The sequence below is a fragment of the Centroberyx affinis genome, unplaced genomic scaffold (assembly GCF_046629955.1).
Source record: "Centroberyx affinis isolate AG114_WGS23_722 - 3 ecotype Tasmania unplaced genomic scaffold, CSIRO-AGI_Caff_v1 ptg000098l_1, whole genome shotgun sequence".
Classification (NCBI taxonomy): domain Eukaryota; kingdom Metazoa; phylum Chordata; class Actinopteri; order Beryciformes; family Berycidae; genus Centroberyx; species Centroberyx affinis.
This window is the reverse complement of record NW_027278801.1, coordinates 43,353-187,531: the sequence shown is the minus strand read 5'-3', so window position 1 is coordinate 187,531 and position 144,179 is coordinate 43,353. Positions and strand designations below refer to the sequence as shown.

General features: G+C 41.9%; 3 protein-coding genes and 1 pseudogene across 4 annotated transcripts in view; 3 read left to right on the top strand and 1 right to left on the bottom strand.

Annotated features, from left to right (window-relative positions):
• LOC139646826 (NACHT, LRR and PYD domains-containing protein 3-like) overlaps positions 1–15,598 on the top strand; it is a 16,396-nt gene extending 798 nt beyond the window's left edge. Inside the window, exons 2-10 of the mRNA XM_071522579.1 lie at positions 1,675–1,960; positions 5,652–5,759; positions 6,539–8,420; positions 8,562–8,735; positions 11,750–11,923; positions 12,731–12,904; positions 13,392–13,565; positions 13,767–13,813; positions 14,300–15,598. Coding sequence (XP_071378680.1) covers positions 1,684–1,960; positions 5,652–5,759; positions 6,539–8,420; positions 8,562–8,735; positions 11,750–11,923; positions 12,731–12,904; positions 13,392–13,565; positions 13,767–13,813; positions 14,300–14,847 — 3,558 coding nt within the window. The 5' untranslated portion in view covers positions 1,675–1,683 and the 3' untranslated portion in view covers positions 14,848–15,598. The remainder of the gene's footprint in view (positions 1–1,674; positions 1,961–5,651; positions 5,760–6,538; positions 8,421–8,561; positions 8,736–11,749; positions 11,924–12,730; positions 12,905–13,391; positions 13,566–13,766; positions 13,814–14,299) is intronic.
• A 21,549-nt stretch (positions 15,599–37,147) lies between these two features.
• On the top strand, positions 37,148–57,641 carry LOC139646839 (NACHT, LRR and PYD domains-containing protein 3-like). 2 transcript variants are annotated; one of them, XM_071522604.1, is made up of 10 exons: positions 37,148–37,242; positions 41,021–41,078; positions 41,789–42,095; positions 42,460–42,567; positions 47,117–48,983; positions 49,093–49,266; positions 51,650–51,823; positions 52,271–52,444; positions 52,590–52,636; positions 56,585–57,641. In XM_071522604.1, exons 3-10 carry the CDS (start codon positions 41,798–41,800, stop codon positions 57,115–57,117), a joined length of 3,375 nt encoding a protein of 1,124 aa, XP_071378705.1. In that variant the 5' UTR covers positions 37,148–37,242; positions 41,021–41,078; positions 41,789–41,797; the 3' UTR covers positions 57,118–57,641. The 2 variants fall into 2 exon arrangements, with proteins under 2 accessions (XP_071378705.1, XP_071378713.1); XM_071522612.1 differs by lacking the exon at positions 41,021–41,078 and having other exon boundaries at positions 37,164–37,242.
• Positions 57,642–72,424: 14,783 nt separating this feature from the next.
• LOC139646834 (NACHT, LRR and PYD domains-containing protein 3-like) lies at positions 72,425–91,709 on the top strand (annotated as a pseudogene).
• A 10,885-nt stretch (positions 91,710–102,594) lies between these two features.
• Positions 102,595–117,531, bottom strand: LOC139646869 (beta-1,4 N-acetylgalactosaminyltransferase 2-like). Its single transcript, XM_071522647.1, has 10 exons — positions 117,356–117,531; positions 116,286–116,392; positions 113,929–113,957; positions 109,849–109,915; positions 108,428–108,541; positions 107,373–107,459; positions 106,718–106,899; positions 105,135–105,278; positions 103,470–103,674; positions 102,595–102,797 (listed from the first exon to the last, which is right to left on the bottom strand). Exons 1-10 carry the CDS (start codon positions 117,529–117,531, stop codon positions 102,595–102,597), a joined length of 1,314 nt encoding a protein of 437 aa, XP_071378748.1.
• Positions 117,532–144,179: the final 26,648 nt, after the last annotated feature.

Here is a 144,179-nt window from a genome sequence, read left to right as displayed (position 1 = left end):
ATTGTTGATACCGAGGAACGGTCACATTCAAACAGGGAAGTGCCATTAAAATATGAAACAAGTGAATTACAGGAAGGACAGGAAGTGATTCAGTGAGACAGCAGAGAGCAGCACAGAGGCAGAAGCTGAGCCCACCTCACTGAAGCCACACTCTTGACCCTGAACACCTTGTACATGATTGATTCTGTTTCAGATCACAAATGTATCATCTTTGACACTGTTTTTCAGTCACTGCTGTACATCTGAAGCATAGTACACTCTCGCATCTTTAATGACCATTCTGCCCCTACATTTCCACTATTTTCTCTAATTTAGCCAAGTACTCTCCACACTTCCTAAATACGAATGACTCTGTAAATTGGTTTAATGATCTTTGTTCTTCAGCTGTTGATGCTACTGCTCCATATAAAACCAGAACAACTCGAGCCACTAGCCATTAATCCACTATCCTTGGATTAATGACAGAGTCTGATGCCAAAGAAGAGAATATAGAAAAACTGTTATTAAGTGAGCTTAATCAAAACATCAAAGATACAAGATCCACCTATTTCTCTGGCGTAATCAGCAATAACAAGCCCAGGCTCTTATTCAATACCATTAAAGGAATAGCTCACCCAAAAATGAAAATTCACTCATTATCTACTCACCCCCATGCCAGCTGAAACTCGGGTGAAGTTTGTTAGTCCATACAGCAGGCCCTGAGCTCCACAGCGGAATGGCGTAGAAGCCTTCTCCAAAACAACTGAAGTAGCTGACTTGACTTGACTTGAAAAATAAAATGTCTAAAATGCTGCCAGACCGTTAACTAAAACTAGCCGTAGGTCCCATATCACCCCAGTTCTTGCCTCCCTTCACTGGCTTCCTGTGAGATTCAGAATACATTTAAAGATTCTGCTGATCACTTGTAAGGCTCTACATGGCCTTGCCCCTCTGTACATGGTGGAGCTCTTGCTGCCTTATTCCACCAGTCGGTCACTTAGATCGTCTCATCTAGGCCTAAAATTCTGTGGATCTCTAAAAAGATCTTCAGAACTAGAGGTGCCACCAGTAATGCCAAATAATGTAAAAATAGTGAGCAAAAAAACTTTTGAGGAAATACCCCCGACCCCTCCGACCTTAAATGTCCCAACCACTAGTAAAATTCAATCGATGACTGCTTTTTCATTCCATTTTGCCAGAAAAAAGAACTTTGTGAAACTTTTAAACCACAAATCCCAAATCAATGTCTTTTTAATGGCTTACTTACAGCTACTAACAACAAGAATGTGTGATGATCAGATCATGTGGCTCATTCCAGTTATTTCCAGCACGGTGCTGGAAACAGTTACAGCTAGGCAATAAATGAAAAAGATAATAACCAGTTCATAGAAATAAAGGGATATGGAAAGAGAAAAAAGGGAATCACCCTGTGATTTGACCTTGCTGAACAAATGCATATAAGTAATATGTGTTTGTAACGAAGGAATAGATATGATTAGGCAATAGAACAAATATTACCAATTACATTACTTGTGTGGCCTGGCTGATGATAAAGTAATGTTACAAGACCCACATGTCAAAAACATTGATGTTAGTGAGATGTGATGAGATGAAATCTTTCATCATCCCAGTGGAGAAATTGCATAATTGTCCTACAAGTTGTAAATATCCTCTGATTTTATCATATTATACCAGGGAGCAACGATGACGACAGTTAAGGAGCTGCTCTTGGAAACACTGGAGGATTTGGGAGATGAAGAGCTCAAGATCTTCCAGTGGTTCCTGCGGCAGGCTGACATCCTGGAAGGCTTCCCAGCCATCCAAAAGAGCCGACTGGAGAAGGCAGACAGGCTGGACACAGTGGATCAGATGGTGCAGACCTACAGCGAAAACACTCTGGAGGTGACCAAGACAGTTTTGAGGAAGATCAACAGGAATGATCTAGTGCAGAGTTTGTCAAACACCAGCTCAGGATCTAAAGGTGAGTTGTGGGATGACAAAAAATATAAACGTGTGAAAAACATAACTGACACATTATATTGTCACATGTATCTCATAAATTCATTTAGAATACACTTTGTACCAACAATTCATATAAGAGTGTGAAAAATGTGTGAAGAGAGTCAGGCTGCCTTTTGAGTGTTTGTGTTTATTGTAAGTGTTAATGCAGATGAAAATAGAAAAACAGGCATGTCGACACAGAACTCATATTGTTTTATGATTTAAGATACTTTATTGATCTCCCAAGGGATGAATTCTCATTTGGCCCTCTAGTTGGGGTGTAGGCTCAGCCAGCTAGTGCAGCGCCCCTGGTCACACACAGATTGAACTCCAACCCTCCAGTTGGGGGATGAACATCCTAGCCACTGGCCAAATGGCCTCCAAATATTATTCAAATTCACACAATTTTCACCAGTCAAATTCATGTCTTAGCCACCACAATACCTTTCAGAATAGGATGGATTGGTTGAAAACAAGCTGGTGTCCTGACAAAGTTCCTTGTAGTTTACCAAGCACAGCCAAACTTAACCAGTATTTCATTGGTGGTTAGGAGACTTTACTCAGTAATGCTACCATCTGAGGGATCAGTGTAGTTGAAATTGTAATAGTAGTGAAATACCCAAACTAGATTTCAGGAAATCTAGCTGATGTACCTCACAGATTTTTAGATTTTCAACTTTGATATCAGATCAACTTTGGTTGATTTTAGCATGTTAGCCGACTGAACCTACTGTATAGCCTAGACCTGACACAACATGTAAGCTAGAAAGATGGCACTCAGTAGAGTGCATACCTCCGCCAACGCCAGCATTTATGAAAATATGTAATTTCCACATCGGATAGTTGACCAAATTAAATTTTTGTTAGTTCGTAGTATTACGGGGGTCAAGCATTGATATTATTTCTGTACTTAGCAGCCGAAAGAAAATGGAGGAAAGCTAGACTTGAAGTACACCTTAGCATTTACAAGGATTCCATAGTCTCTTATAACAGTGCTATATGGAGGACTAATGTCTCAAGAGTACGGTCATTCCTAACCCAACAAGATGCTGAAAAACCATGCCTATCCATGCCTTTATATCAAGCAGACTGGATTATTGCAATGCACTTTTTACTGGGCTTCCTAAAAAGTCAATTGACTACAGCTAATCCAGAACTCTGCTGCTAGGCTCTAAAACAAAGAAGAGATGGCTCATCATCTGAGAGAGTTGTCGCGGTGGGTGGTGTTACCGGTGGCATACGGTCTTGGAGTCCACACCGGTGTTATTAGCCCCACACCGGGAATACCGTTATTTTGTATTTTGTCAATCTCGGAACCCATCGTCCATCCGTCTGACAACGATTAGACTCTGGGGGCGACGGACAATATTTTGGGGTTTCCGGTGTAGCCAGCAGACATCTGGGCCAAGACTTCCTCTTCCGTCCGCCGGTCATTGTTTACAGTCCGATTAGCAACTTGAGACGAGCGAATGGAGTCGGAGTTGAGAGACGACGTCTCATATGCAGATATCTGTTTAGAGATTAGCCGAAATGTAGTCTGGACCTAAAAAACTTGTGAAACAATCCGGTCGTAGACGTCGTCTCTCAACTCGACTCCATTCTCGCGTCTCAAGTTGCTAATCGGACTGTAAACAATAACCGGCGGACGGAAGAGGAAGTCTTGGCCCGGATGTCCGCTGGCTACACCGGAAACCCCCAAATATTGGCCGTCGCCCCCAGAGTCTAATCGTCATCAGACGGAAAGACGATGGGTTCCGAGATTGGTATTTTGTAAAATAAAAGCACATATTCAGGGCTTCCATGTTCAAGTTAGGCTACTAAATGATAAATGGACATACTAACAACATACTGATCATTAATATGATCACTAATATGACAGATTAGGATGAATAGGATTAATTATTTGTCCTTACCTAGTGACAGCAATGTGTCCAGTACAATACAATGGGAGCCTATAAAAGGGCAATATGCCAGAATCTGACCTGCACTCATATTAACTTTCGCAGTGTTATAGATCTCTAATTAAGGGTTACAAATGCCATTAACACACGTGAGTTTGGAGAAGAATTTTAAGTTTCACTTTAATTGTAGTGACGCTGACTTTGATAGCGCTTAGACCCCTAGTGGCGACAGGCGATATAACCGGTATGGCCGGTGTTGAGGAGGGAAACAACACAGTGTCAAAATGGTACCACCATGACAACTCTAGTGTAGTTACACTACACTGGCTCCCTGTGGTTTTTAGGATCAATTTTACAAAGCCCTTAACAGCTTAGGCCCGGCCTATTTTGCAGATTCTTTACTACCTTACGTCTCTGCACGAGCCCTCAGGTCAAATGTTGGCTTGTTGACCTCTCACAATTGCGGTCGTATTGCAATTGCAATTGTATAAAGAATGGGGATTCAGTTTTCTTCAGTTATGCCACCAAATTGTGGAACACTCTACCAACAGTTTTCAAACAGGCGAGTTCAGTGAGCACACAAACGCCAGCTCAATAGCTATCTTTTTAACTTAGCTTTTCATTGCCATTTAACCTTTACAGTGTTTCTTTATTGTTTGTTTGTCATTTTATGAGTTGATCATTTTATAATTGCTGTTGTTTGTGTTTATGGCTACGGTTTAGACAAAAGTACGTACTGAAAGGCTCTGTACAATATCACCATGCACTTTAACGATCCTCTGAGCTCAACTCAAGGAAGAACTCACAATGTTGGTGGTCGGTGGCAGCTGAGGACATATTTACAGAGGTGTCATTCCTGTAAATATAACCCATTAGGGTACATAGCGTTCCCATGTTCCAAGAGAGCGATTGACAAGCTGTATTGGCATAGAGGGTCATTCCTATTCTGGACTATTTTTGATTTTGCTTGAAATATACATTTTGCTTTTAATGGTTTGAATCCATTTACTGTTTTCAATACTTTATTGTTTTAATCAATCTATTTTATGTAAAGGACTTTGAGTTGCATTCTATGTATGAATGGTGCTATAAAGGTTTTGTATCGTCATTATTATTATCATTATCGCTTGTATCATCTTAAAATCATGCAGGATAAGTTTTGGACTTTGAAATACATTACTGTGATTCTGGTCCCATTTATCGAGTGCTGTAGAGGCAGAGAAAAGGGTTTGTAGCTCCATCAGACCCACAAGGCCTCAGGTGGCAGTCAACCCAGGACCAGGACCAGCAGACCTCAGTCAAGGACGAGACAGCGAGACAGACAGCAGGTCAATTCAGGTTTAATTAAACAGGAACACATGTGAAGACAATTTGCAATGGTTCTGCCTTCCATAGTAGTTTCTCTCACAAATGCTAACTACCTAAGAATAGCAGGATGACACGGGTGAACAATTTTAAGTTTGTACAGCCTGTTTACTAAATCAGAATGCAGGTATGAATATGAGCAGCTGATTGACTCATCTGCTGACATGAGAGAGTAGTAAGATGTTGTTGCTCTCTGGATAAAATCACATATTACCGAACACTACAGTGTGTTTGTACAGTGGTGAAAGTAGTAAAAGTAACTGACGACAGTGTGTCACCTATTCATGTGAGAGACACATATTAAGGCATATTAAGATTTGTGGGATGCATAGTAGCTGTTGGTTGGTTGGTAAGTTCTCTCTCTCTCTCTCTCTCTCTCTCTCTCTCTCTCTCTCTCTCTCTCAGTGGATGTCAGTGATGTCGGGGAGACTTCAGAGAACAGAGGATCTTCCTCCAGTCAACCACAGGCTGCCCCTCTTCCTCACCTTCCCACCGACCGCAGTCAGACTGAAGGTAAAGCTATTCTCTGGCTCGTCCTGACTGTCATGTTGGTTGCCTTGTCACTGCCCATTTAGTGTGGCTGTTAAATTGATTAAGGATTTGGTTAATCCTCTTCTTTAACTTGATGTCACAGCTCCTGAAAGCGCCAATTTATTTGAATAAAAGATTCAGAATTGGGCTTGTGACTTAAGAGTTGCCAGTTCAAATCCCTGTACTGGCTGGAAAATCTTGTATGGGAAAGTGAATCAGTAATGCTCTGCTCTTCCTTTAACAACTATTGTCAAGATACCCTTGAGCAAGGCACTGAACCCCCAACTGCTCCAGTGGAGCTGCTCAGTGGCCACCAGTAGAAGACTGTGGTTGTACTGGGCAGCTCTGGGCAGTTCTGTGTAAATGTGTGATTATGAAGCTGGGGTGCATCAAAGAGCATGTGTGCTCATCAAAACCTTTCCCTGGAAAAGAGTCATAAATGTTGTGAATGTAAGCAACCCACAGTTAAATATCCTGCTACACTTGCAATGAAATATCTGAATCTGAATACTAGAATATTATCCACAGCCTGCTCTGCCTGATATTGCAACTTGCCTGCTCCACTAAGGCTGCACATCCACAGGGAGCCTCTTTTCACAAGTAAAGGATGTAATGATGGTGACAGTGAAAACATGTTTGTTATTCTCAGAGCACCTACTTTTAGCAAAAAATGCACTAGCATCTGTTTGGTGTTGCTAGCTAGAAAAGAGGTGTCTGCTGGACACTTTTCTGCTTTTAATTGTTTTGGGTTTTTTTTACAGATTTTACTTTGTTCTACACAGATTTGATGGTGCAATCACCAAAGCCTCCACGACTCATCACATGGTACCAATGCATGCTCCAATCTAACGTCCAGGACAGATTTATGTGTGCACAAGAAGGATGGCTAGAGTTGAAGCATAAGAAACATCTGGATGATATCTACACAGAGCTCTACATCACAGACGGGGGTGACATACACATCAACAGGCAGCATGAGGTCAGGCAGATTGAGATGGCATCAAGAAAGCCAGTGGAAACAGAGGAATCAATCAAACCCAGTGACATCTTCAAACCTTCTGGAAAATACACATCCATAAGAACAGTGCTGACCAATGGGATTGCAGGAATCGGCAAAACGTTCCTTGTGCACAAGTTCATCCTGGACTGGGCTGAAGAAAGAGCCAATCAAGATGTTCATCTCATATTCCCCTTCACCTTCCGCCAGCTGAATTTATGGAAGGGAGAACGGTTTTGTTTTGCAGAACTAATTCACAGATGTATCTGGGAAACCAAAGACATCAAGGAGGAGGCTCTTAATGAAATCTTCACAACATTACAGACATCAGGAAACATAAACTATGACAAGAGTAAATTCAAACTTCTGTTTGTGTTGGATGGTCTGGATGAGAGCCGCCTTCAACTTGACTTCACTGCCAATGAAAAGTGCTCTATTGATGTGACAGAGCCAACCAGAGTAGAAGTACTGCTGACAAACCTCATCGAGGGGAAACTGCTTCCCTCTGCTCGCCTCTGGATAACCACACGACCTGCAGCAGCCAATCAGATCCCTGGAGACTTTGTTGACATGGTGACAGAGGTGAGAGGCTTCACTGATCCACAGAAGGAGGAGTACTTCAGGAAGAGATTCAGAGATGAGGAGCAGGCCAGTAGAATCATCTCCCACATCAAGACTTCACGAAGCCTCCACATCATGTGCCACATCCCAGTCTTCTGTTGGGTCACTGCTACAGTTCTGGAGGATCTGTTGGAAACCAGTGAGAGAGAAGACCTGCCCAAGACCCTGACTGAGATGTACACAGAATTCCTGGTGTTTCAGATTGATCAGACGAAAAAGAAGTATGGCACAGAAAACAGCATTCAGTACATTCAGTCACTTGCAAAACTGGCTTTTCACCAGCTGGAGAAAGGCAATCTGATCTTCTATGAGAAGGACCTAAAAAAGAGTGGCATTAACTTCAATGAAGCCTCAGTGTACTCAGGAGTGTTCACACAGATCTTTAAAGAAGAGCGTGGGCGGAAGAAGGACAAGAACAAGATGTTCAGCTTTGTCCATCTGAGCATTCAGGAGTTTCTGGCTGCTGTTCATGTGGTCCTGTCACTCATCAACAGCAACAAGAATGTAATGCCCAAGCCACGACTGACTTTCCGAAATCTGTGGATGTTTTTCACTAAAACATCTACAACAAAGGTCCACAGGATTGCAACTGACAAGGCCCTACAGAGTCCAAATGGACACCTGGACTTGTTCCTCCGCTTCCTCCTGGGCCTTTCACTGCAGACCAATCAGGATCTCATACAAGACCTGTTGAAACAGACAGGAAGTGGCTCACAGACCAATCAGAAAACAGTCCAGTACATCAAGAAGAAGATCAGGGAGAATCCTTCTCCAGAAAGAAGCATCAATCTGTTCCACTGTCTGAATGAGCTGAATGACCGTTCTCTAGTGGAAGAGATCCAACAGTACATGAGATCAGGAAGTCTCTCCACAGTCGAACTCTCCCCTGCTCAGTGGTCGGCTCTGGTCTTCATCTTACTGTCATCAGAAGAGAAGCTGGATGTGTTTGACCTGAAGAAATACTCTGCTTCAGAGGAGGCTCTTCTGAGGCTGCTGCCAGTGGTTGAAGCCGCCATTAAATCTTTGTAGGTGCATCGATAACTGGATATATTAACCATATCAAATGTGATTATTTTTACAGAAGAGAAAATAGAAACATTTTAGAAGTTGTTATTCCTGTTCATCACTAAAGTTGTTATTCTTGTTCATCACTAATTCTTCATTAGGCTGAGTGGCTGTCAGCTGTCAAAGAGAAGCTGTGAAGCTCTGGCCTCAGTTCTCAGCTCCCAGTCCTCTAGTTTGAGAGAGCTGGACCTGAGTAACAATGACCTACAGGATTCAGGAGTGAAGCTGCTCTCTGCTGGATTGGGGAATCCACAATGTAGACTGGAAACTCTCAGGTCAGCTCACTTTATTTAGTGATGGTTTTTACAACAATTTGTCTTAACAATCCAGTTTCATATTGTTTTTTATGTCTTTGTTATGCATTTTTCTCTGGAAATGCGAATTCAAGCTTTAATTAATGTATTTGTAAGGCGGGCACACTAATACTGTTATTCATACTTATTGATTTTGTCACTGTATCCTCTACAGTTTTTACACTACATAGACATGTAGTGTAGTATATCTTGCCTTAGGTGGGCAAAGGTGTGCTATCTAGGTTTGACTAGTAGTTATGATTATGGGTCATACTCATAAATAGTATTTAGCATTGATTAGGATTATCAATCATCAATTTCTTCAGAAACAGATCAGTTGGGGCACCACCCAGTTAGCCTGTTAGACTATTACTTGAAATCAAGTTGATTTCAAATAATCTCAAATGATAGCATTTCTGAAGGTATTCCTAAAGTACTTGGGTTATTGTTGAGCTTGATACATGCCTACACAGAAGAGCCAAAGGAGTAATTGACACATTTATTGACTACACGCTACTAACACAAAAACAAATAAATTGATAAAATGGCCAAGTGTGGAGAGTCATGGATGGTGGCAAACAATTCAACCATGTAGGATTGACTGGGGGTCAATCCTACATGATGGTTCAATTATTCCCATGTCCTTCATTTTCTCCAGTTGAGTATTCATTTTGGGGGCACACTGTGCTGGGATGCGGTAGCTGGGGACTGATTAGATCTGGCTGTTTCAGCATTATGTAGTGCTGTGCTAGGTGTGTTCTGCTGGGAACCACTGAAAACAGCCCCTCAGGAATACAGGACTCCATGTCCTCTTGGTTTGCTGCTGTCAGGTAGGACATGTCCACCCTGGCACAAGTCTCTTGTGCTATGGGGCAATACTGGTCCCTGCCACTTTGCCAGGAGACTGCTCTCTACTGTGGGGAGGAGAAGTAACACCTGCTGTCCTGGGGTCTTTTGATACCTATACATACAACTTTTTCTTAGTGGTTTGTGCAGCCTTCATGTTACGCTGCACCTCCTCCTTCTCTATCCTGTTCCTCATTCCTCATCAACAGCAGGTATGGGACCCACTCATCCCAGTCCACCCCTGTGATAGAGACAAACTTGTGCAGCATGGACTTCAAGGTTTGGTTGAATCTTACCTCACATCCATGGCAATTTGACAGAATGGAACATCAATTATGGGCATGGACACGAAGGGAACTCTGTTAGATTTCTTGTCAGGGGCTGCGAGCTGACACTGAGGGCATATCGTGCAAAATTGTACCGACTCTGCACAGATGTTGGGCCAATAAAACCTGTTGCCCACCATCTGCATGACTTAGTCTGGCCTAAGTGACCTGCCCATGGACTAGAATGTCCCAACTCTAAGACCTTTGACTTGAGAGGACAAGGGACCACTAGCTGGTCTCCCTTCTCCCCATGGCGATATAGTATCCCCCTCCTCAGCTTGAACCTCTGCCCTGTTGCATCCCCATTGGCATATCCTTCTAAGTCTGTGTACAGGGGAGCAAGGGTGACATCCTCAGGCTGTAATTGCCTGATGTTACTTGAGATTTTGAACTCATTGCTTGGCTTTTGGGTGGGGTTAGGGACTGCTGCTTGAACTGGATTCCCTCAAAACTTCTCTCTCCTCTTGATTCTTGTTTTCTCACTTTATCATGTGGAACAGAGAAAGCTAGATCGTCCCATGTGCTATCTTGATGATCCTGCACCTTAGACTGAGCCCGAGTGACAACCATAGAACATGCTTTCTTGGGTGCTAGCAGCTAGAGAAGACCTGGGATATATTTTCCTAGCACTATGTGATAAGGTAGGTTCTCCACAAACCCAACATTAAGAAGATACTACTCCTTCTGCCCTCAATCTTGAGGTACATATCTATTGTAGGGTACGGTTTTTCATCACAGTGAACACACATAGTACTGACTGTGCAGTCTGGCATTACTGCACCTGCTGGGACCAAATGGGGTTTGACAAGGGTCTGGTTACACCCTGTTTCTATTATAGCCTGAACCTTCTTGCCCCTAATTCCCACCCATTCTCCCCCATCTGCATTGCAACTTCACATATCTGGGATACCTTAAGTTGTCTGAGTCTAAGTTGTCATTTTGGCTTTATATGCCCTGACTGGCCACAGTGGTAACACACTACAGTGTCCTTGCTTGGCTCATGTGATACAGTAGATGTAACTGGGTAATTAAGTTGACTGAATGGCTGACCACCAGTCCAACCACCCTCAGCCTTACCAGGAGCAGAAGCACCAACTTCTCTCTCGCGTCCAAGCTTGTACTTCTTCGTGCCAAGGCATGCAGCAATGAATGAAGCTTCCTTGGGGTTGTGTTCATGAATCCAAAATCTCCACTGACCATCCTCAGGAACTGTTGAAGCACCAAGATCTTCCTGATTTCTTCCTTTGAGCAGGTTTTGGGACAGACCCACTTTTCATACAGTTCCTTGAATCTAGTATACAGTTCTGTTGGGGACTCTCCTGGTAGAACCGTCTGTACGTTTCAGAATCAATCTTGTACTTTTCAAGCAGATTTGACCTTATCATAGTCACTAGTGTCCTCAATGTCCATAGAAATGTAGGCTGCATGTGCTTTGCCCATAGGGAGACCAAGTACAGTGCCCACTTTACTTTAGGGCAATAGGTCAAAGTAATAATATGATCAAATGTTCTCATGCTGAAAGCTGTGCCTGGTGCATCCCTGGTGGACCTGAAGTCATCACTATTGAAGAAGGGGCCACCCCCAGCTCATAGAGCTGTGGCTGCTGGTCTTGGATGGCTTGTTCGAACATGCTCTCTGCCCATAAACAGTAGTCTCTATAGTCACTGGATCCCACTGCTGCCACCAAATGTTACAGAGTACCTGGGTCCACCGCCACTGCTGCAGATCCACCACCTCTGCTGCAATATTAAATAGATTTTTATAGTGGAGAAAATGGAATTTTTTTTAAAGATCTGTTTTTCTTTATCACTAATTCTTCTTCAGGCTGAGTGTCTGTAAGCTGTCAGAGAGAAGCTGTGAAGCTCTGGCCTCAGTTCTCAGCTCCCGGTCCTCTAGTCTGAGAGAGCTGGACCTGAGTAACAACAACCTGCAGGATTCAGGAGTGAAGCTGCTCTCTGCCGGACTGGGGCATCCACACTGTAGACTGGAGACTCTCAGGTCATCTCACTTTATTTGATGATGGTTTTTGCAACAATATGTCATTACAATCCACTGATTGTTTTTATATGTCTGTGTTCAGCTTAATCTCTGTTGTGGCCATGGAAATTCAAGCTTTAAATAATACAATTTTTGAATGGTATACTTTACTATGTTGTATTTTGATTCTATCCATTTAGTGTAAGGGTGGGAACTGAGAAGTGGTTCTGTTAGGGAACAAGTTTCAGTGTTTCCAGAATCGACTGGATCAAAATACATTTGCCTTATTCATTTGTGTTATTGATTACCGTTTTTTTCCTGCTTTTTATAAAAAAAACTAAGTGCAGTTTTTAGTTACTGTTGAATTATATGTACGTTGCCTCACTGTCCATTCCTCATTTATCTGCTGTGTGTGTGATTTTGTGTTGTAGTGAGGCTCAGACAGCAGTGTTCAGTTCAGTTTCCTTGTAGATGAAGCTCATAGCAACATAGTAAGTAAACATTAGACAAATGGAAAGTGTGGCTTCACTCCCATAAAGAGTCTAGTTTGTCCTCTTTGTTGCTCTGCTGCTATAAGGAAACTGATTCCATGCTGTGGAGAACTGGACTGAACACTCTGCTCCCGTTCTGCAGAGTCACTCACACACAGTTCAGTTGTGTGGTGTGTGCGTGTGTTCAGTTGTTTGATGTGTGTACAGGTTTGGAGTTAAGCTCATTGATAGTAAAACTAATAAAACAGTATGGTATGAACATGTTATTGATATTTTAATCAATACAGTGAGACATATTTAAAGTTCTTGTTCCTTTTCATCACTAATTCTCCTTCAGGCTGAGTGTCTGTCAGCTGTCAGAGAGAAGCTGTGAAGCTCTGGCCTCAGTTCTCAGCTCCCAGTCCTCTAGTCTGAGAGAGCTGGACCTGAGTAACAACGACCTGCAGGATTCAGGAGTGAAGGTGCTCTCTGCGGGACTGGGGAGTCCACACTGTAGACTGGAGACTCTCAGGTCAGGATTCCTCAACCTGGTCAACACATGACCATTTAAATCCTGCTTCACGTAGAGAGTATCATCAGTGAATAGATTCCTAACCTGTGGAGGATTTTCTCTGCTCTTATGATTGTGGCAACAACCTTTCACTCTACCTTCTGTCCTCTATGAACTGTTTTCTGCTTTATATCAGGATATTTCATTATTTCCCTCCTTGCTGTCTCTGTTGTTGAGACCTAAAATACCAAAAAGGATTTCTAAGTGATCCAAGATTTCAAAGATTTCAAACTGCCAAAGTGACCAAATGAAAGCACAAAGCAGATCATTGGAGCAACAGTTTGGAATGATGACCAGGGCAGTTTTTACTAAAATTATATCACATTATCATATCTAACATCATAGCAGATAGTGATTATCTAACATGAATCTTGTTTTAAACAGGAAGTGTACACTGAGAGCTTAGCTCACTTTGTGTGTGTATGTGTGTGTGTGTGTGTGTGTGCAGGCTGTCAGGCTGTCTGCTCACAGAGGAAGGCTGTGCTTCTCTGGCCTCAGCTCTGATCTCCAACCCCTCCCATCTGAGGGAGCTGGACCTGAGCTACAATCATCCAGGAGCCTCAGGAGTGAAGCTGCTCTCTGCTGGACTGGAGGATCCACACTGGAGACTGGACTCTCTCAGGTATGGAGAGGCAACGTCTGCTAGAAGGCTGAGTCACACACATTTTCTCTGTTACACTGAGAAGATGAGGAATATTGATTCATGTTTAACAGCAATTCTGACTGATGCTGTATGGAAACTCATTCATATTGAAGGTTATTAAATGTCCATGTTTCCATCATCAAAGAGAATCTGCTGGTCTGACTTTGTTTATTCCCCCAGTGTGGACCATGGTGGAGTGCACAGGTTGAAACCAGGTCTGAGGAAATGTAAGTGTGTATTTAGTTTGATTCATGAAAACAAAGCAACACACATTCAACTATTTAGATGGAGAAGTCCCATTATATAGCAATATGTGACATTCATTCATTTAAATCCTATTATGAATGAAGATGATGGCTGACATCATGTGTTATAATGAAACTGTTGAATGAGTTGTGAATTATTTATCTATTTATTCATGTCTTTATATGTAGCTATGTATCTATTTTATCATTATTATCATTATTATGTGTTTATTTTTAACCTATTTTTGTTATCATTAATCCCTTTTCATATTTTCCTAATTGCTATACCTTACCTTACCTTTTCTTGTAATTTAAATCAAGAAATAAACATATAATTGTTCACAAAAATGAAACTGTTAAATAATTAACGGCCAACTTGTTAATAAATCAACAAATAATCACACACACACACAACAGGTCTATTAGATAAGAATCTGCTGTTGTATTGTGTCTTGTTCTCTCCATCAGATGCCTGTGAACTCACACTGGACCCAAACACAGCAAACAGAAACCTCTTCCTCTCTGAAGACAACAGAAAGGTGACAGTAAGAGAAAAGCAGCCATATCCTGATCACCCAGAGAGATTTGATCTCTGTTATCAGCTGTTGTGTAGAAATGGTCTGACTGGTCGCTGTTACTGGGAGGTCGAGAGGAAAGGAGAGGTTCATATAGGAGTGACTTACAGAGGAATCAACAGGAGAGGAGAGGGTGCGGACTGCAGGCTTGGAGGGAATGATAAGTCCTGGTGTCTGGTCTGCTCTCGTTACAGTTACTCTGCCTTTCACAATAACAGAGAAACAGATATACCTTCCCCCTTCTCCTCTGCCTCTAACAGAGTAGCAGTGTGTCTGGACTGGCCTGCTGGCTCTCTGTCCTTCTACAGAGTTTCCTCTGACAAACTGATCCACATCCACACCTTCCACTCCACATTCACTGAACCACTCTATCCTGGGTTTGGGGTTGGGTTTGGGTTCATGTTTGGTTCCTCAGTGTCTCTGTGTCAGATAGAGGAGTAGAGTCGCATCCTGTGTAGAGAAACACTCACACTGCTGACCAAAGACAGCTGCTGAAATTATATTTCACTCTGTACAGGATCACACACACACACACGCACACAAAAACACACTTGTATCTTAATGTGAGAATATTAACGCAGGGATATGCAGGGAAACTGAACAGGGTTTTAACACGACTCCTGTACTGGAACATTGACATTTTATTTGGAAAATGAAATGAATAAGATACTAAACCAGACAAAATCAAGCTGTAGTTGCTCATCTGATAATCTGTTGTTTATGATTGGCAAGTTAAAATATTTGGTATTTTATTAATCTCACCAGTCCAAATTAAATGTTTGTATGTTTTCTACTATTGTTTCCCATAATTGAAGGTTGATGAATTAATTATATTTTTTTTATCTACTTCTCAAATGAGTTTTGATATAAGTGAACAGAAGGAGAAGAGGAGCACTGCTTGGGTGTCTCTGGTACCTTCCACTGATGGTCTTTGGTGATAGTCTTCAATAGTAAAAAAGGAGGTCCAAGGCAAGGCGAGTGGACTTGGTCATTTTCAGAGTCTTTTTTTATTAGGTTGGACTAAAACATTGCAGTGGCTGGTGACCTACGCATTGAAGGCCTCTGTAGCCACCCTCCTTTTTTACTATTTAGTTTTAATGTAAACATTTTGTTTTATACTTTAATGTAGCTATTAATATCCTAAAATAAACCAATATATTACTCTGTTGTTTTCATGTTGTGAGTCATGACTTCTGGTAATAAAAAAAAAAAAAAAAATCTATGTCATCGCTGATTTACTTAACGAAATTGGTTGAACCAAAATGTCAGAGACACTCAGCTTCACATATATGCTAAGCATGTAGAATTTTTAAGAAAAAAAAGATGATAAAAATCTATAGATTTTTAATTTAGGGGCAGGAACATGATGATCTTTAAAATGTATTCTCTCTTTTTAGAAGAACAATCAGTAATATGGACTCTTTTGTAACATCTAATGGCAGCCATAGGAACTACAACAATGTTGGTTATAGTGTTTTCTATAGTGTGTCTATAGTCATTCAGTAGCGGTGCTGCTGCTGAAAATGCGCAATGTGTCTACAGAGCTGAACTCTTACTTGTATCTCATTGCTGCTTAAGCTAAAGGAGGTTATTGTTTGTGTTGTATATGTTAACAGAAACACCTTAAAGAGAGACAGATCTGGCTTGAATTGGGAGCCAATGAAGGGAGGGCAGGATGGGAGTAATGTAATCAAATTTCTAGTTCTGGTTAATATTCTGGCGGCAGTACGAGTTGAAGGTTTTTAAAATTGTGGTTAGGCCAGAAAATAAGATGTTACAATAATATAGTCTTGAAGAAACAAAAGCATGGATTAAGGTTTCGGCATCAACTATATTTAGCAGGGGACAATTTTTAGATGTTACGAAGGTAGAAAAATGCTATTTTTGTGATATTCTTAATCTGAGAGTCGAATGAGACAGCTGGGTCGAATGTAACACCAGGATTTTTAACTGGGGAATTAAGCAAACCAGGATTTTTAACTGGGGAATTAAGCAAACCCCAAAATTTAAAGTGATGTCCTCAACAAGAGGTCGTTGTGTTTTTGGGCCAACAACTAGCATCTCAGTTTTGTTGGCATTTAGTCGCAGGAAGTTACATGTCCTCCGTTTTTTGACATCGAACAGGAATAAATCTAGATTTAGGTTAGGGTTAGTGAGTAGGTTTAATGAGTAGATAAGTTTGGGTATCGTACGCGTAACAGAGAAATTTAATATCATGGTTACAGACAATTTTGCCAAGAGGTAGCATATAAATAGAGAAAAGCAAAGGTCCTAGCACAGAGCCTTGTGGTACGCCAAAGTTAACTTTAGAGCGTTCTGCGACAATGTTGTGTGAAACACAATGCGTTCTATCAGATGAGTAGGAATTAAGCCAAGAAAGCGGGGGGCCGCAGATGCCAACATAGTTCGCGAGGCGGTTTAGAAGTATATTGTGTTCGACTGTATCGAATGTCACACTCAAATCAAGAGGAAGAGTCAGAATCTGAGGCGAGGAGTAAATCATTTACCACCTGAGTGAGAGCGGTCTCAGTACTATGGAGGGACCTGATGCCAGATCAAGACAGTTCAAAAAGATTACTGCAGGAGAGATAGTCAGTTCATTGGACAGATAATATTCTTTCCAAGACTTTAAAGAGAAAGGGAAGATTAGCAATTTGTCTATAATTATTAAGAACATCAGGATCTAGGTTAGGTTTTTTAAGCAGAGGTTTAATCACGGCTGGTTTGAAGGCCCCTGAGTACAGGGTACAGAGCACAGGGGAGGGTTTTCGGCTAATTTTTGTTAATTTTTGCTCCCATGTTGAATAGGAATTTAGGATTATCTTTGTTAGTATTAATTACCTCAGAGAAATAGGAGGCCCTAGCAGCGGAGAGCGCACGCTTGAAATTCATTAGGCTATCATTCCATGCTAGCCGAAAAACCTCAAGTTTGGATGAGTGCCATTTGCATTCTAGCTTTCTACATGCATTTTTGTGCATGAGTACACTCAGTAAACCAAGCCATTCTTTAGATGGCAAGTCTTTGTGATTAGAGGCACAACAGAGTCCAGCGAATCAAGTAAAATGGAGTTAATATCATCTGAAATAATCAAGGGAACCGATTTGTTCTGGGAGTGAGGCAAGAGTATTAGGCAAGAGATCTGCGAGTTTAGTGATTGTGGGAGCATCAATATGGCATGTGCCAGGTGTTGGTATCGACCATATTTAGTTGAGTTTGCTGACAGGGCAGTTCAATTTGGAATTTAATGAGGTAGTGGTCTGATAATGCTGGTGGATACACCAAAACTGCCAAATCAGAAACGTTAATATCACGAGAGAGGATGAGAAAGCCTTACTAAGTGGATTGGTTGTTTTTTTTAGATGGATATTGAAGTCACCAATAATTAAAATGTTGTCTGTACGACTAACAAGATATGAGAGGAAATTGTAAAATTCTTCTAAGAAATATGAATAGGAGGGAGGGCGATAGATGATAATTAGGTATAAGGGCATTGATGGGATACCACTGTGATTATGGTTACAGCTAGCTGGTGTAGAAGGGCACATAATGAGCACCTCACAAGATGCAAGTTTAATGTTCGGATTTTGTGTAACGTTTGGACTAGAGTTGAAGATTAGACCGACACCTCCACCTTTCTTAGATGTCCAAGCAACATGCAAACTGGTAACATTAGGGAGAGATGCTTCATTTAGAGGAAGAAAGTCATTTGGCTTTAACTAGGTTTCACATAACCCCATCATATCAATACTGTGTTTTTTAATCAAGTTGTAGATCAGCAATGCTTTGTTTGAAAGCGATCTAATGTTAATGGACCTGAGCTGTACATGCTCATTGTCACTAACAGTATTGGGACGGTCAGTAACAGTGCGAGTAGGTTTAATCGTGATTAGGTTGCTGTGTTTTGTTCTGAGGGGCGAACAGGGCCGACACGGGGGTGCCGGGGAATGGATACAGTAGTGATTTGAGAGAACGTTTTACAGTGTTAGTTGAGGCAATGCTGCAGCCAGATGGGTCGATATGAATACAATTATTTTGAGTATGTTTGACTAGGCAATGGCGGCGAGGGATGGATACAGTCTCAATCTGATATGCTATGCTACCAGAGCTAACAGACTCCAAACCCTCACTGTTTGTGGTGTATGCCTAGCAGGCTCTCTAACAGCCTGTGACCCAGCATGCTTTAAGGATGTGTGTCATGCCTGTCTCAAGCAGCTGTGAATGCCCCCTAGACCACAATTTTTGTTTTGTGGTTATAATAAGCTTGTATTTAAAACAAACTATTTAGCTGTATAGATTTATTAATTTGTATTAACATTACCAAAGTTTATTTCATGGCAGCATTCTGTGAAACGTGGCAAGCATTTTGTGGACAAAACAAAGGTAACACAAGTTTTCAGTGGCTTCAATGCAGATTTCAACCAGCAGATGGTGCACAGGTGTTGCGGAGAGCTTGGCACACCCTGGAAGTGTTTGACACATTTTACACTGTTTTGCATGCTAAAGTTATTGCCTAAGTGGTATATGTATTATCAGCACTAAAGTCATTGAATACTTAACTAAACCCGAACTTGAAGGTAAAGTTTTGGAACCATGAAACTTTCTCCAGCATGCCACAAAACGGCGCTCTCACATAGAGTTGCATAACCTACCATTCATAAAATTTATTAATTGTTTTATAGGGAATAGCAATTTCAGTGTTTTTTAAAGTAGATCTACATAGAAAAATTTGATTGCAAAAGCTTCCACAGGAATGTAATTAACAGTTAATTCATGATGAATTTGAGTTATGTGGATGAAATTCTCCCTCTAGTGGACACATAGTAAAACCACACCTCCTGATCTGTGATTTCTTTCCTGATCTGTGAACACAGCCTTGGTAAGGGTGTGATGTCATGCTGACGTTTTGTAGAGTTTGACAGTGAAGTTATGACGATGCGACAGCAGCCTCAGATCAAATGAACACAGACACCAGGACTGAAGTCTGTCAGTGTTTCCTCTACAGATGAAGGCAGAAAGTCTCTTTGACATGATCTGGATGTGACTTCACCAGGTAAGGATCCTACCAGGAAACATTAGATATGTTTGATGAATAAACTGTGTGGATGTAATTTGGATATGTAATTTGGTTTCACACAGGAAACAATGTGTTATGATTTTTGTTTTTAGAATTTTCCTAAAAAATACATTCAGGTATTTATTTATTTTTTATTATTTGACCAAATGCATTTATCAATACACAGGATATGGTGTTACTATCCTAACTACTACCAACTATACTAACTTTAATGCAGAGATAAAAATGAGAAAATGAAATGAAATGTGAAATAGGGCCTGCACACATTGATCTTCTTTATAGTATGCCTTTATTTATGACAATGATTTGACCCCCACTGGATCTTTGTTAGGTCAGATTAAAAGCAACAGGCCTCCAACCCTACTGTATGTAGATAGATGGAAGGAGGAGTCACCCAATACACAATCTCAAGCAGGTGGTGTCTCACTTATCACAGTGACCAATCAATATATCCATCAAAAAAACCTAAGAACAATGCATAGTAAACAATACATACCAAACAAAGATAAATCCTACACACCAAGTACACATAGAGATCATACATGTTACCAAATATATCAAAATATTTCACCCAACAATAAACCATATACATATTGATCAAATCATCTAACTTAAAAGGTCTTCCCCACTGTAAAAAAAAAATTAATAATTTAAGAGTTTAGAGTTTGCAAATTATGTATGTAAAAAATGTTCCCTTCTGTGGAGAATATTATCTATATCCCCTCCCCTTAACACATTAAAGAGGAAATACTGTGATATGCCAACATGAAATGCAGTGGATTTGATGATTTCTGTGTTAAGGTCAAACTAGGATTTGTTACGGATGAGGTTTTTGTGTGGAGTGAGGGCGCCCTCTTGTGAGATTTACTGGCTAAGGCATGATGCAGTTTGGCTGGTTTACTACGTTTGGCTGGCTTACTACAAGAGAATGTTGCTAAACTTTTGCATAAAAAATCACAAATAATTGTATTTTTAACTAATTTTGCACCCCAAGACAATGTGAAAAAATTGCATTATTGTTCTCTGAGTTGAAGATTTTTCTCACATTTGGGACATGAAGAACTAAAAAGATTCAAGTGGTTCCTGCGGCAGGCTGAGATCCCAAAAGGTTTCCCAGCCATCCCAAAGAGCCGACTGGAGAATGCAGACAGGCAGGACACAGTGGATCAGATGGTGCAGACCTACAATGAAAACACTCTTGAGGTGACCAAGAAGGTTTTGCGGAAGATCAACAGGAATGATCTAGTGCAGAGTTTGTCAAACATCAGCTCGGGACCCGAAGGTGAGTCATGGGAAGATTATAAAAAGGGACATGTGAAAAACATAGACCTAGCACATTATGCAGTCACATATCTCATAAATTTATTTAGAATACAGCACTTTATACCAACAATTTAGGGTGAGCTGTACCATTTTATTTGTACTCTGTTGTTACTCTGCATCCAGACAGTAGAAGCATTAAGAGAGACAGGCTGGCTTTTAAGTGTTTGTGTTCATATTAAGTTTTACGTAACACAAATAAAAAAAATAAAAAAAGACAGACATGTTTTCTCAACACTCATATAACTTTGTGATTTTAATATACTTTATTGATTTCCCAAGAGCGAAATTCTTACTTTGCCCCGGGGTGCAGGGTCAGCCAGCCAGTGCAGCGCCCCTGGAGCAAGTAGGGGTTATGTTTCTTGCTCAAGGACACTTCAGTAGGTCTGGCCACACGGGGGATAGAACCCAGACCCTCCAGTTGGGCGATGAACATCCTAACCACTGGCCAACTGGACACGAAATATTTCACAAACTCAGACAATTTTTACCAGACAAATTAATGTCTTAGCCACCACAATACCTTTCAGAATAGGATGGATTAGTTGACCTGATAAAGAACCCTGTAGTTTACCAGCCGCAGCTAAGATGAACCAGTATTTCATTGGGTTAGGAGATGTAACCAAGAAGGGGTCAAACAGCGGGACAATGGTGGATTCTTTAGGTTGTTAAAAAAAGTATGAGACGAGTGGATTTAAGTTTGAGGGATCAAGTGTCACTGTGGTTGAAATTGGTTTAGATTTAGAGAATTGTGATTCTGGTCCCATTTATCAAGTGCTGTAGAGGCAGAGAAAAGGGTTTGTAGCTCCATCAGACCCACAAGGCCTCAGGTGGCAGTCAACCCAGGACAAGGAACAGCAGACCTCAGTCAGGGATGAGACAGACAGCAGGTCAATGGTTCAGGTTTAATTAAACAGCAGGAACCCATGTATGGGTCTGCACAGAGGAAGACAGTTTGCAATGATTCTGCCTTCCATAGTAGTTGTTCTCACGAATGCTCTCTCTCTCTCTCTCTCTCTCTCTCTCTCTCTCTCTCTCTCTCTCTCTCTCTCTCTCTCTCTCTCTCTCTCTCTCTCTCTCTCTCTCTCTCTCTCTCTCTCTCTCTCTCTCTCTCTCTCTCTCTCTCTCTCTCTCTCTCTCTCTGAAAAATGAACCAGTCATGCCCCTTGAGCAAGGCACTGAACCCCCAACTGCTCCAGTGGAGCTGCTCAGTGGCCACCAGTAGAAGACTGTGCTGGGCAGCAATGGGCAGTTCTGTGTAAATCAAAACCTTTCCCTGGAAAAGAGTCATAAATGTTGTGAATGTAAGCAACCCACATAAATAACCTGCTACACTTGCAATTAAATATCTGGATATGAATACTAGAATATTATCCACAGCCTGCTCTGCCTGATATTGCAACTTGCCTGCTCCACTAAGGCTGCACATCCACAGGGAGCCTCTTTTCACAAGCAAAGGATGTAATGATGGTGACAGTGAAAACATGTTTGTTATTCTCAGAGCACCTACTTTTAGCAAAGAATGCACTAGCATCTGTTTGGTGTTGCTAGCTAGAAAAGAGGTGTCTGCTGGACACTTTTCTGCTTGCTTGTAGTTGTTTTTCACAGATTTTACTTTGTTCTACACAGATTTGATGGTGCAATCACCAAAGCCTCCACGACTCATCACATGGTACCAACGCATGATCCAATCTAACCTCCAGGACAGGTTTATATGTGCAGAAGAAGGATGGTTAGAGAAGAAGGATCAGAAACATCTGGATGATATCTACGCAGAGCTCTACATCACAGATGGAGGTGACATACACATCAACAGGCAGCATGAGGTCAGGCAGATTGAGATGGCATCAAGAAAGCCAGTGGAAACAGAGAAACCAATCAAACCCAGTGACATCTTCAAACCTTCTGGAAAATACACATCTATAAGAACGGTACTGACCAATGGGATTGCAGGAATCAGCAAAACGTTTCTTTCATCCTAGACTGGACTGAAGGAAGAGCCAATCAAGATGTTCATCTCATATTCTCATATATAGAGAAAATAGAAACATTTTCAAAGTTGTTATTCCTGTTCATCACGAATTCTCCTTCAGGCTGAGTGACTGTCAGCTGTCAGAGAGAAGCTGTGAAGCTCTGGCCTCAGTTCTCAGCTCCCAGTCCTCTAGTCTGAGAGAGCTGGACCTGAGTAACAACGACCTGCAGGATTCAGGAGTGAAGCTGCTCTCTGCTGGACTGGAGGATCCACACTGGAGACTGGACTCTCTCAGGTATGGAGAGGCAATGTCTGCTAGAAGGCTGAGAGTCACACGTGATTAAATGTCCATGTTTCCATCATCAAAGAGAATCTGCTGGTCTGACTTTGTTTATTCCCCCAGTGTGGGCCATGGTGGAGTGCAGAGGTTGAAACCAGGTGTGAGGAAATGTAAGTGTGTATTTAGTTTGATTCATGAAAACAAAGCAACACACATTCAACTATTTAGATGTGACATTCATTCACGTAATCCTACTGTGAATGAAGACGATGGCGGACATCATGTGTTATAATGAAACTGTTGAATAAGTTGTGAAATATTTATCTATTTTTTCATGTCTATATATGTAGCTATGTATCTATTTTATCATTATTGTCATTATTATGTGTTTATTTTTAACCCATTTTTGTTTTCATTAATCCCTTTTCATATTTTCCTAATTGCTATACCTTATCTTGCCTTTTCTTGTAATTTAAACCAAGAAATAAACATATAATTGTTCACAAAAATGAAACTGTTAAATAATTAACGGCCAACTTGTTAATAAATCAACAAATAATAAACACAACAGGTCTATTAGATAAGAATCTGTTGTTGTATTGTGTCTTGTTCTCTCATCAGATGCCTGTGAACTCACACTGGACCCAAACACAGCACACAGAAACCTCTTCCTGTCTGAAGACAACAGAAAGGTGACAGAGGTGGAAGAGGATCAGCCATATCCTGATCACCCAGAGAGATTTGACTTCTGGAAACAGCTGCTGTGTAGAAATGGTCTGACTGGTCGCTGTTATTGGGAGGTTGAGTGGGAAAGGAGATGTTCATATAGTAGTGACTTACAGAGGAATCAGATGATCTCTCCATATGATCTCTTTGTTCAGTGTGTCATTTCTGGGTGGGGGCCGAGAATCATGTGAGAATCATACCATAATGATGGACAGTCTCCTGATGCTCTATCAAGGCTTCCTCGTGCATTCCAGTCGTCTGACATCCATCAAGGTGGCAGACTAATGGCCTTGTTAGCTATTTTGGGCCTACTCAGGGCTGTTCATCCTGCTAGTATATGGCCCTTGAGATCTTCTGTCTTACAGGCCTTTGACTTGATCTTATGCATATCAGAATATATGCTTACTATACATAGATCAGCTATAAGCATGGTTTTCTACTACATAATTCCCCCCTTTGGGACTTTCAAAAGTCCCAACACGTTATAATTGAATACAGATATTAACTCATGAGTATATACCAAAAACAGAGTACAATCGCTTACTTGCGAACATAGCTGATCTCCTTAAAAGGGACGCTAGGCTTCTATCCTTACTATTAATACTAGATAGGTGTTATATAGGGGACAGTAGAGTTGAGTATATACAATAAGTATACGACTTAATTTTGCACTGCCTCACCCAAAAGCTGTCTGTTTGTAGTACACGGTGGGTTTTTTCAGTGACAGTAAACGGGGTGTGACCACCCAAGTGATGCTGGACCAAATACCTGTCTTTCACCAGAAGTGTCTCTGTTACTGACACTAAAGTTAGGGGTGAGAGAAGGCTAAATCTTTGTTCATCAGTAGACAAAACTTTCACTATGGAATCTGTACTTTCCACAACATCATATCTGGAGCGCCAATTGACATAATGTGATGAGGGGGTTAATTGAGATGGGACCTCTGACCCCATCTTGACATGGAGTCTAGTCCGTGCTTTTGTTTGTTACTACGGCTTTCACTCCAAAGCCCAGCCCACTCTTGCCATAACGACGGTATCCCGGACAGATTTGGCAGTGACACAGCCGTTAACCTAGGCTACAACAGCGTAGCAAAACACCAAGCTTGTTGATTTCAACAAGGCACCTTTATTTGACACGATTCATTAATTTATTATTATTCATATTGCACATCCAAAGGAAATGCAGTCAAACCTGTAGCCTATCTCAAGTTCCAGTCATTCACTTATTCGTAATACCCATTTATATACAGTCAATAATAAAGTGTACTTCTACTTCTTCTTCTTCTTCTTCAATGGTCATACCCCAGCGCCAGACAGAACAGCGCCTCTCCGAGTGCTGTGAGAGGACTACAGTCTAGCTTTTTATATGACAATTAAATGTGCACTTTCAATAAAATGTATTTGAGTGGAATGAAAAATAAAGAAATGGCATTCTGCCGTGCTATTCAGCTCATGTCTTGGCTGTCTCTTGAATTCTGATCTCATTCAGCTGTAAAGGATTAGTTGTAAACAGATTGACAGGTAGCTACAGTGTGTATTGACTATTTCTGTTGTTGAGTGCAATGATCATGGCAAGCTGCATATTTATAAGGAATAGAGAACCAGATTAATAGTTCTTTCATTTATGAAGATGGACTATGGAATCCATTTCAATTATCTCAATTATCAACCATACTATTGAGTGTGTGAGACAGACGGAAGAGTCTAGCATGCTCTTTCAACCCAGTCTCCTATGATATCATTGACATTTCTCAACACAAAAACACAAAAGTGTCCTTGATAACTCAACAATACAATTTCACCTTTGATTCTGAGAAATCAAGTATTTTTTTTTTTTGTCAGCTTTGGACGATAGCGGAAGGCTACATTAGCCTACCCATGATCCTCAGCGAACGTTACTATGAAAAAAAGATATAAAAGATATATCTACTGAATATATCAAATATCTAGCACAGTCAAACTAGTAATTACACTGCATCTAGATGATCTATGTTAAGAAAAAGTAAAGATGTTGGTTTATTTCAGATAATTTAGCCAAAACGAACACACACATACACACACATCGTTGGATGACGTGGCTCACGGAACAGCTGTTGTGGGTGGACTTGGCGCGTTCGACTCCTGTTTTGGCTAAAATATCTGAAATAAACCAACATCTTTACTTTTTGACTTACCAGAGTCACTACTTAATGACTCCTCGTGGTGGCGCTTATCAAATGAATGAGGGTAAAGTGAACGGAAGTTAACTAACTTGCGGTGAAGAAGACGAATAACTCACTCAAGGGGAAAATGGCGGACAGTGGGGGAAAGCAAATCAGAGAGGCACCCAGGGGGTTCCCCAAGCGCCGGCTGCCGGCTATTTAGCCGTCTACTCACCTCTGTCTGGCCGGCTACTTTTATAACTGAATGTCACTAAACGTACACACTATCAGAATTTGGTAGTGACAACCGAATTTATGAATGAGAGTGACTGCGCATATGTATGGTGCATACTGGAGCAGACTGAAGTAAAATGACTAGACTGTGTCTGTACGGTTAACAGGAGTCACTCCATTCCTCCGATCTCGCGATGGCTGGAAATAATGTCTGTAACCATAGTAACGTTTACTTCAGACCAGTATGGCGGCTACCACTGACTGTATTTTCAGTTTGTTTGACACCAGTAACCAGAGGCGTCAATTTATCCATAAGATCTTAATAAACCGCCACTGACAGCGGCGTCACTTTCTCCTTTTCCACCGCAGGAACTTGATACTTTTAACCGCAACATCTGGGCCGAGACCGCAGAACTGGAGGAGCAACTGCAATGTTGAGGAATATAAAATTTGAGAATGTCCCACAACACTTACCTCCGTCTCTTTCAAATTAAGGATGATAATGTTACGTAACGTAACGAGTGTCGCGCCACGTAACAACCAGTTGTCCAGTCCCGTTCTGGTTCACACTACTAACCGAAACCGCTGTCAAATTGGGTAGTCAGTACCTGATTTTTTCAGGTAGTGAGTTTGGTTATAGAATGCGGTTGTCACTCTCCTTAATAACCGAACTGCGTGTGAAATTGCAAGGACAGTTGTGAGTTTCATAGAGGTTTCAAAATAATAGCGATCTCTGCTGAACCTCGGATCGCGCAGCGAACGGTTGCCATGGTAACGACGGACTCAACTGAAGCGTTACAGCTGAAACTACTGTATAACGCTAAATACAAGGCATTAGCTGAGGAGATCATTTTAGGGGCTTCATGTAACGCTCCTAAAGAAATTCCTGGCCTTTGATGTTACCACCCAAGTTTAACCAAGTCCCACTGACTCCATTTTGCCAATGTTCAAAATATAAATGGGAGAAGTAAAGGGAGGAAAAGGGAAAGATTACAGGGACTTCTGTTTTAGGAGGTTTGTTAAAGCCAGTATACAGGTGTTATGACCATGTAAAATTGGGGGCATTTTCTCATTATTTAAACTGATTTATGTTTCTAACATTATTGGATCTCAGTTCTGTGAGTGCAGTAGTACTCAGGAGAGAGATCCAGTCTTGCTCTGAGAAGACTAAAATATGCACTTTGGTATTATATTTATTACTATTTGTAATAATATTTTTCTATTTCCTACAATTTAAAAATTGCACTGGACTCAAGAAAGTACATTAAACATTCACAGTTCACAATTGAGCATTGGTCCAATAAAATTTTATATTCATGTTATTTTAATTGTCATGCTTTCATAAGGTTTGTTTATTTGGTAAAAATGCCATCCCCAGAAAAATGGTTCTTGCCACTGCAAACATCCCTTAGCCGGCTACTTTTCCCATCTGGCTGGCTACTCAAAAATTTGGGGAACCCCCTGGGCACCACAGTTCCTGCTTTTTGCCTTCTTCAGTTACACAGATATCATGATGTATCGTAGATGAATTGTCTTGCAATGTATCGAGTATCACAGAATCGCTGTATCGTGACACCATCGTTATCGTGGGCAACATATTGTGATAGTATCGTATCGTGAGTTACTCTGTGATTCCCACCCCTAATAATAATAACTTTCATCAAAAATCAATTTACAACAAAATAATCTCTATCCTCCACTATGACAGAAGAAATTCTTAAAATTACAACTTAAAAAAAACACTATCAAAACTGTACAAACTACTCCATCATGCTGACTCTGCAATACCACTCCCAAACAAAAAATGGGAGAAAGATTTATCAATAACACCTGATGCTGACTGGACCCAAATATCCAAAGAATACATTCTCTGTGACAAAGCAATACTAATCTGCAGCTCATCCAATATAAAATAAACCACAGTACACATAACTCTGAAAAAAATGTCACTGCCCACCTGTGCAACACTTCTGGAAGACAATCACTAACAAACTATCCCTCCCTTTGGGCTGCTAAATTCCACTATCCCCATCCCTCTGTTTACTAGGTGACCTGAACAATCACGATTCCTAACCATCTCACCAAATTCACACTCATCACAACACTGCGCAATGGACCGACCTTCTAACAGAACACATATCAATGGAAAAAATGGCCGCCTCTATCAACAACCAAATTCACCTTTTTAAGCAAACGTGGGACTTTTTTTTACTTTTATCTTCAAAGTTAGCACACTTTTCACTCTCTACTCACGCACACACACATATACACTCACACAAAGACCACACACACAAACCCAAAGGGAGGGATAGTTTGAGTGCTACAAGGCAGTGCTATGAGGTAATGCATAGAGTGCAAAAATTTATTTATTTATTTTTTTTAATGAAAGGAGGTATTCGCTAAAGAGCTGGGTCTTTAGCCTTTTCTTAAGGATAGAGAGGGATTCTGCAGATCGAATGGAGTTTGGCAACTCGTTCCACCACCGGGGAACCACAGAAGAGAAGAGTCTGGCTAGAGACTTAGGGCCTTGCTGAGGTGGCAGCACCAGGCGCCGCTCCATGGCAGAGCGTAGTGAGCGGGAGGGAGCATAGACCTGAATGAGGGAGTTCAGGTAGGTCGGAGCCGTTTTGGTGATTTATTAGTATTCAGCTGTAAAACAAACTGAGGGACATCCAGCTTTGAATGTCATGTATGCAACTGTGTAAGATAACCAGCTGCTCTACATCATTCAGGTTAAAGTACAAGAATAACTGTCACGGGTAGGTGTGGTGAGGACCCAAACGCAGGACAGCGAGGCAGGTGGTGATCAAAAACCCCAAGACTGGGTGTTTAATGCACAGATAGCAGGTGACACAGGAAACCAGAAGACAAGAGCTCTACACAAACTGACACCAGTAACAGAACAATGAACCGACAAAGACTGACTGGGGAAACAAGACTAATATACACATGGGGTGATTACAAATGAGACACAGCTGGGGCAGACAGAAAACAAGGTACACGTAGAACTAAGAGAACTAGACAGGGAAAACATACAAAGAAATACAAAATCTAGACAGGGCAAAAGTCAAAACCCTGACAAATAACTGGGTATCATTGGCATAAAAATGGCAACTGATATTATGCTTTCTAATTATCTGCCCCAACAGAAGCATATAAATAGCAGAAAATAAGATGCTATACTGTGTGTGTGATGTGTATAGTATATAGATAAGAAACCCATTTCTTATTAATACAGATTTGTATGTACTACTATACATCTTATACCTGTATATTACTGTCTTTGTATATAAAAAGAAAAAAATAGACATATTCCCTATATTCCGCCCTCACTAGAGTGTTGAGATGCTGACTAGCTTGGCAGATAGCTAACAGGTTTCTTCCATAAACATCCAAGAAGCAGCAAGTAAGTTTCAGGATGTTTACTTTTAAAAGCACTTTGAAACTGCAATACAAGTGAATACATTACAAGTTACAATGTGTCTACTTTCTGTTCATCTACATATATTGAGGCAAAACAAGTAGGATACAAATACACATAACACAAATAAACATATGTATGTGCTGGTTAGCTGGAGTAGCTGATGTTCAATGAACTGGATAGTATGTATCCAGGTAGCGATTAGTACAAATGCTAACTTAACATTGGAAAAGCCATAGCGTGCTAACGCGATTAGCATTGCTAACGTTTTTATAATTAACAAGAAGCAAAAAGAAACTAGCGATCTTTAAGGTAAGTATTAAAGCTGAGAAACACATAAAGGTAAGTGTCTAAACAAATGTTAATTATTACTTACAGACATATGTTGTTTAGGGATTAGGAGAAAATGAACAGAAAAGAAAAAACAGCAGTTGGCATTGTTACTATGGAAACCAAACAATAACAAGGCACACATACAGCAGGACAGGCGATTCCATCAGTTCTCTTAAAGGGGCAGCACACTCCCTGCCTGGTATAATGAGTTATACCACTATTTACCTTTGAGAAGCAGCACAACTTCTGAAACAGGTCGTGAATACACCTTAGGGGTGCCCTCCTTTACCACTCGTACTTCCACCTTGCGGACTCTATTGTCTTGACCTGGAAAGGTATTCACTATAAGTCCAGTGGGCCATTCATTTCTTTTGGCTTGGCTGACCTTTAGGAGTACAACATCTCCAATCTGCAGGTTAGGCTGGTCTGCCTGCCATTTTCGTCTTGGTTGAAGTGTTGCGAGGTATTCTTGACGCCATCTTCTCCAGAATGAATCTGCGAGGCTCTGGACTTGCTTCCATTGTTTTCTGTAGAGGTCGCTGAAGTCAAGGTCTCCTGGAGAAGCAGACACTGTGTCTATCTTTTGCGTTAGAAGCATCGCAGGTGTGAGTACAGCTGGCATATCTGGATCTGATGACACAGGAACTAACGGCCGAGCATTCATTATAGCAGCGACCTCTGCTATAAGGGTCACAAGAACTTCATGTGAGAGACTGGGGGAGTGCACTTTAAGCAGCATGGCATCTAAGATGCGGCGAGCGATTCCTATCATTCTTTCCCACACTCCTCCCATGTGGGAAGAGTGGGGCAGATTGAAGTCCCAAGTGCAGCCATGGTCTCTGAGGTAAGACTGAAGCTCCGGATCTTCTGTTTTTATCCCGAGTTCTTTGCAGGCGCCAACAAAGTTTGTTCCACGATCTGAACGAAAGAGCTTTGCTGAACCCCTGATTGCAGTGAATCTTCTAAGCGCATTTATGAAGCTTGATGTCGATAGAGACTCGACTACTTCAATATGTACTGCTCTTGTGACCAAACAGGTAAACATGACGGCCCAACGTTTGGCCTCTGAAAGACCTCCTCTGGTTCGACGAGCACAGACGTCCCACGGCCCGAACACATCCAATCCGACATGCGTGAATGGAGGAGCTTGAGTAAGACGATCGACAGGTAAGTCAGACATTTTTTGTTTTTCCATTTTTCCTCTTAGCTTCCTGCAGGTCACACACTTGTGTATGATGCTTGACACCAATCTCTTTCCTCCTAGGATCCACAGCCCAGCAGACCTGACAGCTCCCTCTGTGATGTGTCTACCTTGGTGTGCAACCTGTTCATGGTAATACTGCACCAGCAATGTAGCGATGTGATGGTTTTTAGAGATGATTATGGGATGTTTCTCTTCCCAAGAGAGCTCAGCTGATGATATACGGCCACCAATCCTCACTACACCATCTGTATCCAGGATGGGATTCAGTTTTCTGAGAGGGCTGCGTTTTGAGACTTCTCCTTTGGACAGGCTCTTGATTTCTTCTTTGAAGACCTCCTGCTGCACACTGCGGATGATTACCGTTCTTGCCTGCATAAACTCATCTGCTTTTTGCGTGCCCGCCTCTGGAGCTCCAGAACAGGATTTGACTTTCTGGATGAGTTTGGCTATCCCTCGGGTAAGTAGCTTCCAGCTGGAGAAGCGTTTGAATCTGTATGATCCAAGCGACATTTCAGAGGCTTTAGTAGCAAAGGTTGCAATTAGTGGACGCACCTCTTCATCTGAGTCAGGCTCAACAATCTCGAAGGATTCTGGCTGAGAAGGTGCATTTCTGTCATGTTTTCTCAGGATGGCAGGTCCTGAGAACCAGTTTGTATCTTTCAAGAGTGCAGCTGGTACAGGTCGTGTACCGTGGTCTGCAGGATTGTGTTCTGTGTTGATGAAGTGCCACTGTTCTGGACGTGTTGACTTCCTGATGCGTGTGACTCTATTGGCAACGTATACATAGAACCTCCGCTTGGTGTTGTAAATGTACCCTAACACGACTCTGCTGTCAGTGTAGAACTTCACTGAGTGTATTTCGACGTCTAGCTCATCCACAAGCATGTCTGCTAGTTCGACTGCCAGCACAGCCGCACAAAGTTCCAGACGGGGGACAGTATGGGGGTGTCGTGGAGCCAATTTGGATTTCCCCATGCAGAATCCAACATGAATATGTCCCTCACTATCGACTGCCCTGATGTAGGCCACTGCGGATATTGCCACGGTGGATGCGTCTGAGAAGACACACAGTTCTCTGTGCTGTGTGGAAAGCAGGGAAACAGGTAAGTATGGCCTTGGAATCTGAAGCTGTTCGAGTGCCATGAGTGAGTCTTTCCACAACTTCCACTGTGTCTCTTTTTCAGCTGGCAACGGAGCATCCCATTCACAGTTCTCAGTGCAAAGCTCTCTGACTAGACCTTTGCTTTGCATTGTTATAGGTGCCACGAATCCCAATGGGTCATATAGGCTGTTGACTGTCGAGAGAACACCTCTTCTAGTGAATGGCTTCTCTACTCGAGATACAGAGAAGGTAAAGCAGTCAGTTTGCAGGTTCCAATTGAGCCCTAAGCTGCGCTGCAGGGGCAAGGGATCCACACCTAGCTCCAAGTCCTTCAGCTCCTTAGCGCGTTCCTCAGGAGGAAACGCCTCCATCACTGCGTTACTGTTGGAAGCTATTTTGTGCAGACGGATGTTTGAGTTAGCTAACATTTCTCTTGTCTTTTTCAGGACGTGGATGGCTTCATCGTTGGTGGAGAATGAGGTAAGTCCATCATCAACGTAAAAATTCCTTACAGTGAACTGCTTTGCCTCCATGCCATATTCTTCTTGTTCTTCCAAGGCTGCTCTTCTCAGGCCATATATGGCAATGGCAGGAGAAGGGCTGTTGCCAAACACATGAACAGTCATGCGGTACTCTGGGATCGTTTTGTCAGGGTTGTTGTCTTCAAACCAGAGGAAACGCAAGAAGTCGCGGTGGTCCTCACGGACAATGAAGCAGTAGAACATTTGTTCTACGTCAGCTGTTATGGCAACTGGTTCCCTGCGGAAACGAGTGAGGACTCCCAGGAGTGTATTGTTCATGTCTGGGCCACTTAACAGGACGTCATTAAGGGAGATGCCATCATGTTTGGCGCTGGAGTCAAACACTACACGTATTTGACCTGGCTTGCGTGGGTGGTAAACTCCAAAGATTGGTAAGTACCAACACTCTTCTTCTCGGTCGAGTGGCAGAGCTGGTTCGGCGTGACCTGACTCAAACATCTTCTGCATGAAGGTAAGAAAATGTTGTTTCATGTCTGGCTTTTTTTCAAGCATGCAGCGTAAGGATGCAAGACGTTTGGTTGCTTGTTCTCGATTATTGGGGAGCTTGCGTCTTGGCAGTTTGAAGGGTAGAGGTGCCACCCAACTATTTGACTCATCCATAAAGACTTCCCTATCCATTATTTCGAGGAAAGCTTGATCTTCCACAGACATGGTAGGAGTGTCGTCATGTGGTGTTCTCTGAAACACTCCTTTTCCAAGACTGTCGGTTTCATCAAGGAGGTCAGTTGTCTCAGGGGTGTTTGAAGGGAAGTGGTGAGGCATAGGAGTGTCAAACTTCTCTCTGACGTGGATGCTGTTAGTGCAGGGGTCGAAGAGAGATGTGCACCCATTGCTTAATACACTGGTCCGATAAACATTAACACCAGCTGGTTTGTGGGCTCTTCCGAGGCAGACTTCTCCTATAATCACCCAGCCAAGGTCGAGACGCTGAGCGTAGGGTGCATCGAGGGGTCCATTACAATGTTCGCGGACTTTGTGCACTCGTGGTATGTCTCGGCCAAGGAGAATAAGGATATCTGCATTAGGGTCTAGAGCTGGGATCTTGTCCACTACTCGGCTGAGGTGCATATAGTGACTGGCGATCTCAGGTGAGGGGATCTCAGACCTGTCATCTGGGAGCATATCACACTCTATCAGAGTGGGGAGTGGAACATGAGTTTTGCCATCTAATGATTCAATAATGTAGCTGTTAGCTCGCCTCCCTGCAGTTTCAATGACTCCCGAGCATGTCTTCAGGGTGTATGGTGCTGTATCTGCCGTAACGCCAAATAGCTCGAAGAACTCTGTCTTTGCCAGGGACTTATTGCTCTGCTCATCGAGGACAACATAGGTTTTGATAGCTCTCTCTCTCTGGCCTGCTGGATAAACTCTGACGAGACAGATTTTGGAGCATGATCTTGAATTGAATGCACTCCCACAGATGTCAGTGCATTTTGAGATAACAGGAGGAGTGGTGTTTTCCTGTTGCTCCCCGCCTTGATCTCCTGTGGTTGTAGAGGCCCCAGATTGCCATGGAGCCGGCCCTGGATGTAGCGCGGTAGGGTGGCTGTCGCTGTTGCATTCTGTGCATTGAACATTCTTGTCGCAGTATTTAGCCAGATGACTGGATGACGCACAGCATCTGTAGCAAATGTTATTATCTCTGAGGTAGGTTTTTCTCTCATCCAGGGGTTTGCTCCTAAAAGTACGACATTTTCTCAGGGGATGTGGTTTGTTGTGTAATGGGCATTGCTTGTCCGGGTCAACCACCTTTCTTCTTGAGAGGCCATCATGGCTGCCATCAGAATTGATTGAGACCTCTGTCCGTCTGACAGACACTGGTGTTCGGATGTTAGATTTAAAGGGTTTCTCCGTCTTGGGCATAGTTGGACCACTGTTGAGAAGAGGAGCAAAGCTTGGATCATTGAGGGTCTTGGCTTGGTCACAGACAAACTTCACAAAGAAGGGGAATGGTGGGTAAGATGCTCGATGATCTTCCTTGTAGCGTGACGCTAGGGAGACCCACTTGTCAGACAGGTGGTATGGCAGCTTTTGGACAATTGGAGTGATGCCACGAGATGTGTCCAGGTAACTAAGACCAGGTAAGAATCCATCTGCTCTGGCTGCATCAAGCTCCAAAAGAATGTCTCCCAGCTCTCTCAGCCTTTGATTGTCTTTGTTTGCGATTTTTGGAAAATCATCAACTTTCTTCAGAAGCGCATTCTCTATTGCTTCAGGCGATCCGTAACAGTCCTCCAGTCTTTGCCACACCATGTTGGCACCTGCCGCTGTGTTGTGGATGTGCACTGCTCTCATTCTCTTTGCCTGCTCAGATGATTTTGGTCCAAGCCATTTACAGAGGAGATCTAGTTCTTCCCTCGCTGTCAAGTTCAAGTCCTCCGTGGAACTGAGGAAAGATGCTTTCCAGGCCCAGTAGTTTTCTGGATGATCATCAAACTTTAATAGCCCAGAGCTCACCATTTCACGACGTATTAAGTACTTGGCTAAGTCTGCTGTTGCGCATGAGTTGGTTTCATTGGCTCTGGGGGTTGAAGTTGAGTGTGGCTGGAGGGGTCGACAATCATTGCAGAATGGTCTGCTGTGTGACTGCTCTCTGTGTCTGTAGGTGTCTCTGGATGGACATGGCTTGTACGGACTTTGCGCGGGCTCTTGCTGGAGGTAGGCGTTTCTGGATGGGCTTTGGGTGTATGGATGATTAGGAGAGATGACATCCTGTCTGAATGTACGCTGAGCAGGTAATCCGTGGAACTCGTGGTCGCTGATCTCACTGGACTGTGCATTACTTTTCCCCATGTAGCGTATAGCTGTCTCACCATCGTCCATTGCTAGCTGGTGCATTGGTGTAGATACGGGTTCTAGTAGCTTGGAGTCTTGGTGAGAGTCAGGTACTAAATTCACTGTGGACTTCTGCTGGACATATCCACTCTTTAGGCTTGGCTGATATGGCTCTCCAAATTCATTCTCAGCAGCTGCCTCCAGGACTTCAGCTTCGGCGATGGCTGCAGCGGCTGCTCTCTCTAGTTGCAGTGTGTGTAGGTTAGCCTGCAGCTCAGCTTTCTTTCTAGCAGCCTCAGCTGTAGCCTTTTGTTGTTCCTCTTCAATATATGCTTGAGCTTTAATCATGTCGGCTTCTCTTTGAGCAAACGATGCTTGTGCTCGTGCAGCCTCTGCTTTTGCACGTGCTCTGGCTGCAATGGTACTGGCTGAGGAGCGTTGACTGGTACGTGAGGTGCTAGAGCACTGTGATCTTATTTCAAGCATTTCTTCCTGGCTATCCATGTTGACTGCAGCTTTAATGGCTGAGGAATGCTGTGTTTTTCTGTGATGATCCACTCTTCTCTGGGCGACCCGTTAAACGTCTGTCTTTTCACTATTCCGCCCTCACTAGAGTGTTGAGATGCTGACTAGCTTGGCAGATAGCTAACAGGTTTCTTCCATAAACATCCAAGAAGCAGCAAGTAAGTTTCAGGATGTTTACTTTTAAAAGCACTTTGAAACTGCAATACAAGTGAATAAATTACAAGTTACAATGTGTCTACTTTCTGTTCATCTACATATATTGAGGCAAAACAAGTAGGATACAAATACACATAACACAAATAAACATATGTATGTGCTGGTTAGCTGGAGTAGCTGATGTTCAATGAACTGGATAGTATGTATCCAGGTAGCGATTAGCACAAATGCTAACTTAACATTGGAAAAGCCATAGCGTGCTAACGCGATTAGCATTGCTAACGTTTTTATAATTAACAAGAAGCAAAAAGAAACTAGCGATCTTTAAGGTAAGTATTAAAGCTGAGAAACACATAAAGGTAAGTGTCTAAACAAATGTTAATTATTACTTACAGACATATGTTGTTTAGGGATTAGGAGAAAATGAACAGAAAAGAAAAAACAGCAGTTGGCATTGTTACTATGGAAACCAAACAATAACAAGGCACACATACAGCAGGACAGGCGATTCCATCAGTTCTCTTAAAGGGGCAGCACACCCTAATTTCTACTACTACTATTTTTATATTCTTGTTCTTTTATAATTTTGTTTTACTTTTATGTTAAATGTGACCTACAGGAGCAAATAAATTCCTTCTATGTGCAAACTGACTTGGCCAATAAATCTGATTCTGATTCTTACTTCTTATAAAAATTTAAAACTCACATTGTATTTAATTAGTAAAACGTACATGTGATGAAATGTCCCCACCTTCATGCGGTATGTTTTCGTGCTAAGGCTGTTCTTTAATTCACTGTATATGATGTTGTATCTCATGTATTGGACGAACATTAAAGCCACTCCCTCTAATCTTGGTTTCTGGCCAAAACTCTGATGTCAGACTGACGTTTCTATGAGTAGGTTATGAGGAAATGACAGCAGCCTCAGATCAAATGAACACAGACACCAGGACTGAAGTCTGTCAGTGTTTCCTCTACAGATGAAGGCAGAAAGTCTCTTTGACTTGATCTGGATTTGAATTCACCAGGTAAGGATCCTACCAGGAAACATTAGACATGTTTGATAAGTGAACAGTGAGGAATTGTTTTGTGTAACTGTATGACTGTATGATATATTTTTTATATGATTTATATGAAGTTTTGGAAGTGGATGATTAGATATCTGAATATTAATTAGGGTTAAGTGTGCTATGATTTCTGAATTTGTGACTTTGGGGCCAAAATGAATCTTTTCTAAGATGATGTTGACGATGACATGATGATGTCATGTTTGACATGTTTTCCATGTATTACTTTTAGTGCTGCCAGATTGGATCAACACCAGGCACACACACACTTTATTTCCTTGGTAAAATCTGAGGAAATCTCAGAACTGATCTGACAACTAACTTAAATAAATTTGACTGAAAGACATTTTAACCACTGTTAGTACACCAAGTGAAAAACAGCACCATTTTCCCAATACTGAGATACACTCCATTTAGCACAAAACTCTTTTACAAAGTCCATGTGTTATTTGTTTGAAAGGCTTAAAATCTTTCTTTGTGGATGGACCTGCTTGGTCTATTTGAAGGAAAGTGCAGGCTGTCCTGGTAGTTTCTACACTCAGTGGGTATGCAACATGTTACAACATGTGAAAGTACAGACGGTTCACATTTCAGCAGGCTTTTTTTTTCACTGACTTCCATAGTAAAGTTACAGTAGAGAAAGCAAACTAAAACTGCTCCCTCTGTGCTTTCACATGTAGTATCGCTCAACTATAACACCGAAATTCTTCAATGTTATAATTTAGTATAAGTATAATTAAGTATTATAATTTCAATGTTACATTTGTTGGTTTAATAACATAAAGAAACCAATTCACTTAAAAACAGTTCAGCAGGATTACTATTTTTTTTTATGTATTGTTTGCACTTGTTTATGTGCTAGAAGTGGAAGTGTGACTTTCAGACCTGTTTTGCCATACCAGTTCACAGAAATAAAAGAAGTGAAAACAGGGAACCACTAGTGATGGCGAAATGAAGCTTTCTGAAGCATTATGGTTTTCTGACACACTGGGTCAAAAATGGGTTCAGCACTTGAAGCTTCATATGAGATGAGACATATCACCGCTATTGGTGAACAGAGTGTAGCACAGTAAACCAGACAACTAGTAACAGCTTTATAGTCTATGAGCCCTATAGGTAACTGGTCTGTATAGTGGACAGAGGAAGTGTTTGCCCACCCACATGGTAGACCCGGGTTCGATTCCACATACGTGAAAATACGTGTGCATGAGTTTGTGTTTTTCAGTGGTTCAAACTTAATAATAAAATATTGAGTGTGAGAGTGAATATTTTTTGATAATAAACGCAAGGACAGAAGAACAAAAGGGATAAATAAAGACAACAACTCCCTGATAAAGTGGAAGAATAGGGAGAAAGTGCTTAAGGACAGACTGTGGTTCACTTGGGCAGAGGTAATTCAGTAATATGTTTTGAAATAGCCTGTATTTTGCTATTATCTGGAATGTGCTGCACAAACACATTGATTTGGTTGGGCATTTATATGTCTGTTTCAAACAGAAATCAAGTGAAACTGTTATTTAGGCAAAGGCATTTGTGTAATATGACAACCTTGTTAGGGTAAATTCAAAATATTCCCACACTGGGGAACGGCAGCTCTTTCTTTCTGGCTCCATCATGACAGAAATAAACGCAATCTAATCGACTGTCCACAACGACGACGCTATACTAACACTACAACCCATGATTTGTTCATTCTTACAGTTCATTTTAAAGGGAAAGCCGCGAATACGTTTCAAATCTGACAAACCCGGTACTCTGCAAATCGAAGCAGTCATGTGATTCACTGCGGGAATGAAGCGGTCACTGCTTCGAACGTCATCGTTCACGTGACATTTTCCGTAACAAAGCAAGCTCTGAAGCTGTGGTTCACTTGAAAGTACTTCTGAGTTTGAATCTCGCTTTGGAGCTTTGGTGTCAAACGTAACATTTGTGTATATGATGATGTTGTGAAATCTTTCAAGATGTGTATTCAATGCTCACAGATATGAATATTCATTAGTTAATTGTACTCAGATTTCCAACATTTGACTTCGGGGCCAAACTGAGCCTTCTCTAAGAAGTTTTTACCGACCAGCCGACCAGCTGGCAGAGGTCTTCACCAACATTTTCAACACCTCTCCCTGACCTTCGCTGTTGTTCCGACGTGCCTCAAATCTACAACCATTGTGCCCATCCCCAAGCAAAAAAATGTGAGTTGCCTGAACGACTACTGCCCGATCGCACTCACCCCGGTGATAGCCAAATGCTTCGAGAGGCTGATTCTGGCCCACATCAAACGTATCATCCCTGCCACCTTGGACCAGCACCAGTTTGCCTACCGGGCAAACAGATCAACAGAGGATGCGATCAGCCTTGCCCTCCATACCGCCCTGGATCACCTGGATAGACGAAACACGTACGTCAGGATGCTCTTCCTGGACTTCAGTTCGGCATTCAACACTGTCATTCCCAACGGACTAGTGTCCAAACTCCACAGCCTGGGCCTGAACTCAACCATCTGCAACTGGACTCTGGATTTTCTGACCAACCATCCCCAGACTGTCAGGTTAGGAAAGCATACATCCTCCACCCTCACCCAGAACACTGGTGTTCCACAGGGATGTGTGCTGAGCCCTCTCCTGTATGCGCTCTTCACCCATGACTGTCTACCTGTCCATGCAACAAACACCATCATCAAGTTCGCAGACGACACGACAGTCATGGGCCTGATCTCCAACAATGATGAGTCAGCATACAGGGACGAGGTACGAAACCTGATAGCCTGGTGCTCTGCCAACAATCTCATTCTTAACAACAAGGAGACAAAAGAGATTGTAGTGGACTTTAGGAAGACAAGGAGAACAGATCTCGGCCCAGTGTTCATTGATAGCGAGGCCGTGGAGCGAGTCTCCAGTTTTAAATTCATGGGGGCGCACATCACTGAGGACTTCTCCTGGGCCATACACACCTCCACTGTCATCGGGAAGGCACAACAACGCCTCTACTTCCTAAGGAAGCTGAGGAGAGCCAGACTGCCCCAGAACCTTCTTGTGAACTTTTACCGGTGCACAGTGGAGAGTATCCTGACGTACTGTATCACAGCGTGGTATGCCAGCTGCACCAGGAAGGACCAGATAGCTCTGCAGAGGGTTATCAAGACGGCCCAAAACATCATAGGGACACAGCTGCTGGCAGTCGAGGAAATCACCAGGCCCGCTGTCGGGGCAGGGCCTCCAACATCATCCGTGACCCAGCTCACCCTGCCCACCACCTCTTCAAACTACTCTCTGGCAGGCTATACAGGACAGTACATGCACGCACCACAAGACTAAAAAACAGCTTCCCCAGAGCTGTCAAATGACTGAACATGGCCTTGATCCACTGTTAATACACTGAGTGTACAAAACAACAAGACATATCAATACCCTGCTTTTTACAAAGTCCAAGTCTCATTTGTTCCTAAGGATTAAAATCCTTCTTACTACATGTGAAAGTAAAGAGTGTTCACTTTTATTCAGTTTTTTCTATGTTGAATTCCATAGTAAAGTTAGAGAAGAGAAAGTGCAGTAAAAGTGCTCGCTCTGTGTTTTCACATGTAGTGATGAAGGATGATTTTTTATTTTTTTTCTTTGAAACCTCAGGAGGAATCAAATGTCATGCATAAAATCCTGTTAAGATGTAGTGAAGGACTGTCGTGGAATTTCATCAATACACAAACTCAGCTGACTGCTGTTGATGATGCTTTATTTTATGTGCACAGGAGAAAGCTCATCACCCTAGCAGTGGCATGGTCCTTCTCCCGGCGGACACAGGCTCCGGTCAGTATTTATACATAGCTCGGGGGTGGAGCTAACAGAGGAAGTAGAAACTTACATGCAACCAGCCTGCAGTGACACCTACAGGCCTGGTGGGGCACAGCTTATATATAAAATTCCTCCACAGACCCTTCTATCAGACTTGACATGTATGTTTACTGATTTTCTATTCCACTTTCACAGAAAAGAGAACTGATATACTTTTAAACAGCAAATGCCAGATTCATGTATTTTGAACTAATTTTGTACCACAAGACAATGTGCAAAAGGTCAAATAAAGATAATATTTACTTAAAGCAACAAGAACATGTGATGTTCAGATCAGGTGGCTCATTCCACTTACTGGCATCATGGTGCTGGAAAGAGTTACAGCCAGGAAATAAAAGATAAAAATATTAACCAGTTCACAGAAATAAAAGGAATGTTAAAGAGAAAAAGGGAATCACCCTGCTCTAACTTTGGTGAAGAAATTCATACATATACAAGTACTGTGTGTTTGCACCAAAGGGTTATATATGATCAGACAATAGAACAAATATCACCAATTACATTATCAATTGCCTTTTGTGATCTGGCTGACAAAGTACTTTTACAAGACTTCCATATCTATAATACTTACTACTACTTAATACTAGTTTTAATGAGATGAGATGAGATTCATTTTAAATCATCATCATCATAATTGAGTTGAAAATATCCTTTGAATTTACCAGGGAGCAACGATGGCGACGGATAAAGAAAAGCTCTCGAAAACTAAAAGGCTCCTTATCGAAACACTGGAGGATTTGGGAGATGAAGAGCTCAAGATCTTCCAGTGGTTCCTGCAGCAGGATGACATCCTGGAAGGTTTCCCAGCCATCAAAAAGAGCAAAGTGGAGAAGGCAAACAGGCAGGACACAGTGGATCAGATGGTGCAGACCTACAACCAACACTCTCTGGAGGTGACCAAGAAGGTTTTGATGAAGATCAACAGGAATGATCTAGTGCAGAGTTTGTCAAACAGCAGCTCAGGACCCAAAGGTAAGTCATGGGGAGATAAAAAATATGAACATGTGAAAAACATGGATGAGACAGAGAGACAGACAGCAGGTCAATGGTTCAGGTTTAAATAAACAGGAACACATGTATGGGTCTGCACAGAGGAAGACAGTTTGTGTCAAAATGAAAACTAAACATGATGAATGTTCACTTCCTTCAGTCCTTCAGTATTTATGTAAAGAGTTGTAGGATGAATAGGAGCTGTTGGCTGGTTGGCTAGTGTTAAATTCAAGCCCTAGTAACCTCTCTCTCTCTCTCTCTCTCTCTCTCTCTCTCTCTCTCTCTCTCTCTCTCTCTCTCTCTCTCTCTCTCTCTCTCTCTCTCTCTCTCTCTCTCTCTCTCTCAGTGGATGTCAGTGATGTCGGGGAGACTTCAGAGAACAGAGGATCTTCCTCCATTCAACCACAGTCTGCTCCTCTTCCTCACCTTCCCACTGACAGCAGTCAGACTGAAGGTAAAGCTATTCTCTGGCTCGTCCTGGCTGTCATGTTGGTCTTGTCACTGCCCATTTAGTTTGGCTGTTAAAACGATGAAGGATTTAGTAAATATTTTTCTTTTACTTGATGTCACAGCTCCTGGAGCCGTATTCACAAACATTGTGAGAATCTTCTCAGAGTCTTAACTTCGCCTAAAACTTCCTAGCAAGGAGTTCTAGCTTAGGAGCGATTTAGGAAAGTTCTCAGAGCGATTCTGAGCGAGGAATGGACAGAACGTTTATCTTAGTGAGGAGGTGTGGTCCACTCTGTTGCTAGGTATGATGCTCTCTTTTAGACGCTGTCATTGGTCCATCAGGACAAATCTCAACACGCCTCTTTTAGTCATTCAGAATGCACACAAGGAATCGCATGTGATAATCACACAATTTAGTCTACAGTAAATAAAAGTGTAGTTTACTTATACTGTCAAAAATGAAAATCCCTGTTTAAATAAACTGTTTAAAATAAACTGCATCACAAGTGGTTTTCACACAGCGCTTATCCCAGGGCTAAGAAACAATTCACACAGGCAAATTCCAAAGTGGGATAACCCCGACTTTAGCCCAGGGCAGCTGGCCCTGCTCTGGAGCAGGTTAACCCCGACTTTTCATTGTTAACCCCAGAGAATCGTTGATCAGTCAGCACCAATCAGCACCTACTGTATGTTTTTGACCATTTCCTTCACTCCCATTGATCTATGGACTTGATACACGTTGAAGAACGTTTCTTTGGATCATGGATGAGGCGGACTGATGGCGTTCAGCTCGGAGTGTCATGTCCAGAGAACTGAAGGGATCTGCAATTTTCAGGCCAAAAACGTGAAAAGGGAGAGACATATCACTGTCCTATGCAGCCACGGCTCATCTCCTTTTTGACATATTAATTACTTTATTTCCAGGCAGGATATCTAACTCCCTTAATTCTGGTATGCTCATCCTGCAGCTGCAGCTACTCTCACGAGTCTGAAGGTTATTCAGGGAAATGTTCAGGCAAGTCAAACTAATCGCATGTTCAACAGTAGGCACAGTATATTTCCACTACAAATTGCAAGAACTGAATTTGAATTACAAGAACAGAATTTGAATTGTGAGAACTGAATACAGTTTCAGAGCAAATTAATTCAATTTCATAATATTACATTCAGTTTCAAGTTTATTGGATTTCAGTTTCAAACTAATAAATTCAATTTCAAATGATGCTATTCAGATTCAGTTTGTCAATGCAACTATTCAAGTTAAACAATATAAATTCAAATTATGTGATTCAAATTCAGTTGTTTAATGCAATTATTCAAGTTGAGCAATTCAAATTCAAATATAAATAATTAAATTTCAGTTTCTAGTGACACATATTTCTGCCCATACAGACATCCCACCCTAGAAAAACTGATTTCAGGGAGGTGTGTGACTGACCTGATAATATGCGGCGAGTGCAGGGTTCGTGTTGCCTGGTGTCCAGCCTCCATCAGTCACAGTCTTTAGCACGTTTTGCTATGCCATGTGATTCATGGGGGCTGGACGGGGTCAGTGGTTCAAGGCAGGCTTTCTTCTCTAGTCTGTCTAGTTCTTGCTCTTATCTCTATGCTCTGTACAGTCTGCTGCTCTTGTTATCTCTGATAAATGCTTTAGGTGCTTCAATTCTTCATATCTTTTTTCATTGAAATAAATAATAAATATTTCATTAGGTTCATTTCTTTCTGCTCTTCTCATAAAGTATGCCCTGTTCTTCCTCTCTGTAAATGGTACAGGATTGTACTTAATTTTAATAATGAACCACTTAAAATTGATAAGCTGAATAAGTTAGGATATTATCACTTGACACAATAGAGGTATGTTAGGCCTTCTTTCATGTTAAAGCAATTTAATCTAACTTGGTTCCTTAAAACAGTTTTCACTTCACCACTCCAGACTTACTGTAGGCTATAGGCATGTAATCTAACATGTTTTCTAGCCTATACCATGCTGCACATGAGACCTGACCTGACTCTAGACTCACCTCAATTTGTCTTTACAATCATTCAAACCACCGTGGGCAACAGAAAAAATCACTGTTGCAGACAGTGAAGCGGGCAAAACTCCAATTGTTTTTAACAGACTTCAGGCAGAGGTACAATTTCATCTAATCAGATGAGAAGTGGATTTTATACTTCTACTTTATACTTTTTTCGCGCGCAGTTTGACAGACTCATGGAAGTCGAGCGCACTTCACCGGTTGGTAAGCCCGCCCACATGTGTAAATGACAGGTCAGCTAACAAGACTGACATGAACAGGGATCAACCAGGTTGCGTGAAGCACATTGGAGTAGAAAGAAGGGATTTTATTTTCATTTTTTTTATCGTCTGTGGATTGGGTCGGGGATTTGCGGGAGATTTGTCATCACTCGTGGGTGTCAGGGAGCTAATGGTCATATACAGGAGACTCCTCGAGCTTCAGGGAGAGGTGGGATGTCTGTAACCTTGTTCACACAGGCAACAGAGAACCCTGGTTTTCAACGATTTTCTGGGGTTAACCCTGAAAAGTCGGGGTTAACCTGCTCTGGAGCAGGGGCAGCTGCCCTGGGCTAAATTCGGGGTTATCCCACATTGGAATTTGCCTGTGTGAATCGTTTCTTAGCCCTGGACTTTCGCCCTAGGCCTGTGTTTTTTGTGCAAGTATTTCAGCACACCATTAAGTACAAAGGAAAACACAGGTGAAAGTTACATCTTGAATAATATTATGTCTAGGGTAAAACATAGGCTACTTGCTTTCTCTCTCCTAGTTATACCATGAAAATGTATCTTATCAATAGTATGTGAGAGAATTACAATCAACCTGCTATGAGTTAAACCATCAGTTAAAGGAATAGTTTGGTATTTTGAACCCTGGGCCCAAATATCATCTTTTCGGTCATAATCACTATTAGTACAAACCATACCTTCACTAGACGCCTGCTCCATCCTTCTGGTAACATCCGGTTTCCCCCTCTGACTCTACTGCAATAGAAACCTAGGAGCATACGTGACAGTCTTTGAAAACTATGATAAACGTTATTTTGCAAAACACGACGCTCACAGTATAATCACGCCGGTGTCAGTATGTTATCTGGAAAGAATTGTAAAAAACCGGGCTTTCTGTCAGCAGTTATTTTTGGATTCTTCTGGCTCTGTGGAGCTTCCACTGGCTGAGAAGGCAGTGCGTCTTTGAGAAAAAATTGTTCCTATCAAATATAACTATTGACAGAAAGCTTGGTTGTTTACATTCACATACACAATTTTTTTTAATGATTAACCACAGTCAAATATATTAAAGGCATGGAATTATTTCTCCAAAAAATTGTGGATTAATATGAATTCAAAATGAAATATGCATTTAGAAATAAAATATAAAAAAAATAATACACATTCTCAAGTCTGGCTGTAAGACAAGGGTATTACAATAGTGTTAATTGTGTAATAGTTAGCTTTGTTGAGAGGGAGATGTGAGTGCATCTCTAATGAGATCAGCAACAAACATTATCCTGCAGGATCTAATCTGTAGCTTTATTATCTCACTGTCATTCAGCGTTTAGAGAACATTTCTCCTCCTCTGTGTCTTTCAGCCATTTTCTCCTCTGCTGCTCCTCAGCTCCTAAAAGTCCTCCTCTCTACTCTGAACAGTTTTTCACCTTAGGAGCTCTCTTAAGGGCTAAGATGCTTCTTGAATAGCTTTTATCTTTACTAGGATTTAATCTTATTTTAATTCTAAGAATAAAAATTCTTAGATTTTCACCATTAGGACCAACTCTTAGTACTAGGAAGCTTTGTGAATACGGCTCCTGAAGTACTGATTCATCTGAGTAACAGGTGCAGAATGGGGCTTGCGACCTGAGGGTCAGCATTTCAAATCCCTGAACAACTGAATCTTGCATAATAAAGTGAATCAGTAATGCTCCTCCTCTTTAACAACTGTAGATACCTGTGAGCAAGGCACTGAACCCCCAACTGCTCCAGTGGAGCTGCTCAGTGGCCACCAGTAGAAGACTGTGGTTGTACTGGGCAGCTCCCAGGTGTAAATGTGTAAATGTGTGATTGTGAAGCTGGGGTGCGTCAAAAAGCATGTGTCCTCATCAAAAACTTTCCCTGGAAAATAGGGAGTTAAAAAATGTTTTGAATGAAAGCAATCCACAGTTAATTAGCTGCTACACTTGTAATGAAATATCTGAATACTAGAATATCATCCACAGTCTGCTCTGCCTGATATCACAACCTGTCTGATCCACTAAGGCTGCATGTCATCAGGAAGCCTCTCTTCACAATGTTGCCTTCCTTTTTTGTAATTTTAAAAGGAAACATTGTATTGATGTTGACAGTGAGAACATGTTTGTTATTCTCAGAGCACCAACTTTTAGCAAAAAAAACCCCACTGAGCTTCAAATTAGTTTTTATTTGTCTCACAAGTATGTTTAGTGCTGCTACCTGCAAAAGTATACATATAGTATAGTAAGTATACATATATATAATACATTTAGTTGTAGTTTAGTTTTTATGGATGTTACTTTGTTCTACATAGATTTGCTGGTGAGAACAACAGAGCCTCCACGACTCATCACATGGTACCAACAAAAGCTCCATTCTAACCTCCAGGACAAGTTTATGTGTGAACAAGAAGGATGGTTAGAGAGGAAGGATCAGAAACATCTGGATGATATCTACGCAGAGCTCTACATCACAGACGGGGGTGACATACACATCAACAGGCAGCATGAGGTCAGGCAGATTGAGATGGCATCAAGAAAGCCAGTGGAAACAGAGGAATCAATCAAACCCAGCGACATCTTCAAACCTTCTGGAAAGCACAGATCCATAAGAACAGTACTGACCAATGGGATTGCAGGAATCGGCAAAACATTCCTTGTGCACAAGTTCATCCTGGACTGGACTAAAGAGAGAGCCAATCAAGATGTTCATCTCATATTCCCCTTCACCTTCCGCCAGCTGAATTTACTGAAGGGAGAAAGGTTTCGTTTTGCAGAACTAATTCACAGATGCATCTGGGAAACCAAAGACATCAAGGAGGAGGCTCTTAATGAAATCTTCACAACACTACAGACGTCAGGAAATAAAAACTATGACAAGAGTAAATTCAAACTTCTGTTTGTGTTGGATGGACTGGATGAGAGCCGCCTTCAACTTGACTTCATTGCCAGTGAAAAGTGCTCTATTGATGTGACAGAGCCAACCAGAGTAGAAGTACTGCTGACAAACCTCATCAAGGGGAAACTGCTTCCCTCTGCTCGCCTCTGGATAACCACACGACCTGCAGCAGCCAATCAGATCCCTGGAGACTTTGTTGACATGGTGACAGAGGTGAGAGGCTTCACTGATCCACAGAAGGAGGAGTACTTCAGGAAGAGATTCAGAGATGAGGAGCAGGCCAGTAGAATCATCTCCCACATCAAGACTTCACGAAGCCTCCACATCATGTGCCACATCCCAGTCTTCTGTTGGGTCACTGCTACAGTTCTGGAGGATCTGTTGGAAACCAATGAGAGAGGAGACCTGCCCAAGACCCTGACTGAGATGTACACAGAATTCCTGGTGTTTCAGATCGATCAGACGAAAAAGAAGTATGGCACAGAAAACAGCATTCAGTACATTCAGTCACTTGCAAAACTGGCTTTTCACCAGCTGGAGAAAGGCAACCTGATCTTCTATGAGAAGGATCTAAAAAAGAGTGGCATTAACTTCAATGAAGCCTCAGTGTACTCAGGAGTGTTCACACAGATCTTTAAAGAGGAGCGTGGGCGGAAGAAGGACAAGGACAAGAACAAGATGTTCAGCTTTGTCCATCTGAGTATTCAGGAGTTTCTGGCTGCTGTTCATGTGGTCCTGTCACTTATTAACAGAAACAAGAATGTAATGCCCAAGCCACAAGTGACTTTCCAAGGTCTGTGGATGCTTTTCAGCAAAACCTCTGCAACAGAGGTCTACAGGATTGCTATTGACAAGGCCTTACAAAGTCCAAATGGACACCTGGACTTGTTCTTACGCTTCCTCCTGGGTCTTTCACTGCAGTCCAATCAGGATCTCCTAGAAGACCTGCTGACACAGACAGGAAGTACCTCACAGATCAATCAGGAAACAGTCCAGTACATCCAGGAGAAGATCAGGGAGAATCTATCTCCAGAGAGAAGCATCAATCTGTTCCACTGTCTGAATGAGCTGAATGATCGTTCTCTAGTGGAGGAGATCCAACAGTACCTGAGATCAGGAAGTCTCTCCACAGACGATCTCTCCCCTGCTCAGTGGTCGGCTCTGGTCTTCATCTTACTGACATCAGAAGAAGAACTGGATGTGTTTGACCTGAAGAAATACTCTGCTTCAGAGGAGGCTCTTCTGAGGCTGCTGCCAGTGGTCAAAGCCTCCAACATTGCTCTGTAGGTGCATCAATAACTGTATATTAATTATATTAGTATGTTTTTACCAAGGACAAAATAGAGACATTTTCAAAGTTGTTGTTCCTCTTCCTCACTAACTCTCCTTCAGGCTGAGTGGCTGTCAGCTGTCAGAGAGAATCTGTGAAGCTCTGGCCTCAGTCATCAGCTCCCAGTCCTCTAGTCTGAGAGAGCTGGACCTGAGTAACAACGACCTGCAGGATTCAGGAGCGAAGCTGCTCTCTGCTGGACTGGAGAGTCCACACTGTAGACTGGAGACTCTCAGGTCAGGATTCCTCAACCTGGTCAACACATGACCATTTAAATTAGGGTTGAGCATCGAGAACCGGTTCCAAATTATAACCGGTTCCAAAATTCCGATTCCAAAGGAATCATTAAGACATTTTAATTTCGATTCTGCTTATCGGTTCCTAAACAGATTTCACTCGCGCTAGTTTCAGTTTCCGTGGTGGCGGCATGCACCTTTGGTTTGTAGTCTGCCAGTAAAACCAATGAAGAAGAAGAAGAATTTTCCTGTTTCTTATTAGTTAGTTAGTTATGCTAAAAGCGTTAGTGATCTAAAAGTCCGCTAGCCGTGATGCTAATTTTCGCAATGTTCAACTCCATTGAGTTATGCTAAAAGAGTTAGCGATCTAAAAGTCCGCTAGCCGTGATGCTAATTTTCACTATGTTCAACTCCACTGAGTTATGCTAAAAGCGTTAGCGATCTAAAAGTCCGCTAGCTGTATTAGAGTTTTTATTAAAGGTATTAGCTCTCTGAACTAATCCAGTACTGGATGGCGAGCCCAGCCCACAAGATACAGAACCTGTTGCCTGCAGTAAGAAGACTGTGAATTAAGGAACACATATTCCACACCTACTTCAAGTGCGGTAGGATTGAACTGTACACACACACATACAGCTCCAGAGACAGACAACATACATACCTTCCTTCATACCGGCCATACCGGAGTCTGAGTGACAAAGACTTACAAAGACTTGAAAAATACCCGGGTCTTTGTTTTTTTTAATGTGCGCACAAGTTAAAAGTTTCTGAATATGACTTGTGTAAACTCATATTTAAAAAAAAATAAAATAAAATGTCTGTGAAATAAGCATGTGACCTGTTTTGACCCTGCCCCTCAAAGAATTGTAATCAAGAATCGTTAAGAACCGGAATCGATAAGCAGAATTGGAATCGGAATCAGAATCGTTAAAATCCAAACGATACCCAACCCTAATTTAAATCCTGCTTTACATGCAGGTTAATGTCAGTAAATAAACAACTGACCTGTGTAGGATTTTCTCTGTTTCTATGATTTTTTAAAAATGTTTTTATTGATGCAGATACAGTCATGGTAGGGTTTTCTCATTCATAAACATGAAATATTGGGACGTTATTAGCATTAATTTTTTCCCTGTACTTCCACCTCCTTTGATCATTTGCATATTGTGACAGCGATTCATAAAAGCACACCGCTCCGCAAACAATACCACCTGCTCTAGTCAGATACAAATTTACAAATTTACAAATTACAAATGTACAAATTTATCTTAACTAATGAAACCAAATTTTTGATCAGAATAGATAAAGTTAAAATGTGTCCCAGGCAGTGTTGGGGAAAGTTGCTGTTGAAACGAACTAGTTACTTTACTTCGTTACTCGCCCTAAATAGTATATAGTTACGTTATTTAGTTAGCCTTTATTAATGGACTGGACTGCATTTATATAGCGCTTTTATCCAAAGCGCCTTACAATGCCTACATTCACCCATCCACACACACATTCATACACCGATGGTGGCAAGCTACCATGCAGGGTGCTGGCACAACCATTGGGAGCAATTTGGGGTTGAGTATCTTGCCCAAGGACATTTTGACATGTGGATTGGAGGAGCCAGGGATCGAACCACCAACCATCTGATTAGTGGACGACCCGCTCTACCTCCTGAGCCACAGCCGCCCCTTTTATTAAATGTAACACGTTAGATTACTTTCACATTACCCATGTAAAATCATGCCTTTAAAGACCTTATAGACAACTGTTTTGCTTAACTTATCATTATGAAGTAAATGTTGATTGCACAGTGTAATGGGTATAGAATAATGACACCATCGGCGCTTAGACTGGTTCCCTATAAGCCTCGCTTTCGCTATGCAATTCTGTCTGCCACCGGGTACGATCTCCCGGGAGAATGAAGGCTTGATTTACAGCACAAAGGAAGTGCAACCAAAAGAGGAATAGGATAGTTTTCCCCGGTAGCTATTGGTAGCGGTAGCGTTAGCCATGTTGCTAACGCTAACGCTAGCAGCCAGAAAACGAACCAGGAGCTATAAGGAAGCCAGGACCAGCCAGAAACAAACATCTAGATGTTTGTTCCAGCAACAAACATCTATGTTTGTTGCTGGAACAAAAGAAACAAACATCTAACTATGTTTGTTTCTGGCTGCTAGTGTTAGCAACGTTAGCCATGTTGCTAACGCTAGCTATGCTAGCTAATGCTAACGCTAGCAGCCAGAAACAAACAGATGATCCATTGTCCGTTTGATAATCTAAACAAAGAACACGTTTTCTTGCAGTGGCCTTTCTAAAAATGAGCAGTGGTGAACAGGGGAGAAAATAGACAAAATTTTAAAGTTGTTGTTTGTCTTCATCACTTATTCTTCAGGCTGAGTGTCTGTCAGCTGTCAGAGAGAAGCTGTGAAGCTCTGGCCTCAGTTCTCAGCTCCCAGTCCTCTAGTCTGAGAGAGCTGGACCTGAGTAACAACGACCTGCAGGATTCAGGAATGATGCTGCTCTCTGCTGGACTGGAGAGTCCACACTGTAGACTGGAGACTCTCAGGTCAGGATTCCTCAACCTGGTCAACACATGACCATTTAAATCCTGCTTTACTTACAGCTTCAGCTTCACATCAGTGAATAGATTCCTCACCTGTGATATTATGTTCAGATTAAAAAGTAAGTCCAGTTGTGTTAATTGGACTTTAACATTATTTTAAGATAAGATAGCACTTATCTCCTATGAACTGCATTCTGGTTTCAATCAGTATATTTCATTATTTCCCCTCCTAAAAAGGCTTTCTAAGATTCTGCAGCAGACTGGTTCAAGAACTGCCAAACTGACCAAATGAAAGCACAAAGCAGATCATTAAGTTTGGAATGGTGACTGCAGCAGTTTTTACTAAAAGTAGCCAAAAGTAATCCTCAGTAATAAACAATGAATAAACTATACCAACTGTGAGTATGTGTGCATGTGTGTGTGTGTGTGTGTGTGTGTGTGTGTGTGCAGGCTGTCAGGCTGTCTGCTCACAGAGGAAGGCTGTGCTTCTCTGGCCTCAGCTCTGAGCTCCAACCCCTCCCATCTGAGAGAGCTGGACCTGAGCTACAATCATCCAGGAGCCTCAAGAGTGAAGCTGCTCTCTGCTGGACTGGAGGATCCAGACTGGAGACTGGACTCTCTCAGGTATGGAGAGGCAACGTCTGCTAGAAGGCTGAGAGTCACACACATTTTCTCTGTCACACTGAATCATTCATAGTGAAGGTTATTAAATGTCCATGTTTCCATCATCAAAGAGAATCTGCTGGTCTGACTTTGTTTATTCCCCCAGTGTGGACCATGGTGGAGTGCAGAGGTTGAAACCAGGTCTGAGGAAATGTAAGTGTGCATTTAGTTTGATTCATGAAAACAAAGCAACACACATTCAACTATTTAGATAGAAAGCCCATTTACACAGCAGTATGTGACATTCATTCATTTAAATCCTACTGTGAATGAAGATGATCGTGGAAATGTGTCATCATTGTCACAACCCGGGTCTAGTATGTGACAAAGAGGGAGTCCACACATGAATTTAAATACAAAAAGTAATTTATTTTAACTTAATTAAACTCAAAATAAACCTAAAACAAACCAAAAGGCATCAGTGGGAATGAATGTAAACCATCAGTGATGTCTGCAATGTATGGATGAATGAAGTGTAGTGTGTGTGCGTGTTGAAAGGTGCAAAATAAATGCCGGCTTAGCCCCACATGGCTGGTGGAGACCTGGGACCAAACATAGTGAGGAGAAGGAAGAGAAAAAAGAGAGCCATTAAGCTAGCACAACAGCTTATATACCCCAGGAGCCCCAGCTACCCAGGTGATATGAGTTGGCTGACGACCTGGCCCACTCTGCCAATAACCTCCCCTGAAGGGAAACAAGACAGCAAGTCAACAGGCAGAGGGGGAGGGCCGTCAAATCATGAAATTAAATAAGTTGTGAAATGTGTTAAATTAGAATATATGTTAATGTACCTATACTGCAGGCATATGACGGTTGTATCAATATTTGTCAAACAGCGCCCCTCCCCATAACACAATCAAAATATTTATCTATTTATTTATGTGTATCTGTACAATATATACTGTATGTATGTATGTATGTGTGTACAGTGGTATGCAAAAGTTGTTTAAAAAATTGTATGTTTTGTTGATTTTCTAAGTGAAAAGAACCTCTGCAGGGAACAAACTTGAACGTTATATATTTCGGCAAATTTTAACGCACAGTTACTATGTTTTTGCTGATTTTAACAGATTGGGAAAAAATAAAACTGTAAATGCGGCATGTGCAAAAGTTTAGGCACCCTGTCAATCAGTGCTTAGTAACACCTCCTTTGGCAGAAATCTCAGCCTCCAAACGGCTAACAGTCTTTCTATTCTTGCTCTAGGAATTGTTTCCCACCGTTCCTTGCAGAAAACTTCAAGTTCAAAAATGTGCATGCACTCCATGTGTGAGGACTGTTACATGATAGATAGGAATGCAAGTGGACTCTGGCCAAAGATGGGCTAAGATTCGGCTGTACTGATAGAAGGGGGGAGCTCGTTCCACCATTGTAATGTCAGGGATGAGAAAAGTCGTGACTGGGATGAGCGACTTCTGAGGCCGCGTAGGCTAGTGATGGAGGGGCGAGGGTGGAGGAGCGGAGAGAACGAGCAGGAGTTTGGAACCTGACCAGTGATTATAGATAGGGAGGGCCAGTTCGATGTAGGGGAGTATCAGTGTCTAAATTTGATGCGAGCAGAGATGGGAGTGACCAGAAGAGGAGAGTGATGTGAGAAATTTGGTTGGTTGAACACCAGACAGGCTGCAGCGTTCTGAATGCGCTGTAAAGGTCTGATGGCAGAGGGTAGCCCGGCCAGGAGAACGTTGCAGTTGTCTAGGCGGGAGATGACAAGTGCCTGGACCAGGAGTTGTGCCGCTTCCCTCGTAAGTAATGCATATTTTGCGGATGTTATAGAGAGAAAACCTACAGGAGCGGGTCGTCGCAGCAATGTAGGCAGAGAAGGACAGCTGGTTGTCCAGGATCACCCCTAGGTTCTTGGCAGTCTGAGAGGGCAACACAGAGGTGTTGTCAATGGTGATGGAGGTCTGCGTGAGAAAGAGTAGCTCCGTCTTGTCAAGACTGAGCTTGAGGTGGTGCACAGACATCCGAGCACTAATGTCTTTAAGAAATGCAGATATTGGCTCAGAGATTTGGTGGTCAACTGTATCAAAGGCAGCAGGCAAGTCCACAGGGGAGAGGAATGACTGGGTCCAGGGGGTCGTTCTGAGAGAGATAGAGAGAGAGTTGATTGGAAACTGCTTGCTCAAGGGTTTTGGATAGGGGAGAAGAGATACAGGTCTGTAGTTATGGATATCAGCAGGGTTTACAGCATACTAGATCCACCCCTGTGCTTAACGGTTGGCAAGGTGTTCTTTTCTTCAAATGCTTCTCCTTTTTTTCTCCAAACGTACCTTTGGTGATTGTGGCCAACAAATTACATTTTTGTTTCATCAGTCCACAGCCCTGTGTTCCAGAAAGCCTCTAGCTTATCTAAGTGTTGTGTTGTATACTGAAGATGATGTCTTTTGTGATGAGATCGCAGGTAAGGTTTCCTGCTGATGACTCTTCCATGCAGCTCATGTATTTGCAAGTAACAATGCACAGTGGACCGGTGCACCACTACACCAGTGCCTGCTAAACCTTCCTGCAGGTGATGTGGGGGTTTTACTTTGTATACCTGACCATTCTACCAGCAGTTCTATCAGAGATTTCTCTTGGTCTTCTTGACTTCAACAGTTCCCCTTAACTTCCATTTCTTAATGATGTTTCGGACAGTGGAAATTGCAAGCTGGTAGCGTTTAGATATCTTTATAGCCTTCCCCTGTTTTGTAAGAGTCAATTATGTTTATTTTCAGATCCTCAGTCAGCTACTTAGAGGACTTCATGGTTGTTGATTCTAAGTACAACATCCCGAGAGGTTAGAAGGGTCAGAGAATTTATTAAGCTCTGGAACTGTTCTTCACCTGGCTTGAATTAAGGCCTAACGAGTCAATTACCATAGGTTCTGAGAGTAGACCTTGAAAAAACCCCACTAATGGATCAAATAGAAGAAGTGTGCCTCAAAGAAGGGTGCCTAAACCTTTGCACATGCCACATTTAGGCCCACTGTTTTATTTTTTTAATCTGTTTTTGCATACCACTGTATATATGTGTATGTATGTGTGTAGGGACGGGGACTTGAGTTTACGACTCGCACTCGAGTTACACTTAGGTTGCGTACAAATTGAACTCAGACTTGACTTGGACTTCCCCTCAAATGTCTTCAGACTCGACTTGGACTCAAGATTAGTGACTCATGAACAATGAGCATCTGTAAAAGAATGGCATTGCATTGTATAAAAGTGCATGCCTATGATGTACCTAAACACCACCACTGATGTGCAGACAAGCACAACAGCAGCATGGCACCGGCTGCAGTGCCTTTTGTAATAACATTCGGCTACAAAGTCAGTATCACAATAAAGGATGCTCGATCAGCAATGTCTTTATCAGACACCTGAGAATACACTCGGATTGGTCAGTTTTAGCACATAGCTTAGTTAGCTCACTGAGGTGCATGGTTGAATCAAATATGGGTCCCTACGAACATGTTATGTTCACCAATTTAAAAAAAAAAAAAAAAAGAGCTTTGATTGTGTTTCATTGTGTTTTTCCCTGTATAGGGTAATTTCATGTATTCAGTGATTATGTACACTTGTGGTTCCTATCTACAGCTTCATTTAGGTTACATTATCATTTTATTACACAGTGCCTGATATACAAATAGCTAAATAAGACATATAATCACCTGTCTGTAAATTTCTCAGAAATAATTGTCAGGGTTTGAGAGTCTCTGAGACTTGTGACAAAAAACTTGAGACTTAACTTAGATTTCAGCTCAAAGCCTTGAGACTTTATTTGGACTTGCATTAGGTGAGTTGTGAGCATCTAGGTATAACAATAATAATAATAATAATAATGATAATAATAATAACAATAATAATTTATTTACTTTTCACCTATTTGTGTTATTATTAGTCTCTTTTCATTATTTTTTTCCTAATTGTTACACCTTATTTAAGCCCCATCAGAGGTTGGTTGCCTTTTCCTGTAATTTGAATCAATAACGAAATAAATAATTCTTTACAAAAATGAAACTGTTAATTTAACAGTCAAGTTGGTAGTAAATCAATAAATAACAAACACAGCAGGTCTATCAGATGATAATCTGCTGCTGTATTGTGTCTTGTTCTCTCCATCAGATGCCTGTGAACTCACACTGGACCCAAACACAGCACACAGAAACCTCTTCCTGTCTGAAGACAACAGAAAGGTGACAGAGGTGACAGACGAGAAGCAGCCATATCCCGATCACCAAGAGAGATTTGATCTCTGTTATCAAGTGCTGTGTAGAAATGGTCTGACTGGTCGCTGTTACTGGGAGGCTGAGTGGAAAGGATGGGTTTATATAGGAGTGACTTACAGAGGAATCAGAAGGAGAGGAGAGGGAGATGACTGCTGGCTTGGAAGGAATGATAAGTCCTGGTGTCTGGACTGCACTCGTTACTCTGCCTGGCACAATAACAGAGAAACAGCCATGTATTCCTCCCTCTCCTCTGACACTGACAGAGTAGCAGTGTATCTGGACTGGTCTGCTGGCTCTCTGTCCTTCTACAGAGTTTCCTCTGATAGACTGATCCACATCCACACCTTCCACTCCACATTCACTGAACCACTCTATCCTGCATTTAGGTTTGGGTTTAAGTTTGACTCCTCAGTGTCTCTTGTCAGATAGAGGAGGGAGCAAGAAACACTCACACTGCTGAACAAAGACAGCAGCTGAAATGATAGTTGACTCTGTACAGGATCACACACACACAAACAGAAACACACACTTGTATCTTATTGTGAGAATGTTAACGTTTTTCATACAGATAATGAGTCATTTTACTGCAAAAAAAAAAACATGAATCACTGTCAAACTGTATTCTATAAGCAGGGAAACTGAACAGGGTTTTAACACGACTCATGTACTGGAACATTAACATTTTATTTAGAAAATGAAATGAATAAGATACTAAACCAGACAAAATCAAGTTGTAGTTGGTCATCTGAGAATCTGTTGTTTATGATTGTCAAGTTAAAATATTTGGTATTTTATTAATCTCACCATTCCAAACTAAATATTTTTATGTTTTCTACTATCGTTTCCCAGAATTAAAAGTTAAATGAATATTTTGTTATCTTCTTTTCAAATATGTTTTTGTTTTACTTCAAAATGTAGTTATTATTGTCCTAAAATAAACCAATGTATTACTGTGTTGTGTTTCATGTTGTGAATCATGACTTCTCATAATCAGAAAAACAAAAAAACAAAAAATCCAACAATCTTTGTCATCACTGATTTACTTTCCCAAATTGGTTGAAGGCTGAATGTGTCAGAGACACTCAAGTTCACATATTTATGCTAGGCATGTAGAATTTTGAAGAAAACTCCCCCCAAATCTATAGTTTTTTTAATTTAGGTGCAGGAACATGATGGTCCTTAAAATATATTCTCTTTTTAAAGGAACAATCAGTAATATCAACTCTTAAGTAACATCTAACGGTGGCCATCAACATCATCATCATCATCATCATCATCATCATCATCAGCAGTCACTCGAAGCAAGTATGACTGTCTTCTCTGTTGGGTCGTCTACTTGTGGGTCTTCAGATGGCTGTAGAGGCCGATCTGCAATCCACATACTTTGGTGCAGTGTGGGCAGGGGTAAGTGGTGGTGGTTGGTGGTGGTTGAGCCTTTTTATCTCTCTCCTTGCAGTGTTGTCGCTTTGTCTCTGCGGCATGGCGGAATTCCATTTCATGACGTGCAGGATTTCCTGCACGGATTTCTTCCAGGAGCGCCTGTCCAGTGCAATGTGCTCCCAGTTGCTCGCTGTGATGTAGAATTTCTTTAGACTGGCCTTGATATTGTCCTTGAAACGTTTCTTTTGCCCGCCGGGGGCTCACTGACATTCCTTCAGCTGGGAGTACAGGATCTGTTTGGGGAGACGTGTGTTGGACATGCGGATGACATGGTCGGTCCATCGGAGTTGGTACTGCATTATTATGGTGGTGATGCTGGTCATGTTGGCTTCCTCCAGAACGTTGATGTCAGTGTGTCTGTCCTCTTAGTTGATCCTCAGAATCTTTCGTAAGGATCTTGGTGGTGTTGTTCCAGGGCTCTCAGGTGCCTGCTGTAGTGGTCCATGATTCGGCTCCATAAAGCAGGGTGGGGAGGACAACGGTTCTGTAGACCAGGAGTTTTGTTTGGGTCTGTAGGTCTTGGTCTTCAAAGACTCTTTTCCTGAGTCTGTTGTAGGCTTCACTGGCACAACTCAGGTGATGGTTAACCCCAGAGTCAATGTCAGCTTTGGAGGAAAGAAGGCTGCCGAGGCAGGGGAAGTGGTCAACGTTTTCAAGAGTGGTGTTGTCCACTTTTATAGTGGGCTGGGTAGATGGGTAGTTGGGAGGAGGTTGATGTAGGACCTGGGTCTCCTTGATGTTTAAGGCTAGGCCCAGGGCTCTGTATGCCTTGACAAAGGCATTCAGGATGCCCTGGAGGCCTTCTGTGGAAGAGTGCTGCGATGGCGTTGTCGTCCGCATACCAAAGCTCCAAGATGGTGGTGTTGCTGACTTTGCTCTTGGCCATGAACCTATTAAGGTTGAAGAGCCTGCCATCAGTTCTGTGCAGGATTGGGATCCCCTGTGGCAGCTCCTTGCCAATGAGGTGGAGTATGGCAGCAATGAAGATGGCAAATAGGGTGGGTGCGATGATACATCCTTGTTTGACCCCTGATTCCACAGTGAAGGGTTCGGACTCAGAGTCAGAGCCGCTGTTGAGCACCGTGGCTGACATGCTGTCATGTAGAAGCCTCAGTATTTCTGATGTACTTATCATGGCAACCGTGCCTTGATAGTTTGCTCCACAGTGCCTGGTGGTCCACCGTGTCAAAGGCCTTTGTCAGGTCTATGAAGGCCATATACAAAGGCTGCTTTTGTTCACAGCATTTTTCCTGGAGTTGGCGTGGTGTGAATATCATGTCTGCTGTACCTCTGGATGGGCGGAAGCCACACTGTGATTCTGGAAGTACTTTCTCAGAAAGTGGTAGCAGTCGGTTTGCGAGGACACGAGCAAGTACTTTGTTGACAGGAGCGAGATGCCCCTGTAGTTTCCACATTCAGCCTTGTCCCCCTTCTTGAATATGGATGGAAGGACCGCTTCCTCTGGAAACTCTGTGAGGTGAGATGCGCTGAGATCGCGAGACCACGGAGGTGAGATTTGGACCAAACATGGCGGCGCCCAGTTGCTAGATCAGACTCAACATCTCTGCTGCTTTCTAACCAAAACACTCAAAAAACAATTTGATCATCACGGGACATCACATCCAGACAACACAGAAGAATACTGTACGCTATTCAGAGTGGAGAACTTAGAGGATTTCATCGATGACTACTACTACTGCTTCGCAATGGAGGAGGACAACAACAACCCGGACCACCAGACTCGGCCCGGCCAAAAGGAAGAAAAAAGACTCATCCACGGATACCGACGACCTACAAACCACCGACATACAGGTCAGTGTTCTCGAATCCATAAACAAAAAACTGGACATTCTTAGCATGCTACACCAGGAGATAAAAGACCTGAGATCAAGTCTAGAATTCACACACCATCAAATAGGCGATCTCCAGAGAGATAACGCACAGCTTCAAACCTCTGTAGAACTACTCACCTCTCAGATGGTCACAATCCAAAAAGAAAACAAAACACTGAAAGAGACCGTTCTTGACATTCAAATGCGAAGCATGCGAGACAATCTAATCTTTTCCGGAATCCCCGAGAACACAACGGACAACCCCGACACACTCCTCAGAAACTTCCTGAACTCCACCTTGAAACTCCCGTCAGACACTGTAAATAAAATAACTCTCCACCGCATACACCGACTTGGAGCCCGCATTGCAACCCGACCCCGTCCCATCATCGCAAAATTCGAACATTTTCAACAGAAGGAACTCGTGAAGAGCAAGGGCCGGGAGCTGAAAGGGACAGCATTTGGGATGAATGACCAATTCCCAAAAGAAGTAAACGAAAGACGGAAAGTACTGTACCCGATCCTCAAGCGGCACAGACAGAAGGGTGAATGAGCCACCCTGGTGGTGGACAAACTGTACATCGAAGGACAGCTGTTCCGCGATTCCTCCATCACGCCCTGGCTCTTATGATGACATATGGACAGTTTATTCACTGAAGGTTTAAAAAATAAAAAATAAAAAAATCTCACTGAGTAACCCTGTTCACCTATTCGCCAAATAGACCCCCGTTAAATAACTCTCTCTTGCTCACTCCTGAAATCTCTCTCTCGCCCACTTCTGAAAATTTTCTCCTTCTCTCTCTCGCTCACTCCCGAAAACTCTCTCTCTCTCGCTCACTCCTGATAACTCTCTCTCTCTCTCTCTCTCTCTCTCTCTCTCTCACTTCTGAAAACTCTCTCTCTCTCTCGCTCACTCCAGATAACTCTCTCTCTCTCTCTCTCTCTCTCGCTCACACCAGATAACTCTCTCTCTCTCTCTCTCGCTCACACCAGATAACTCTCTCTCTCTCTCTTGCTCACTCCTGAAATCTCTCTCTCTCTCACTCCTGAAAACTCACTCTCTCTTTCTCGCTTACTCTTGATAACTCACTCTCTCTCTCTCTCTCTCACTCCTGATAACTCTCTCTCTCCCCCTCTCTCTCCCTCTCACACTCACACGCGCACACACACACACACACACACACCCTTAGTTTCCTAGTTCATTTCTGTGTATTTGTGTAACTATGTCTTGTTTTCTTTTTTTTATGTTGATTGTTTGCTTTCTCTGCAGTATTTGTCTTGCACATGCATATGTAAACCCTATGTTAACCTGCATGAATTGGAGGCCCATCACAGGGGACAATGGAGGGGGCTGGCAGCGGCAACTGAGATATAATCTACCATAATTAACATTAATCCACCATATTACTTATAATGTCATCTCTCAAGTTCATTAGCTGGAACATTAGGGGCATTGGGTCACCGGCAAAACGTACAAAAGTCCTTAATCATCTTGCTAAAATGAACCCCAGTTTCTGCCTTCTACAGGAAACACATCTCACAGCATCTGAACATCTAAAACTTAATACAAAATGGATAGATCACATTTTCTCTGCATCATACAATTCCAAAAAAAGAGGAGCTGCTATTCTGATAAATACAAATATCCCATACCACAACAAAACCACAGTAATAGACCCAGATGGTCGTTTTGTTATCATTAATGGACACATCAGAAATGTTAAAATAACAATAGCCAATATTTACGGACCTAATGACGACAATCCACTTTTTTTTCATACAGTATTTTCACATCTGAACGATTTTTCTGACTCAACAATCATAGTAGGGGGAGACTTTAACACAAATCTTGGAAGTACTCACAGAACATGGCATTCATCTGATGTTATAAAAAAATACATGGAGGATCTTGGTCTTAGCGATTGTTGGCGATCTAAGAACCCATTACACAAAGAATACTCCTACTATTCTCCCCCACACAAAAGCTACTCTCGTATTGATTACTTCTTAGTTAGTAATTCTATTATATCTTAAATTAATAACTCAGAAATTCATCCAATAATCATCTCGGACCATGGCCCAGTCAGCTTTAACCTAGTACACGAAATAACCCCAACTCCCTCAAGTAGGTGGCGGTTCAACACATCACTCTTAGCAGACAAAGATTTCAACAATTTCCTCTATAGAGAGTGGACATCCTTTATTGAACTGAACGACTCCCCAGAAATCTCACCATCAGTACTTTGGGAAACAGCAAAAGCAGTCCTTAGGGGACATATCATTTCATACTCCACACACAAGAAAAAAAAGTAACAAGAAAAACAACAAGAACTGGAACATAAACTGAAACAGCTACACTCCCAACACTCCCACTCCCCCAATGAGCAAACTCAAAATGAAATACAGAAAATTAAGACACAGCTCGAAAATATCATACATCAACGGACCCAATTTCTCATGCAAAGATTGAGACTGAATTATTTTGAACACAGTGAAAAAACTGGTAAATTCCTCGCTAATCAGTTGAAAAGAAAAAAAGACAAATCACTCATTACAGCAGTTCAAGACACACAGGGAAATTTAGTATACAACCTAAAAGACATAAACATTTTTTTATGACTACTATCAGAGACTTTACCGTTCAGACAATGTATCAAGTATTTTCAACATCCATTCATTCCTTGATAGCATCGAACTTCCAAAGTTATCCAAAGAACAAGCCATCATATTAGACCAACCCATAACCTCAGAAGAACTCAGGAAAGCCACCTGCTCCATGCCCAATAATAAATCACCCGGTTCTGATGGCTACCCAATAGAATTCTATAAACACTTCTGGCAACTCGTATCCCCTCTATTTAACAGAATGGTCAATGAAATCAATTCATCAGGAACCATACCCACACACATAAATACAGCTCTTATTTCAGTTTTGCTCAAACCTGACAAAGACCCAACCCTCACCTCCAGCTACAGACCTATAAGCTTGATTAATTGTGACCTAAAAATAATTAGCAAAGCACTCGCCAACAGATTAGAAACAGTCATATCTACATGAATCCACCCAGACCAAACAGGATTTATAAAGGACAGACACTCATCCACCAACATGCGTCGTCTATTCAACCTCATCAGTCTATCCCAGAGAAACCACTTTAACACCATAATTGCATCATTGGACGCAGAAAAGGCCTTTGATAAAGTCAACTGGACATTTCTTTTTACTACCATCGAGAAATTTGGGTTTGGGGAGTCGTTCACTCACTGGATTAAAACTCTATACAACTCACCATCTGCATCAGTTATAACTAATAATCACACCTCTCAACACTTCACACTGCAACGGGGCACAAGACAAGGATGTCCACTCTCTCCACTGTTTGCCATTTTCATTGAACCTCTTGCAGCTGCCATTCGACAAAACACTTGTATTATAGGTATACAAACAAGACATTTTCACCACAAAATTAGCTTATATGCAGATGACGTCCTGCTATACCTAACAAACCCCTCAACAGCCCTTCCAGAAGTCTTCAATCTCGTATCCATATTCTCAAAAATCTCTGATTATTCCTTAAACTGGTCTAAATCTAAAATTTTACCAATCTGCGAGGAAGGCTGGAATGCTGCGTCTAAAAAACTCCCCCTGACAATAACAACAGGTAACATTAAATACCTTGGTATCAATGTGTCCACCAAGCTGTCAGAGCTATTCCTCTTGAATTACACACCATTACAAAAAAGCATCGAAGAAGACCTCACCCGCTGGAACAACTTGCCCATTTCACTAATTGGAAGGATAGCAGCAATAAAAATGACTATACTACCCAAAATAAACTATCTTTTTTCTATGACCCCGGTCCAACCTACATCACATTGGTTTAACACTTTAGATTCTACCATAACTAAATTCTACTGGAAACATAACAAACCACGAATCAAACTATCCACCCTGCGGAAACCGAGAGATCGTGGAGGCCTAGCCGCCCCAAATTTCCAATTCTACCACCTTGCAAATCATCTTCAGTATATACTCATCTGGTTGCAAGAGACTCAACAATCACAACACCCCTGGCTGGATATAGAACAACATGACTGCCAAGAATTATCAATATCAGATCTCACGTTCCTTACCCAGTCAATTAAAAAACATAACTGTTTCAAAAACCCATTCATAGCAGCGACTCTGACAGCTTGGTGGAAATCCAACCAAATCGCTGGACACCCCACATCTTCAAATAAATTTACCCCAATCTGGCACAACCCTGACTTTCAGATCAAAAACAAACCATTATCATTCAATTCATGAAAAAAAGTAGGAATTACACATCTGGAACATTTATTTGAACATGGCTCACTCATACCCTACGAAACACTAAAACAGAAATATGATATCGGTGGTAACAGCTTCTTACAATATTCACAACTGAAACACTGTTTAAAAGGAAAAATCAGCACATCAAACAACACCCTGCAAACACCCCCATTGTTCAATCGACTCAAACTTATAGCCACTCAGAAAAAACCCTTTTCAAAAATGTACAAACTTTTAATAAAAACAGACAATAATCTTCCACGACCGGTCTAAGATTGGGAAAAAGACCTAGCTGTTACCATCGATATCAACTCCTGGATGCACATCTGCAACAACATCTTCTCAATGTCCCATAACTCCAAACTGCAACTTATTTAATACAAAATTCTACACAGAGTTCACCTCACCCAATATAAACTACACAAAATGGGACTCACAGACAACGACACCTGCACACACTGCACATTAAACACTAGAGATGATTACCTTCATGCCACCTGGCTCTGCCCACCCATTCAGACATTCTGGACAAGCATCACACATACACTATCCTCAACCATAGGTCGCAGCATTCCAGCCTCCCCATCAGTATGTCTGCTAGGAGATCTCTCATCAGTTGAACCACCACTGAAATATGAAAACCCCATACTGGTCGCTCTAACAATCGCTAAGAAGACAATCCTCCTAAACTGGAAAGACAGAAATAACCTGTCAACATCCCAGTGGCACCTTCTACTATCTGACTATATCACAACAGAAAGACAAATAGCATTAAAAACAATCAAATAGACTAATTTCACATATGCTGGACCCCATTTATCAATATCACTATACCCATGTAACACAAACCAATATACATACATACACACACGGACACATCCTCACCCAGATAACAACCTCCCCCTACTGCCGGTGAAACCAGTGCCCCCCCCCCACCACCACCTATACAAACTTGAACTGTGGATTAGACCCTCAAGCCCTGCCAAGACCCCCCAATACTACAATATCAATTACAAACCATTTATGTATTCATTTATTTATTTACTTTTCATTCTTCCCTTGTTATTACCTATTCATTATTCATTCTTCGATATATGTATTATTATTTTTACTATTATTACTATTATTATTATTTTATTTCATTATTTTTTTCTTTTCCCCACTCTCCCATACACACACACAATCATACACATAAACATGTGTTCTAACATAGATCTTCCCTAAAACACTGCTTTTAAACTGCAGTAACTGCATGATGTCACTACTATCATAATTGATATGTCTATTTCATCTCTGTTTGTTTTGTTTTATTTTGTTTTGTTTTATATGTGTACCATGTCAAGTGTTGTATATCACCCTGTTGTTGTTTATACATTGTCTGCCCTTGTTATCCCTGTTTCAATCATTGTTGTATCTGTAAAGTCACTACTGCTTTGTTTTTGCACCAATAAAAAAAAAAAAAAAAAAGAATATGGTCACTATCAGAGCATCCCTGAGCTCTGGGGGAAGCTCTTTTTCCCAGACCTTGAGGAGTAGGGCGTGAATATGGCAATGGAGCTCTGGTCCACCTTCCTTTAAGATCTCAGCTGGGATCCCATCTGGACCGGCGGCCTTGTTGTTCTTAAAGCACCATTCAGATGGTCATTGGGTTTCAGAAAGGGCAGCTAGGTCAATCCGGCATCTCCTCAGTTCTCTAGCGATGGTCGCGGTTCTCCTCTCCGGTCTGTCACTGGTTGCACTATCCATCAGTGTGTGCACATTCCAGGCTCCAAAGTTCATTTTGCTGTGTTTCTGACCGGGTGTGGTGATCCCTCTGGACGCAGTAATCCAGTCGGGAAGTTTGAGGCATGGCTATTTTTAGTGCACCTTTTCTAGCCCCTTCCCCAAGTGGGGTGAGCAGAGTGGATCCTAAAGAGGGCTGCTCAGTTGTGGATGCAGCTGCCGAAGGACTCTTTCTGCCTCGTTCAAGAGCCTAGTAACTGAATCTAGCACGCACCGCCTAATGTGCCGGCTCATGACTAGGGGCTTCCAGATCTCACAATCCTGCCCCCGTCGCCAATTGCTGGTCGCCATAGGACTTAGTCCGGGATGTTAGGGTGGATTTCCTTTAAGGAGGGTGCCTGTGCGTGACTTTGTTTAATGCGGGGAGACTGGTACACAGACAGCCACCACACGATCCTTGACAGATCTGGGTCAGGATCCAGTGGCATGGAGTCCACGACGACTGGGGGCCCTTTTCTGTTGCAGCCTTCATCCACCTTCCCAGCCGATGTGATGCTCCCCTAAAGTCAGCCATCATCCTCCACCTGTTCTGCCGTTGAGGTCTTGGTTGGATTGCTCTTTGTCAGGGACCTCCCCCTCAACCTTACCGCCATGGGTGACCCTACCAGGAGCATAGCTCCAGACGGGGTCGCTCTCGGGAACTCAGGAACACACAAGCTTCTCCACCACGACAAGGTGACAATCCACAGAGAAGCTACAACAACAACATCAGCTACAGTGTTTTCTATAGTTTATGGGGGTTCCCTTGCTGATATTTTATGGTTATTTTGTGCAGTGAGCCAGTAAAATATTACTGATTGTTCCTTTAAAGGAGATGTGTTCATGAAAGACACAGGCCTGCTCCCATAACTGTATGTCACAATCTCCTTGAAAATATTTGGTCAGATCACTGGACTGTATTCACCTGCAGAAATTTACCTTACTTAAGTTATTTGTTTGCACTTACTTCCAAGCAAATCAATCTGTCTCTGCAAACTCTAAGTCAATGTCTAGCTGTATTATCCTGCCGCTCTTGCTTCTGTCTGGCAATGTCCAGCCCAGTCTTGGACCTGATGTCTGATATTTAGACAATCCTGTTGACTTCGCGAAGAGAAATGGTATTGGTCTTCTCCATTTGAACATTAGAAGTCTGTTGCCTAAATTAGATTTACTCAAAGTAAATCTAGGATCCAAAGTATGCATTGTATTGTTTGAATCTTGGTTGAATAAGTCTGTTACAGACAGCATGATCCATGTGTATGATTAGAATGTATTTCGAACAGATCATGCTAGTAAGGTTGGCGGAGTGGCCATATACTGTAAATCATCACTCCGGGTTAACATCCTATTATCAAGATTCTCACCTAAACAATTTGAATTTCTTGCGCTTCATATAGGGATCTCAAAATATGTGTCTTTCTCCCTCATAGATTTTTATCGCCCACCCTCGGCTACCCCCGAAACTCTTGACTTCACTTTCCAAATTATTAGCGAAATTTGTTAAATCCGAGGTCATAGTGATTGGTGATATGAATTGGGACAGGCTAAAAGATCATTGTGAGGCATTTAACTTAACACAGTTAATTGAGTCTCCAACTAGACCAAACCCTAAAATCCCAGAAATTCACTACCACTTCCCTAATGACGTGAGGGACACCAAGCCCCTTGAAAACCCCTTTCACGTTTCGTGATGATTGTGGTGATTTCAGTGAAGAACATGAATGGGTGATTGGAAAGTGGAGGGGAGACTCCGAAGAGAGGTTCCAAATCAGAGACGGTGGAGGTGGAGGCGGTGGCCAGTTGGCTGTGGATTGTGTCAATTTTAGTTTGGAGGAATGATAGAAATTAGTCACATTTACTGATAGTGAAGGAGTTGTTAATGATGTGACAAACGCCTTGGACAGTAAACAGCACTGTGCTTGTCTCTTTGTTGACCTGTTCAAGGCTTTTGACACTGTTGACCATAAAACTCTCCTCAATAGACTGTACGATGTTGGGCTGAGTTCCAGTGTGGTTGGCTGGTTTAAACAATATCTTTCTAACAGGAAGCAGTATGTCTCCGTCGATGGTCTGAAATCCATTTTTTTTTTAATGTTAAAAATGGTGTTCCCCAGGGCTCGATCCTGGCTCCCATCCTCTTCAGTATTTATATACAACAACAATGTTGATGAGACATTGCGGACACAAAAGCTAATTTTTATGCAGATAACAATGATGTTCTTTATTCTATTTCCCCCTCTCTAGACAGCACTCTATCTAAACTCCAGGCTGCTTTTAACGCCCTGCAGGAAAATTTAATTCAACTCCGACTTGTGCTGAATTCTGACAAGACCAAACTTATAACATTTTCCCGCACTAAATCTCTTACTCCCATACCTCACCCCATTATGGCAGCAAATAACATGCAAATTGAACATGTTACAAGCTCCAAGTATCTGGGAGTCTGGCTGGATAAGGATCTTAATTTCAAAGAGGACATCAGCAAATTGACGGAAAATCTCAAAGTCAAGCTTGGTTTCTTTTTTTGAAACAAATTCTGCTTTTCTCAATACGCCAGGCAAAGACTAGTTTCCTCTACCTTCATACCAGTTTTAGATTACTGTGATATTATTTATATGCAGCCCCACTCTCCACACTCAAGACTCTTGATTCCCTTGACCACTCAGCTTTACGCTGCATCACTAACCTCGGACCATTGACTCATCACTGTGTCCTGTATCAGAAATTACACTGGAACTCACTAGCCACCAGATGATTGATAAACTGGTACATCTTTATTTATAAAGCCATTATGTGTAAACTGATCTCTTACTTGACCACACTCCAATTTGTCAGCAAAGCCTACAGTCTAAGATTACAGTCCTGCATTCTTCTTAAAGTTCCCAGAATCAGAACTGTTTTTGGTGAAAAGGCATTTGATTATTTTTCCCCCTGGTCCTGGAACGATCTCCAGTCAAAGCTCCAGCTCCACCATTTTATTCCCCTAAATCAGTTCAAACTAATTATCCAGTCTTATGCAAGATGTGTACTATCTAAATTGTGACCTTTTTTTATTGTACATATTTTCGTATTTTTCTACTATGAAAATTTGCACTTTACTTCGTTCCTGACATGTATTTTGTTGCCAAATTGCCATATGCTTTCACCATTACGCAATGCCAAATGCCAAAAACTACGTGTCTAGGGGCCCTTAGACTTTACTTCATTGCCAAATCAACTAGACAGTTCCTTGGGCTTTGCTGCAGTGTGCGTCATGAAAACATACATCCATAACACAGTATTACACAACAAAACAACAACAAGCCAGCAAACAACAATAACAAACATCAACAGAACAAGACAGACTAAAGGGTAATGGATAATAAGTAAGAGAGCAAACACTCTAAACAAATACAATTTAAAAAGCAATTTAAAATTACAAGTTAAAATCCAGTACATTTCAGTAGCAGAGAGATGAGAGCTTAGCCAAAGTGCTTTAAGTCATTCAGAATACGGACAGCAGTTGCATAGGTGCTATTTCGGAACCTAGAGGTGTGGGTCTGAAGTGAGGAGTTCAGACAGAGGGTTTGCTGGGTGAAAAGTGTCCTTCAGGATTTTCAGACCAATCCTCTGCATGCAGGTCGGATGTCTTTCTGAGAGAGAGGGCAGCTTACATCCATTTTGATTTTGGAAACTTGTCTGTACGATTCTCTCCAACTGCTTTTCCTCCTTAGCTGTGATACTGCTGAACCAGACAGTTGATCCTCCCTCGACACCCCAAACCTCCTGAGTTGCCTCAGAAAGAATAGTTTGTGGTGGTATTTTTTTTATAATGGTGGTGTTATCCTCCCACTTTAGCGAGGAGGAGATGACGGTGCCAAGAAATTTGAAGCAACACACTTGCTCTACCTCCTGGCCGTTGATGACTAGTGGAGGAAGCTCCCTCCTACCCCTCCTGAAGTCCACGACCATTTCTTTTTGTGATGTTCAGCTGTAATAATAATAATAATAATAATAATATATTTTATTTGTAGAGCGCTTTTCAGGGTACTCAAAGACACTTTACATAAGTTAAAAACAACACAATAAAATCATATGACACAAGATTAATCACACGTTAAAAGCAGTTCTGAAAAGGTGAGTTTTGACTAGTGATTTGAACATGAGCAGATCGGTACAGTCTCGGATGTGTTTGGGGAGAGAGTTCCAGAGGGTGGGGGCAGATATGGAGAAGGCTCTGTCGCCCCAGGTCCGGTGCTTGGTCCTGAGAGGTGGAGACAGAAGGTTGGCATCAGAGGAGCAGAGGCTGCGGGAAGGAGTGTGGTGGTGGAGCAGGTCGGTGAGGTAGGAGGGGGCCTGGTTGTGGAGGGCTTTGTGAGTGAGGAGAAGGACTTTGAAATGGATCCGTTGTGGGACAGGGAGCCAGTGGAGGTTCTGGAGGACAGGGGTGATGTGGTCTCGGGAACGGGATCGGGAGGTTGTTGACTTGACACCAGTTGACCATAAGGGAGTCTTCATTATGGTAGGCAGTTTCATCATTAGAGGAAATGAGGCCCACCACTGTTGTGTCATCTACAAACTTAAACATCCTAACAGAGTCATGATGAGAGATGCAGTCCTTAGTGTGTAGTGAGTAATGGAGAGGGGACAACACACACCCTTGTGGTGCGCCTGTACTAACGCTTAAAGATTTTTAATATCTATTATTGATTTTAACCACCTGAGATCTGTTCTGAAGGAAATCTAGTACCCAGAGGGCTAAAGATTGTGAAACTCAAACAATCTAGAAGGCAGAATACAATTAAAAGCAGAGCTGTAATCAACAAACAGAACACGGGCCTAAGTAGCAGGAGCCTCAAGGTGCTGTCAGATGTAATGTAAACAAAGGGATACAGTGTCATCAACAGACCTACAAGCTCTATATGCAAACTGGTGGGGGTCCAATACAACATCAGACAGATGGTTACATCTACATGTTTCTACACTACAGCACCACCTGGTGGAGCCAGGCTAACGGCCACTTGCAGAGCAGGGGGGCGGGGTCCGAGGGGGAGCAGTAGCCGATGCCCAATGCAGCCATGTCCCAGCTGCCATAGAACTCCATTGTATTAAAAAAACGATTAAAAACCCGTCACAGAGCCATGCTGCTGCTCTGCAGCATATTTCATCATCACGATGCACCGGGCCGGACGACTTTTTCCTCAAACAACTTAATAAGCCGACTGTAAACACTTTGCGATCTCAGGAAAGTAGTTCCGTAGCATAGAAAATAGTCCCCGGCGTAATGAAGAATTTGTTTTCATTTGAATTTGATTTGCCAGCCTGACTTTTCATGGTAACAGTTAGTAATTTTTAAAATGTAAACTATGTCTTTTTGAGCTGTATTTCAAGGTTTTTAGCTTACGGTTGGAGCCAATGACTTCCAGGTTGACGGCTAAAAACGGAACGTGGGAAGTCAGAAAGTAACGGGAGTAGAGCAAACGCATTGTTGATTTTGTTATTTTCATAGGATTTGTTGACGGTAAGCAATGCATTAAAAAACCTTATCCTTTTAGCAGGCCTAATAATTAATAATAAGAATAAATAATAAAAATTGCTCAGAACAATGAATAATAAAATATTGCAGATGAATTCATTTCATAAATATGTTTAAATCCTCTAAATATTGTTTGTTTACTTTATTATTTACATTATAGAATTTATATTTATCACCTGTTTGTGCACCGGAATTGACAGACGATCACAATGCATCCTGGGAAATATGCGCTTGTGAAGTCTACATCATTGTTGACTCGCTCCCTCGGCCCTCGAAGGGTCGTATCAGAGTAATGGAAAGGCACTTAAGATGGAGGAGGAGATTCCCCCGAGGGGAAGTCAACGAAGGCCGGTTGAGACTAATGAAACGCACCGCTAGTCTGTAAATTATATTCTTTTAACCTGCCAGATGTCTGATAGGCAGAGTCAGGACAGAGCATTACCCATATAGTAGGGAGGTCAAACATGAATCTGCATTTAAAAATCAACACTACAGACAATCTTTCTTTTAACTGTATTTTCAACTATTATTTAATGGCCTACAATCTAGGAAAAAAACAAAGCAATTGTGATAGTTAAAATGTAGGTTTCTTTTGTATTATTTGGTGAAAATTTCATAACACCCTGCCTATTTTTTTTTCTGCTGAAGACAGTTGGAGTAAAAGTTTATAATTCCATTATAACTGATTTGGATATATCCAATCACCAATTTTGGTTCATTTTAAACCAGTTTGCCAGTGGGGCGGTGTTTGGATCTTCGGGCCAATCACAATGCTTAAAATTGGAAAACTCCACCCAACCGGGTAGCTGCGTCACTTTAAACAAACACACAATCAAATGACAGGCGCAGACATTTTGGGAGCTGTGGAGCTGCCAAGCTGAGGAGAAAGAGGAAACTAGACATCCGGTGTTATTTTCAACCCAATGTGAGTGATAAAACAACGTGTTCAACTGAATTTAACTTGTAGACAGACAGATTTGTCATAGTCATTTTTTTTTGTACTGCACTAGCAAACACATTGTCCATCTTTGTAACTGAAATGAGTGACTAACAGTAGTTTAAAGTTTGCTTGCATATTAGTGTGGCAAGGAGATTGAAGGAATATAGCTAGGTTTAGATCCCTACTCTTAGTTAATATCACAAGAAGAATCTTTTTGAAGAGAAGTGCTGATTTATCTCTTATCACCTTTTACTTTGTTTATGACGCCATACTCCAAGAAATAAAGCGCTATACAAGTAGGCTATCATTTAAATCAAAAAATTTTGCAATGGCAACATGAATCTTTAATTTAGTAATAACTTAATCTTTGAAACACAATGTAGCCTATAGTAGTAATCGTTACTGTCTCCTTTAGGTAACTGCCTTGCACACACACACTGTGATATGGCTTTAAGAAACTGAGTCAGTTAATTAGAATCAGTTCCTGAAAAGACATGTTACGACTGCAGGACAGGAAACCCAAGTGCAAGACACAGAGGCAGGTCAGACAGGGAAACAGGTTGCTGGATATTAAAGTACAGGAACTAGGAATGGCTCGAAACATAGTGCACTAACAGGTAGCAGAGTCTAGAGATCCAGTAGAGACTGGATGGTGAAGCATGGCTTATGAAGACAGCTGATTAGGATGCAGAGCAGCTGTGGAGACCGGGAGCCTGACTCCAGCACACCTGAATACAATCACTCACTGAATCAAGCGGTGCGTTTCATTAGTCGTTTCAACCGGCCCTCGTTGACTTCCCCTCGGCACTTCCCCTCGGGGGAATCCCCATCGCCATCTTAAGTGTCGTTCCATTACTCTGATAACTCAAGTGAACTTTCTGAGATCGACCCTTCAAGGGCCAAGGGAGCGAGTCAACAACGATGTAGACTTCACAAGCGCATATTTCCCAGGATGCATTGTGATCGTCCGTCAATTCCGGCGCATGAACAGGTGATGAATATAAATGCAAGTAAACAAACAAAATTTAGAGGATGTAGACATATTTTTGAAATGAACTCATCTGCAATATTTCATTACTCATTGTTCTTTGTAATTTTTATTATTTATTCTTATTATTAATTATTAGGCCTGCTTAAGGGCAAGTGCATTCCATTTCAAATATTCTGCTCCCCCTCGGACCCTGCACCCCCGCTCTGCAAGTGGCCACTCGCGTTACGTATGGTGCTACGTATTACCAAGTGCCGAGGGGAAGTGAGGGAGGGCTGGTTAAATGACTAATGAAACGGAGCTAAGCACTCACACACACAGGGGAAAACACTGGGAGACAGGTTAGACTGGGGCTGAAGCTGAGGTGGATGGGACTGAGGCAGGCACCGTAACACATGTAGCTGTGGCCAGCTGTTTTAATCGAAACATTTAAGATAAAGAAATAAAGTAACAGTTCATGTATTGTTACTGTCTCTTTAAGATGCTGCCTTGCCTAGCGCATTTGTTGACTTTTAGACAGATGCAGTAATTTTGTGAAGGTTAGATTAATGTCTATATAATACTTCCATGCCAAAGGCTTTGATTAAACACTCGGGACAGGAGGAGAACCTGTGCTAGCAGACACCTGGCTTTTAATTCCTGAAAATAACTGAAAATGACAAATACTGACATTTAAAAAAAAAAAAAAAAAAAAAAGGAAGTGTGAGTGCGTGAGAGGAGCAAAATGTCTGAGTGTCACGCTCAGTGTGTGAGGGTTGGCAGCCCTGTATTTTATCTTTGAGTTTATCTGAATATAGTAATTTAAAAAGTCTCCTAGACAGCCATCAGTCCTAGCATTGCTCTATTCTAACAGCCAGATAGAACAGTGATAAGGACTACTATGTGCCATGTGGTTATCTGAATCAGAATCAAGTATTCATCCAGGCAATGTGCTTTTGAAAGCTTTAATAAATATTAATATCAATGCCTTTTGAGAGCTGACTGTTGTTGTCATGTTCCCTGTAGCAGGAGGAAGTTGTGCCAGTTTTGAGGAAGTGGCAGAAAACATTGTTGATACCGAGGAACGGTCACATTCAAACAGGGAAGTGCCATTAAAATATGAAACAAGTGAATTACAGGAAGGACAGGAAGTGATTCAGTGAGACAGCAGAGAGCAGCACAGAGGCAGAAGCTGAGCCCACCTCACTGAAGCCACACTCTTGACCCTGAACACCTTGTACATGATTGATTCTGTTTCAGATCACAAATGTATCATCTTTGACACTGTTTTTCAGTCAACTGCTGTACATCTGAAGCATAGTACACTCTCGCATCTTTAATGACCATTCTGCCCCTACATTTTCCACTATTTTCTCTAATTTAGCCAAGTACTCTCCACACTTCCTAAATATGAATGACTCTGTAAATTGGTTTAATGATCTTTGTTCTTCAGCTGTTGATGCTATTGCTCCATATAAAACCAGAACAACTCGAGCCACTAGCCATTAATCCACTATCCTTGGATTAATGACAGCATCTGATGCCAAAGAAGAGAATATAGAAAAACTGTTATTAAGTGAGCTTAATCAAGACATCAAAGATACAAGATCCACCTATTTCTCTGGCGTAATCAGCAATAACAAGCCCAGGCTCTTATTCAATACCATTAAAGGAATAGCTCACCCAAAAATGAAAATTCAGTCATTATCTACTCACCCCCATGCCAGCTGAAACTCGGGTGAAGTTTGTTAGTCCATACAGCAGGCCCTGAGCTCCACAGCGGAATGGCGTAGAAGCCTTCTCCAAAACAGCTGAAGTAGCTGACTTGACTTGACTTGAAAAAATAAAATGTCTAAAATGCTGCAAGACCGTTAACTAAAACTAGCCGTAGGTCCCATATCACCCCAGTTCTTGCCTCCCTTCACTGGCTTCCTGTGAGATTCAGAATACATTTCAAGATTCTGCTGATCACTTGTAAGGCTCTACATGGCCTCGCCCCTCTGTACATGGTGGAGCTCTTGCTGCCTTATTCCACCAGTCGGTCACTTAGATCGTCTCATCTAGGCCTTTTATCCGTTCCTCTTCCTCTTAAAAAAAAAGTATCTATTCAAACATAATACAGAGGTATGTTGTAAGATCTTTAGTTGAAGTTAACAACTGTATAGTGATATATGCAGTGTTCCTGAGAAAATCTATCTTTGGGGGGGAATAAGTTCAACAGTCAAATTATCACAATACTATATAAAAAGTTATCACAGTATTTGTCATATGGCCTAATTTGTTTTTGAGGGTAAATAATGATAAAAACACCACCAGAAAATTAAGGCAGTAAAATTTAGTGAATCCCTAAAACGATCTTCAAAACTAGAGGTGCCACAAGTAATGCCAAATAATGTAAAAATAGTGAGCAAAAAAACTTTTGAGGAAATACCCCCGACCCCTCCGACCTTAAATGTCCCAACCACTAGTAAAATTCAATCGACGACTGCTTTTTCATTCCATTTTGCCAGAAAAAAGAACTTTGTGAAACTTTTAAACCACAAATCCCAAATCAATGTCTTTTTAATGGCTTACTTACATCTAGTAACAACAAGAATGTCTGATGATCAGATCATGTGGCTCATTCCAGTTATTTCCAGCACGGTGCTGGAAACAGTTACAGCTAGGCAATAAATGAAAAAGATAATAACCAGTTCATAGAAATAAAGGGATATGGAAAGAGAAAAAAGGGAATCACCCTGTGATTTGACCTTGCTGAACAAATGCATATAAGTAATATGTGTTTGTAACGAAGGAATAGATATGATTAGGCAATAGAACAAATATTACCAATTACATTACTTGCGTGGCCTGGCTGATAAAGTAATGTTACAAGACCCACATGTCAAAAACATTGGGCCTCATTCATCAACCGTTCTTAAGAAGAAATTTCTTCTTAAAACCCACTTACGCAGATTTCACGAAGATTCTGACATTCACCAATGTTTTCTTATTTGGGATTTGTTCTTAGGTAAGAACAGAATCTACGCACACTCAAGAGCACACTTACGCACATTTGAGTGCTGACATGTTTATGCAAAATAAGTGGTTATTGCGTTTCCTTCAATTCTACAGTTGTATAATATTACAGGATTTAAATTACAATAATATTTTTATCATTTATAATATTTTTTAATCATTATTTTCATTATTTTAGTACTATGGTCTTTTAAAATAAATAAACACTACGCTAACACTTAAATTAATATCAATTATGTTAATTGGGATCCCATGCATCTTTTTTTTCTGTTATTTTATATCCACTACTGACGCTACTAAATATGACAGCTCGTTTGGTGTTCACTTCCTGCAGCAGCACCTCCACTTCAGAACTATTGAAGTTTTTTTTACGTTTGGAGTCCGGTGCTCTACCCTCTTTAGACTTTTGTTTGGGCATTCTTGACTTCTCTCAACTTTTCTTTTCAATTTCTGTGTGTGATTTCTGTGTGCACACGGCCCTGCGGTCTCATGTCCTTTTATGGGGATTGGCGGGGCGTTTACCTATGCTAATTAGGATCACCTGGCACGTGCTTTCAATTTACGAGGACAATGGGAGTCATCATTATAAGAACACAGGTGCGAACAATTCTGCGGTTTAAGAACATGTCATGAATCTGACGTAGACTTTTCTTAGGACCTTTCTCAAGAACAAATTTAAGAAAAAACTTAGGAAGATATTGCTGAATGAGGCCCATCGATATTAGTGAGATGTGATGAGATGAAATCTTTCATCATCCCAGTGGAGAAATTGCATAATTGTCCTACAAGTTGTAAATATCCTCTGATTTTACCATATTATACCAGGGAGCAACGATGACGACAGTTAAGGAGCTGCTCTTGGAAACACTGGAGGATTTGGGAGATGAAGAGCTCAAGATCTTCCAGTGGTTCCTGCGGCAGGCTGACATCCTGGAAGGCTTCCCAGCCATCCAAAAGAGCCGACTGGAGAAGGCAGACAGGCTGGACACAGTGGATCAGATGGTGCAGACCTACAGCGAAAACACTCTGGAGGTGACCAAGACAGTTTTGAGGAAGATCAACAGGAATGATCTAGTGCAGAGTTTGTCAAACACCAGCTCAGGATCTAAAGGTGAGTTGTGGGACGACAAAAAATATAAACGTGTGAAAAACACAACTGACACATTATATTGTCACATGTATCTCATAAATTCATTTAGAATACACTTTGTACCAACAATTCATATAAGAGTGTGAAAAATGTGTGAAGAGAGTCAGGCTGCCTTTTGAGTGTTTGTGTTTATTGTAAGTGTTAATGCAGATGAAAATAGAAAAACAGGCATGTCGACACAGAACTCATATTGTTTTATGATTTAAGATACTTTATTGATCTCTCAAGGGATGAATTCTCATTTGGCCCTCTAGTTGGGGTGTAGGCCCAGCCAGCTAGTGCAGCGCCCCTGGAGCAGTTACAGGTTAAGTATCTTGCTCAAGGACACCTCAGTAGATTTGGTCACACACAGATTGAACTCCAACCCTCCAGTTGGGGGATGAACATCCTAGCCACTGGCCAAATGGCCTCCAAATATTATACAAATTCCCGGCCTATTTTGCAGATTCTTTACTACCTTACGTCTCTGCACGAGCCCTCAGGTCAAATGTTGGCTTGTTGACCTCTCAACAACAATTGCAGTCGTATTGCAATTGTATAAAGAATGGGGATTCAGTTTTCTTCAATTATGCCCCCAAATTGTGGAACACTCTACCAACAGTTTTCAAACAGGCGAGTTCAGTGAGCACACAAACGCCACCTCAATAGCTATCTTTTTAACTTAGCTTTTCATTGCCATTTAACCTTTACAGTGTTTCTTTATTGTTTGTTTGTCATTTTATGAGTTGATCATTTTATAATTGCTGTTGTTTGTGTTTGTGGCTACGGTTTAGACAAAGGTACGTACTGAAAGGCTCTGTACAATATCACCACGCACTTTAACGATCCTCTGAGCTCAACTCAAGGAAGAACTCACAATGTTGGTGGTCGGTGGCAGCTGAGGACATATTTACAGAGGTGTCATTCCTGCAAATATAACCCATTAGGGTACATAGCGTTCCCATGTTCCAAGAGAGCGATTGACAAGCTGTATTGGCATAGAGGGTCATTCCTATTCTGGACTATTTTTGATTTTGCTTGAAATATAAATTTTGCTTGTAATGGTTTGAATCCATTTACTGTTTTTAATACATTTATTGTTTTAATCAATCTATTTTATGTAAAGGACTTTGAGTTGCATTCTATGTATGAATGGTGCTATAAAGGTTTTGTATCGTCATTATTATTATCATTATCGTTTGTATCATCTTAAAATCATGCAGGATAAATTTTGGACTTTGGTGAAATACATCTATTGATGCTCCTGAACACATCATCAGTGATGTAACCTGGGGTCCTTGGGTGTTTCGGGTCTTTCAACATCAGACACCCTCCCTCAGGCGACCCAGCCAAGGTTGATCAGACCTCGGCTTGTGTTCAGGTGGCATTCACTACTCCCCATGGATCTCCTCTCCTGATCCAGAGCCATCTTGAGGCTTTCTCTGCAGCCTCTGTGATGTTCTTGATGGCTCTTCTTCTCCCCATTCCGGTGATGCCCAGTGCACTCAAGGCTCTGTAGAGTGATTGTCCCACAAAACCTCTGCAGCCAACCTCGATGGGCATACACAATGCCTTCCAGCCCTGCTTGCGACAGTCGATGACCAGTTCTTCGTTCTTCGTCTTCTTCCTCTCGTGGGCCTCCTCCAGACGATCCTCCCACAGCACTGTCAGTTCCAACATGACGATGTTTTTGGTCACCTCTGAGACTAGGAGTAGGTCTGGCCTCAGGGTGGTCTTGACAATGTGCTGTGGGAACTTCAGCTTTTTCACCAGGTCCACAGAAAGCTGCCAGTCCTGCGCAGTTGCCAGGATTCCTGATGGATTCTTGGCTTCTGTGGTTCTTGGCAGCTGCTCTCTGGCCTTCACAAAGGCGATCATCTGGGTGGTGGGGCGAGTTTGTCTATGGCTGCTGATTCCCATGCTGATGGCTTCTGCGATGGGTTTCAGCACCTGGTCATGGCGCCAGGTGTACCTCTCCTGCCCAAGAGCCTTTGGGCAGCAGCTCAGGATGTGCTCCAATGTCCCCCTGCCTGAGCATTGAGGGCAGTCCGGGGATTCCACCTTGCCCCAGGTGAAGAGGTTCGATGGGCTTGGCAGGACGTTGTATACTGCCTGGACTAGGAACTTGATTCGCTGGGGTTCTGCCTGCCAGAGATCAGACCATGTGACTTTCCTGCCCATGGTCTGCTCCCACCTTGTCCAGGCCCCCTGCTGCCTCAGGCCGACAGCTCTGCTGGACCTCCCTCCTCCACCACTGCCCTCACTTCGTCCTGAACCAGTTTGCGCCACTCTTTCCCCTTGGCCTTATCATATTATGGAGTTGGGAAAGTTCCCAGACCAGCTCTTCCCCGAGTCACTGCTCCCACCAGGACTCTGTGGCGTATCCGTGACTCAGCTTGCAGCACAGCTTCGTCGGCTCTCCACTTCATCCCAGTTCTTACCTCCACCCCTGCCTGGGCCAGCTTGGGGTCGCTGGAGTCCTTATACAGCATCACTTCTCTGGCCCGCGTCACCTTGAACTCCTCCTCCAGGGACTTCAGGGGCAGCTGAAGCTTGGTGTTATTCCCATCGAGGGCGATACTGCTAAGGCTTCTGGGCAATCCCAGCCATCTCCTGAGGAAGCTGCTGACTTTCCTCTCCAAGCTCTCTATGCTGGAGATGGGGACTTCGTAGACAAGCAAAGGCCAGAGTATCCTCGGCAGGATACCATGCTGGTAAATCCAAGCCTTGAACTTGCCGGGAAGCCCTGACCGGTCCACAGCTCTCAACCAGTTCTCCAGCTCCTGACAGGTTGCCTGGACTGATGCCAAATCCTTCAGTCTACTGTTGAACACCTTGCCAAGGCTCTTCACTGGCTTTTCGGAGACAGTTGGGATTGGTGTTCCTCCGATGCTGAAGTGGAACCTGTCCACGACTTTGCCCTTCTTCAGCACCAGTGACCTTGATTTTATAGGCTTGAACCTCATCCTTGCCCATCCGATGAGTTTCTTCAGCCCTTGCAGGATCCACCTGCTACCTGGCACTGACTCGGTGGTGACAGTCAGGTCGTCCATGAAGGCCCTGATTGGTGGTTGGCACATCCCTGACTTGGTCCGAGGGCCCCGGCACTCTGGTTCAGCAGACTTGACGATCATGTTCATTGCCAGGGCAAAAAGGATCACAGAGATGGTGCAACCTGTGATGATCCCCACCTCCAGTCTGTGCCACTCTGATGTGGCTGAGCCTGCTGAGACTCTCATACTGAACTGGTTGTAATAGTTCATGATGAGCTCTGCCACTTGGCCCCACTTGCCTACAGATTGAAATACATTATTGTGATTCTGGTCCCATTTATCGAGTGCTGTAGAGGCAGAGAAAAGGGTTTGTAGCTCCATCAGACCCACAAGGCCTCAGGTGGCAGTCAACCCAGGACCAGGACCAGCGGACCTCAGTCAAGGACGAGACAGAGAGACAGACAGCAGGTCAATTCAGGTTTAATTAAACAGGAACACATGTGAAGACAATTTGCAATGGTTCTGCCTTCCATAGTAGTTTCTCTCACAGATGCTAACTATCTAAGAATAGCAGGATGACACGGGTGAACAATTTTAAGTTTGTACAGCCAGTTTACTAAATCAGAATGCAGGTATGAATGTGAGCAGCTGATTGACTCATCTGCTGACATGAGAGAGTAGGAAGATGTTGTTGCTCTCTGGATAAAATCACATATTACCGAACACTACAGTGTGTTTGTACAGTGGTGAAAGTAGTAAAAGTAACTAATGACAGTGTGTCACCTATTCATGTGAGAGACACATATTAATAAGGCATTTTAAGACTTGCATAGGGATGCATAGTAGCTGTTGGTTGGTTGGTAAGTCAAGTCCTTGTAATGTTTCTCTCTCTCTCTCTCTCTCTCTCTCTCTCTCCTCTCTCTCTCTCTCTCTCTCTCTCTCTCTCTCAGTGGATGTCAGTGATGTTGGAGAGACTTCAGAGAACAGAGGATCTTCCTCCAGTCAACCACAAGCTGCCCCTCTTCCTCACCTTCCCACCGACCGCAGTCAGACTGAAGGTAAAGCTATTCTCCGGCTCGTCCTGGCTGTCATGTTGGTTGCCTTGTCACTGCCCATTTACTGTGGCTATTAAATTGATTAAGGATTTGGTTAAACCTCTCCTTTAACTTGATGTCACAACTCCTGGAAGCGCCAATTTATATGAATAAAAGATTCAGAATTGGGCTTGTGACTTGACAGTTGCCAGTTCAAACCCCTGCTCTGCTCTTCCTTTAACAACTATTGTCAAGATACCATTGAGCAAGGCACTGAACCCCCAACTGCTCCAGTGGAGCTGCTCAGTGGTCACCAGTAGAAGACTGTGGTTGTACTGGGCAGCTCTGGGCAATTCTGTGTAAATGTGTGATTGTGAAGCTTGGGTGCATCAAAGAGCATGTGTGCTCATCAAAACCTTTCCCTGGTCATAAATGTTGTGAATGTAAGCAACCCACATTTAAATATCCTGCTACACTTGCAATGAAATATCTGAATCTGAATACTAGAATATGATCCACAGCCTGCTCTGCCTGATATTGCAACTTGCCTGCTCCACTAAGGCTGCACATCCACAGGGAGCCTCTTTTCACAAGTAAAGGATGTAATGATGGTGACAGTGAAAACATGTTTGTTATCCTCAGAGCACCTACTTTTAGCAAAAAATGCACTAGCATCTGTTTGGTGTTGCTAGCTAGAAAAGAGGTGTCTGCTGGACACTTCTCTGCTTTTAATTGTTTTTTTTGTTTTTTTTTTACAGTTTTTACTTTGTCCTACACAGATTTGATGGTGCAATCACCAAAGCCTCCACGACTCATCACATGGTACCAATGCATGCTCCAATCTAACGTCCAGGACAGATTTATGTGTGCACAAGAAGGATGGCTAGAGAGGAAGGATCAGAAACATCTGGATGATATCTACACAGAGCTCTACATCACAGACGGGGGTGACATACACATCAACAGGCAGCATGAGGTCAGGCAGATTGAGATGGCATCAAGAAAGCCAGGGGAAATAGAGGAATCAATCAAACCCAGTGACATCTTCAAACCTTCTGGTAAGCACAGATCCATAAGAACAGTGCTGACCAATGGGATTGCAGGAATTGGCAAAACGTTCCTTGTGCACAAGTTCATCCTGGACTGGACTGAAGAAAGAGCCAATCAAGATGTTCATCTCATATTCCCCTTCACCTTCCGCCAGCTGAATTTATGGAAGGGAGAACGGTTTTGTTTTGCAGAACTAATTCACAGATGTATCTGGGAAACCAAAGACATCAAGGAGGAGGCTCTTAATGAAATCTTCACAACATTACAGACATCAGGAAACATAAACTATGACAAGAGTAAATTCAAACTTCTGTTTGTGTTGGACGGACTGGATGAGAGCCGCCTTCAACTTGACTTCACTGCCAATGAAAAGTGCTCTATTGATGTGACAGAGTCAACCAGAGTAGAAGTACTGCTGACAAACCTCATCAAGGGGAAACTGCTTCCCTCTGCTCGCCTCTGGATAACCACACGACCTGCAGCAGCCAATCAGATCCCTGGAGACTTTGTTGACATGGTGACAGAGGTGAGAGGCTTCACTGACCCACAGAAGGAGGAGTACTTCAGGAAGAGATTCAGAGATGAGGAGCAGGCCAGCAGAATCATCTCCCACATCAAGACTTCACGAAGCCTCCACATCATGTGCCACATCCCAGTCTTCTGTTGGGTCACTGCTACAGTTCTGGAGGATCTGTTGGAAACCAGTGAGAGAGAAGACCTGCCCAAGACCCTGACTGAGATGTACACAGAATTCCTGGTGTTTCAGATCGATCAGACGAAAAAGAAGTATGGCACAGAAAACAGCATTCAGTACATTCAGTCACTTGCAAAACTGGCTTTTCATCAGCTGGAGAAAGGCAATCTGATCTTCTATGAGAAGGATCTAAAAAAGAGTGGCATTAACTTCAAGGAAGCCTCAGTGTACTCAGGAGTGTTCACACAGATCTTTAAAGAGGAGCGTGGGCGGAAGAAGGACAAGGACAAGAACAAGATGTTCAGCTTTGTCCATCTGAGTATTCAGGAGTTTCTGGCTGCTGTTCATGTGGTCCTGTCACTTATTAACAGAAATAAGAATGTAATGCCCAAGCCACAAGTGACTTTCCAAGGTCTGTGGATGCTTTTCAGCAAAACCTCTGCAACAGAGGTCTACAGGATTGCTATTGACAAGGCCTTACAAAGTCCAAATGGACACCTGGACTTGTTCTTACGCTTCCTCCTGGGTCTTTCACTGCAGTCCAATCAGGATCTCCTAGAAGACCTGCTGACAGAGACAGGAAGTACCTCACAGATCAATCAGGAAACAGTCCAGTACATTCAGGAGAAGATCAGGGAGAATCCGTCTCCAGAGAGAAGCATCAATCTGTTCCACTGTCTGAATGAGCTGAATGACCGTTCTCTATTGGAGGAGATCCAACAGTACCTTAGTTCAGGAAGTCTCTCTACAGACAAACTCTCCCCTGCTCAGTGGTCGGCTCTGGTCTTCATCTTATTGACATCAGAAGAAGAACTGGATGTGTTTGACCTGAAGAAATACTCTGCTTCAGAGGAGGCTCTTCTGAGGCTGCTGCCAGTGGTCAAAGCCTCCAGCATTGCTCTGTAGGTGCATCAATAACTGTATATTAATTATATTAGTATGTTTTTACCAAGGAGAAAATAGAGACATTTTCAAAGTTGTTGTTCCTCTTCCTCACTAACTCTCCTTCAGGCTGAGTGGCTGTCAGCTGTCAGAGAGAAGCTGTGAAGCTCTGGCCTCAGTCATCAGCTCCCAGTCCTCTAGTCTGAGAGAGCTGGACCTGACTAACAATGACCTGCAGGATTCAGGAGCGAAGCTGCTCTCTGCTGGACTGGAGAGTCCACACTGTAGACTGGAGACTCTCAGGTCAGGATTCCTCAACCTGGTCAACACATGACCATTTAAATCCTGCTTTACATGCAGGTTAATGTCAGTAAATAAACAACTGACCTGTGTAGGATTTTCTCTGTTTCTATGATTTTTTAAAAATGTTTTTATTGATGCAGATACAGTCATGGTAGGGTTTTCTCATTCATAAACATGAAATATTGGGACGTTATTAGCATAAATCTTTTTCCCTGTACTTCCACCCCCTTTGATCATTTGCATATTGTGAAATCAATTCATAAAAGCACACCGCTCCGCAAACAATACCACCTGCTCTAGTCAGATAGAAATGTATAAATTTACAAATTACAAATGTACAAATTTATCTTAAGTAATGAAAACAAATTTTTGATTAGAATAGATAAAGTTAAAATGTGTCCCAGGCAGTGTTGGGGAAAGTTGCTGTTGAAACGAACTAGTTACTTTACTTCGTTACTTCCCCTAAATAGTATATAGTTACGTTATTTAGTTAGCCTTTATTAATGGACTGGACTGCATTTATATAGCGCTTTTATCCAAAGCGCTTTACAATGCCTACATTCACCCATCCACACACATTCATACACCGATGGTGGCAAGCTACCATGCAGGGTGCTGGCACAACCATCGGGAGCAATTTGGGGTTGAGTATCTTGCCCAAGGACAATTTCACATGCGGATTGGAGGAGCCAGGGATCGAACCACCAACCGTCTGATTAGTGGATGACCCGCTCTACCTCCTGAGCCACAGCCGCCCCTTTTATTAAATATAACACGTTAGATTACTTTCACGTTACCCATGTAAAATCATGCCTTTAAAGACCCTATAGACAACTTTTTTGCTTAACTTATCATTATGAAGTAAATGTTGATTGCACAGTGTAATGGCTATAGAATAATGATACCATCGGCGTTTAGACTGGTTCCCTATAAGCCTCGCTTTCGCTATGCAATTCTGTCTGCCACCGGGTACGATCTCCCGGGAGAAGGAAGGCTTGATTTGCAGCACAAAGGAAGTGCAACCAAAAGAGGAATAGGATAGTTTTCCTGGTAGCTATTGGTAGCGGTAGCGTTAGCCATGTTGCTAACGCTACCGCTAGCAGCCAGAAAACGAACCAGGAGCTACAAGGAAGCCAGGACCAGCCAGAAACAAACATCTAGATGTTTGTTCCAGCAACAAACATCTATGTTTGTTGCTGGAACAAAAGAAACAAACATCTAACTATGTTTGTTTCTGGCTGCTAGCGTTAGCAACGTTAGCCATGTTGCTAACGCTAGCTATGCTAGCTAACGCTAACGCTAGCAGCCAGAAACAAACAAATGATCCATTGTCCGTTTGATAATCTAAACAAAGAACACGTTTTCTTGCAGTGGCCTTTCTAAAAATGAGCAGTGGTGAAAGTTACTATATTGTATTATGATCAAGGAGTTGATGAGCAGACAGATGGTTTGTTCTGTTGCACGGACCTAGGCTCTAACGGAAAGCGATCTGGTTGTCTTTGCGACAGCGGCACAAACAACAATACCACTTTGAAACGCTAGGGGGGGACAACTGGGGGAAAGTTGAAAAGTTGTCAGTATCCACTTTAAAACGCATCTTCTGCTGATGTCATCACTCTTAATGTACAAAAAATCATCACTAGTTACAGGGGAGAAAATAGACAAAATTTTAAAGTTGTTTGTCTTCATCACTTATTCTTCAGGCTGAGTGTCTGTCAGCTGTCAGAGAGAAGCTGTGAAGCTCTGGCCTCAGTTCTCAGCTCCCAGTCCTCTAGTCTGAGAGAGCTGGACCTGAGTAACAACGACCTGCAGGATTCAGGAATGATGCTGCTCTCTGCTGGACTGGAGAGTCCACACTGTAGACTGGAGACTCTCAGGTCAGGATTCCTCAACCTGGTCAACACATGACCATTTAAATCCTGCTTTACTTACAGCTTCAGCTTCACATCAGTGAATAGATTCCTCACCTGTGATATTATGTTCACATTAAAAAGTCCAGTTGTGTTAATTGGACTTTAACATTATTTTAAGATAAGATAAGATAGCACTTATCTCCTATGAATTGCATTCTGGTTTCAATCAGTATATTTCATTATTTCCCCTCCTTGCTGTTGTTGAGACCTAAAATACCAAAAGGCTTTCTAAGATTCTGCAGCAGACTGGTTCAAGAACTGCCAAACTGACCAAATGAAAGCACAAAGCAGATCATTAAGTTTGGAATGGTGACTGCAGCAGTTTTTACTAAAAGTAGCCAAAAGTAATCCTCAGTAATAAACAGGATGCATGTGTGTGTGTGTGTGTGTGTGTGTGTGTGTGTGTGTGTGTGTGTGTGTGTGTGTGTGTGTGCAGGCTGTCAGGCTGTCTGCTCACAGAGGAAGGCTGTGCTTCTCTGGCCTCAGCTCTGAGCTCCAACCCCTCCCATCTGAGAGAGCTGGACCTGAGCTACAATCATCCAGGAGCCTCAGGAGTGAAGCTGCTCTCTGCTGGACTGGAGGATCCACACTGGAGACTGGACTCTCTCAAGTATGGAGAGGCAACGTCTTCTAGAAGGCTGACAGTCACACACATTTTCTCTGTCACACTGAATCATTCATAGTGAAGGTTATTAAATGTCCATGTTTCCATCATCAAAGAGAATCTGCTGGTCTGACTTTGTTTATTCCCCCAGTGTGGACCATGGTGGAGTGCAGAGGTTGAAACCAGGTCTGAGGAAATGTAAGTGTGCATTTAGTTTGATTCATGAAAACAAAGCAACACACATTCAACTATTTAGATAGAAAGCCCATTTACACAGAAGTATGTGACATTCATTCATTTAAATCCTGCTGTGAATGAAGATGATCATGGAAATGTGTCATCATGAAATTAAATAAGTTGTGAAATGTGTTAAATTAGAATATATGTTAATGTACCTATACTGCAGGCATATGACGGTTGTATCAATATTTGTCAAACAGCGCCCCTCCCCATAACACAATCAAAGTATTTATCTATTTATTTATGTGTATCTGTACAATATAGACTGTATGTATGTATGTGTGTACAGTGGTATGCAAAAGTTGTTTAAAAAATTGTATGTTTTGTTGATTTTCTAAGTGAAAAGAACCTCTGCAGGGAACAAACTTGAACGTTAATTTAATGCAGTTACTATGTTTTTGCTGATTTTAACAGATTGGGAAAAAATAAAACTATAAATGCGGCATGTGCAAAAGTTTAGGCACCCTGTCAATCAGTGCTTAGTAACACCTCCTTTGGCAGAAATCTCAGCCTCCAAACGGCTAACAGTCTTTCTATTCTTGCTCTAGGAATTGTTTCCCACCGTTCCTTGCAGAAAACTTCAAGTTCAAAAATGTGTATGCACTCCATGTGTGAGGACTGTTACATGATAGATAGGTGAATGCAAGTGGACTCTGGCCAAAGATGGGTTAAGATTCAGCTGTACTTATAGAAGGGGGGAGCTCGTTCCACCATTGTAATGTCAGGGATGAGAAAAGTCGTGACTGGGATGAGCGTCTTCTGAGGCCGCGTAGGCTAGTGATGGAGGGGTGAGGGTGGAGGAGCGGAGAGAACAAGCAGGAGTTTGGAACCTGACCAGTGATTATAGTTGGGGAGTACCAGTGTCTAAATTTGATGCGAGCAGAGATGGGAAGCCAGTGAAGTGACCAAAAGAGGAGAGTGATGTGAGAAATTTGGTTGGTTGAACACCATACGGGCTGCAGCGTTCTGAATGCGCTGTAAAGGTCTGATGGCAGAGGGTAGCCCAGCCAGGAGAACGTTGCAGTTGTCTAGGCGGGAGATGACAAGTGCCTGGACCAGGAGTTGTGCCGCTTCCCTCATAAGTAACTCATACTTTGCGGATGTTATAGAGGGAAAACCTACAGGAGCTGGTTGTCCAGGATCACCCCTAGGTTCTTGGCAGTCTGAGAGGGCAACACAGAGGTGTTGTCAATGGTGATGGAGGTCTGTTTGAGAAAGAGTAGCTCAGTGTTGTCAAGACTGAGCTTGAGGTGGTGCACAGACATCCGAGCACTAATGTCTTTAAGAAATGCAGAGATTGGCTCATCAACTTGTGTTTCGGGGGGGGGGGGGGTAGAGCTATAACAGTGGCCAAGGGATTTAGTGTACAGAGAAAACAGCAGGGGCCCCAGGACTGAGCCCTGAGGGACACAAGTGTTAGGAGTGTTAGGAGAGAGACAGAGAGAGAGTTGATTGGAAACTGCTTGCTCAAGGGTTTTGGATAGGAGAGAAGACATACAGGTCTGTAGTTATGGATATCAGCAGGGTTTACAGCACACTAGATCCACCCCCGTGGATCTAGTGTTGGCAAGGTGTTCTTTTCTTCAAATGCTTCTCCTTTTTTTCTCCAATCGTACCTTTGGTGATTGTGGCCAACAAATTACATTTTTGTTTCATCAGTCCACAGCCCTTTGTTCCAAAAAGCCTCTAGCTTATCTAAGTGTTGTGTTGTATACTGAAGATGATGTCTTTTGTGATGAGATCGCAGGTAAGGTTTCCTGCTGATGACTCTTCCATGCAGCTCATGTATTTGCAAGTAACAATGCACAGTGGACCGGTGCACCACTACGCCAGTGCCTGCTAAACCTTCCTGCAGGTGATGTGGGGGTTTTACTTTGTATACCTGACCATTCTACCAGCAGTTCTATCAGAGATTTCTCTTGGTCTTCTTGACTTCAACAGTTCCCCTTAACTTCCATTTCTTAATGATGTTTCGGACAGTGGAAATTGCAAGCTGGTAGCGTTTAGATATCTTTATAGCCTTCTCCTGTTTTGTAAGAGTCAATTATGTTTATTTTCAGATCCTCAGTCAGCTGCTTAGAGGACTTCATGGTTGTTGATTCTAAGTACAACATCCCGAGAGGTTAGAAGGGTCAGATAATTTATTAAGCTCTGGAACTGTCTTCACTTGGCTTGAATTAAGGCCTAACGAGTCAATTACCATAGGTTCTGAGAGTAGACCTTGAAAAAACCCCACTAATGGATCAAATAGAAGGGTGCCTAAACCTTTGCACATGCCACATTTAGGCCCACTGTTTTATTTTTTTTAATCTGTTTTTGCATACCACTGTATATATGTGTATGTATGTGTGTAGGGACGGGGACTTGAGTTTACGACTCGCACTCGAGTTACACTTAGGTTGCGTACAAATTGAACTCAGTCTTGACTTGGACTTCCCCTCAAATGTCTTCAGACTCGACTTGGACTCAAGATTAGTGACTCGTCAACAATGAGCATCTGTAAAAGAATGGCATTGCATTGTATAAAAGTTTGAGCTGTTTATTTTTAGGTAGTGCATGCCTATGATGTACCTAAACACCACCACTGATGTGCAGACAAGCACAACAGCAGCATGTCACCGGCTGCAGTGCCTTTTGTAATAACATTCGGCTACAAAGTCAGTATCACAATAAAGGATGCTCGATCAGCAATGTCTTTATCAGACACCTGAGAATACGCTCGGATTGGTCAGTTTTAGCACATAGCTTAGTTAGCTCACTGAGGTGCATGGTTGAATCAAATATGGGTCTCTACGAATATGTTATGTTCACCAATTTCCCCCCCAAAAAAGAGCTTTGATTGTGTTTCATTGTGTTTTTCCCTGTATAGGGTAATTTCATGTATTCAGTGATTATGTACACTTGTGGTTCCTATCTACAGCTTCATTTAGGTTACATTATCATTTTATTACACAGTGCCTGATATACAAATAGCTAAATAAGACATATAATCACCTGTCTGTAAATTTCTCAGAAATAATTGTCAGGGTTTGAGAGTCTCTGAGACTTGTGACGAAAAACTTGAGACTTAACTTAGATTTCAGCTCAAAGCCTTGAGACTTTATTTGGACTTGCATTAGGTGAGTTGTGAGCATCTAGGTATAATAATAATAATAATAATAATAATAATAATAACAATAATAATTTATTTACTTTTCACCTATTTTTGTTATCATTAGTCTCTTTTCATTATTTTTTTCCTAATTGTTACACCTTATTTAAGTCCCATCAGAGGTTGGTTGCCTTTTCCTGTAATTTGAATCAATAACAAAATAAATAGTTGTTTACAAAAATGAAACTGTTAATTTAACAGTCAAGTTGGTAGTAAATCAATAAATAACAAACACAGCAGGTCTATCAGATGATAATCTGCTGCTGTATTGTGTCTTGTTCTCTCCATCAGATGCCTGTGAACTCACACTGGACCCAAACACAGCACACAGAAACCTCTTCCTGTCTGAAGACAACAGAAAGGTGACAGAGGTGACAGACGAGAAGCAGCCATATCCCGATCACCAAGAGAGATTTGATCTCTGTTATCAAGTGCTGTGTAGAAATGGTCTGACTGGTCGCTGTTACTGGGAGGTTGAGTGGAAAGGATGGGTTTATATAGGAGTGACTTGCAGAGGAATCAGAAGGAGAGGAGAGGGAGATGACTGCTGGCTTGGAAGGAATGATAAGTCCTGGTGTCTGGACTGCACTTGTTACTCTGCCTGGCACAATAACAGAGAAACAGCCATGTATTCTTCCCTCTCCTCTGACACTGACAGAGTAGCAGTGTATCTGGACTGGTCTGCTGGCTCTCTGTCCTTCTACAGAGTTTCCTCTGATAGACTGATCCACATCCACACCTTCCACTCCACATTCACTGAACCACTCTATCCTGCATTTAGGTTTGGGTTTAAGTTTGACTCCTCAGTGTCTCTTGTCAGATAGAGGAGGGAGCAAGAAACACTCACACTGCTGAACAAAGACAGCAGCTGAAATGATAGTTGACTCTGTACAGGATCACACACACACAAACAGAAACACACACTTGTATCTTAATGTGAGAATATTAACGTTTGTATTTTCATATTGATAATGAGTCATTTTACTGTAAAAAAAAAAAAAAACATGAATCACTGTCAAACTGTATTCTATAAGCAGGGAAACTGAACAGGGTTTTAACTCGACTCATGTACCTGAACATTTTATTTAGAAAATGAAATGAATAAGATACTAAACCAGACAAAATCAAGTTGATAGTTGGTCATCTGAGAATCTGTTGTTTATGATTGGCAAGTTAAAATATTTGGTATTTTATTAATCTCACCATTCCAAATGAAATATTTTTTGTTTTCTACTATCGATTCCCAGAATTAAAAGTTAAATGAATATTTTGTTATCTTCTTTTCAAATATGTTTTTTTTACATCAAAATGTAGTTATTATTGTCCTAAATAATAACTGTCATAAACCAATATATTACTGTGTTGTATTTCATGTTGTGAATCATGACAAAAAAAAATGATGTGAATGAAAAAAAAACAATCTTTGTCATCACTGATTTACTTTCCCAAATTGGCTGAAGGCTGAAGGTGTCAGAGACACAAGTTCACATATTTATGCTAAGCATGTAGAATTTTGAAGTGCAATGTGCTCCCAGTTGCTCAATGTGATGTAGAATTTCTTTAGACTGGCCTTGATATTATCCTTGAAACGTTTCTTTTGCCCACCTGGGGCTCGTTGACCTTCCTTCAGCTGGGAGTACAGGATCTGTTTGGGGAGACGTGTGTTGGACATGCGGATAACATGGTTGGTCCATCGGAGTTGGTACTGCATTATTATGGTGGTGATGCTGGTCATTTGGCTTCCTCCAGAACGCTGATGTCAGTGTGTCTGTCCTCCCAGCTGATCCTCAGAATCTTTCGTAAGGATCTTTGGTGGTGTTGTTCCAGGGCTCTCAGGTGCCTGCTGTAGTGGTCCATGATTCGGCTCCATAGAGCAGGGTGGGGAGGACAACGGCTCTGTAGACCAGGAGTTTTGTTTGGGTCTGTAGTTCTTAGTCTTCAAAGACTCGTTTCCTGAGTCTGGCACAACTCAGGTGATGGTTAACCTCAGAGTCGATGTCAGCTTTGGAGGAAAGAAGGCTGCCAAGGTAGGGGAAGTGGTCAACGTTTTCAAGAGTGGTGTTGTCCACTTTTATGGTGGGTAGATGGCTGGTTGGGAGGAGGTTGATGAGGTTGTAGGACCTGGGTCTCCTTGATGTTTAAGGCTAGGCCCAGGGCTCTGTATGCCTTGACAAAGGCATTCAGGATGCCCTGAAGGCCTTCTGTGGAGTGTGCTGCGATGGCGTTGTCGTCCGCATACTGAAGCTCCAAGATGATGGTGGTGCTGACTTTGCTCTTGGCCTTGAACCTATTAAGGTTGAAGAGCCTGCCATCAGTTCTGTACAGGATTGGGATCCCCTGTGGCAGCTCCTTGCCAATGAGGTGGAGTATGGCAGCAATGAAGATGGCAAATAGGGTGGGTGCGATGATGCATCCCTGTTTGATCCCTGATTCCACAGTGATGAGCTCGGACTCAGAGTCAGAGCCGCTGTTGAGCACTGTGGCTGACATGCCTCATGTAGAAGCCTCAGAATTCTGATGTACTTATCATGGCAACCGTGCTTTGATAGTATGCTCCACAGAGCCTGGCGGTCCACCGTGTCAAAGGCCTTTGTCAGGTCTATGAAGGCCACATACAAAGGCTGCTTTTGTTGTTGCTGTGAATATCATGTCTGCTGTACCTCTGGATGGGCGGAAGCCACACTGTGATTCTGGAAGTACTTTCTCAGACAGTGGCAGCAGTTAGTTTGCGAGGACACGAGCGAGTACTTTGCCTGTTGTTGACAAGAGCGAGATGCCCCTGTAGTTTCCACATTCAGCCTTGTCCCCCTTCTTAAATATGGTCACTATCAGAGCATCCCTGAGCTCTGAGGGAAGTTCTTCTTTTTCCCAGACCTTGAGGAGTAGGGCATGAATGTGGTACAGGATCTCTGGTCCACCTTCCTTTAAGATCTCAGCTGGGATCCCATCTGGACCGGCGGCCTTGTTGTTCTTAAGGCTCCTGATGGCATCTTGAACCTCTGTCATGGTGGGAGGTTCCCCCATGTCTTCTCTGATGGGACTCTGGAGAATGTGGCTGGTAAAGTCTGGTTTGGTTGTGCTGTCACGGTTGAGGAGTTCATAGAAGTGCTTCTTCCATCGGGCGTTAATGGACTTGTTGTCCTTCAGCAGATTCTGCCTGTCCTTTGAGCGCAGGTGGTTTAAGCCGCGGTAGCATGGACCATAGATGGCCTTGGTAGCACTGAAAAAGCCTCTGGTGTCACCCGAGTCTGCAAGTCTCTGGATTTACAGAGCTTTTTTAGTCCACCAAGAGTTCTCAAGCTCCCTGACCCTGCTCTGGACGTCCGCCTTGGCTTTGGAGTAAGCCACTCTTTTGGCCTTGCAGGTTATATCATTCTGCCAGGCACAAAAGGCTTTCCTTTTCTTGGAGATGAGTTGTTCTATCTCTGTGTCGTTCTCATCAAACCAGTCCTGGTGTTTTCTGGACATGTACCCAAGGGTGGTTTTACAGGTATTGAGGATGGTGGTTTTGAGCAGGCTCCAGTGCTCTCCGATGTCATCAGGATATTCCTGTTGGAGGCTTTCCCCAAGAGAGGCTTGAAGTCGCTGCTGGGTGGCAGTTTCAACCAGGCTTTCAAGGTTCAGTCTTGGCCGGATCTGCTTCCTTTGAATCCTCCTCTTCCTCTTGAGTTTGATGGTCATCATGGAGCGAATAAGACGATGATCTGTCCAGCAGTCATCTGCATCGATCATGACCCTTGTGATGTTCACGTCACAGCGGTCCCTGGCTCGAACAGTGACATAGTCAATGAGATGCCACTGTTTGGAGCGGGGGTGCCTCCAAGATGCCTTAAGTTTGTTTTTCTGCCGAAAAAGGGTGTTAGTGATGGTGAGGTCGTACTGAGCACATTTGCTGAGAAGAACTCCATTGGAGTTGATGTTCCCGATGCCTTCCTTTCCTATAGTGCCCTTCCAGAAGTGGTGGTCCCGGCCAACCCTGGCGTTGAAGTCTCCTAGGAGAATAATCTTATCCTCCCTGGGGATTCTTGACAGTGTCTCGTCTAAGCAGGCATAGAAGGTCTCTTTTACTTCCTCTTCAGAGTCTAAAGTAGGGGGATAGGCACTCACAACTGTTGCCATCTGGTTGTTGGCAAGCACCAGACAGATGGTCATGAGACGCTCACTGATCCCCACAGGAAGTTCAGAGAGGTGACTGATGAGCTGGTTCCTGATGGCAAATCCAACACCATGGATCCTGGGCTCATCAGCAGCTTTTCCTTTCCAGAAGAAAGTGTAGCCACCCTTCTCCTCCTTCAGTTGTCCTTCGTCTGCCCATCGGGTTTCAGAAAGGGCAGCTAGGTCAATTCGGCATCTCCTCAGTTCTCTAGCGATGATCGCGGTTCTCCTCTTCGGTCTGTCACTGGTTGCACTATCCATCAGTGTGCGCACATTCCAGGCTCCAAAGTTAATTTTTCTGTGTTTTTGACCCTGTGTGGTGATCCTTCTAGACGCGGTAATCCAGTCAGGAGGTTTGAGGCAGTTGCCAATTGCTGGTCGCCATAGGACTTAGTCCAGGATGTTAGGATGGATTTCCTTTAAGGAGGACGCCTGTTAACGTGGGGAGACTGGTGCATGGACAGCCATCACACGATCCTTGACAGATCTGGGTCAGGATCCAGTGGCATGGAGTCCACGACGACTGGCCCTTTTCTGTTGCAGCCTTCATCCACCTTCCCAGTCATTGTGATGCTCCCCTAAAGTCAGTCATTATCCTCTGCCTGTTCTGCCATTGAGGTCTTGGTTGGATTGCTCTTTGTCAGGGACCTCCCCCTCAACCTTACCGCCATGGGTGACCCTACCAGGAGCATAGCTCCAGACGTCGTCGCTCTCGGGATCTCAGGAACACACAAGCTTCTCCACCACGGCAAGGTGACAATCCACGGAGAAGCTACAACAACAACATCAGCTATAGTGTTTTCTATAGTTTATGGGGGTTCCCTTGCTGATATTTTTATGGTTATTTTGTGCAATGAGCCAGTAAAATATTACTGATTGTTCCTTTAAAGGAGATGTGTTCATGAAAGACACAGGCCTGCTCCCACGACTGTATGTCACAATCTCCTTGAAAATATTTGGTCAGATCACTGGACTGTATTCACCTGCAGAAATTTACCTTACTTAAGTTATTTGTTTGCACTTACTTCCAAGCAAATCAATCTGTCTCTGCAAACTCTAAGTCAATGTCTAGCTGTATTATCCTGCCGCTCTTGCTTCTCTCTGGCAATGTCCAGCCCAGTCCTGGACCTGCTGTCCGATATTTAGACAATCCTGCTGACTTTGCCAAGAGAAATGGTATTGGTATTTTCCATTTGAACATTAGAAGTCTCTTGCCTAAATTAGATTTACTCAATGTCTGGATCCAAAGTACGCAGCCTAATATTACTGTATTGTTTGAATCTTGGTTGAATAAGTCTGTTACAGACAGCATGATCCATATGATCATAATAGTATTTTGAACAGATCGTGCTAGTAAGGGTTGCGGTGTGGCCATATACTGTAAATCATCACTCCTGGTTAATATCCTATTATCCAGATTATACCTAAACAATTTCTTGCGCTTCATATAGGGATCTCAAAATATGCGTCTTTCTCCATCATAGATTGTTATCGCCCACCCTCTGCTACCCCCGAAACTCTGACTTCACTTTCCAAATTATTAGCAAAATTTGGTAAATCTGAGGTCATAGTGATTGGTGATATGAATTGGGACTGGTTAAAAGATCAGTGTGAGGCATTTAACTTAACACAGTTAATTGAGTCTCCAACTAGACCAAACCCTAAAATCCAAGAAATTCACTACCACTGGGATCTTCCCTAATCTTCCCTAACAGTCTGCTGCTGGTTACCGGAGTGTACTGCCAGATTCTTCTGTGACGTTTTCAAGAATCCGCACGCGCAAATCATGCCTAATCTAACAAAAAAGCCAAATGAATAATTCCAGTTTGATGTCCCGCTGCCAGTTTATATTATATCCAAATAAATAAATATGTTCAACCATAAACATAAATTAGACAGTTTAGTGGAAATGATCAAATGAATAATTTTCAGCTATTGGAGTGAGAAAAAAAACACATTGAACGAACAACAGCTTTGTTTTAATTTTTTCAGTGTAGTACTGCCAGCCAATCAGAGCTGAGGCTCTTTCTGTAATATTCACATAGAATATATTGGTAGACCTGTTTAACAGCAATGTTAGAACTATGAGATGGTAACAAAGATCCCTATTGGATGTTCAACAGTGCTTGATTGTGATTGGTCCAAGGCTATCAAATGACCGCACTACCCTTTACCTACCCTCGACGACATCACATCCAAGCTGGCAGGAGCCTGCTACTTCAGCGTCATGGATGCCAGGTCAGGCTACTGGGCTATAAAGCTCACAGATGAGTCATCCAAGTTGACCACATTCAACACTGTGTTCGGATGGTACCGTTTCCTCTGCCTACCTTTTGGACTGATATCTGCCCAAGACGAGTACATCTATGGCCGTCATGTCATTGTAGAAAGTGACCACAAGCCACTTGAGTCCATTGTGCGAAAACCGCTCGCAGCAGCGCCTCCAAGGCTACAGAGGATGATACTTCAACTGCAGAGGTATGATTTTACCATCATCCACAGACCAGGCAAGGACATTCCTGTTGCAGACACTCTTTCCAGGAAGTCACTGTCTGAGGACAACAGCCTCAGCGAAGGCATGGACATGCAGGTACATACAGTGTATAGCAGCTTACCCGTCAGCGACATTAAGCTTAAAGAGATCAGAGTAGAGACTGAAAAAGACACAGCTCATGATACTGAGAGAGACAATCACGGAAGGGTGGCCTGAGGAGAGGAGAATGTGCCCTCATAGCATAGCAGAATACTGGAACTACCGAGATGAACTTTCACAGATGAATGACATCATATTCAAGGGTGAGAAAATCATCATCCCTACCTCGCTGTGTGCAGAGATGTTGTCCCGAATACATGCAGGTCACATGGGCATAGAAAAGTGCAAGCAGAGAGCCTGTGACGTCCCATTTTGGCCCGGGATGAACAAGCAGATTGAAGAGATGGTTGGAAAGTGCCCGACCTGTCTCAAACACAGGCCTTCCAACACTAAGGAGCCCATGATAAGCCACAAGATCTCAGACAGGCCATGGCAAACAATCGCTACGGATCTGTTCACCTGGAACAATGAGAACTATATAGTCACAGTAGACTATTACAGCAGGTATTTCGAGCTTGACAAGCTGCACAGCACAACAGCCTCTGCTGTGATACACAAACTGAAAGCAGCCTTCGCCAGACATGGCATACCAGAGACTGTTGTATCGGATAATGGCCCTCAATACAAGTGTAAAGAGTTTGAAATCTTTGCCAGCACATGGGAGTTTACACATACAACCACCAGTCCACATTATCCCCAAAGCAATGGCCTCGCTGAGAAATCTGTGCAGATTGCCAAATCGCTTATGGAAAAGGCCAAGGCTGATCAGAGAGACCCCTATTTAAGTCTCCTTGAGTATCGTAACACTCCAGTTGACAGCTTCAGATCACCAGCCCAGCTGCTTATGAGCCGTCGCTTATGCTCAATCCTACCCAACACCCACCAGCAGCTTCAGCCCAAGGTGGTCAGCCACAGAGATGTTCACGCCAGGAGAGTCCATCGACAGCAGCATCAGAAAAGATACTACGACAGGTCAGCCAAGCCAATGTCACCGCTGCATGCAGGACAAAGCATCCGACTCCAGGAGCATGGCTACTGGAAACCAGCAGTTGTCATCCAGCCAGCTGATACTGACACATCATACCACATACGCACAGCTGAAGGACAAGAGTACAGACGAAACAGACGTCACCTCCTTGACGCAAAAGAAACACACAGTACTCATACTGACGAAAGCTCAGATCACAACAGACAGCATGCACCACACTACATGCCTCACAGGTTTGCAATGGTTATGTTGAAGTATTGCATTAGTACTGAGTTTTGGTTTTGCTGTATGTTATTACATTACTAATTAGTTATGGTTATTAACACCACACTGATAACATATAAGGACTGTATTGTTCATTTTCTTTAAAAGAAGTGGGATGTAATATTCACATATATATTGGTAGACCTGTTTTACAGCAATGTTGACTGAAGGCAGCCGCCTCCTCCAAAGCCCCCCCAACTCTCTTCACTTATCAACCACAAGCTATGAGGCACTGACATCTACTCAGACAATAATGCAGGCTTATTTTCCCCACTTTATGATTTGTGTTGAGGATATCATATCAACATTATAGACAAGCTAAATTTGACTGTTGTCTAAAAAAAACATGTCAATGTAATTATCTGCTTGCTAATATCACATGGCCACACTTCTGTCTGAACGAGGTCTGGAGAAATTCTCATCATAAAACGTGGGGTTTTATGATGAGAATAGACCTCTCTGAGCCAAAGCCTGCAGTGATTGGTGGGCTCTCATTTTCTAATATCATTTCTATACAAAGCTACTTCTAAAAATCACTGAAATATTCCCTAAATAATGACTTATACAAATGGTACAGTTATGCACCTCTATGTGAGAGTGCTTTTGTTTTGTTGCATGGAGAAAGTTTGTCTCGTTTCATGGTTCCAAACCTTGCTTTCAAGTTCAGGTTTAATTAAGTATTAAATGATATTAGTGTTGATAATACTTATAGGACTTAGGTTATAACATTACACTGCAAAACAATGTAAAATGTGCCAAACACTTCCAGCGTGTGCCAAGCTCTCCGCAGCACCTGTGCGCCATCTGCTGATTGAAATCGCCATCAGTGAAAACTTGTGTTATCTTCATTTCATCCATAAAATGGTTGCCACGTTTCACGAAATGATGCCACACTAAAAAAACAACTTTGGTAATGTTAATCCAAATGAATATATCTATGTAAATAAATCATTTGTTCTTATTATTATTATCATTATCATTATCATTATTATTATTATTATTATCATTATTATACAATGTTTGTATAGCGCTTTTCTAAATACTCAGAGAGATACACAAAACACATAACAGACAATATCAATGAATAAGAGAATAGAACATTTCAAATAGAGAGAGACAAGAAAGTTAAAATTAAAAGACCAGGAGGCCGAAAGAGAGTTAGAGATCAAAAGCAATTTTAAACAGATGTGTTTTAAGGTGTGTTTTTTGAAATCCCATCATTTATTTTATATATAAGGTACGGAAGAGGATTAGGGCCACCAAAAAAAAAAAGTTGTCAGGTGAAAAAAAAAAAAAAAAAGTTTTGTCAGGTGAAAAAAAAAAAAAAGTTTTGTCAGGTGAAAAAAAAAAAAAAAAAAAAAAAAAGAAGTCAGAATTCTGAGATTAAAGTCAGCATTCTGACTTTATTCTCAGAATGCTGACTTTAATCTCAGAATTCTGACTTTTTTTTTGGACAGTTTTTCACCTGACAAAACAGAGTCAGAAAGTCAGAATTCTGACTTTAAAGTCAGAACTCAAATAAATTTTTCACATGTGGCTCTAATCCTCTTCCGTATATAAGCTTATTTTGTCCACAAAATAAAAAAAAAATGTGTCTTCATTTTCGTCCAGGACATCAGAAGTCACAAACTCAGTGATTGTTGTTTCTGCACAAGGTAACATTTGGCGCCCCATAGAAAAATATAAACAGAAATTTATGAAATAAGTGTTCAGTATGCACATGGTTCATGGTTCTCTGTTGGATCCTGATGGACTGCACTGATATGAAGCTATGGAAGTCAGTAGACTAATAGAAAATAACTGTTCATGTGTTTCTATATTTTAGTGAAGTGTCTGATACAGTAGATGGATTTCACACGCTGTGACTACTGGTGCGTCCTTGTGTTTAGCAGAAGAAGCACAATGATGAAGGTTTTAGTGAACTTAATATGTAGACAACTGTCTGACCAAGTGTTTAAATTCATGGCATGTAAACATCTTATCCTGTTTACTGTTGGTTTTTACTGTCAGTGTAAGGTCTGTTTCCATGTTAATACTCAGAGTATTCTGTTAATTCATGTATATATGGATTTTATTATGGCGATATGATGATATACAAGCATGTTTTCATAAATGTATGAGGGATTATGAATAATAAGAATAAACTGTGCTGGTAAACACACACATTGTTTTATAACAGTTTTTCCTTAGCCGTCCAGAAGGGGGAGCTACTGATTTTGACAATTAATTGCACTGTCTCGTAGCACCTTTGTCCTGTTGGACCAGAACTTAGCTCTATAGCACTTACTCTCGTTGTTCTCTCCTATCTAGAAACTTGCTTGTGTTGTATGCAAATCTCATGTGTAAGTCGCTTTGGATAAAAGCGTCTGCCAAATGTGAAATTGTAATTGTAATTGTAATTGTAATGTTTCTTGATAATGCCTTTATCTTCTCCCTGGCTGATATCAGCATAAACAGAATTAAAGTAGTGAATACTGTCGGATATAATACATAGCCTAGTACCTACACACCTACTACACATTGTATTGGCAGAAATAACTTCCAAAACTGCAGTAAACCAGTCAACCTGCATCATGCTGTAGCCAGTAAACATCCTCAACAGATATTAATTTTTACATTTATTTTAAGGCTGTAAAAGGTTTGTTTTCTGGAGTAAAACCAACTTATATTTCAAGTTAAAATAGGTTAGGAAACTTCAAAAATCGTATTTTCCAGCAACAGCAATATTATACAACAATACAATATCAGTGTGACATTTAGAACTGTGTTAAGACCTATATAATATTGTCAATATTATTTTTTTGTGAAACACTGTGAAATAAATTTCTTTCTGTCATCATTTTAGCTTGATATTTTCTGTTATACAAAAATTGTGATGTAGATGTTGATTATGTTTTAAATAAAATAACAACTTTATAGATAAATATATAAAATATATATCATAAACAAAACAACATCTGATTTCATGTCATGTTCAGCCAATTCAGGAAGTGGATATATTTCAAGCTTCAAATATCAACAAACCCACTGGCATGAGAAGGTTGTCCTGTCTAACCTATAGAGAACTGATCCCAGTCCAAAGAAAATAGCACACATAACATAACATTTAGGCTTGCACTAAATGATTAAATAAAACAAAACTATTTACATCTAAGTTTAAACCATACAACATACTTTTGTCAAGTCAGAATTCAGTTGCCGGTATCTGATATTGACGTTTTGACACTTGTCAGTTTCATTTCCAGGTGTCATAACCTTTTTCTCAACAGCTGAAAGCCTGTTAGTGGAGATCTGTAATGTCGTGCTCACTAGTGGTAGAGGAGATGCAGATCGCGAATTTGTCTTGATTTTATAGGAATAGTTTGGTATTTTGAACCCTGGGCCCAAATAACACGTTTTCCGTCATGATCCCTATTCACAGTATAATCATACCGGTTATCTTGAAAAAAAATTGTAAAAATCGAGTTTTCTGTCAGCAGTTGTGTGCTATTCAGATAGGAACTATTTTTTCTCAAAGACGCATTACCTTCCGAAGCCCAAATTAGACTTCTCCTCCTCTCCTCAGCTTGTCCCTCTTCTATCTGCTCCACTGTCTTCACTATCAGCGGACAGCAACCGGATACAGGTAGGAGGAAATACGAAACGGGCCAATCACCGTTCTTGTGGTCGTGCGTCGTCCTACGTGTAGTTAAATTTTTGGGGAGCTGCACGTAAGCCGGTGTAAGTTCGATGAGAGCCAGAAGAATCCAAAAATATCTGCTGACAGAAAGATAATATACTGACACCAGCATGATTATACTGTGAGCGTCGTGTTTTGCAAAACATTTATCATAGTTTTCAAAGACTGTGGCATATGTGGTTTCTATTGCAATACAGTAGGAGGCGGTTTCCTGGTGTTACTGGACGGGCGGAGCAGGGAGCTAACAAAGTTTTGGTTTCTACTAATAGGGATCATGACCAAATTTGTCATTTGGGCCCAGGGTTCAAAATACAGAATTATTCCTTTAATTTATCATTCAGTAGTGTATCATTATCGTCACATTACATTTTGATTAAAGTCGAATTTTGTCGACCGCTGACCTTGACTGATTAAATGTTCAAATGGCTTCTCTTTGTTCTAGTTTTCTATCCAAAGCAGACACATTTCAGGTGGTTTTTGTAGAAGTGCAGCTTCAGTCTGAGCTCCTGGTCGCCCCCTCCTGGGTGTCTGAAGGCGTTGTAGCGGGCTTGGTCCTTGTCTTGGCTTCCTGAAGCTTTGGGCTGGTGGCCGATGGACACGTGGCTACAGGAGGCGACCAGCAAGGAGCCCAGCCCATCCATGAAGAACTCTACAGAGAGAGATGGACATTTGGTCTCAAAGAAAATTAATACTTGTAACATAGCTGTTCAGTGAAAACTGCAAGGACCAAACTCTGTCTCCGTATAGCTCTGGACCCACCCGAGTGTCCAAACTCTGTCTATTGGGTCTGGACCCACCTGAGTATCTAAACTTTCTCTCTGTATGGCTCTGGACACACCTGAGTGTCAGAACTTTGTCTCTGTATGCCTCTGGACACACCGGAGTGTCCAAACTTTGTCTCCGTATGCCTCTGGACACACCGGAGTGTCCAAACTCTGTCTATTGGCTCTGGACACACCGGAGTGTCCAAACTCTGTCTCTGCATGGCTCTGGACCCACCTGAGTGTCCAAACTCTGTCTATTGGCTCTGGACACACCGGAGTGTCCAAACTCTGTCTCTGCATGGCTCTGGACCCACCTGAGTGTCCAAACTTTGTCTCTGTATGGCTCTGGACCCACCCGAGTGTCCAAACTCTGTCTATTGGCTCTGGACCCATCTGAGTGTCTAAACACTGTCTCTGTCTGGCTCTGGACCCACCTGAGTATCTAAACTCTGTCTCCGTATGGCTCTGGACCCACCTGAGTATCTAAACTCTGTCTCCGTATAGCTCTGGACCCACCTGAGTATCTAAACTCTGTCTCCATATGGCTCTGGACCCACCTGAGTGCGCCACTCTCTGCAGCACGGCGTCCGTACGAGCCAGGAAGAAGTTGACCACCCCGCTGACCAAAGAGCATTGCAGGAAATCAGGAAGTGGGTGGAACTTCCCGTTGGACTTCCTGTTCAGGCAGCCTCCATCTTCCTCCTCGCCTTCCTCATAGAGAAGAGAGAAGACAAACTGGTTCCCATTTACTGACCCCCCGACCTGAGAGAGAGAGAGAGAGAACTTTTGTCTTATATGTATTATAGGAAATAATGAATAATCAATCATTAATAACTAATACATAACAATAATTTCAACCTTTTCTTCTTCTAAGCTTTATGCAACTTTCAAAAAAATTATTACAAAGTGATATGATGTCAATAAAACAACTAGAAGAAAACATCAAGAACATAAATGTTAAAAAAAAAAGGCAGGCATTAATTGAAAACTGTTGTACAGAAGAATAAAGCAGGCAAATCAAGTCAGAATAAAATCTTTAAAGATATGAGAGTCTGTCTGTAGACTTAGACCCTAGCCAAAATTCAGGAAAAACGCCTAAAATGACATACCCAAAATGAATCAGGAATAGCTCCTCATCCATAAGGCCTATATGCATAGTTCTGCATAGTTCTCCTTTGATAGGTAAGAAGCTAAGGAATGTGAATCCACTGTAAGTAAACCTATATCTATTACCATTCCAGAGTAAATGGAGATGCAATAAAGGAAAACATTTTCATCCTCGCCTACTATATAATCTAAATTTCAAAGGCAATATCACCATTATAATCAAGATCCCACGGATAATGATGCAACTGAATGTGTTCTCCTACTCCTTGACTACAACTGTAACAATAAAATACAACATTCATGATACAATTTATAAAGATATACTCTCGGTCTCCATGCTTTGACCAACTGGGTGCCCAAAGTGTCCATCTGTGCCTTTTGTGTTTTCTGACTGTTTACTGGGAATTTTACTTCAAAATACTATTTATTTCCATATAGCCATGTTACAAATGTTACAGAAATCTCCAAAAAACATACAAATAGTAATGAACACAATGAATATTGATCAAGTTTGTGCGTCCTGTGCCCTCCTGCGTAATGAAATTGAATCAGGGCCACAGAGCTCGCGAGTAACTAAAATCTGCCATTTCTGGTGAAAATAACATACCGAGCATGTTGTTATCCCAGTGCATTTGAACGCAACTGCCTCTTATATTTACAAAGTTTATATTTGTACAACATTATTATTAAAATACTTCAGACATAGTTTGGACAACATACAATTGGTTTACGGATTCTGAAAGCTCAAGACCCCATGTTTTCAAAACAGTATAACACTCATGTCATCTAGAAAAATAATTCAACTTTTCACAATGACTTTTCCTCACTACACCATCGGGGGCGGTACCGGGACCTTCGGGTAGAACTGTTAAGACGTCATTTAAAAGAGAAAACTGATTACGCCAGTCTTACTAGTATTTCCGTTTATAAGAACTTTATAAGATTGTAATAGAGAGTAAATCTTCCACCTACTCTCTTGACCCTGTCCCCACTCCATTTTTTAAGAGGGTCTTCAATAGTGTTTCAAACTCTGCTCTGAAAAATAAAATTTAAATAAAATTTAAAATGTGTTTTCCAAAATATATAAGTGGGGGAATCAGTGATGTCATTCTCACCACGTCCAGGTCAGGCACTGCCTCCATCACCTCCACCAGCTTCTCTATCTTTGTTTCCTCTGTAAACAGGAAGTCGTCATCCACCCACAGGAAGTACTTGGTGGTTACCTGGGAGACGGCCAGGTTCCTGCCAGCGAACCAGCCCTGTGGGAGGAAACACGTTTCACACTGGAAATCTTTTACAGCTGAGTGTTTGGAGCGCCCTCTAGTGGCTAGAGAGACCAGCACTGCATGGAAGTCAATGAGACTAATGAGCACTCATTGGCTGAAAGGGTTCATGAATATTAAATATCTGAATGAATTATTTATTAGGTATTGCACAAAAACTCTTCTTTTTTAATCAAAAACAAAACATATATGATCAAGCTTTACATCCAGAGGAAATACTACCTGGGTCGAATAACACATGTCAGTGAATTCAGTCTGTTATTGGAGGTTTCAGTCATTCACAAGACTTTTAGTTTACTTTAGTTTAGTTTAGTTTAGTTTAGTTTAGTTTAGTTTAGTTTAGTTTAGTTTATTCGACAAAGATCATGAGCAGGATTACCTTCCAGCTTGTTCGTCAAGGATAACACAATAAAGTCAAAGACTTATTTCCATCATGGTCCTAGATATCAATAGCAAAGATATCTGTTTAATTAGTTGTAGCTCTGTTTTCTATATCTCTGTATCTCTAGTATTACCTTTTATTTATTTATTTATTTAACCTTTATTTAACCAGGCGAAATCAATTAAGAACATGTTCTTATTTACTAGTTTTTATTTATTTATTTGTTTTATTCAACTTTATTTAAATTTTACATCATTACACAAAGAAACATTATCATGTTTCTTTGTGTTTCATTGTATGTAAAGCCCTTTGTAAATATTTAGAAAAGTGCTATGCAAATAAAGTTCTAAAGTATTATTATTATTATTATTATTATTATTATTATCATTAGTAATACTATTATACATTAGTCATAACTACTTAATACATTTTTATTCAATGATCTCAGCCACAGGGCTAAGTGATGTCCATTGACCATTTTCAAGATTCAAGATTCAAGATTACTTTATTTGTCCTAAGGGAAATTCGTCTTGGACATAAAGGCTGCCACATAAAAATATATACAATTATAGTGCAGTAACAGACACAAAGTGCATAGCACAAACAAGTGCAGACATAAGTGCATTCAAGTACATGCAACACAGCCCCTCATTTCACCCCCTCCTTACGTCCTGAGTTTAGGAGATTCACTGATAGAGGGATGAAAGAATTTTTATACCTATTCGGGTATCTTTTCCTGTATTTAATTGGAACCCTGTAGCGTCTACCTGATGGGAGCAGTTCATATTCTGAATACAGGACATGGGAGGGGTCAGCAATAATTTTCCTAGCCTGTTTAACTATAGACTTCTCAAAGAGCATTTGGAGGGAGGGAGGCAGGGAGGGATTTTGATGACATGACATATGCTCTTCCCAGTGCAAACCTTTAATCTGGGCTGGAGTGTTACTCAGACCCACAGCCGGGTTCCAACCGACAGCCGTCCGCTCACCAGAAACAGGGTGTATGTGTGTGTGTGTGTGTGTGTGTGCGCACCTGTGCTGGGGGCATGATGTAGTGTTGGATGTGTTCTCCAGTGATGCTCTGTGGTTCGAAGCTGTCATCGGCGATGATGACGTTTATGTTGTCATAGAAACGCCGGATGCTGCTCAGCAACACGTTCAGCTCTCTGCAGCGCAGGAAGGTCTTAGTGACGATGGAGACCTGGGAGCTGATGTCTGACAGAGAGACGACGAGGCAGGGATTTGTTTTAAGAAAAATAAAATGTGAAGACACAATACGAGACTAGGTGACTTGTTACATAATTTTTTTTTGCTGTAAAAGGGCAAGCGCAATGCCTGAGGAGGCTGAACCAGTGTGAATAGGAAGCACACTGCAAAAAATATCCATCTTAACAAGTTATTAAATCCAGTATCTAGTCTTAAAACAAGAGAGGAATTTACTGATGGGATGAGATAATTTAACATGTTTTCACTGCATCTGAATAAAGTGTCAATTTCTTGATGCTAATGGCACAATCCACTTTATTCTGCCTTGTTTCAAGATACGACACTTTTTCTGAAACAAGCAAAAAGCGCAAAATACAATTTTGAGACGCATTATTACAATAAATGATGCAGTGCAGCTGCAGAGGGTTTTCAGGTGACATAACACATTCTCCAGTGTTCCTCCATGGTAACTAGAGTCCTACCTTTGCCCATGTCATAGAGGACCGGCAGGCGAGGCTGCTGGATGACGATGGGGAAGACAGCCTCATGGTTCTCATACTGGAAGTGTGCTGAGCACAGAAGAAACGTTTAATAAGTTAGTCGAAGTGCACTTCCTGTTTCTTAATCCCTAATTAGGTAATTAAGACATTTTGGGGGTGGGGCGGTGGGGTGGAGGATCTCTACTGTGGCATAGATCTATTCCCAGCGAATCTACATCTCTCAACAATCGCCTGATGAACCAAACTGCACCAAGACGTCGCTCAGTAAGGCCCGTTACAGACTCGACGTCAGCAACGCACGCAACAACGCAAAGGGCAACGCAAGCAGCGTTTCTCATGTTCTTGTGTAACAAAACGTTTAGTCCAAAATTTGCAACGCGACGCTAACGCCTGCTGCAATATCACACGGTTCAGGTAGGGACGCTAAATGAAAATGACTGCTAAACGAGCAACTAGAATGAAGAAGTAACTTTCTGTGTAAACAACTGAAAATGACCGTGTCAGAAGAGACACCGACTGAACTGATGCACGCACATCTTCTTTAAACTTTTTCTTTTGGCGGCGATGGATTTCTCTCGACATTTCTCTACAGTAGCCATATGCTCATATGTCAATGTTCCAGATAATATAGCACTGCCATGCTCCAGGCTGGTGGCTTTGCTCCCCCTTGTGGATAAATGCAGTATCACCTCAGACAGAGATCTATGAAGCTTCTGGATGTGCGCGTGCTGTATAAGCAGACAGCTTGCGTAGGTCAAGAACTTGCCATGTGGGAAGTCTGTAACGGGCCTAACTCAATACACTAATTCCTGTTGAACACTCACACATGCATGTTCTAACACACACACACACACACACACGCTTGTACACACATACACGGGCACTGACAACCGCACCTCCCCTTTGACTTAACTTCCTCCGTCAGGACTATTTCAGTTTAGCTACTTCGCCTTGCTTGCTATTTTATGCATCTTGTTGCTGAGCATTTAGATTTAGATTCTGTTTTCCAGTTCAGTTGCACTGTATAAGACACATACCGAGGTCTCCGGTGTGTATGTGGTAGACAGTGCTGCTATAGGAGACTTTAGCCAGCAGGTCGTTGAGCTCAGCCAGGCTGCTGGACTCCACAGTCAGCGCACTCTCACCATCACCTGTTGTTTAGAACCATGGATTTACATCACAGAAAAATGAGAGAAACAGTCTTCAGTAATTTCCCCCCAGTTTACAGTTTTAAACCAGCAGCCAACTCCACACCCAGCTGGTCCAAGGGGCATTGCTGATCCAACTTACCACAACGGAACATGAACACCTTAAATTCAAGTTAAAACATGAAAAATCTCTGGAGTGAGGATAGGTGATGGCGGTCAGTTACAGACGTGGGGTGGTAGGGCGGCCTAGAGCCCGACCCCGACCCCATGACGGCAAACCTCCGCCCTGCTGAAGTGTCCCTGAGCAAGACACTGAAGCCCTACCAGCTCCAGACCCTGACCTCTGACCTACCTACGGAGGGGGGCGAGGGAAAAGAAAGATTCATGAAGTAATTCCATCTCATATTATGTCTTAAAATGTTTTACTTTTATTAAGATAGGTGGAAAAATATATACCATAGCGGTGAGTGTTAGTAAGTACTAAGTAAGGGATAATATATTGCAAGCTGTTCATTTTTGCAAAATAATGCTAACTTGCTCGCTGTACATTATCCAGTTTATTGCATGACTACTTATCAAAGACATTAATTATTGACATGAAAAATAATTTTATTGCAAGCTTAAGTAATTTACAAGCTTGTCAAAAACTAGCAGCACTGTCGTCTTTTTGCCACAAGGTGTCGCCAGTTCATTTGATATGAAATCAACAATAACAACTGGGCTTCCACTGCAGAAGTTCAAGTTTGCCAGTTAGCTAACTGGCATTCCAAAAAACTGTGGTTCTTTGGCTCCGCCCATTGGGGTTTAACCAACCAATCAGATTATTTCTGCCTCCAGAGCAGCTGCATTTGTAGAACAGAAACTACAGTCTAGGATGGAGTAATGTTGCATTCAATTCAAAATCGGAGGCTGGAAATTCTGACTTTTTTGACATGCTACATCATTACTTTTAGCATGTTCATAATCTTTGTCAGTATTACATGGCCTTAAATCTATCAAAACCTCTGTGTGTAAATGGATAAACATATGAATTTTAAATGTAAAGCTGAATTTACAGTTGCTACCATGCTATTAACTAGCCAGCTAATGTCGCCAGATATAATTGACACAGCATTAGCTGTTGCGTGGGGAACAGGATTCTACATTTGGCAAATTTAAATCAAGAGGGCATCCATGTTTCTTCTCTAGTTTCCCCGAGCTGGACCACTGGACTGCACAGAGGTCGGAGGTCAGAGGGAACTTTCATCTGGGAACTTCCGACCTCAGATTCTGAATGGAACACAACATTAGTCCTGATATTGGAATCTCACCTTTGACCTTTACCCTTTCACTTGGACTCTCTGTGGCCAAGACGCTTCTGGACACATTCAGCGACACCTACAGGACAGACACATGAAGTAACAGTCTTTGTGTGTGTGTGTGTGTGTGTGTGTGTGTGTACCTAGTGAGGACCAGAACCCATTTCTTTGATGTTCTCACCTGACATCATATCCCAGAATTCACCCAACATAACTCAACAGTATGAACATCATTATCAGCATTATTAGCATTCCTCATTAAAACCAATGAGCTGGCCTGCAGCTACATCTTACAACTTCGGCATCCAGAGCGTCTTGCAAAGGCTAGTGCTTCTCTAAATCTGCTCTTGTCTCAGAATGTGTCACATAGTACTTGACTCTATACATGATATATATAATTGAAAATGGGTAGGGTGACATACAGTAGTTCTATGAAAAATGTATATTTATAATTTTGGCGGGTAAAGATGACCAAAACCAAAAAGTGAACCAAAAATGTATTTTCGGACACTGGACCAGTAGTATCCGTTGGCCACCAGTATCCATTTACTAGGATTCAGACGGTTCAGATATAATGTTAGGTATAATTGTATAACTTTAAAATAGCTCAGTTATTCCCTGAGGAAAGAAAACACTGAGTGAAAAGGAGAATTCCCTCTTCCACACCAAGGTTTGGTTGACACTCTACAATAAAGGCATGTGGTTCAGAATAGAAGAAAGGCACGCACATCCTGACTGAAGCGCAGCTACATGGAATGACTGCAATGCTTCCTGTAGCAGAATTCTTTATCTATTGATTTATTGCCAAGCCATCACGCTCTAATAAATTCTGCAAAAGGAGGCATCGCAGTGTGCGGACTGTTTGTCATTCCATGTGAACGGTTTAGGAAACATGTCAGTAAAGAACTTTGGAAGTTTGAGACTCGCCTTTCTTTCAGTGTCGATGGAGGCTTTCATTCAAAAATGCTGCACAGTTTGGGGGAAAAAATGGTGGCAGAAATTGTTATTTATTTAGTATTTCAAAGACAGATAATTTAGGGTTAGTGTTTTATTTTTTAGGGTGAAGATCTAATTTTTTAAATATTTGAGAAACGCATTTTATGATGTAAAGTTTCATTATGTCTCATTCAATCACAACCTTTCTGTTAGCGTGCATCCTTAATGAAGAGTGTAACCATGGAAACCAAGCGGAGACCTGCACTCCAAACCCACAGCCACAGAATCAAAACAGATAGAAAGGTTCCTGCTGATGAGTCTGCACAGACAGAAGGGGCAGAGAGGTCGGTGTGGGGTGTGAGCTCTTCCTCCAACAGGCAGACCGCCGCCTCCTCAGCTGGTTACACTGGCAGCGCTTTTGAAAGCTCACGGCAGTTCGCGAAATAGTCACGAAATTTAATCTATTGATTCGTGTACATGGACATGATTTTTCCATTTATTTTGTGACACTCAGCATGACTTTCAAACTAATGTATTTCAGTTGGAAGTATCTTTCGTGCCTGCAACCCGCTTTTTTTTTTCTGTCAGTCGGGACTCAGGAAGTAGTGTGACATTGAAATAAAACGGTGGCCAGTCAGGGCGTTGTGGTCAGGGGGGCGGATGGGCGAATACGCTTGCATTCGATGCCGATGACCGGGGTTCGATTCCCAGCGTGTTCAAAGTACATTTCAACCGTAACCGTAACGTTTTTCTTATTTAACCCTGACCAAACCATTTCTCTAACCTTAACCAAGTTGTTTTAAGTGCCTAACCATAACCGTAACACAAGTGGTTTTATTTGCCAAAACGTACGTTTTCAAATTTGTGGTGGAGGAACATAATTCAGGTCGTGGTGGAGGCACGTTTTTTAGGTTGTGTTCATTTCACGAAAAAAATGGCAAAATCGTGTCCATGTACACGAATCAATAGATTACATTTTCGTGACTATTTCACGAACTGCCGTGAGACCGCGTTGCATTATATAGAGTTGAAGACAGTCGACGTTTTGTGCTGATATTTGTTACCGTTACATTTTGACCATTTTCATGGCAAGAAAAATATAACTATTCAATTTCAGGTTTGTTTATTTGTATAGCCTTTTATCACAAGCATGTCTCAAAGGACTTTACGGAGAATGAGCCTAACTAAATCTAACTAATCAACAATCAACCATAGAACAGTATGATATAGGACAAACATCAGTTAGAGCAAGACACATAAAAGCATATTTTAGCACCACCAGCGTTAGACCCTCAATCCATACAAGGAAAAACTTCCAAGAAAACATTGTTATGAAAAAAAAGATCCCTTGGGCGGGCCGAGGCACAGAGGGATCCCTCCCAGCGGGACAGCTGAGCGGGCAGAAGGTGCCGGGACAAACACTGACAGGATTGTGGGCAGTGACATGGGGAAAACAGAGAGATAGAGAGAGGCAAAATGCAGCAGAGAGATGGCCCACGATCAGCGCTAATATCCACAGAAACAAGGGCAGCACTTGCGATTCATTTCCAGGTAGAAACGACACCAGAGATGGGATGGGACTTTGGCAACACTGATGACCGTAAGGGCTAGGGCAGCACCCAGCCTGCCTGCCAGGGTGAAACACTGCACCGGAGTCTGAGAAAGGGGAAAGACAAACAGACACACACACACACACACACACACACACACACACACACAGCACGCATACTCTGCCACGTACACACTCATACAGATAGTATCCAGTGTTTCCCCCAGACTTTTATTCCTGTCAGGGTGGAAAACGCCTCATCAAAACTCAAACTCTGAGCCCCCACTCTCTCTGGGATATACTGTATTTCTGCCTTTAAATTAAGAATTAGTTAGCAACAAGCATGGTTGACGATTTAAATGGATAAATAAAATGTGCAAAGAACATGAAATGTCATGTCAGGTTTGCCAGACGAGACAGACAGGAGGAACCTCCATCACAGGTGATTATATCTGATATCTAATAAAAGGACGATATCTGCTCCATTGATCAGTCGAACCCTTCTACTTAGCTTGACAGGCCATCAGTCCAGGTAATGGAGTGGGTGGTAACTTGTTGTGTGGCTTGTTGATTCTTGTTTTGTTTTGAGATTACATTTTGGGGATTTGTTAAACCAGTTCTGCTATTGAAGAAGTGAAACAGGAGATTGGTCTGGAGGGTTTTAGGTTGGCTCGTTTTGCATTTCACCTTATATTTTAGTCATTCAGGTGAGGCTCTTATCCAGATCGAGTAACAAAGAGTGAGCAGGTCGACATTTGGGTCACACCGATGGATCGCTGATATTCGATTCTGGGCCTTTTATTAAATATCAGATGTCGTCCACGTCTGATATGGTGGAGGTTCCTCCCTGAACACAGAAGTACAGTCCGGAAAACCTGACATGATTTTGTTGCCACATTTTGTTTCTTGATTTAACTGTTCAATAATTTGTTTTGTAAAAGGGAGGGGGGACTTAATTTGTCTGGGTGTCAATGGAGAGATTTAGTGTCCCATGATCTAAAGGTCTAAATTATGTTTCCATCCTGACAAGAATAAAAATCTGAGGGAAACACTGGATACCTGGTCAAAAAATGGTAAAGATACCGAATATCAGCGCAAAATATCTGCTGATTTGAATACAATACAATCAGCATTTTTGGCATGAAAATGGGAAAAAAAATATATATTTAATATCGTCTACTGGCACGTTCAATCCAAAAATATCAGTATTGGCCCTCAGAAACAAACCCATATCGGTTGAACCCTGGTAGCGTTTCAGAGCCTGAACTCACACCTCGCTTCCTGCTTTTATCACCAAGGGTAACACCAAGATGGCCGCCGTAGCATGTTTGATAACATTGTCACGGAAACTTACCCACCTTCAAAACAACACCAAGCAGATTCTGATTTCTGTGGGAGCCCTGCCTTCAATATTTTGTATTCGTTGCATATGTTCTGTTTGTTGTATTTGTATCTGTATCCAGTAGATCATTAATGATTAATTATTGACTGAAGTTTCATCTTATCTCATCCTTGCTTGTTATCAAAAATTCGGCAGCCATCTTGTGTGGACCAGCCAGGCGGTCACTGTATGATGCTGGGTTGATTAGCTCTGGGATCACACCAACCTTATAGCTGCTTCTCTTTAGCGCTAAACCTGAAACCAAAACGACTTCTGGTGTCACACACTCATACTGTCTTGTTTAGTAACTCAGGTTTAATGGAGATTAGACAACAGGTAATCTCATAATGCCCATCAAGTTTAGTTGTGTTGTTTTGGCTGCTATGTTGCTCTTGTGGTAACCTGAGAGCTGGGGGGAGAAGGCTGATTCGTTCAGGACCATTTAGTCAACTATGTAAAAATGTTTATTGACACTGTGGTTGGTTAAAGGAATAGTTCACCCAAAAATGAAAATTCTGTCATCATCTACTCACCCTCATGCCAAATGAAACACAGGTGAAATTTGTTAGTCCATATAACACACAAGGAGGTTGCCAGCACAAATTGGTAGCAGCCTTCTCCAAAACAACTCAAGTCAATGGGGACCTGTTCTTTAGAGTTCCAAAACAAAAACAGACTGTAGTTCATAGAGTACAACAGGTGGTGACATCACTTGGCACAAAGACCAGCCACTAGCAGATGGCCAATGCAGTACCCTACTTTTCACCATTAGGTGTCAGGCTTTACCAAATATTTGGGTTTGGGGTTTAGTTACTCTTTAGCAGCAATCCTCTGAAGTGTCCGTGTATCCCTGAACTGAGTTAAAATCAACTGAGCTGAACTGATGTGATGAGTAGAACTGACCTGCGCCAACTGAGCTGAATGGAGCTGAAATGAAACGTGCAGCACAGCTCCTTTTGCCTGATATCAGACAGAATTGTCGACTCGTTCCACTCCATCTTCAGTCTGACACTGCCTCCACTCTAACCGATTTCCGTGGGGGAGGGGGATTTGATTTTCCCTAACCGATCACTAGAGACCGACGTATCAGCCTGAATCTAGCGTCATTTAAAGTCGACACTGATGTGTAGCCATGACAACACCAGAGACGGTTCAGAAAGTATAGAGCATCTTTGACAACACGGAGCCAAGTAAAAACAAAGTACGACGACTTTTAATGGATTTAGAACAGCCTGGATAGCAGCGTCTATCTTATCTATAGCGGTCTCCGTTGTTGTTATTACTCCTCCTTGGTTCCGGCGCACAGCTTGACAACGCTAATCGTTAGTCCCCCATCCGCGCTCATTAGACCGATCATTTTTCAACCGAGAAGCCGCTGTTTGTATTGTATTGTATTGTATTGTGTGGTGTAAGAGTGGTAGTGAGGGTGTACCACAGCAATAATCCCACAAAGGACATGCTTTACTTGATTATGGGTACAACAGGTACTTTTTTGGGCTGGACTGCAACAGCGGGGCCAGCCCTACAAACGCGAATGTCTGTCACTCACTGACTGACTGACTGAGTGATCAAGTTACACCATTGGTCGGCCGTGGCACGTGGCACATCATAGGATCACAGAGCCAAAAATTTAAGTTTAGTTTTCTCCGCCGTCTAGTTTCTCCGCTGACATCGGGAGCCCATTTCTCCCATACAGTAAGCAGGTTGACCAATATCATGCATGTAAGCTGAAGCTAAAGTAGAATCTGTACAATTATATCATATCGCCGTTTATTTCGATGCATATGCGCGAGCTCAGTCCACCTGAAATCCTCTGTTCTGTCGGCGGTGAGACAGACACAAACAAGCATGGAGGTTTCATCATGCCGAGGGCTTATTGCCGACCTTCCCGAAGTTTCCCGGGGCCACGGTTCCAGCCGGTGCCACTAGCCGGCCGCCGATTTGTTCCCGATGATCCGGCCAAGATTTCGCCGGGGATCCCGATGACGATGTGTCACCGGGTGTCCGGCAAACAGCGTTTTCGGCACCGATGGGTACTAGAGCGCCTGGCGCTTGGATCGGGAGGATCGATGTGGGCCGTGGGCACGGTGGAGACGACAGCGGCGGAGAGAGAGACGGGACGCGCTGGAACGGAGATCAGTATGGATGTATGGACTATCATTCTGTATTAGCAGTCTACAGCGGAGTTAGTTACACCAATGGTTGGCCATGGCACGTGGCACACTCATACACGGTCCAGCCATATACTAGGTTTTGACCTAGTCTTGTTACTTTTACAGTGGTTTGGTCCACAAAAATACTTTAAAAATAAACTTTACTTGACTTGACTAGGTACAAAACATGACTGGCAGAAGTAGTGAAACACAGGAATAAAAACAGGAGAAAACAAGACAGATCAAGAACTCGCTGCCTGGTTACCACAAGAGTTACCGTAGTATGGAATTCCATTTTGATAAAGCACAGCTACAGATTTATGAGAATTATCAGCACCGTTTGAACAGGTCTTTGACCAATCAGGTTGCTTTGACTGAATCTTGACTACGTCTTTAACCAATCAGATTGCTGATCAGTGTTGTAGTGTACCTGGTATGAGAGTGGGGGTCAAAGGTCGCACTGTGAAACCCTGGATGGGATACTGCAGAGGAGTGTTAGACGGCGCAAACAGCAGACTGGATAGTACAGACCTGGTCCTGTAGAGAATGTGGAGAATCCCTTGGAATGTGGTAATATTGGTAAAAATTGTGTAAATAATGTAAATCTGCATATTATGACTACTTATTTCCCCTTGCTAATTCACTCTTATAACCTTCATCAGTCACTGACAAATTTGCAAAGGTGAAATCTAGAAAAAAATATCCGTATGGTTTGTGCAAAATGGCAGATTTGGAAAATTTCTCTTTTTACATGACTTAATATGAACTGGTAAATATGCCAAATTTCGGCTAAGCACTCGTGTTGTGTTGGCAGCTCACTGCTGCATTTTCTGTAGCATCACAGTTGCGAATTTTGACTGTAATTTCAGTTTGCTGATAAGTTATTTTTACCGTTTTAGATCTATAACATGGTTGGATAGGGTTAGGTTTAGTTTTAGGGTTGTTTTACAAAAACCTATATATCATATACATTTTTGGGGGGTAAAGAAATCATTACCTGAAGTTCATCATTCAATATGTGTAAAATCTGTTAGTGTCATTTAGCATCATTTGGTTTAATGTTGTGCTGTTGAAATAGTAAAATAGTAATTCCATGAAAGCAATCAATCAATCAGTCAATCAATCAGTGAGTCAGTTAGTCAGTCAGTCAGACAGACAGACAGACAGACAGACAGACAGTCAGTCAGACAGTCAGTCAGTCAGTCAGTCAGACAGACAGTCAGTCAGTCAGACAGTCAGACAGACAGTCAGTCAGTCAGTCAGTCAGACAGTCAGTCAGTCAGTCAGTCAGACAGTCAGTCAGTCAGTCAGACAGTCAGTCAGTCAGTCAGTCAGTCAGTCAGTCAGACAGACAGTCAGACAGACAGACAGACAGTCAGTCAGTCAGACAGTCAGACAGTCAGACAGTCAGTCAGTCAGTCAGTCAGACAGACAGTCAGACAGACAGACAGTCAGTCAGTCAGTCAGTCAGTCAGTCAGTCAGTCAGTCAGTCAGTCTACCTGGCCTTGTGTTTGTTGAGCTCCTCTGCTCGGCGTTGCTGCAGCTCCTCATACTGCTCCTTAGGGAGAAGTTCTCTGAAGATCATCGAGCCTGTAGGGCAGCTGCAGGGAGCGGGGGGGCGGGGAGCACTGGAGGGCACCGTCCTGGGGGTGGGGGGGGTGACATCACCTGACATCCTGACATCACCTGACATCACATGACATCACCTGACATCTCCTGACATCACCTGACATCACCTGACATCACATGACATCACCTGACATCACATGACATCACCTGACATCACCTGACATCACATGACATCACATGACATCACCTGACATCACATGACATCACCTGACATCACCTGACATCACATGACATCCTGACATCACCTGATATTTCACAGGTGAAGGCATTTTTACTGGTTAATACGGCTAAGGAAGAGAGGCGAATTGCGACCATAGGGTAATTGGGTAGACAGACACACACACACACACACACACACACACACACCCCTACACACACACACACACACACACACACACACGCACTGGGTTTAACCGTAGCTGCTGTGTGGCCTCATTGGCGTCCTCTAGAGGACAGTAGTGGAACAGCAAGAAGTAGAGCAGCAGCAGGATTAACACACACACAACAGAGACCTGAAATCCTGCTCTGCTAAACACAGCCATCTGTAGACACACACACACACGAACACACACACACGAACACACACACACACACACACACAATTAAAAAGGTTGAACACCACTTCTCTAGTCCCCCAAATGCCAAATTTACACTTGAAACATATTTTGGTCTGTTTTGCATTTAAGCTGTATGACAAAATTTCCTTCAAATTGGATAATGTAATTCCGATAAAAATCTGATAAAATAACTTAAATGAAACTTAAATTAAGTGTTTTTGAAATTACATTAAATGAACTATCATCACTATGAAACTGGCTCATAGAGGTAAAATTGAAGGAATTCAAATACATGTAATTTGTCTCATAATGCCAATGCATTTGAAATGTTTGTTTTATAATCATGTAAATAATATATTTGTATCAAACTGACATAATTATGCTATATGTTCTGTGGTTACATAGATCCAATATCAGTGAGAAATTTCAAACAGTTTCAGCGTATCTTTTTCAGTCTACTCAATAAAGCAAACACATTTTTGTTGCTTTTATTTTTATTTTTTTTATATTTTCTTGAAACTGTATTTACCTGTATAAAACCAACTTTATCTTTTCCTTAAAACCTACATTGCCAGTGTGGGTAGAGAGAGCGTCTTGTAATGGAAATCATCAACAGGTTTGATGTTGTTGGACAAACATCATCCAAGATGTCTGCAAGGTCATTTCACTTGTTTCCAGTGGTAAAATTTAAGTGGCATTAGTCTGCAAGGTTCTCAGATTTTATTTAACTTTTGAATTTTTTTTTACCATAAAGCAGGGAAAGTCTTTGAAAACGAAAGGTGAAATGCCTTTTCATCCCCATTTTTCAATTTTTCAGAGAATGTGCACAGATTAGGACATGCAAACTGAAATAAACTGTAAATTACATTATTGAGCTGATACTGAACCCTGCCTGTTCAGCTGAGTGACAGAAATACAAATAAACTTTTGATTTTATCACAACAGGAAACAGGAGGCTTTGTTCTCCTTTGTTTCGGCGTATGAAAAAACAAAGACAAACATCTGTTCACTGAAACTCTCCAAAGGCCAAAAGATGACAATAATGCTCTCAGTGCTCCAAATATGCTGAATAACCAGGACACTGGAAAAAAACTGTGAAATATAGTCTGTCTCTGTTCGCAGAAAGGACAATTGCCTGAGGCCGGAGAGAGAGAGAGAGAGAGAGATAGAGAGAGGGAGAGAGAGAGAGAGAGAGAGAGAGAGAGAGAGAGAGAGAGAGAGAGAGAGAGATAGAGAGAGGGAGAGAGAGAGAGAGAGAGATAGAGAGAGGGAGAGAGAGAGACATTACACGCACACACACACACACACACAATAATACATGGGAGGGGATGGAATTATTTTTCTGTTACTTTTTTTTTTTGTTATTTAATAATTTAATTGATGATTAATCTATTGCTACATGCTTTGGCAATATTGTTTGTTTGTGAACTGTCATGCCAATAAAGCACATTGAATTGAATTGAATTGAATTGAATTGAATTGAATTGAATTGAATTGAATTGAATTGAATTGAGAGAGAGAGAGAGAGAGAGAGAGGTTATCCACTCCTACTGGGTAATTCTCAAGTAGCAGGCTAATCTCTCTCTCCCTCTAATGTTGCTAGAAACTCACGACTGAAACAGTGCAGGAATATTACCAGAATATTGCAGTTATTATTCGTCTCACCTTCCCGGCTGCCCAGTGCGCTCAGCAGACCTCTCTCCCTTCACCCAGCTCAGTGCAGGTGAATTAAACAGACTGTCAGACATGCAGACAGCTTGTCAACAAATTCCTGGGAAATTCACTTGTCGGCAGCTCAGGTTTTCCCTCAGGACCAAGACGGATGACGGAGCCGCCGGCTTGCACCAGATCCATGCCAAAAAACAAACAAACAAACAACAGCAAAGCCCACGGACGCCTCACCTCAGATGGGTGTGGTGGCAGCCTGGCGCCGGGTTAAAGGGGCAGGAAAGATCCAGTGCAGTGACTTTAATTCAATCACACAGAGCTCCATGTGCATTTCTACCATGAGGAGTACTAATCTATATTGGGGAAAACTTATGAAATTACTTTATGATAAACCAACCCCCCCCCCCCTCCCTCTCTCTCTCTCTCTCTCTCTCTCTCTCTCACACACACACACACACACACACACACACACACAGTTATCCATTTCATTATTTCTCTGGAAAGTAAATCAACCAAAAAGAACAATGAATCCAGTTAGAGTAACACTTCCATGTTTATTATTAATAGAATTATTTCTAAATTGTGAGTGTTAACCAGAATAAAACTGTTAGCACTATAGAACTAAAGAGTCAGATTCAGTTCACACTTTCTCTGTGATAACTGAATAACAACTGAATGACTGAATAATGACTGAATGACTGAATAATGACTGAATGACTGAATAATGACTGAATGACTAATGACTGAATGAATGAATGATGGAATAATGATTAATGACTAAATAACAACTGATTGATGGAATAATGACTGAATGACAGAATGACTGAATGATGGAATAATGACTGAATGACTGAATAATGACTGAATGATTAAATGACTGAATGATGGAATGATGGAATAATGACTGACTGACTGTATAGCCTAATGACTGAATGACTACATAATGTTTGACAGGATGGGAACCAGCAGATGAAGGAAAAACACTGAATACTTTCAATGAAGGGTCTGAAGACTGAAGAATAAAACTGAAATAAAGACGATTTCTCCATCATTCGATGTAGTGTTCTCTTTAAGGATACATGCATGGAGAGAAGTGCACAGCAGAAGTGTACAGTTCTCTGGAAGGGAGTCACTTCAACAAAGCTTATAAGGACGAGGTCAAACATCGCTAGACAAAGCATCGTCCCATGATCACACCACTTGCCTACAGGGCAAACTCTCCTTTCTGTTATTAAGTTCACATATAATCACATGAGGATACATGATGGACACATGATAATCAATATTCTAAAGAAAGCAGATTTCCTAGCCTAAAACAATGAATGAATTCAGTTTCCTGAGGAAGTGTTGATGTTGGTGAGCTTTTATGATTTCGGATTCTGTGTTTTGCTCAACCTTCAGGGTGTTGGTATGGAACCAAAGATGGTATCAAGACATCTGCACATTTCCACAACGTCCATCTCCTCACCATGGATGACCACTGCGTCTGTCCTGGGGGGCTTCCCAGAGGCAAATTTTATGGACAGGCAAGGCAGGCAACTGTTTGGGACCCCCAGCATGAGGGGGCCCCCAAGGGCTGACTCACTTCAATCCACAGTAACGTCTCTGATGACATATGCCATGCCCTCTTTTGCTGTTAATATAAATGTGTGAAAATAAAGATGTTTAGATTCTGTAAATGCTTTTTGATTGATATCTGATTATTTAATAGGTATTCTAGGGAACATAATAAAAGTTTAAAAGTCAGAAGTGCCCCATGGGATTTTTATGCCTGGGGCCCAATAAGACTCCAGCAGAGCGTTATCGCACCACCATGAAATCATAAAGGGCGGGGCCATGTTCTAGCTCAGAGCCTGAGAGGAGTGAGAGGAGGACAGTGTCGTCGGCGAATTTGATGAGGTGGCGGTTGGGATGGGTGCTCTGACAGTCATTGGTGTAGAGAATGAACAGGAGGGGGGGCAGGACGCACCCATGTGGTGAGCCTGTTCAGGTGTACAGTGTGTCTGATAGAGCGCCATTGTCTGTTAAGAAGTCCACATTCCACAGGATAAGGCAAGGCAAGGCAAGGCAGCAAATAAATAAATATTACAGTGCAGATGAGTGTTGCCCTAGATTTCTTAAAAAGCTGGTGAACAGAAACATTTTAAGCTGATTTAAAAGATTGTAAAGTGGAGGCAGATCTCAGATGTTCTGGAAGTTTGTTCCAGGCCTGAGGATCATAAAGACTAAAAGCTGCTTCTCCATGCTTTGTTCTGACCCTGGAACAGTAAGCAGACCAGCACCTGAAGACCTGAGGGGTCTGAAGGAGATCAGAAATGTATTTTGGTCCTAATCCATTTAGTGCTTTATAAACATGCAACTGAATTTTAAACTCAAATCTTTGGCACACAGGAAGCCAGTGCAGTGATCTCAGCACTGGACTGATGTGGTCCAGGTTCTTAGTCCTGGTCTGAACCTGGCAGCAGCATTCTGGATGAGCTGCAGTTCTCTAAGAGCTTTTTTAGAGAGTAAACAGGGTTCGAGTTATGTGGGAGCCAGTGGGAGCTGAGCTCTCATAAGGAGGGGTGTGAGCTCCCATGAAAGCAGTAAAATCATACATCTGTGGGGGTCGCTAATACATTACCAACAACCATCACAAATAATGCATTTTTCAATGTAATGAGTATTATTTGTGTTAACGCACATCACCACCAAGTGGATGGCTTTTACTTTTTACTAGGCTATTGTATGTACGTATGTATTTTTTGCCCCCTCTGTTTAAGCTTTATGTATCTATAGAAAAATAGCAAAAACAACATTGGCTGAGATACATGTGGCTATCGCTTAGCTGTTGTTTCCATGGGCAGCGCTGTTTGTTGTGTGTATGGGTCAGGAAATCAGAAATTGAATTGTTCAATGCACTTATTTAGTGAGTCTATTGGACCATAGTCATCAGTTGATAAAGCTATGTAGATCTGAGTGTCGTCTGCGTAATAATGATAGGAAATAATGTTGTTTTGCATAATTTGAGCTAGTGGCAGCATGCAGAGACTGAACAGAAGAGGCCCGAGGATCGAGCCCTGGGATCAGGCCTTGGTCTAGACTGAACTGAGTTTGCCATCCGGTCCAGCAGCCTTGTTAGTTGGGGTGGCTTAGAGCAGGCACAGCACATCCTGTTCTTGGACGGTGAGCGTGGCGGGAGGCGGGAGGCGTGTCTGTAGTCCACCATGTCGGACGCCAGGTCAGGCCTCTCCAAGTGTAGAACCTTCAGCTCATTGGGTGGAGCGGAATCACTGACTGAATAATGACTGAATAAAACATGTATGCTTTAGAGATACTGTACAAAGGTGGAAGGAGGGCAGTGGAGGCACAAACACGGACCTGAATAGACGCAACATGATCTTTAACAAAACAAGGACATGGTTTTGTTTGTTCATGATCCAGTTCTCGCTTTGATTACACTTTGAAATGCCATCCGGGAAAATAATCTAAGAAGATCCTTCCAATAAACAAAATCAATCCACACAACAATAAAGTTTTTATAAACTTGATCCTCAAATATTGTGGAAAAGATAAGAAGAATAAAAAGAATCAAACATAATGCAGGTCAGCATTAAACTGGGTGTGGAAAATGTCCCATGTTCCAAATTCACATGGATATCATGTTGGTAAGACTGACGTCTTCAACCAAGCACACTTCACTGTGTGTGTGTGTGTGTGTGTGTCTGTGTGTGTGTGTGAATCCATATATAAAGCAGAACTACACCAAGCTAGTTGTTCCCGGTCATTTTCGCATGAACAGCTTCACTATTCATCACAAGGAAAACTAACAAGGTAGGTTCACATTAGAAATATTCATAAATATTCCTTTGATCCAGAGACCTTCAGTCTGCCAGTAAACAGGACCAGGATTTTTTTGTTTCACGTTTGTTCCCATAAAAGAGAGGCGAAGGAAGTGAGCCTGATTCTGAGGAGTGATTTAAAATAAGACTAACCTGGATGTACATTACAGAGACATTACATTTCCTAAATTTGAAAAATCTTATCTCAGTTTAGGATGATATTTAGGATATTTGGTATTAAAGAATCACATTTCCTGACTGCATTTAGGAAAAAATCCTAGCTTATCTTAACAATAACAATAATACGGAGCCCGGGAGTAGCCATTGGGAGAAAAATACTTTATGTCATGGCCCCGATTTACTGTAACGTGCGCACAACATGCAATTCGAGCTCTCATTTTCTTTTTTTCGTGCGCACAAGATACAATTTGTTCCCTCGATTTCCTCTTTACGTTCACAAATTGCCAAAACTTGCCCTCAAAATAGTGACATGGTGCTCTGGATATATAATACATGCGCTCTTCACAAGCTTATAAAGAGTCAGTGCACATATTGGTGATTATGTTTAAATGTGGCCTGTCCTGGGTGTGTTGCAGCACCTGATTGTGTTCACATGGCCTGAAGGTTAAGCAGATAAATATGTTGCAATATTTGGGGGATTTGCCTTTTCAGTGTAAACAGACAATGGATATTAACATACCAAATCCTTACTAGGCCTATCTGCAATACCTAAAAGGTTCCTTTTAAGTTGCATTTTTTCCTAAACGTTACAGTAAATCGTGGACTCAATATAACTTTTTTTCTCTCCCAGTGGCCACTCGCGGGCTCCGTACAATACTAATAATACAATATTACTGATTTATTTATTTTATTTCATTTATTTATGTTTTACCTCTTTAAGTTTTTTTTCTTTCTTTCTTTCTTTCTTTCCCTCTTTCTTTCTTTCTTTCTTATGTGTCATTTTATGTTTTTTTCTGTCTTATGTCAAGCAAATTGAATTTGCCTTGGGTATGAAATGTGCTATATAAATATAAACAGACAATAAACAGACAAGTAGTAAAACCTGAAATTTGGTCATGCTAGACTACCAAGTTGGGTTTCTGTAAAAGCTGTTTCCATATAAAATTTAAAATTAGGCTTTCAATCTTAGTAAAGAATGTGCTAGGAAGAAAAACAGGTATACACTGATGTGATTAATCCCCTGCTAATATTCACACATTCTCTGGTCCTGCCCAATTACTGGAACTAGCACAAAGCGTCCTTTGGCCGTTTCTATCTTTTCCCCCTAACTCACCCCTGACCTCTTCCCCTGATCCTTCCGGCCTAGTGCCGGTGTTCGGGCGGACAGTTCCTCCGGCTTGTGGGTTCGCCTCTATGGCGTGGAGGGCGTCCTCCAGGTTCCTCCGTCGCCGACCTGCCAGTAGTGAGACCGAGCCCCGTCTGCCCCAGCAGTCCCACCACGGAGCCCGTCGCGGGGTCCCTCACCCTCCGCGGTGTTGGACGCCTCCCCCCACGTTGCTAGCTAACTTGTGTATAAATGTTAGGCTACGTTAGCAAGGAGAAAACATTATGTTGTTACATTTAAATTTTGTCCCGGTTGGGGTTCAGAATTCTTACCTGACTCGGGTGATGGTCGCTTCATGTCATGTAAACCAATAGGAGCAGAGCTCTCCTATGGGGGGGCGGACCTCCACAAAATAGAGCTATGGTACAGTATACTCAGTGCCCAGGTTAGAAATCTAAAACAGACAACTATAGTAGTAGGATTTTCAAAACACTTTCAGATGTACAGTAAGTGGCATACAAATTGAACCTAATGCCCTCATGGCATTATTTCCCAGGCATTTCATTTTATTTTAATGAAAATCTCCTTCTCCCCCCTCTCATGCTATGTGGATTAAAGACATTTTTAATCACATTAGAATATCAGATACACACTAAAAGGCTTTTCAAACTAATTTAATGAAACCTGGGTTCCTTTTCTTGTTTTAATTAAAAAAAAGTAATTTGGACACCCTGCCAGAATAAAACTTCCATTTACATTATCCTATGTTTATATGGTGAGACTTAAGTATTGTCTAATACAGTGAGATTGTATATGTAGTACAGACTGACCTTATCGACATGTAATTTTGTTTGTCTTTGTATGTCTTTTTTGTAGTTGTGGGGTTTTATGCATTGATGCTTATATTATGACATAAGTTCAATTATTTAATTACATCTTTTAATCTAACACATGATAATCTGACACCGATTAGCACACTAGCTAATGTATCTAGTAGCAGCTAGCCACACCACAACAAGCTTTGTCAGCTAGCTCTCTCTCTTTCTAGCTGGTTGGTAGAGATTTACACTTTATTAACTAACACACAGTTCTACAGTGTTCCTCCATCATGGAGACTCAGCTGGTTGGCTCCTGGTATTTACAGTGTGTCTTTTCACAGTGTGCTGATGGCTCCTGTGGTTGTCTTGGTGATGATGCTGTCTCTGCTGAGCAGGGCGGCCATGTCAACTCCAGCTCCAACTGTGAGTGAACCTTTCTGACCACATAAAAAAAGACATACTTTTTGGTTATCATGCTTGAATGTCCTCTACTTGAAGGGAAATCCACCCTAAAACACTTTAAATTTGGTGTATTCATGTTCATGACATCACCTCCAGATGTCTCCAGCAGCTACAGTGGAGTTTGAGATCAGAAAATGTTTCAGGATGTAAAACCTCAGCGGTAAACGTCAGGTTTTGGTGTCAGTCCCTCAGAATCAAAGAGCGAGGGCTTCTTTCTAGAGCCGCCATTTTGCAGGAAATAGACCAGAATGCAGTGCAGTCACCAGGCAGGTTGGGTTTGGAGTAAGCATGACTCTTGGTTTTTCCCTTCTCTTTCTTGAGTAGAAAAACTCCACCTACACATAAATTCAAGGTGAAAGCTGAATAAGTTCAGTTCACCAAAAACGTAAAAACAAACTGTCTTTTCAGGTTTCACATGGAACGGGCGCACCTCAGTACCACTGGTTAGGTGAGTATTTGTGTGTGTGTGTGTGTGTGTGTTATTCTTGTGTCTACATTCTTTCCACCAAACAGGTAGAAAGGAAGACAAACACTACAGGAAGAGGCATCAGACAGTTTGGTTTTCAGACTGAAGGATTTACTTGTCAGCAGTTGGGAGCTGCATCAGCACGTTTACAGATTCAGGTTTTATCTCAGTACTGCTACTACTTGCATCTCATGTCAAAACATGATGGCTACCGCCAATCAAAACAGTTGTTTCTAATTCTGTCTTCACGATTCCCACTGACAAATCTGTGAGCCATGACGCCATCATCCAAGGTCCCGCCCACAAATTGAATAATCAAATCAAATTGTCAGAACCTCCCAGTGGTCAGACCGCCCCCCTCGACGAGGAGGCGACCAGGCATAGGAAGCAAGGCCGGCGGTAGCTATGGGCAGGGGTGAGCTCAGCCCACCCAAAGGTGCGTCTTGCCCACCCAATCAAAAGTTAAGAAAACATTTTTTTTGTTGTCCAGCCAATGGAAAAATAGCACTGAAAATACCAGTACCGTTTCTAACTTCTGATTGGGTGGGCTGCCTACGGCCCGCCTCCAAAGTCAACAATGACAGTGTTAAGGAATGAAACTAACAAAAAAATAATGTGAATAACAATATCCTAATCCTATGCTATCCTAAACCCTATCCTAATAAGTCCTAACCCTCTATCGTCGCACCATGTTACATGAAAGAAAGAGGAATTTGGTGATCCTGGCCCATGAGAAATCAATAACAAATACCTTAGACATGGATGAATTTGTTAGAATTTTTGCCAAGGGAAACAGGAGACTGATGTTGTAGATAGACAGATAGATAGATAGATAAAAAGAAGTGAGTGACCAATACACTTTTATTTTTATTTTTTTATTTATTCATTTATTTATTTCATTTTTCTTTTTTTTATTAACATAATCTTAATCTCTCAATATCTTGAAACCCCACATATTTGATATTTTTCTCTTTGAATGTTATTGTTTACTGCATATAAAATGTGTGTAACCCTTGTTACCAACAAACATTAATTCCTTCACATAGTTTATTGATCCTCAGTCTGTGATGGAGGCTCTGGGTTCAGGAGCTGAACACACAGCAACACAGTTCCTCTGTCCAGGCACTGACTCACTCTCTCTCTCCCTCTCTCTCTCTCTCTCTCACACACACACACACACACACACACACACACACTTAGACTGATATTCAACTTGATGCTTTGGCAATATTGTCCGTGAACTTTCATGCCAATAAAGCACATTGAATTGAATTGATAAAAAGAAATAAAGAAATGGATATATGACTGATATACTGTCCATATAGATTTGTACCTAACAAAGTGATTTTTTTTTTTTTTTTATAAAATCTTGTTCTGATTTTGCCATGTTGGATTATATAGATATATAGTTTGAGTATAGGCTTGAGTTAGTTGATTTAGTTTTCTTTGTCACTTTTCAGTTTGAATAAGACTACCTTCTAGTCTTGTAAATATTGGCTATGGTGAGAAGTCTCACTGGATTAGGTCTTAATTTTATTTGAAAACTAAGCTCATCCAATGAAAAGAAATGTTATGGAGTTTATTATGTTAAATTCTGGATGAAGAATTTTTTTTTTTTTAGGGTAAATCAATCTGCCCTCCACTGACTCAAATCATAGGGTAGCAGCAAACTTAGAAATGCTGCTTCACTACCTCCCAATCTCCCGGCTTCAAATTGTTCTTTGTAAATTAGAATAGAATAAAATAGAATACTACTTTATTAATCCCCATGGGGAAATTAATCTTCTGCATTTAACCCATCCAAACACCCCATACACAAACACACAGCCATAAGCTGGGGTCCGTTTCACAAAGCAGGTTTAGTGAAAACTCTGAGTCTGTTAACCCTGAACTGAGGGAAACTCTGAGTTTTCCGTTTCACGAAGGGAGGTAACTCAAACCAGAGAAAGAGGGGTAACTCTAGCCTGTTTCACAGAGAGAGGTAGCTTAAGCTCTCGGTCAGTTACCATAGTAACAGACTCCATGAACCTAACCTGGTCGGGACCAGGTTTTTCTCAATGAACCTCGAGTTTCTCTCTGTCTCCGCCCTCTGTCAGCCACACACGGTATTTGATTTCCTCATTCATTCAGTCAGCAGGCGAGTTTTGGCGTAACATAGTTCTGCCGTCTGTTATTTAAAAAAATCAGTCAGTAGGCCTATATTAGAAGTCCACTTTTTTCACTAACATGGCATGTCCTTTTGACAACGATCCCGTGGATGAAGGTGCAGCATTACTGCGCAGGGAATTAAATATTCGTCGGGAGATGGTTATCAGACCGCGCATAGATGCTCTGGCATTTCCAGACAATTATCTTTTTGAGCGGTACCGTTTCACGTCACAGTCCATCATCTACATACACAACCTAATCCGTCCTTACATTTGCAACATTACCAGCCGTAGTCATGCTCTCACATCCCAGCAGATATTGTGTGTTGCGTTGCGTTTCTTTGCAAATGGGATTTTTTTGTATAATGTCGGAGATGCAGAGCACTTTAGTAAGGCAACTGTATGCAAGGCGGTAGAGCAGTCAGAGACACCATATGCCATAGTCACTTCAGAGATTGAGTCACCATCATCACCACCACCACCACAGCAGTCAAATAAAGACACAATACACACTTCATTTGGTCTTCTTTATTTCCTACAAATACAAGAGCTAGTTTAGTTAATTTTCCAATAGTTCACATAATTAACATAATTCACCTGTGACCATGCACCCACCTCTAATTTGTGCTCCAGTATTTCAATTTCTAGATCTGCCCTCCTAATCTGGCGGTCCAAGTATTGCATTTTTTTGTCGGTTTTTTGGATTTTTTTCAGCAGGTGAATTTTATAAATCTCTTTTACTGGTAACTGGGAATACATAAGGAGGACATTAAATTATACAGTTGCACATGAATTCCACAGAATGAACCTCTGGTGTGTACTGAACATCCATCTCACTGTGTCAATCTGTGCAGTGGAAGTTGAGGGACCCTCCTGCTGCTGCCCAGCCATGCCCTGTTAAAAAGGATGAGAATGTGTTAATACTTCAGTGTAGGCTAAATGTCACACTCTATATTCCACCAGAATGTTAAGAAATGTAAATGGGAAGAGAACTATCAGTAACATATCAAGATGTTACCTCTATAGGCCTTTCTGGATCCCCCTCTGTAAAGGCAGCAGACACAGTTTCCTCGTGCTCTTCATCCTAGATGAGTGATATGTTTCAGTATACTTAAACTACCATTTGGCAAAATCTTTGGAGTATTGCCTACTTACAGTTACAAGGTCTGTTGTGGCGTGAGGGGGCTCCACCAGGCAGATAGCACCATCAGAATCTGTTGGGACAAAAGAAAAAAAAAAAAAAAAGACATGAAAGGGAAATAAATATTTTTATGAATAGGCTTAAAAAAGATATATAGGCCTAGGCAAATTACATTTTATAAAGGCACTTGTGTCTTGGGGGGTGAGCTCTGAAGATGAGCTCCCTCCAGGGATTCCCTCAGCCACTGGCCTTCCTAAATTCTGGCTTAGGGCCAGCTCCTCTGCCTCCGTTAGAGGTGGCGGTGCTGGGCCACCACCCGTTTTACGGGCATCTGCCTTCTTTCTGTTGGGTGAGTAGAAGTCTGTGTTAGTTTAAATAGGCTTAAGTATTTAACAGAATATGATATAGATGAGAAGACATTTATGTGTGTGAAAACAGCATTATGTTGGGGATAAAACAACTGCACAGTCAAACAGCCACTTAATATTTACTTTACAATGTAAAACATGACAAAATGAGGTACCCCCATTAAATTATGCCGAGGTCTTACCTGTTTGAACAATGTTTTTATATTTCATCTTAAGCTGCTGCCAAGTGCGCTTCTCCCCCGCGGGACTGCACCTAAATGAAATAAATTAATGAGCTACCATCCAAGCAGTTTTCCCCTGTAATATTATTGTGATTGCAAAGGACTACATTTAAACTTACGCATTGACCCGAGCAGCAATGTTCTCCCACGCCGTCTCCCTCTCTTTTGCAGCTGCAGCGGTGTTGCACTTTTTTCTAAAAACATGTTCAAATTCGCCGTATGAGCGCATTAAGATTTCCAGTTCTAGTGGGGTAAAAAACGCAGCCCTCCTCTTCCCCGTTGCCATGGTGACTCGTCGAATCGGGGCTCCATTGATGCTGTCTTTTTATAGTGGTGGTGCACGTGCTTAACTCCAGGTGAAACTACTCAGAGTTGATCTAACTACCTCAAATCAGCTGTTCTGGAACCGAGAACTCAGAGTTTCCTATCTCAGAGTAGATCAACTCAGAGTTCAGGGTTAGACTCAGAGTTTGTTGAACCTGCTTTGTGAAACGGACCCCTGGAGAGGCCTGAGGGCACAATGGCAGGAGCTTGCATCTGATCTTGACGGCAACCTTCAGACTACTAGTCTGCTTCTCTAACCTCTGGGCTACCTACCGCCCAAGTTGCCCACCTATTATTTCTACCAGCCCACCCTAATAAACCCTGATACGAAGCACCACAAAAATTCAACCAAAGTACATGTGGTTAACATGTGGAAACAAACAAACAATTACGTGGAAAAACAAACAGGCTCTTCGGAGGGCCGGGCCAGGAGGGCTGAACCTGCCAGTTTATGGCTGAATGCTGCATCAGTTTAAACCACCAGGGGGTGAGAGGAGCCGATCGTATCAATCTGTTTGTGCTTGTGTGTTTGAATGTACAAAAAAGAAGAGAAAATAATAATCAAAAAATCATTCACAAAAAACGTGTGCCTGTTCTCTCCTCTTCAGGCCATCCTAACCACAACCCGTCACAACCCACCAGGCAGCACTTCGTGTTGGCCCGGACGGGGGAGACCCGCAACTTTGTCAACCCCGTCAAGTTCGACATGATCGTCGCCGACACGGGCAGCGGCTACAGTATGGAGGCCGGCCACTTCACCACGCCTTTCAAGGCAATGTACTACTTCTCCCTCATCACTGTGCCCTGCTCGAGCGATCAGAGCGTCTGGGCCATCCTGGTGAACGGGCGGCAAAGACGCTGGTGTTTTGATCAAAGTGGTTCGGTTAACAGCCAGTGCAGGTACAACAACAAGCTTAATGCTGGGGAAAACGTGTCAGTGGCTCTGGTGCACGGATGTGCGCTGGGCGTGACTTTTTATGGGAGGTCATCAAGCATGTATACCTGGGATGGCTGATGGTCCCCAGACCCCACTTTGGCAACCACTGCTAGAAAACACGACCTTGTTTAGTTAAAGGCACAGGAGCCATTTTTCTCACCTGGTTTTCCAAGACTTAATCCTCTGTATGCTCACTGGCCTGCTCTAAGAATTCCTTTGGGCAAATATGTAATATGAAACAATAAATGAAAATAAAAATAAAAATGAATTATTCACCAAAGAGTATTTTGCTATTATTTATTTGGTATTATTTTATTTTGGTACTTTCTAGTGAGCGCTTTTCAGTGCAGTTTCACTCAGCATATTTTCAACTTCCACAAACAAAAAATGTGGTTTTGGCAACAAGGTCCTTTCTTTTCTTTGTCACTAATGCATTGCTAACATGATCAAGTAACTAGTTAACATTACCAAGCTAGTTTGTTAAATTAGCCGATTTGATGAAACTAATTGTGCATTCACAGCTGCAGTGACTCTACAAACCAGTCTCTGGAAGTTCATTTTGGTTCAGGGTCTTGCCTTTCAAAATGTAATGCTTATTTTCCATGATCAATATTGTGATCTGGGGGGAAAAGTCTGAATCACGGCGGTGACAGTGGATCATTAAGACAGCTGATGCTGGAGGCCGACTGCTGAACTGATATGGAAGTCGGGACTGAACTGTGGAAATGTTCAAACAAAGTGAAATTGACACTGAAAACTTCAGTATTTCATAATAAAAAAAGCAGAAATAACTGGAAAATTACACAATAATACATTTGTATAGTAGACTTACATTTTTTCCTATCCCAAAAATCATCTTGTGACCCCCCTGTCACGAGTGAGGAGGGGGGCTGGACCCAAATGCACGACCGGCTCAGGACAGGGGTAATGAAAAGGGTTTTAATGAAAAACTAGGCAAACATAAAAACCAAAGTAGACAATCCAAAAGGCAAAACTAACAAAAAGCTAACCAAAAACAACCACCACTAGGCTGGCAAAACAAAAAGGCAAACGGAACCAAACCTGGGTGGTGACCAACAAGGAGGAAGACAGGGTAACAAGGAATGAGGCGGGGAACAGGCGAGACAACAGAACACATGACAGGACACAATGAACTGGAACAGACAAGATATACACACAGACTGATTACACACGAGGGGCAGCTGGCTGGCAGGGGGAGAGTCCGGAAGGTGATTGGTTGGAAAGCAGGCTGGTGAAGGGGGAACAAGGTAACCGGGCTAATGGGCTGACGGAAGACAGGTGTGATGGAAGTAGGAGGGGGAGGACAGGTGAAGAGGAGAAGTCAGAGGACATCTGGTGGACAGGTGGAGAATGGCAGGACTGGGAGTAAAGGGAGAGAGACCAGGAGGTAGAGACACCAGGGCAGACAGGAAAAACAGAAACAAGGAAATACAAACAAGGGCAGGCCATGGCAGAACCGTGACACCCCCAAAATTCCCTTTTAAATGGTGCCTCATTTGTAAGGAACATGCATTTGTGGGATGAGCAGCACAGCTGAGTATGTGGGTTGCGCTCATGTAAAATTTGCCAAATCTTCTCTGCCAATGCCAAACAGCTTATTCTGCTGTTGCTATTGACTCTTGTTTTGAGCTTCCGGTACCCCCAGGTGCTGACAATCAGGTACCTGATTGGCACCTGATTGGCAGCACCTGTGAGCATGGGCCCTGCTACAGTGGTCAATTGGTGTCTGCTCCAAGAATCGGCATGCCAGGTTTGTCTGATCTCGATAAGGCCTGTGCGATAGGGCGACTTCAAGCTGGTGTTCCACAAAAGCAAGTTGCGGCATTATTTGGAGTGAGCCATAGTACCATCTCCAAACTGAAGGCCAAGTTCCATGAAATGGGGGATGTCGGAGACAGACCGCGAAGTGGGCGTCCCAAGAAGACGACACCCCAAGAAGACTGGTTCCTCACCCTTTCAGCACTTAGGAACCATAGGCTGTCTTCTACAGATTTGCAGTCAAGGTTTGCAGGACGATATGGCACACGGCTCTCGGCCCAGACGATCCGGAACAGACCGCACGCAGCCAATCTCCGGGCCCATGGGGCGCTCGCCCCCACAGAGCGGGATTTATCAGAGACTACCTCCAGAATTTGTGAGTAGAGAGAACGGAATGGCCTGCCAACAGTCCTGACCTCAACCCAATTGAACACTTATGGGATCAGCTTGGGCGTGCTGTTCGTGCTAGAGTGACCGACACAACCACGTTGGCTGACTTGCGACAAATCCTGGTTGAGGAGTGGAATGCCATCCCACAGCAGTGTGTGACCAGGCTGGTGACCAGCATGAGGAGGAGGTGCCAGGCTGTTGTGGCTGTGTATGGTTCTTCCACACGCTACTGAGGCTCCTGACTGTTTGTTAAATGAATAAATTGTAAAATTGCCAATATGTCTTGGTTCTTCCTTGTTACTGATAGACTTCAATCATCCAATCCACCAAACAACACCAAACAAGAGTCAATAGCAACAGCAGAATAAGCTGTTTGGCATTGGCAGAGAAGATTTGGCAAATTTTTCATGAGCGCAACCCACATACTCAGCTGTGCTGCTCATCCCACAAATGCATGTTCCTTACAAATGAGGCACCATTTAAAAAGGAAATAAACAGGCTTTCCAACGGTATAAAATGTATTGCCAAGAAGCATATATAGAGAGAATAAAATAGGCCCCAAAATTTACCCATGGGGCACTCCACAAGACAATGGGGCACTGGAGGAAACATGCTCTCCAATAGAAACAGTGAATTTTGTGTTCGACAGGTATAACCTAAACCAGTCAAGAGCCGAGCCAGAGATACACACCCAATGCTTGAGCCTATCAATCATAATGGCATGGTCAATAGTATTGAATGCTGCCCTTAAATCCAGCAACACTAATACTGAGCATTCACCATCATCTGCATGCATTAAAATATAATTTAAAACTTTAAGAAGAGCCGTTTCTGTGCTGTGCTGCTGGTGTTTGGAATTTATCAAATATGTTATTGCCACCAACTAGCTCCAAAAGCTGCTTAGCTACAACTCTCTCCAAGACTTTGAAACGGAAATACACTTTTCATTTGTTCACAACAGGAGACAAACGAGGCTGAACTGTCAGACAACAACCAGAACCACAACAGTTTGTTTTTACCGTTTCTATACAAACAGCAGCTCATTCAGCTGAATCTGTACTGTTCAAGGATTCTGATTTAACCTGCTGTTTTTTGTTTGTTTTTTGAGAGAGAGAGAGAGAGAGAGAGAGAGAGAGACATAGACATAGAGACAGAGAGAGTGAGTTTTTAACAATACTTTAATAAATTAAAAATTATTTTACATTGACTGTTTACAACAGTTTGCTGTTTATAAGAAAGGCAACCACAAACTAAATAAATCAATGAATATAAATTAAACCATTACATCCAACCCGTTCTCATTCCCAACTCGTCCTATGTTGGCTCTTCGTCAAATCCCTTGACGCTACAGGTTCCCTTGACGCTACAGGTTCCCTTTTGCGTCTGTATAGGATACACCAGGTGTTCAATAGACTCCATGGTAAAACCTCTGATGGCAGTATTGGACACCTACAACTTTCTCTCCTAGACCACGGAACACATAGTCTAGCCTACATGTTCTGCCCAAATAAGGGATTCCGGTTTGCTGCATTTCTTTGCTTGAGCTCTTTGGTGCTAATATTGATTTTTTTTTTAATTGTAGTATTATTGTAGATCAATTTCGAGGTCAAATGAAAAAAAAAAAATCGCTTGCATAACATTTGATGTCACCTGCTAAATAAATAATTACATTTGGCTCATAACTTATATCACAAGTTATTTCAGTGGCATCTCAATAAACTTGATAAAAGAAAGCACTTTATAACGACCGTATTGTTACCTCTACTCTTCAATAAGCACAATCTAAATAGAAGAACGCAGCCGGGAGTTCCGTTTCTAAATGTTGCATAATCCATTTGGTCATTGAACATACCTATTTCTGCCCGTGAAGCATAGCTGATGAAATCACGGCACAATAGCAACAACAAAAGTATATTTTAGTAATTTTTAGGTATTCCCAGCTATGCTGGGAAATATACCTATTGTTTCTGGTCAGAATCTTATTATTATTCCCCTATTGTAGTTGGCGCTACCTCAGCGTCTGATGGGTCAAAAGTTTCAAATTTGGTGCACAAATACCAAGCAAGCAGGTGTCTTTTTCAGTGATAGGATTGTGAGTATCAGACAAACCATCAGTGCTTCCATGTCTAACAGGATGGTGCCTCCATTTCCTTCATGCAAGAACAATGTATATTATAATGTATATTATAATATGGCAAATTTTACTGCTATTGGCTACTCAACACTTGAGGACACTATACAACAGCTTAAGTCGTCCACCTGCTGCCTTGACCCTCTACCCACAAGCTTTGTTTGGCGAATGAGCTATTGCAAATTGTTAACAGCTCTCTTGTCTGGTGTTTTCCCAAATGCTTTGAAAACTGCTGTTATTAAGCCTCTGTTAAAGAAGACTTGCCTGGATGCCTCTGTGATAAGTAATTACAGACCTATTTCCATTCACCCTTTTATTAATAAGATCCTGGAAAAAATTGTCTTCAACCAGTTTAACAACTATTTAATTTCAAATGCCCACTTTGACCATTTCCAATCCAGATTTAGACCTTGTCATAGTACTGAGACAGCCCTTATTAGAGTTGTGAATGATCTTTGTATAAACTCTATCCTTGTACTTCTGGATCTTTGTGCTGCATTTGACATTGTTGATTCCACAATATTATTAGATAGACTAGAAAATTGGGTTGGACTCTCTGGCCCGGTCTTAAATTGGTTCAAGACCTACCTGCAAGGCAGGAACTACTTTGTGTCTATCGGTGACTTTGTCTCTGAAAGGGTCAGTATGATATGTGGAGTTCCACAGGGATCAATCCTTGGCCCTCTTTTATTCAGCCTCTACATGCTTCCACAAGGACATATCATACAGAAAAATAGCATTCATTACCACAATTATGCAGATGACACTCAGCTCTATATATATCTTTCTTCAAGTGACTTTGGTCTTGTAGATTCTCTGATTCAGTGTATTGAGGAAATTAATGACTGGATGTGCCTTCTTCAGCTAAATAAAGACAAAACTGAGGTAATTATCTTTGGCACTAAGGAAAAGAGGCAGACAATTAGGGCTCACCTTGACTCCTTGTCTCAAGAGTAAAGACGAAGCTAGGAATCTTGGTGTTATTATGGATGCTGGTCTCAATTTTAACAACCATTTCAATACCATTACAAGATCAGCTTTTTATCACCTTAAAAATATAGCCAAAGTACAGGGTCTTATGTCAAAACCTGATTTAGAGACGCTGATACACGCTTTAATTACCAGCAGGTTAGACTACTGCAATGGTCTTCTCTCCGGTCTCCCCAAAAAAACTCACATCTCAGTGCTTCTAGAAGCACTGAGATGTGCTCCCACTGTCAGCTCTTTTAAAAGTCGGCTCAAAACATTCCTTTTCTCTGTGGCTGTCCGCTGAATCATCTGTATGTAGATGTAACAGGTGTTATCTTTATTTATTTATTTTAATTCCTTTCTGTGTGTTTTTACCTATTTTTATCTCTCTGTCTTTCTTTCTTTCTTTCTTTTTTAATGTCATTTTAAATAGTTGTAGTGTGTGTATGTATTTTATGTGAAGCACATTGCATTTGCCTTGTGTATGAAATGTGCTGTATAAATAAAGTTTGCCTTGCCTTACCTTCTGTTGCTGCATAATAAGCCTTCAAAAGTGGCCCGGGGTTAGAGTTCAAAGGGCAATATTGCAGTGCAGGAACCACCTTCTTCATATTGACATGTTACTCTCCAGGCCAAGGCCTTTCCAAAAATGTCTTCAATTTTGTCCTATGACAAAGTGGAATTTTCACCTCTGACTGTTAACTTGAATATTAACAAGCAGTCATGCCGCTGATCACTTTACATTTTTTGTTTCCTCCTGCAGTAGACTGACAGTTTTGCCGGTCCAAAAAAGAAATCAAACGGCCTTTTCTCTTCTTTGTTTTGCTGTATTGAAAAACAAAGATAAATATCTGTTCACTGAAACTCTCAGCCAAAAATGCTCTCAAAAATAAGGGCGATAATCTAGGACATTGTAAGAAACACTGTGAAATATAGTCTGTCTCAGTGACCAGAAAGGATAATTGTCTGTCCGTCTCTCACACACACACACACACACACACACACACAGTTATCCTTTTCATTATTTCACTGGAAAGTAAATCAACCTAATAGAACAATGAAATCTAAATTGATCTAAATTGTGAAACCATAGAGAAACAGTATTAACCATAATAAAACTCTTAACACTATAGAACTATAGAGACAGATTCAGTTTACACGTCACCACTTTCCTTCTGATAACTGAATAATGACTGAATGACTAAATGACTGAATAATGACTGAATAATTAGCGTTGCTTAAAAAAACAGTAAGAAACTATAATCCACATATTTATTATAATCCACATTTTTTCACACAACCGCTCATACCAGGTCTCATGGACAGGATCACTGTCCAGACCATGCATGCACAGACCTGAATAGACGCAACATGATCTTCAACCAAACAAGGACATGGTTTTGTTGGTTTATGATCCAGTTCTCGCTTTGATTACACTTCGAAATGCCACCTGGGAAAATAATCTAAGAAGAAGATCTAAGAAGAAGATCCTTCCAACAAACAAAAACCCCCGACAGAATCAACCCACACAACAATAAAGTTTTTATAAACTAGATCCTCTAATATTGTGGAAAAGATAAAAAGAATAAAAAGAATTAAACATAATGCAGGTCAGCATTAAACTGGGTGTGGAGACTGTCCCATGTTCCAAATTCACATGAATATCATGTTGGTAAGACTGACTTCTTCAACCAAGCACACTTCACTGTGTGTGTGTGTGTGTGTGTGTGTGTGTGTGTCTGTGTGTGTGTGTGTGTGTGTGAATCCACATATAAAGCAGAACTACACCCAGCTAGTTGTTCCCGGTCATTTTCGCATGAACAGCTTCACTATTCATCACAAGGAAAACTAACAAGGTAGGTTCACATTAGAAATATTCATAAATATTCCTTTCATCCAGAGACCTTCAGTCTGCCAGTAAACAGGACCAGGATTTTTTTGTTTTGAGTTTTTAGAACAGAAAGACACATTCATTTGAAGACTTCTATTCCAAAACACTGTATATCCATTTTGGACAATAATGATTCCCTGAAGTTCATCATTCAATATCTGTAAAATCTAGAGGAGCCAGAGTCTTAAAGTGTTGGTTTAGCTGCAGCAATACCTCAAGTGTTGGTGTCATTTGGTTTGATTATGTGCTTCTGTTGTGTTTAATTTTGTAATCAATTGTAAATTTTAGTTTGGTCACATCCCGACATAGCCTATAATAATAATATAGCTAATAAACTGTATTTATAGAGCAGTTTTTAATACAAAGTGCTTTACAATCAAAAGAGAAAAAAAGACAATAGAATGAATTAATAAACGCACACATGGTAAGACAGCTGTAGAGTAAAATCTAGTGGCTTAAAATAGTTTAACATACTTTAAGAAAACAGCTGGAAAAATAAGTATAATAAAAAATCAAATAAAAGTTCACATAAAAGCAAGGCGAAAGGAGTGAGCCTGATTCTGAGGAGTGATTTAAAAGAAGACTAACCTGGACGTACATTACAGAGATTTCCTCAGTCTGAAAAATCTTATCTCAGTTTAAGATGATATTTAGGATATTTGGTATTAAAGAATCACATTTCCTGCATTTAGGAAAAAAAGATAACAATAATAATAATAATGCAATATTACTGATTTATTTCTTTTATTATTATTAAGAATGTGCTAGGAAGAAAAACAGGTATACACTGAAATAAATATAAAAACTTTGGAAGGGTATTCATTTTAACTGAAATTCCACTATTCAGTGGAATACAAAATGAACCTAATGCCCTAATGCCCCAAATAATGCCAGCATTAATTGTGAGTGACCCCACCCACACTTCAACTCACCACTTAAAAAACAGATGTCATTGCCTTTTCATTCTACTTGTGAATCTCCCCCTCGCCCCCCTCTCATGCTATGTGGGTTAAAGCAGTGGTGGCGCCAGAGATTTTCTTTTGCTGGTGCTATGGGGTTGCTCGACTTTTCAGCGAGGGTGCTCTGAAATTTAGTGTTTCCCATTAATGTGCCGGTCGCCACAGTTTAATTTCTACTGCAACACCTCCGACACACACACGCGCACACACACACACACACACACACGCGTGCAGTGCGACAGTTACAGTGTCATTCTGTGTTAAACACAAGGCGAGATATTCAGCTCATGGGATGTAGATGTAAAGGTTCACAAGCCTGCCTGCGTAAACACACCTCTCTGAATATAAGATTTCACACAGTTGTCACGGACAGGGCTCGCACACAAGCAGCAAGCAACAGAAACAGGTTTGTGCAGATTTCAGCCTCAGATTCTGAGATCACAAACTCATGCTGCCAGTTACCAACACCTCGACTTATGAATCAAAAGTATTCCGTTCCTCCGTAGACCTAATGTTATATGAATGAGCATCGCATAGAGATAACTATAAGGAGTCAGAATTTGTGCCAAATGCATTAAATTCATAATAAGCAACATGCACTTACCATTATGTGCAATTTAATGTTACGGTGCAAATAAGAGTCTTACATTTTCTGGTAAACCAAAATATCGCGGGCAGGTGCAGGTCTCCTTCCTCATCTCCATCCTCCGGCTTTTCTTGGTCCTGGTCAGTGACTGTAGACTAGTGTTGTGTCTACACCTTCATGAGAGCTATTATCACCTGTATCAGGTTCACAGTCACTCTCGTTTCCAGGTTTTGATTGAGTCTCCATACGTGGACGTTTATGGAGTAAAAAACGATCCATGGTAACTTAGCTAATGCTACAAAGAATTGCGCTCTGGCCTCTGGCTAACAGGAAGTGGAAGGTCAAAAGTTCAATGCGTGCTGCGCCCATTGGCTGAATCAGATCACCTGTGTTGGCTTTATGTTTTTCAGTCTAAAAATAATCGGTTTGTTTTATTAATGTATTTATTCATTTTTCAAATTATAAATTATAGTATTCACACATTAAAAATTAAAATTTCTAAATAAACCACAGAAATTTCTTGGGGGTGCTAGGGGGGTGCTATGGCTATCCTAGGGGCAGCTACAGCACACCCAAGCCCCTCCCTGGCGCCGCCTATGGGTTAAAGACATTTTTAATCACATTAGAATATCAGATACACACTAAAAGGCTTTTCAAACTAATTTAATGAAACCTGGGTTCCTTTTCTTGTTTTCATTAAAAAAAAGTAATTTGGACACCCTGCCAGAATAAAACTTCCATTTACATTATCCTATGTTTACATGGTGAGACTGAAGTATTGTCTAATACAGTGAGATATGCAGTACAGACTGACCTTATCGACGTAATTTTTCATGATTTTTTTTTTCCTTTTCCTATGTGTATGTCTTTGTTTTTTGTTATGGAGTTTAATCCATTGATGCTTATAATATGACATAAGTTAAATTATCTAATTACATCATTTATGTTGAAAACCTAATAAAACAAAATGGTTAAAAAAAATAAAAAAAAATGGCAGCCAGACTACTTCTCCTGGTTCTAAGTGACAATAAAGAGAGGGAACACAGAAATGTAATGCTAGAGAGGTTGAAGCCTCAGGATGAATGAATGAATGAATGAATGAATTTATTTAATGATTAAAGAACACATATAACACTGCATTGCAGTCATTAATGAAGTCATGAACTTCCTGTACAACGTATTGATTAGGATTTACAAGATGCCTCAGCCTCTGTCTCATCATGTCTACAATTAAAGGCCCTTCTCTTTTTATCACCAATATTAGTGTGATGTTCTGTATAATTATATATTTATGTCGGCTATGTCATATAGGCAACAAACAATTGCCAATTGAGATTTAGAATTTACAAAATTTGTTAGGATTTCCTTGCCTTGTCCAGTTTGACTCTTATGTTAAGTTTCAAAGATAGGAAAAATCACATTTTGCTATTACAGAAGCAAATCCTAAACTCATGGCGTGTCCTGTCTGAGCTCAGATGGACAGTACTGTTAGCTAACAGTTTGTTCAGGTTAACTGAGCTGACTCTTCTCAAGCTCCAACTCTTCATGTTTTGGAGTAGAGACTAGGGCTAAAGACAAGACAGTTTACTGTGTCACAGTAACCTACATTTGGAAACAAATCCACCTTATCACACTATTCACTTTTACTGAGAACGTTACTGAATGGATCTACAGCCACACCACAACAAGCTGACTCAGCTGCTTCAGACACATTTACACTTTATTCACTAACACACACTTCTACAGTGTTCCTCCATCATGAGACTCAGCTGGTTGGCCCCTGGTATTTACAGTGTGTCTTTTCACAGTGTGCTGATGGCTCCTGTGGTTGTCTTGGTGATGATGCTGTCTCTGCTGAGCAGGGCGGCCATGTCAACTCCAGCTCCAAATGTGAGTGAACCTTTCTGAACAAGAAAATCCCACTTTTTGGTTATCATGATTCAATGTCCTCTGTTTAAAGGAAAGTCCCCCTAAAACACTGTGAACACTGTAAAACACTATGCTAAAAACAGCTGTTGGTGATCAATTTAGTAGTTAGTTGTGTTTTTCTTCTTGGTGGATAACCGGCCAATCACAGACGAGGTGACATCACCTCCAGATGTTTCCAGCAGCTCCAGTGGAGTTTGATATGAGAAAATGTTTCAGGATGTAAAACCTCAGCGGTAAACTAACAAACTGTCTTTTCAGATTTCAGCGTACCAATCCCAGTACCAGTGGTCAGCTGAGTACTAGCGTGTGTGTGTGTGTGTGCGTGTGTGTGTGTGTGTGTGTGTGTGTTATTCTTGTGTCTACATTCTTTCCACCAGACAGGTAGAAAGGAAGACAAACACTACAGGAAGAGGCATCAGACAGTTTGGTTTTCAGACTGAAGGATTTACTTGTCAGCAGTTGGGAGCTGCATCAGCACGTTTACAGATTCAGGTTTTATCTCAGTACTGCTACTACTTGCATCTCATGTCAAAACATGATGGCTGCCGCCAATCAAAACAGTTGTTTCTAATTCTGTCTTCACGATTCCCACTGACAAATCTGTGAGCCATGACGCCATCATCCAAGGTCCCGCCTACAAATTGAATAATCAAATCAAATTGCCAGAACCTCCCAGTAGTCAGACCGCCCCCTTTATCGAGGCAACTAGACCGATGAAGCGCCAAAAAATTCAACCAAAGTACATGTGGTTAACATGTGGAAACAAACAAACAATCACATGGAAAAACAAATGTAAACACAGGCTCTTCGGAGGGCCGGGGCCAGGCGGGCTGAACCTGCCAGTTTATGGCTGAATGCTGCATCAGTTTAAACCACCGGGGGGTGAGAGGAGCCGATCGTATCAATCTGTTTGTGCCTGTGTGATTTTAATCTAGGAAAAAGAAGAAATAAAATAGAAAGAAAATCATTTAAAAATCAATTCTGTTCTCTCCTCTTCAGTCAACTACGTTCAGAACCCATCAGGACTCACCCATAACTTCGTGGCAGTCCGGCCAGGGGAGACCCGCGACTACGTCAACCCCGTCAAGTTCAGCATAATCATCATCGGCAGCGACTACAATCGTGTGTCTGGCAAGTTCACCGCGCCCTATTCTGGAGAGTACCGATTCTCCCTCAGCGCTGTTGCCTGCCCAGGCAGTTACAGCGTCTCTCTGTTCATGGTGAACAACCAGCCGAAACGTTTGTGTCATAATCAAAGTGGCGTGTACGTGTGCAGGTACACCATCTGGCTTCGCCCTGGGGACACGGTGTCAGTGGCACACGCGGGCGGATGCTCACTGGCCATGACTCTTTATGGGGGAAGTTATTCCTTCTTCTTTTATGAAAAAAATATAATTGACCAATGAACAGAATCTAAAGTAGCCTAACCATCCCTTGTACTTTTTTGGGGTGAGCACTTGTGTAGAAATCTTGCTTGGATTGGATGTTAGAGGAAAGGGAGGGGGGGGGGGGGGAATGATTCTACAATCATTTCTCGGAGGCAGAAATAATCTCATTGGTCGAGTTAAACCTCAGTGGGAGGAGCCAAAGAACCACAGTTTTGGAAATGCAAGTTAACTAACTGGCAAACTAGAACGGCAAAAGAACTCTGACCAAAATCTGACAACATACAAATGGTAATGACTTTTTCCTTCATTCATGATGATGACTAGATTGAATTTTTTGAGTCAGCAGCAGAGCGCTAGGCTTCTTCCTCTCTTACCGCTTTTCTTTTTCACTGAGCTTCAGTCTGACGTTACTTAGCCAGAAAAGCTGTTGTTGTTTGGCTCCGCCCCCTGAGTTTTA

Coding starts and splice junctions, on each gene's coding strand:
- LOC139646839 (XM_071522604.1), top strand. CDS start 41,798: ATGGCGACGGATAAAGAAAAGCTCTCGAAAACTAAAAGGCTCCTTATC. Junction 42,568..47,116: donor TGACAGCAGTCAGACTGAAG/GTAAAGCTATTC, acceptor TGTTCTACATAG/ATTTGCTGGTGAGAACAACA. Junction 51,824..52,270: donor TGTAGACTGGAGACTCTCAG/GTCAGGATTCCT, acceptor GTGTGTGTGCAG/GCTGTCAGGCTGTCTGCTCA.
- LOC139646869 (XM_071522647.1), bottom strand. CDS start 117,531: ATGTCAGGTGATGTCACCCCCCCCACCCCCAGGACGGTGCCCTCCAGT. Junction 108,542..109,848: donor TGAAAGGGTAAAGGTCAAAG/GTGAGATTCCAA, acceptor TCTAAACAACAG/GTGATGGTGAGAGTGCGCTG. Junction 105,279..106,717: donor ACATCATGCCCCCAGCACAG/GTGCGCACACAC, acceptor TTCCTCCCACAG/GGCTGGTTCGCTGGCAGGAA.